This window comes from Trachemys scripta, chromosome 1, assembly GCF_013100865.1.
Source record: "Trachemys scripta elegans isolate TJP31775 chromosome 1, CAS_Tse_1.0, whole genome shotgun sequence".
Taxonomy (NCBI): Eukaryota; Metazoa; Chordata; order Testudines; family Emydidae; genus Trachemys; species Trachemys scripta.
In genome coordinates this window covers 122,952,420-123,096,598 of record NC_048298.1, presented here as the reverse complement: position 1 = coordinate 123,096,598, position 144,179 = coordinate 122,952,420, and the positions used below count along the sequence as shown (strand labels likewise).

The following is a 144,179-nucleotide window of genomic DNA, read 5'->3' as shown; positions in this document are numbered from 1 at the left end:
GACATGGTAACAAGCTGGGAATCAGAATGCTAGGGCCTCACACAGAGCCTTGTGAGATGCTGTGAATTTTCATATTTCTGCCCTTTAATGGGCATAACAGTAGATGTTAAAATTAAACAATTATATAAAAAAATGCATAATGTTACAATTTTAAGACAAGCCAATTAGGGGCTAGATTGGGTACCAAGGCACAACGTCTCTATGTTGCCCCAGGAGCAGTCCAGGGAAGGAATTGTGGTTCAAAGGGCCACAAATTTCATCATTGACCCTGCTCTTGTCTATACCAGCAGCAAATTATAACCGTCATGCCAGTGCTAGTCCATTCAGAGAGTGTGGGGCTAACACTATTTCCCACCAGCCAGCTCTGGGGGAAGAGTAAGTGGGCGTACATCATCCCTTACCACTGCACATCTGGACCTAAGCACTGGGCAGCCCATGCAGGGCATAAAGTGTGGAGAAGAAGGAAAGGGTGGGGGAGGATTACTACCTCTTGCACCACTACATGAGCACACACTCCAAGCTACATTCTAGCCCTCTATTAGCAGTTTCAACCAGGCTTCTAGCCCAGCCCAGTTTGTATTTAAATCAATCCATATGGAACTATAACTCAGGTGCCCACGTCCTCCTAATTGTGGGATAGTGACCTGTAATTTGGGGAGGAGGGGTCATTTTAAGGCAGTTAAGGTCTTTCCCTCAAGATGGAAGAATCTGCAGTAAGGGATGTTTAAAATCTCCCTTCTGGGTGAGGTTTTTCCACCTATCTTTCCCCAGCCCTCCCTCACTAAAATTAGGGTGACCATACTTGCTGAATATGGGACACCTGATAAAATTACTCATATTCAAGCAAGTTCAATGGCAATCAATCAGAATTATGCAGCACAAACTTCCAAATTAACCTCAAGTTGACTGAGCCCCTCTTAAAAAGAAATACTGAGTAGTTGGATTCTTTTTATTTACCTTCTTATCTTTAAGGCTTTAGGGTTCACACAGGGAGAGGTGACACACACACACACACTTCGGTACACATCTCTCACATGGGAGGGGGATGACCAACCCGACCCTCCCAGCCAGGTGCTCTCCACACCTGGCTAGGCCTCCGGAACAGACCCACCTCTCCTTATACCTGGCGCCTCGTCTTCTCGAGGCAACACATGGGGGGGGGGGGGGGGAGACACAGGGTCACATGCCCCTTCTTCCCAGATTTCTACCAGGGTTCACACCAGAATATGGCTAGCAGCAGCCTTTCGTCACTGTGCAGCAGGGCTGCCCAGAGGATTCAGGGGGCCTGGGGGCAAAGCAATTTTGGCCCCCTTCCATAAAAAAAGGGGAGCAATATATAGAATACTGTATTCTCATGACATCTTCATCATCTGGACCCATGGAAAAGAAACCCTTGAGGAATTTCACCATGATTTCAATAATTTCCATCCCACCATCAACCTCAGCCTAGATCAATCCACACAAGCAGTCCATTTCCTGGACACTACTGTGCTAATAAGCGATGGTCACATAAATACCACCGTATACCGGAAACCTACTGATCGCTACACTTACCTACATGCCTCCAGCTTCCATCCAGGACACACCACACGATCCATTGTCTACAGCCAAGCTCTAAGATATAACCGCATTTGCTCCAATCCCTCGGATAGAGACAAGCACCTACAAGATCTCTATCAAGCATTCTTAAAACTACAATACCCACCTGCTGAAGTGAAAAAACAGATTGACAGAGCCAGACGAGTACCCAGAAGTCACCTCCTACAAGACAGGCCCAACAAAGAAAATAACAGAACACCACTAGCTGTCACCTTCAGCCCCCAACTAAAACCTCTCCAGCGCATCAGAGATCTACAACCTATCCTGAAAGATGATCCTTTACTCTCACAGATCTTGGGAGACAGACCTGTCCTCGCTTACAGACAACCCCCCAACCTAAAGCAGGTTTCAGAGTAGAAGCCGTGTTAGTCTGTATCCACAAAAAGAAGAACAGGAGTACTTGTGGCACCTAAAGCAAATACTCACCAGCAACCACACATCACTGAACAAAACCACTAACCCAGGAACCTATCCTTGTAACAAGCCCCGATGCCAACTCTGTCCACATATCTATTCAAGTGACATCATCATAGGACCTAATCACATCAGCCATACCATCAGGGGCTCGTTCACCTGCACATCTACCAATGCGATATATGCCATCATGTGCCAGCAATGCCCCTCTGCCATGTACATTGGCCAAACCGGACAGTCTCTACGCAAAAGAATTAATGGACACAAATCTGACATCAGGAATCATAATACTCAAAAACCAGTGGGAGAACACTTTAACCTGTCTGGTCATTCAGTGACAGACCTGTGGGTGGCTATATTACAACAGAAAAACTTCAAAAACAGACTCCAACGAGAGACTGCTGAGCTGGAATTGATATGCAAACTAGACACAATCAACTCAGGATTGAATAAGGACTGGGAATGGCTGAGCCATTACAAACATTGAATCTATCTCCCCTTGTAAGTATTCTCACACTTCTTATCAAACTGTCTGTCCTGGGCTATCTTGATTATCACTTCAAAAGTTTTTTTCTCTTACTTAATTGGCCTCTCAGAGTTGGTAAGACAACTCCCACCTGTTTATGCTCTCTGTATGTGTGTGTGTATATATATATATATATATATATATATTCCATTCTATACGCATCCGAAGAAGTGGGCTGTAGTCCACGAAAGCTTATGCTCTAATAAATTTGTTCGTCTCTAAAGTGCCACAAGTACTCCTGTTCTTTTTGTATTCTCCTGGGGGCCCCTGTGGGGCCCTGGAAAAATAAACATTTAAAAACCTTCCGTATCTCAGCACAAATCCAGTTTTGAGAAAACTTCTTTTCAAGTCACCTTTACAAGGTATCACTGGTTCTCAGCATCAGCTAGTGCTAAAAGGCACTAAAACTCATTAAAAGGGTTGGACAAATATTTTCTGTCAAAACTTTTTTGGATCAAAAACTAGGGGTTTTTAAAAAGCAGGAAAAAAATCACGGACAATGTCTGCTTTCCTTCAAAATTTGTTGTGTTTTTTTTAATTGAAAAGCTGAAATTAGTCTGCCAAAACCTGAACATGATTTGGGGTTTCGGAAGTGTGTGGCCAAATATTTGCTGCTTGCTGTGTTTGATTGTTTAAACAAACAAACAAAAAAATTCTGCTTAAAAAAATCCAAAACATTTAAGCCACCTCAGCTTGTGACCAAACGCCTGAGTCCATCTCTGAAACCATCCAGTCAGAGATTTTTCCAGGTTTCTGATACTCTGCTGGCTTCCTTGACTCATCTGTCTCCATAACTTTGGGTTCATTTAGGTTAGAACATAAGAATGGCCATACTGGGTCAGACCAAAATTCCATCCAGCCCAGTATCCTGTCTACCGACAGCGGCCAATGCCAAATACTCCAGAGGGAGTGAACCTAACAGGTAACGATCAAGTGATCTCTCTCCTGCCATCCATCTCCACCCTCTGACAATCAGAGGGTAGGGACACCATTCCTTACCCATCCTGGCAAAGAGCCATTAATGGACTTAACCTCCATGAATTTATCTGTTTCCTAGAGACGGGACCCCATGGGGTCCCTCACAAACTGGGGATGGTTACTGTGGGTTTGTCTTTAGTATAGACCAGTGGTTCCCAAACTTTAACAACCTGTGAACCCCTTTCACTAAAATGTCAAGTCTCGCAAACCCTCTCCTAGAAATGAATATTTCCAGGGATTTTCTCCTTTGCCTGAGTATAAATTATAAAAGCTGTGATCTTGGAAATACAAAATTTGTTTTCATGACATGCTTATTACACACGATTTATTATTAATTGTTATTCATTACAGTATTTTTATTACATTACGAAAACGGCAACACTCTTCCAAAATCTCACTTTAGTAGCTTGTATCACTTTGAATAAGCCTGTTATAAGACAAGGCTCCTATGTTTCATCAAGGATTATCAGATGTGAAACTGCAGGAAGGTATTTAAAAAAAACAACTCAAAGAGTTCCTCCTACACAAGCATTTAGGTCTTGAGCAGACCAGGCAAACAATTAGGGTGGTCAGACAGCAAATGTGAAAAATCGGGATGGGGGTGGGGGATAATAGGAGCCTATATAAGAAAAAGACCCAACAATTGGGACTGTTCCTATAAAATCAGGACATCTGGTCACCCTACAAACAACGCATGTTACAACAAAGCTTAAACTTGTTCATAATAATTTTAAAAATACTAGCTGCCTATTTAATTTTAAAAACAGCAAAAAATATCTACCTCCCTTTCCATTTCTTATAAGGAGTCTTGAAGTTTAAATCTCCTCAGTGTCATAGACATGTTTGCTTTGATCTGCTTAGCTCTTGGAAGCCCAGGGGCTGCTGGCACTGTGCTGCCCGGGGTCCCTAGGGACAGCTCTGTTCACCATTAGGGAATTTTTTTCCCCTCAAGAACCCCCTGTAACATTTCATGAACCCCCAGGGGTTTACAAACCCCAGTTTGGGAACCACTGGTATAGACTATGTACATACTCCACGAACTGAGCATTTGAGCTTGTTCCAGAATCTGGGATGAGCTTATGTTGTGAAAACTGAAATGCTCAAAATAGCACATGCCCGTGAATGGACACAGGGTGCTAAAATTAAATTAACCCAGGGGTTCTCAAACTGGGGGTTGGGACCCCTCAGGGGGTCATGAGGTTATTACTGGGGGTCGCAAGCTGTCAGCCTCCACCTCAAACCCTGCTTTGCCTCCAGCATTTATAATGGTGTTAAATATATTAAAAAGTGTTTTTAATTTAGAAGGGGGGAGTTGCACTCAGAGGTTTCCTATGTGGAAGGGGTCACCAGTACAAAAGTTTGAGAACCACTGAATTAACCCCTCTGGAGCCTCAAGGAATGCGGGGGGGGGGGGGGGAAGTCTCCCTTGGTAGGGTTGGGAAGGAGATAGGTGGTGTAGATATTGCTCTTCTCATGTGATCCCTCCCGCATGGCTCTTTGCTCTATCACTGATAAACTAAAGTGGCTAATTTTAAATGAAGCTACCCTCCCCTGACATGAATCTCCCTATGGCACTGAAATTAAATGTAGGGAAAAGGGAAAAGATAACAGCTTGGCTCTTGGTGTTAAATAGTTGTCTGCAAGCCTCAAACAGCTCAATGAGCTTTAGGGTAGGTAAGGCTGTGCCTCCTCAGACAGCCTGCCCCTGCCCCCTATCCGACCCCCATCCACTTCCTGCCCCCAAACTGCCACCACGAGAATCCCAACCCATCCTGCTCCTTGTCCCCTGACCGCCCCCCCCCCGAGACTCCCCCCACCCAACCCCCCGTTCCCTGTCCCCTATCCACACATCCCTGCCGAGTCCTGACAGACCCCTGAATGCTCACAGCCCGCCCTCTTATCACACAGCTCTGAGCGGGGAGGAGCTCAGGCCCTGCCGGAGGCACGTGGCTGCAGTGCTGTCCAGGGACGATCCTGGACGTGCACGCTGAGGTGCCGGGGGGCGATGGGGGATGGTGGAGGTGCGGGGAGCCTTAGCCCTTCTCGTGAGGGCTAAGGCAAATTGCCCCACTTGCCCTCCCCCCTCCCCCCCCCCCCGACAGCCCCGCCGTGTGGGGAGAGAAGGGATGGGAGCTGCTTCCAGCTGCGGCAGGGTGGGGGGGGTGAGGGAGGGATGACCTGGCCCGTATCTTCCCCTCCCTCGCCCTGCTCCTCTGTGGCTGGAAGCAGCTTGTCCCTTCCCCTGTCTGCACAGTGCAGAAAGGTAGCTAACACTTCCAGACTGCTGCTGGCCATGGACATAACAGCTGCCTCCTGTCCCCTGGACACAGGGCAGGCAGGAAGGGATTAAGCCCTAAGGATGCATTGTGCACCAGGGCCCAGGAAACCTGACTGCAGGGGCTTCAGCAAACAAGCCAGAGAGGTGGCTCAGCAGGGAAAGGTGCCTAGGGAACAGACCATCCCCACACTCCCTGGGGGCAGAACCCAGGGCTGGGGTGTGTGAATAGGGTGCTAAGCCCCTGCCTGGGGGGCTTTTTAGGAGCCTACAAGTTCAGGGTGTGAACAGGCTGGAAATTGCTTCCCCCCCACCCCACCACTCCAGAGCTCAGCTGAGGGGAAAAGACGCTTCCCCGTGCCAGTGCTGTGCAGGGCTTTGGCACATGCAGGACTTGGCTCCTCCTGGCCAGCACCTTGGGCTGGAGGGTCTTGGGCTTTCTTGGGGTGCTGGCCCAGCCAGAGACAGTGGGGGAAGGAAAGATCCAGGCCATTGGTGAGCCAAGCACTCCGACCAGGGGCTGGTTCTCCACACAGCGCTGCGAGTAGGACTCGCCCCACCAGTGAGCAACAGGGCTAGGCTGAAGGGAGGCGGGGGGAAGGGGAAAAGCAGGGAGAAGACAGTGAGAGGGGAAGCATGTAAAGGGTCGATGGGTGGGCAGCAGAGGTGACATGTAACCGACTGCCACCTGCCTGCACTCACCAACCACCACAACTCACAGCCAGTACCAGCCGGAAACGGTACGGGGGCGGGGCCCTGCTGGCCAAGATCCAGCACACAGCAGGGGCTATGCTGATAAACCAGCAGGGGGAGCTGCCGGCCCCGCACACTGCATCTTCATCCTGCCACCACCTTGTACACCCACCCCCATTGTCAGCTATTGAACCCCCCCCCCCACTCACCTCTGGTGGGTGCGCGGCAGGTGAGTAGAACCTACCTGTACCGATGTGTGGGGGCAGAGACAGAAAATACAGGACAATTTGCCTGTTTTTAAGGAAAAGTCAGGACACCTGCAGGAGGGCTTAAATACAGGACCGTTCCTTTAAAAAACAGGACATTTGGTCACCCTAACTAAAATGATTCCAGCAGCTGGAGAGGAGGAGCCTGTGTGATGGACAAGGCCTAGCACGGAGGAGAGCAGAAATGAGTCATACTGGGGTGGCAGTATTTACCTCCTGATAGACAGTACTAAGGTGGTGCAGGAGTGGGGGGAAGAGGAGGGAGAGATCAATCTCCTCCTTAACTTGTGAAGATATGTCTGAAGGGCAATTTCTTTGCCTTTGCAATGTATCACATAGCATGAAATGTGTGGGTTTCCAAAATAGTTTCCCAAAAGGAGAAGAAATGGTTTTATCCCCCATCCACCCAGCACCTGGAACAGTATTCAATTCAAACGTTGTAGCCAACGCCATTAGAAAAAGTCCATGCACTACTCTAGAGAAAGTTTTAAAAATTGAACCCATATGTAAGCAATCATGAGTAGCTAACTAAATAATGACAAATGCTTTCTACCTTGAACTGCTGGTCACCCAAACACACTTCGGTCCTGCTACAACTTACAAAGCTGCAGAAAGGTAATAGCAGAAAATAGAATAGGTTTGATGTATTCACTGTTTCACCAAATTTGCAGAACATTTTTACCATTGTGTGCACTGCACTTTTATTCAGTTTCTCTCCCCTTTGCTCCATGTGTCTCTTCAGAGATTACTTACACCAACCACTTCACAGCGGTTGTCTTTTGCACTCAGCCTTCCTAATGATTTCCAGTTGGACTAGTCAAACCTTATAATCCAAGCAAAAACATCTCCTTAAAGGGCAAACACTGAAAGGCCACTTCCCACTCTCCTCCACAGAAAGAGGGAGAGATTGAGACAAAAAAAAAAAAAAAGCGGGAGAGAGGTAATGACAATTGAGATTGAACACAACACCTATCCCTTTATCTAAAATTTAGATCCTAAATTAAAGAAAACCCTCAAAACCTCATTGTTAGGAAATCCTTTGACATTCTCCTTCATTTTGCAGATAACTTCGTATGTTCCAGTGCTAGAGTCCAACTCAATAGACAGGCTGCTAGAGGGGCATAGCCAAACCTACCACTAAGATTCTCAGAAATACAACACTACGCATTTGGGGCTGTTTTACACCAGACAGAATGCACCATTTCACTTACTGTCCAATGAATTCTGTCAACTGTGTAGGTCAGAATGGTCTAAAGTCTTCTTTTGAGAGTCAGTTTGGGAATAAATGATTACTGGTAAGAGGTGGTGAATGGGAATGTGCCACTGGTAGATATTCATTATAATAGTGCCCATTATACAAGGTACTTACTACCACTATTGCTAAAAGTAAACACTCAAAACTGGACTCTGTCATGAAGCCTGAGTAAACAAGCTGTGTGCAAAGAACCTACCACAGGTCAAAGAGGAATGGAATCCTCCCTCACTACCCGGCACTAAGCTCCATGGCCTCTTCTACAGTTGTGGGCAAGATTGTGGTCCGAGCACTCTTCCTATGAAGGGAATTTGGTCAGTGGATCCACATAATAGTAGATTCATTCCCTATATCTCCACCCAGCCTACAATATCCCAGCCAAACCACTATGGAGAAAGCACTTCTCCACAGTGGCTGAGGGCATGGAACCCCCGCCTCTATGACCTTTCCACAGCCTGCCTTGCCCACACAGCAGAACTGCTTCAGTTTCAGTGCATCTGGGGCCTTCTAGAAAGATATTGGTTATGTTGCTCCTGCGAGTAGCAAAAAAGGACATTGTTGTGAGGCTATGGAAAAAACCTAACTTCACATACTCACAATGTGCCTTAAGATTGATCCGTTATAGAAATGGAATTGTTAACTATGCTCACAAACAAAATTAGACAAGTTCCTTAATCTTTGGAACCCTATTATCTCTCTGTTATCTGAAGAAATATCTAATAGGTTAAGACAAAGCAAAATGTTACTCTATCCAGGTTCTTCCTTCTCTGGTAGAAATTACTTCATCATTGTATGGGTTTTCACTTTACAGTATTCATTTTGCCCGATTTTCTTTTTTCTTTCATTCATTTTGCTCTAGCTCTTTCCTTTCACACCTTTTCTCTTATTTTCTCCTGTGCCCTTCCCTCCTCTGACCTCTGTGTAGCTCAAAAGCTTGACTCTTTCACCAACAGAAGTTGGTCCAATAAAAGATTACTTCACCACCACCCCACTCTCCAATATCCTGGGGCCAACTTGGCTACAGCAACTCCAAACAAGCTCGAAACAAAAAGGTCATTTAATTGTGTCACAGTTCCCAAGGTAACTGCATCTCTGACCCCTTTGTGGCCTCCTCAAGGGCACCCCCACTCAGATCTCAGGGCTCAATCAATTACCTTACTTGGTGCAGGAACTCATGATCCTCTCCCACTAGACTGAGAAAATTAGGCTGCCATTCCTCCTGCCCTTCCCTGTGGTCATGTTAGCGAGTTTGAAATTTCTTCAGCACTTGTGGTCTTGTTATCTCCCAGGACCTATGACAGGGTTTATCAGTAACCAGCCAGCTTCTACATAATTGCTTTGCAAAACAAAAGCACTACAGATAGAATGACTTGAAAATAAACAACAAATATATGCCTGTTTTACAAGGTGTCAGTCATCTTCCACAGAGACCCTGGTAGGTGTCAAAGTCCTTCAAACCAAAGGTTTGTCCCATCTGGTTACAATTACAGTTCTTGTATCCAGTGAGTGGGACCTCACCTCCATAATCACATGGGCCACTTTATATACCCTCAGTTCCTTGTCTGCAGGGCCCCCCTGAACCTGGTCAAGACCAGAATGCAATTCCCCTCAAGGTGGTACTTCCTTCCGCAAATTTGTTAATCTGTCTAGCGATCTGCAGTAATTGCCTCCTTGTAATATTAGTTCCTGGTAGATCATCCTTGCTTAGTGACTTCCCTTAGTCACTGCATTTCTTGTCTTATTTCAAGAACGGAATTAACCCCTCACAACTGGTGAGTAACAATACAAAGTTAAATGGGAAACGGAGTCACACATTCTTTCATAAAAATAAATCAGACATTTCCCAGTTCTCCACAAATTGTTTCCTCATTTAGCCTGAATAGAAAGTGGCTTTTATGCTCACCAGCTTCAACAAGGTGTCTCCCATCCCCATCATAACAATAATTTTCACAACGGCATTAAAACCAGTTACCTTATGTTTGTCATTCTCTAGCAGAGGAGGCAGCCAAAATGCGTAGGTCATGCAGTTAACGTTTGGAGCATCTTATTCTGTGGATTTCAATTGTGAATTAGCAAATATGGAGATAAAGGCTCACCCCACTCCCAATGTGTGTTAGATTAGATCTCTTGCCCATTCCAAGGGGGCCCTGGCTATGTTTCAGGCCACTTTTTTCTCTGTGCATTGTCTTCACAATTGAAATCATACTTGCACCTAGTTTCATCATTTACTCCTACATTGCACAAGCATAAAATACTTCCAAATCACAATGGTAGCATTTTACATTTACTTCGCACAAGTATAAATGACTACACAGCAAACAAGAAAGTGGAGAACAAGGAGTATTGGAGTGGGGAGGTGCTAACCTCTAGAATTCGTTTCCCCCATTGGTCTGATATAGCCTGAATGTGCTGTGCTTAAGAACCTCATCGCCTCACTCAGGCTCTTGCTTGAAGGAGATAAAGGAGTAGGATGGGGAAAGGGTGTGACTGTAGGTGAGTAGTATGTAGATGTTTGACATAAGTCAGCTAGTTTCTTAGAACATTTTTGCTTGTATATTGTACAACCTCTTAGAGGTCTGGCAATAGAAACTTTTTATATATTAAAAATACATAGTATGTCATGAATAGGTGAAATGGACTGAGGCATTTCATTCATTGTTAAAAAGTGTTTTTTAAAAAAATAAACTTCAAACATTGTAACTTTCCAATGAGGAAAAGTTAAACAAAGTTATTAATTCACCCATGTTGAATCTCTTCATAAAGATAACTTTTGTATAGTACTGTTCAAAGGGCTTGAGGTTTACACACTGCACAAAAGGCGTAATCATCTTAAGACAGGAAATCCTTGTAGGAATATACAATATGAAAGGAAATCTCTTAGTTATGTCCCGTGAAGCCCCATGTAATCTATTGCGCTATACAAATATTTTATAATCAAATTGTATTAACATGTTTATGTAAAAAAAGCTATAACAGGGTGTCCATTTGTGTAAGCATCAGAAGGTCATGTAAGGCATCCTGATAACGTGTTGCTCATTAATGAAGAAAAGCCTCGGAATTTCAGCTAAGGAATTTCCTCCATCCTTTGGTATCTGCTCTTTCCTTAGCTGTAGGATGAATGTGAGGGATCACTAAAATCATGTGTGCACGTGCACACACACACACACACACACACACACCCTGACTACTCATTAAGAAATATAGGGCTTGATCCAATTCCAATGGAATCAATGAAGATACTCTCATTGAATCCAATAGGAGTTGGATTGGGCATTTAATATTTATAGTCTTGGATTTAAATGATTATCTGTGTTCAGATCACAACTATTTAAGAATTCCAGAAAAGACAGAACGAGGTTTAATTCAATAATTAAATAGATATCAATGCTGTATAAAATATGCAATTAGTAGAAATGTATATTAATTTCTCAGCAAGTTATTGGAGAGTATAGCTTTAATTTAGAAACAGTCATATTTAGAGCTTGATTTTCCATGGAACATAGGGGTAAATACAACAACAAAAACTGCCAATGGTATTTAATTTGCACACAACATATTCAATGCGTTGGACTTCAGTGTTCAAATTTCTCTCCCCTACACACAATATTAATTCAACTTAAAGCTTGACATTCCCCTCAAGCGAGACAATCAGAATTTGATTTGATTCAGTGCCCTAAAACCTGACATCCTAACATATTAATACTATTATCATGGCTCCATTTTTATGATAAATAACAGCTTCTAGACACAACACTAGCATTTTGTTTGCATCAACTCCCTTTCTCCTGAATCTGAGCAGCATTATGAGACCATACATTCTCTGTTTAATGTGACTTGCCAAGAATGTGAACACCATTTGGGCTACAAGCTTAGTTACATCAGCGCTGAGGCATGAAATGATTTTCCCATTTACTTTAAAAATTTGGAAGTTTATATAGGGTTTTTTAGATTAATTTTAATGACTGTTTATAGTTAGTAGGTTTGAGTTTCAATAACTTATATTTCATAATGGATAAATTGGGAAGTCTTCAGCCCCTGGAGATATCAAACTAATTCATGTGGAAGATAGTTGCTGACCATACAACAATTCTCCTGTTTGTCCTGGAGAAAGACACTAAAAATGTAATTGGGTCACTAGTGTTGCTGGCCATTAGAAATGATAGAAACATAGGATCTGCATACTGGATCAGACTAATAATCCATCCACTCTAGTATCCTGTCTGACAGTGACCTGTGCCAGATGTTTCAGAGGAAGGTACAAGAAACTGCATAGTAGACATTTATGGAATAACTTGCCCATAGTGGAAATTTATTTCATTCCTCAGTCTGTTAGGTCCTGATCCAGCAATGCACTTAAGCACATGCTAAGCTTCATGCTGGAGTGGTTCCATTGTCTTGATATGAACTACACATTCTGACTTGTGTAAGTAGTTTACTGGATTGGGGACTTAGTGATTGGCTTGTGCCCTTAAACATGGTTGGTTATATACTTTCTAGTTTTTTAATCCTATCAAATATATCCATGTAGAGGAGCAGACTCACCCCTGCAGTGCCTCCTGCTGGTGACTTCTGGGAATTAGCTCTTCCAGCATTCTGGAGCACCCCCTGCAGGCCAGTGATCCGCCTGTCCTCTGTGTCCCTCCTGGACCCCGGTGCCCTTGTATCTGGGGTGTTACCCCCTGGCAGTACACCCCTCAGTACTAGGATCTCCCCTCCCTGGGGAACCCCCACCCACTATCCCTACCTCACCTCAGAATAAGATCACTGCCATTCTCCAACTAACCCCCGTTCCCTGGGGCAGACTGCAGTATAGGCCACTCATCACAGGCAAGGTTGAGTTTGGACCCGCTGCCTTGGCCTAGCCCTGGGCTACCCTCTACAACCCCCAGTACCCCTTGGCCTCCTACTAGGCTGCAGCCTGGGGCTATCCAGGCTGGAGCTCCCCAGCTCTGCTCCACTACAGGTACCCTATGTCTAGCTCCCTGCAGCCAAGCCCTTCTCCCTCTGAAAGCAGAGAGAGGGACTGCTAGTGCTCCTGGCTCCCAGCCTTTTTATACAGGCCAACTGTGGCCTGATTGGGGTATGGCCCAGCTGCGGCTGCTTCCCCAATCAGCCCAGCTTTTAGAGCTGCAGCCCTCTGCAAGGCTGCTTTCAAGCCCTGCCAGGTAGAAGCAGGTGTCCACCCCGCCACAATCCCTCTATAGTCTCATCAATCATAAAAACAGACAACAGGGTAAAAACAAGCTTATGCTCCGGATCTCCATGCTACCTTGTAGCAATAAGTTCCACAGCTAATTAAATATTGTGTAAAAAAAAATTAGTTTTAAATTTTTCCTTAATCATAGCATTAAATCTTGACTCCAACAGATCTCATTAGCCAGCCCATTATATGAAACTAGAAGAGATTTTTTACTCCAGTCAGGTCTTTACCCAGAAAGTAGTTTGTTATACTTGCTAAAATACTTTGGTGTGACAGTTACTTCTAGTGGAGGTAAAATCAGCAATCCAAACATCAAATCCTCCAGAGCAGCTGAAATCTAAACAATCAAACATATTGCATCATATGAATTAACAGTACTCTTGCTGCAATTGAATAAATGGCTAGAGAGGTCTGCCGTACTTTTATATGTTCACTTGAAATTCAGGAACAGACAGTGACCAGTACACAAACAACATAATATCAAATGTGATTAATAACCAGCTGCAGCAAATGGTAAAATAATAAAAAACAGAAGAACTGGAAATAAGTTATTTGTTATTAGAGGGACAAGGTGGGTGTGGTAATAGCTTTTTTGGACCGACTGCTGTTGGTGAAAGAGAAGCTTTTGAGCTACACAGAGCTCTTCTTCAGGTCATGTTAATCACCCCTGGTAAATTATCACCAGTCTCTAATTTAGTTCTAATAAATAAAATAAAAGTTTTCACCAAAGTCCATCTTTTGTATGATATAGGGAAAAGAAACTGTCTCACTGTGCTTAAAGGATAGAAAAAAGGTCATATACTATCTTTTTCTAAAGCCCTGCTGTATTGAGCTTTAGATTAGCAACTACAGGGTATATCTCCACTGCTTGTTTTATTTGACAGAAATAGAAAATATTGCTTTTGCATAAGTCTTGTTCCCAGGAGGCTTAAATCTGTATTATTTGTTTATGAACATTTTGAATTCCTTCTTTATTTCCAATTGAGGCTTTTCCTCATTCACTCAGATTTATTTCCTCATAACCTACTTTATATCATAGCACTGAAGCATAGGCCTAGAGAAATCAAATTAAAAACCAACTTTCTCTTCCAGATTTAATGTAACACATTGCTTCTTTTTATCCCCTACGAGGATGCAGAGCCCATTCTTCCTCATGATGTATAAAAATTGCATTTTTAAAACCAAGAACTGATTTTATCAACAACTTTAGGTAGGGGGGGAAGCAAAACTGTGCATAATGCAAAAAGCTGCTCTGTTCATATGCATGAAAGGGCCTGATGAGAGTGAGATGAATTATTTGTAATGCATAATTTATTCAAAGCTAAAAGTAATTTGGAATATATGCCCATGCATGGGTGCATAAACCTCCCCTTACATCCCTATCTAGATTAGCTGGGCTGGACATCATGGGTAGTGTCCCTGCCTTCAATAGCGGCCTTGGGGAAGACGAGCGCCCCGGCATGAGTCTTGACTTGTTCGCAGTCTCCCATGTTTGCAGGGGGAAGCTACTCTTGACTAGCCTGGGCAAGGGGGATCGGTGCCAGGTGGGGTCCAGCCAGCAGAGCACTGCGCACCGAGGCTGATGTGCTGGGTGTCAAGTCGGAACGTGGCTCCGCTGCAGGGCACAGGGCAGCCTCCATTAGCTGGGCTTTCAAGCATATATCCTGGTCCTTGGGAGTGTGCAGTCTGAATCTCTTACAAATCCAGTACCTCTCTTTAGAATGCGCCTCTTCCAGACACTTAAGACAGCTCGTGTGTGGGTCACTAACCAGCATAGGTTTGTAGCAGGCAGCACACAGCTTAAACCCCGGAGACTGGGACATGCCCCGTTCCTGGGATTAAGTTCCCGATCAGACCTCAACTAACACTAGACTAACTAATTGATTACAACTATTTACAGGTAGAACTGTGAGAGTCCAGAACAGAGAACCAAAGGGAGATTGCAAGAGCAAGGTGTTCAGCAGCCATCACGGGTGATAAGAAGGAACTGAGAGGGCACAGGGCCAGCAGCGCCCCATATACCAGCTCATGAGCATGGGACTCCAGAGGGCACCAGAGCCAGCCTTACGGATATCACTAAGGGAAAAATCTCTGGCAGCCATGCACATGGGCACGCATATACCTAACATTGAATCGACACGAGCAAGCACTCGAAGAAACTCCATTCTATAAAAACATGACTTGTCACATTTTTGCTGACATGTTGCAGTTTGTTGGTTATTTGGATCTGTATATTTTATCTGACAAAAATATACTAGTCATTTGTACTAAAGAAAAAATTTAGGAAGGGATAAAGATTTCATACTATTGCTATTATAAACATCTGTTTTATCTATCAATTATTATTATTTTATAGGACCTAGAGTATGCTATGGCTTTCACAGGAAACAAAGAAAGGCATTGTGTCCCCAATCCTGCAATGGTATTTGTGCCAAAGGATACCTACATTCATAAATATTATCATTCCCCTATTGATATTGCAATTCAAAGTAAATCTTTTCTTAATTCTAATTTTATGTCCTAGGTCATAGAACTTCTAGTTCTCAGATCTGGAAAGAATAGGAGTTTAGATCCTATCCTCTTTGTTTTGAAATTTATTTGCCTACAACGTTTTGTCTCAACCACCTGATTTGGACAATTTTCTCTTCTCTCCCTTTACTTTATATAAAGTATACACACCGAAGCCCATATATAAAATATAGGGAGCAAACAAAACAATAGACTGCATGAAATTCTGGCTCCACTGAAGGCAATGGCGAAACTCCCATGAATATCAATGGGGTCAGGAAGAGTTCACCCATTATATCACCTAGTAGCTGAAATCCCGTGCTGTTGCATGGATTTGGCAGTTGGGCCAAGTAATACACCACCTGTGCAGATTCCCTCATACAAAAAGTGAAACTATTGCATGCAAATTCACTACAGAGTGAAGGTGGGGATTGGTTGTGTTACCTCTTATATCACAAGGGTCTTGGACTCTTGGAATGGCATAGATACATACCTTACTGTAGTTGTACACTGCATGGGTATAATTCTTAAAGTCAAAATGGCTGAGAACTTAAAACTTGAACAGTAACAGACCACAAAACCCAGTGATGGTTGAACCTGCTGATATTCTAAACAAAAGCTCTCAAGAATGCTTGTAGCTGTTCCATTGCATCACACCAACTCAACATTATAGGCTTCAGAGTGACAAATCCGGAATCTTATTACTTAGATTATACACATACACAGAGCTGGACCTCAACTATTGTTATTATTTGTATTATCATAGCACCTTGGAGCCTCAGTCACAGATGAGGACCCATTTGTGCTAGGTGCTGTACAAACAGAACAAAAAAGACAATCCATGTCCCAAAAAGCTTACAACCTAAGACAAGAGACAGCAGAGGTGTACAGACAGCCCAACAGGGAGTGCATGGAAATAATGAATCAGTATTGGTCAGCAGGATAGGCAGTGGTCTCACCACACCAGCAGCATAACTATTGGCACAGTTTTTGTAGGAGTCATGGCAAAGAAGAGTTTTAAATCTGGTTATCTAAGGACTGGTATGTTCCTAACTAAGATTTGATGATTGAGAAGATCTGTGGAACTCTGCTTAAAGGGGTTTCATAGCAGAAAGGAGCACTTCTCTAACTATACAGCTCCACTAGAGTCTTCCCAGAGCTATTTCTATATCTGAGGCTCACAAGATTTCAGACTTCAAACCTGTCACTGCTTCAGGACTGAACACTAATCACCTGGCAGCAGTGTAGATTTGGGAGGTGGGGGTGGGTGTAGTTCCTTTCACATATGGGAGAAAGAATAGAACACTGCTCTGGGAGATTTCTTTTAAAAGAAAATGGTGTCTGTCTGAAGATGACCAGAAGCTTGAAATGGTAGAACTAGTTCCACTGGAGATTACTTTGCTTAATGGACAAAAAGCAGGTAATCAAAAGTAAATGGCAATTTTCATATGGGTGTGCAGTTTTTCAAATGCATAGCATCACCACCACACACAGTAACTTGTGATGTCAAATTGTCCACAAAATTTGAGGATATTTTCATCCTTCTTTCTTGTTAGGATGCTCATAATCCTGATACCTGAAAAACCAACAACACTGCTGTAGCATTCTAACCATCTTTCAGCTGCTGCATAACTTTAAAGTTCTTGAATACCTCATTATTTTAGTTCAAACTATGCCATTTAATCAAGTGATATGAAGTAACCTCTAAATCACTTTGATGGAAAATAGTCAGAAAATTTAATAAAGCACATTCTTTATTAGATTATATCTTTAAGGCTGGAATATTAATGGATCACACATCACTAATAATAATGTCTTCCTTTTCTAACACAGATTTCGGGCACTGCCATGGTTCTTAATACCTTGTCAGGCAAAACCAGAGCACATATTAGAACGAGTGCTGTTTTGTTTCAAGTATTAGCAGAGTAGAAGTATCTGGAACCTTGCTAATCTTTTCATCCTTTTGTATCATTGCAAAAATGGCATAGTCACACTAGATCATATATTATTACAACAGAATAATTTAAAAGCAAACCTTATCAGTTTTAAGGATAAAAGGCAGATAAAATGTTACGTTGTGTTAAGTAAATTGTGTAATTTTTACTATGACGTCTACTGACTTTTGTTTATTTTTTGTGGTTTCTTCTGCAGACAGGATTTTTGTGGTTTTGTCTATGAAGAATTAGGATTGCTAATAGGAAGCCACAGGAATTAGATTTTTCAGAGTAAGAGTTCATTATAATTTCTACCAACCAGCATCTTGTTTTGTGATCTACAGCAGAGATGGCAAAGACAATTATAACTGTGGCCCCCCTGGTTCCACTTGTGAGTAAAGTAACACATGTGCATAAACGACTGTAGGATCAAGGCCAATACTTTTTAGTATGTGTCACAGGGTGCTCTACTTGCCACAGGACAGCACCTCCCCTGGCAGTTCTGGGGATTAGCTCTGCAAGGCGTAACCCCCTTCCTGCAGTTGCACTCCATCTCTCTGTAGCCCCCTTCTTGATCCAGGAGCTGCTGTGACCTCTTCATGACACAGCCCTCTTTCCAGGTCACTCAGCGGTATCCCCTTCCAGGGTAGTCTTTCAAAGTCTCTTACCACAAAAAGCATCAGGCAGTCCTCATGCCCACTGCCTGCATGAGGTCCCTCCAACAGTGACTCAGGCAGTCTTCCTGGTCACTGCCTGTAACACCACCACTCTGCAGCATTTGGTAGGGGAACCCATGCCCACCTGTACTCCGTGTTCCAGTTCAGGCCCTGTTATGAACAGTTAAGGTCTGTATCAACACCACCTTACTGCTCTCACACCAGACTCCTTCTGACCTTGCTCCTTTTCCCCTCTTCCTTTCTCCTATATCTCAGGGAGTGGGGACTGCAGGCTCCCTCCCTACCTCCTTCCCATAATAGTGCCAGACTCCTAGCTTTATAGAAGCTCTGCCTGTTCCCTCACAGGTGAGTTTCCTTTTAATTAGCTTCCTCCAGTCTAGATCTCCCCTCTTTACAGCATAACTGGCTGATTGGGACCAGTTGGCCTAATTGCACTTTTGAAGTGTAGGGAGTATGCCAGTTAATTTTCAGGACTGAACTATTTCTTCCTATGTATAAACCTTTGTGGCTGTATTCAGATTGATTGGCTATAGGTGGTTATGGCTGAGCACAACTTATCACAGCTGCTCTTTGAGAAGAGGAAAAAGGAAATGAGAAAAAGTTGTGGTAACCCTCTTTTTTGTATGCAGGGTGAGAAATTCTATTATTTTGTCCAATCAACTCACTAGTTCAATCAATGATCTATATACAATTCTGGAGTTAACTGCAGACAACTATTGTGTTTTGGGTAACCAACAGGATACATCTGTGAAGTGCTTAGAAACAGACTCCGCACACTTTTCCTTTTTTTAATTAGGGCAAAAAGATAGTAGTCATTAAAGCTACACTTTTTTCTATTAGAAAAATAAGACTATTAAGCTACATCAAAAAAGCTTGAAAGAAAATTAGTAAGGATCAAAGACATCTGCCAATGCAGTGCAGTTCCATCTGAAGTGTCTAGTGATAACTTTAGAAGAGGTGATTGTATCTGTAGGTAAATTTTTGAATTAATAAAAATTCTCTGTGTAAATTCTTTAAAAATTATTAAAGGACTGACATGTTGAACATACACAGAAGAGTTGGTGCCAGCTACAAAAACTTGAGAACAAACTGTAAGTGATAATAATGCAGCTACCAAACTTATCTTAATGCATAAACAATAATAGCAACTTAAAATTAAACTTAAATGCTGAATAAAAATCAAACCTACATTAAGGCCTGCACATCCAATAGGCAACCTCCTGTTGTAAGTGACCACATAAAGCATTCCTAGGGCTTCCATTATATTTTTCAGTCTTTAATTGAAAAACAACTACTAGGTAGTCAATTTTTGCTAGTACTTTGTGTTGTCACAGAAGACCTATTTCACTTTATTAATATTTGTATTGTGCCACTGTTACTAGAAGATTTTAATCCAATTATACTATACCAATGATGTCGCTTTTAATTTAAAACCTTAATTGTTAATTTATCTAAATCAGTAACTGAGGTTGTGGTCCACCCTAAAGGAATTGCCAGGGAAGCAAGTTAGCCTTGCTGACCCTTGAAAGGACACGGATACAGCCCTCCAATCAAGAATAGACAAACAAGCAATACATCTTCAAAAACAAAAATAGTATTTTATTTAGAAGTGAGTGGTTGCAATAAAAGAATAGAAATAGATAGCAGAATGGGTACAGTTAAGAAGGGAATGAAGTGGTGCAACAAATGAAAAATACACATACAATAACAATCTTTGCTAATTCTATAGCATATACCAATATAACAATATCTCAATTAAGCATTCAATGCTAAAATATTTAATACTAAACATCCAGTAAGCGCTGGCCGGGCGGTTACTAGCTGGGTAAGGGAATAGCTCATTCAGACCACAGACACCCAGCTTTATTTACAAACAAAACCCATACACTCCTGGATAGTAAATACAAGATTAGACTTACAAAGCCTATCTTTGGTCCTTCTGATCTGTCAAAATTAGAGAGTGTTGTCCACTGTTGCTGATGGAGAGCTGCTGTAGTAGTTACTGATGGTCACTCCTGAGGTAAAGCAGTCCTTAGGTAGGAGACAAAAGCCCATTTAGATACTGTGGTGGCCCCCTTCTGGCTGGGTAGCAGAAGCAGCTGTTGCTCGGGGCAATCCTAAAATCCTTCGGTTGCTGCTGCTCAAGCAGCTCCTTTTCAGGCAGCTTCTTCTTTGCAGGGTTCTGCTAATGCTGCCACCGCTACTTCTTAAGCATCTTCTCCTTCTCAGATGTCTTGCAGCTTCTTCTGTCTTCCAGGTCACCGATCCCACTACAGGGTTTAGCCTGTCGTTCTTATACAGGGGTGAAAGTAATATAAAAGACTTACTGGCACGGGGGCCTGTCTCTGGGCCCTGGAAAGGGACGGGGCCTTGGGCGGAAGGGGCGGGGCTTGGGGTCAGCCTCCTCCAGCCAGCTTTCCATGCTGCCTGGTGGCAAATTAAAGGGCCTGGGGCTCCGGCCACTGCCGCGGTAGTGGCAGCTGGGAGCCTTGGACCCTTTTAAATTACTGGTTCCCGGGGCAGCTGCCCTTTTTGCCCTGTTGGCGGCCCGGGGTGGAGGTAAAAGGGGCAGCGACATTGCCGCGGCAGTGCTTTAACATCAGCTGCAAACGGGCTGGCACTGGCGGCCACTTCTTATCAGTACACCGTACCAGCCTGTACTGGCCCACTTTCATTTCTGCCCTTATATACTGTTTGGTCACCCAGGCTCAGCCAATCATCTTTCAGAGATTAGCATATGCTAATTTGGCCCCACCCAGTCACATGTACCTATATGTGACAGGAAGTTACATATATTCCTATGGGCTACAATGTAGCTCTATGGGATTTTGCTGAGTCATTCTCCACAGGAAGTGGCACAATACCCAGAAATGATGCAATACTGTCTCCAGATTGCATCATTCCTATGGGTTCCTATGTATTCCTATGGGGTTTTTCAGCTGACCTGTGTGTGACCCCTAGAGCTATCAATCAAAATTCCCTATTGGAAGTGGAATTTTATTACTGCGTCACAGGAAGTGTAATTATTACATCATAGGTAATGGACCCCTTTGTTCCTTAAAATGGAATCTTCCCCTGGAAATGGAACTTTCCATTATATTACTAGTAGTGGAGTCTTTCATTACATCACCCTATAGCCTTATTCTTAAAACTAATTACTAGTCTAAGCATCCTAACGGGTCCTAACACTACCACCCAATAACACTTGTTATACCCAATTACACAAATTATAATTTTTCTGATTTTTAAACCTCTCTCCCAAGGTTTTTCTGCAAACCTTCATTTAAGGTAGATTTGAACAACTGAGGCAAAATCTTTCGCTACACCACAAAGGACATAGAAAATAACAGAAATTAGTTAAATACTATTATGTTGTATGTTGTATATTAGTTAATTGTTGCCCAGGGAGTAAATGTTGATGCATACATGGCGAGCTAGAGAAGTGAAGAATGAGCATGGAATGAGAAACAAGATGGCTACTGTTGTTTCTATCACGTTTTCAACCATTTACCAGAATCTCAGTGAACACTATTATCTTCGCATTAGATACACCCATTAACTATCTTCATGGTTAAAACATTTTAATAAAAGCTGTGGAAAAATGTAATTTGGATCTAACATATCAAAACTAAGAAAATGGATAGATAGTTAGGTTGTCCATTCCTGAACTGATTTTTTTCTGATTATACAGAAATCTATATGCATCTCTACCTATAAATAATTTCTTTGTCTTGTTGAATATCATCAACCATATTTCCGGATATTCAGCATGGCTGTAGAGTGTATCATTAAAAGTTTTGAGGTTAAACATGGTCTATGAATTTAAATACATATTATATACTAATTAGATCAATCTTTTACTTTACGTGACAAATAACATTTAGGGGCTAAAACATCCATAACTGTATTGTATTAGTGGTTTGCTTTATCTTTTCTGATTTTAAAATAAGTAGTAGAGAACTGGGGCCAAATTGAAGAAGTATTCTAAAAGGATAAATATAAAAAGAGTGTCACTGCTGAGAACATGTGACAAGATCGTCACAGGAAAAATGATACATAAAATAGAAATAACTATACATAAAGAGTAGCATTCTTTTTCCTCCACCCTACAATTAATTTCCACCATATGAACTCACTTATTTCCCTTGTTGTTTATAATAGCAGACATCAGATATCCCTTCAATATTAATAACAACAGATGAGTCTCTAGTGCTTGCTTATGCTTAACAAAGCCAAATAATTATAGCAGTGGTCCCCAAACTGTGGGGTGCAGTCCCCAGGGGCACAGAGGAGCATTTGGGGGTGTGGTGGGGCATAGGCCAGCCCCCCTGTGTGGAGGAGCAGAAATGCCACCCAGCCCAAAGCCCAACTCCATCCCTAGTCACAGCTCTGCTCCACCTTCTGCTCTGTCCTCAGCCCAGCTGCGTTCCCAGTCCCAGATCCACTCTGCCCCCAGCCCAGCTCTGCCCCGCCCTCATTCCCTCTCTCCCCCAGGTCAGCTCCGCCTCTAGCCCCAGCTCCTCCCCCTTCCCCAGTTCATCTCCCAACTCTTCAGTCCAAGCTCCTCTGCTGAGCCAACTGTGCAGTATGGAGGGGAGGCGCAGACAGATTCCATTACTGTTAAGGGGGGGTAAATCAGGAAAAGTGTGGGCACCACTGAAATATAGTAATATTTAAGCACTAATTTGGAGATCATGAATAACCACAACTGAATTTTTGTTACTTATCTAGAAGTATCTCCTCTACCACACATCAATTTATTAACTTAGTAAATTGAAATCTGCTGAATTTACCAGAGAATGGGTTTAGGCATTATCATTCAGACTTTTGTGTTTCACCAGGCAGTTCTCTATTTGCACAGCATCTAACTACTGATGACATAATAGAATGATCTGGTGGTCCCTTCTGGCCTTAAACTCTATGACCCAATGGAATATTGGATTTATTGATGCATAGATATAATTAACCATATTCTGATCAGTTCAAATTAAGGGTCATTCCACTGAAGTCAGTGGAGTTGCACCACTGTCAAATTGGTGAGAGATCAAAATCAGGCCCCATAATTCTATGACAATATTATGTCAGGTCCATTTGTTCCCATTGGACTCACATGGTATTTTCAGTGATGATTTGCCATGCTTCTCAGTAGATATTTTCATTTGGTTGGAGCTACACTTTAAACCTCCCTCTGGTATTCACATGAGTACTACTAATGTTAATGGAACTACTTGCATGATTAAAGTGAACAAAATCTGACTCTTTTATAACATATTTTCAAGTTATATTTAGTTGCAGTTACATTTCAAGGTATTATGGTGAATGAGACTATATGGTGAACATTGCCTACTGTGGTTTGGATCAGGTTCTATATGTTGAAAATTTAGCATTACACAATCAGAACTTAATGACTCAATTACATGTCCCTTTAAAGGAACAAACAAACAGCAGGCTTTTATTTTCTTGAAGTTACAATTAGTTCTAATGAAACTGAAACACTAAACAACTCCTTTAAATTTTGTAACTTTCAAGGATAAAATGATATAATTACAGGTCTCTCTTCTCGCTTAACATTTTGACCCTTTCACCTAACTAGTGAAATGGCATTTGCAGAAATATGCTTAATTTCATGATCTTTTTGGATTCCCATGCCTAATACTAATCACTGAAGTGCCAAACATCTTCTAAAAAAGCATCTCAGGCTAAAATGCTTGTTATGAAAACAAGAAAATATGACCCCTACTGTTCTGAGAGTGGACAAGCAGGGAAGGAGCTTAAATATATGTGATTTTCAAAACATCATTTAGATCAGGGGTCCCAAACCCAGTGCCTGCAGGCGCCATGGCACCTGCCAGGGCGTCTAAGGGCGCTCGCGTACTGGCAGCCAACAAGCAGCATCATCCAGAGGCGGCATTTCGGCGGCGACATCTCTGAATGACTCTGCTTGTCGGCGGCATTTTGGCGGCGACGCCTATTGACGTTGCTACTTGTCGGTGGCATTTCGGTGGATGCTCATTATCTGGTGCCCGCCAGACGAAAAAGGTTGGGAACCACTGATTTAGATGCTCAGATGTCCATTGAATGGAAATACAGAGATGAGGCACATAAGTGCTTAGATAGATCAACAGATCTCGCCTCTGTATATATTTCCATATATGTAGTTAGCCAACTCATATTCACATGAAAGGGAACGTAATTTATACCTCGCCAACTTGCAAAAGGTATTATAGAGGGCAAGCTGGTAATTGAAAAGGCTGGTCTACATACAATTTTTGTACCACTTTAACTATATTGGCTTGAAACTGGCATAGTTAAAACAGTACAACCGCCTAATGTGGATACCAATACAGCTTAATCTTGTACATTAAAGGAAATAAACTATGCTGGTATCAGGCATCTTTACACTGGTATTACTACATACATAGTAAAGGTTGTACCGATTTAACTATTTTGGTTAAAAAACAAAAAACAAACAAAAAAACCCAAACAACTAGTCAGTACAAAAACTGTATGTAGAGATTAAAGGTCTAAGGTCTGATCCAAAACCCATTGAATTTAGTGAGAATTTTTGTATTGACTCATTAACAACTGCATTGTTTTTTTCTTTTTTGTTAGAGTGAAGGTATTGCTCCCATTTCCACATTACCTACGTAATAAGCACTAACACCATTAATTTGCATGTATATTCTATTGGGCACATTTATGCTCTTCTTCATCATCTTTACTCGCCTATCTGTATTCATCTATGGATCTAATCTCCTCTTTGGCTACAAGAATCTTGGCTGAAGGGACATTAAAGACGCTAATGTGAGTGAAATTATACTAAAGTACAACTTTTTGAAGGTGATTTGTAGTGTTTGTTATGAACATTAAAAATGTTTGCAAGGTGGAAAATAATAGAGAGCTCCGCTCCCTGTGGGCCCGTCATCTCAATGGCTGAGCAGTGCTGGCTGCTGGGACCTGGGTCCCTTCCTGTCTCACTCCCCACCCCCATACACAGGAAGCAAATGGAACTGTGCTGAAGGACTGGAGTCAAGACGGCAGCAGAAGGCTGCACCCTGTGAGTATTGACACCCCCACACTAGACACGGCCATCTGCTGACTCCGCCAGCCCTTCAGTGCGGCCCAGTCCGCTTCCCGTGAGAAAAATTCCTAGGTCCTGAAAAAGCCCAAATTTGGGTTAAAAAAATTGGTAAAACCCAAATACTGGCTTTTTTCAATAAGCCAGGATTTTTTTGGGGGGGGAAATTGGTAAATAACCATAATGAAGAGCATTAAGTTTGATTATTTCTCAAAGCCCTCAGTTCCACAGAAATCTGAGCTGAATTACTGATGACGTGTTCAGCTCGATAATGATCCAAAGCAGTGCGAACTGACACATGTTCATCATCTGAGTCAGATGCCACTAGCAGAAGGTTGTTTTTCTTTTTTGGTGGTTCGGGTTGTGTAGTTTCTGTGTTGGAGTGTTGCTCTTTTAAGATTTCTAAAAGCATGCTCCATATCTCGTCCGTCTCAGATTTTGGAAGGCTTTCAGATTCTTAAACCTTGGGTCAAGTGCTGTAGTTATCTTTAGAAATCTCACATTGGTACCGTCTTTGTTTTGTCAAATCTGCAGTGAAAGTGTTCTTAAATGAAGAACATGTGCTGGGTCATCATCCGAGACTGCTATAATATGAAATATATGGCAGAATGCAGGTAAAACAGAGCAGGAGACATACAGTTCTCCTCCAAGGAATTTGTTCACAAATTTAATTAACACATTATTTTTTAACAAGTGTCATCAGCATGGAAGCATGTCCTCTACACTGGTGGCTGTAGCATGAAGGGGCATACAAATGTTTAGCATATCCGGCACATAAATATCTTACAATGCCAGCTACAAAATTGCCATGCGAACGTCTGTTCTCACTTTCAGGTGACATTGTAAACAAGAAGCGGGCAACATTATCTCCTGTAAATGTAAACAACGTGTTTGTCTTAGCGATTGGCTGAAGAAGGAGGACTGAGTGGACTTGTAGGCTCTAAAGTTTTACACTGTTTTATTTTTGAATGCAGTTATTTTTTGTACATAATTCTACATTTGTAAATTCAACTTTCATGACAGAGACTGCACTACAGTACTTGTATTAGTCGAATTGAAAAATACTATTTCTTTTGTTTTTTACAGTGCAAATATTTGTCATCAAAAGTAAATATAAAGTGAGCACTGTACACTTTGTATTTTGTGTTGTAATTGAAATCAATACATTTGAAAATGTAGAAAACATCCAAAAATATTTAAATACATGGTATTCTATTATTGTTTAATAGAGTGATTAATCGTGAGATTAATCACGACTATTTTTTTTAATCGTGAGATTAATCACAACTAATTTTTGTAATCGCTTGAACAACCCTAAAAAGTGTAAATTAAAAGTGTTATATGAGATACTCTCATTGACGCATGTGAAATATAGGTGTGAGAATCATGTTAGTGAGGAGAACTGCACCACTTTATCTCCACATAGGGACTGTCTGAAGGATCTGCTTGCTGAGCAGCTGCACAGGAGTCCCTGCACTCCCCCTGAACTTTGGGAGGAAAGTTTTCGGTGCTAGCCCTGCATATGCCCACTATGGAAGATTAGGCCAGAAGAGAAGCTGCAGATCTGCATTACAGAAACCAATGGTCCCAATATCCTGGCAATGTGGACACAGAGGTTGCAACAGCTCACGCCCTGGCCCTGTGTTGGAGGGAAATCATATTAGTCAGAAGTATTTTTAAATAAATGTTTTCCAGAAAATTGTGTTCTAAAATAGTTTATAACATGGTTAACTGGTTTATGCTAGCCAAAGAAGCCAGTGTAGAACCTATTAGTGCTTTCTGGAAACAGCAAGGTTTGAAAATAATTCCAGCGAACATATTTCCCTTCTATGCCAGATAAGGGTGGCCTCCAGGATGGTTATCTAGGCCCAGTGCATTTTTGTGGGGGCATGGAGAACAAGCTTGCAGTGCTGCTCCCTTTGTAACATCTGTTCAGCAGCTCATCAGGTTATTTCAAGTTCCATTTCTATCAAATCTTTCACCTTTCAACAAGCACTGAAAACACTTAAAAAACCCCAACCCAGTGACCTTAGTGTTTTATTGTTGAAAAACTAACAAGGGTTATAGTGACTGCACATAACTTTAATTGGGAGTACTAATAAAATTAATTCAATTCTATTTATTTATATATATAAAAATTATGGATAAATATTCAGAATAATTTCATTTTCTTTGCTCTCAACAATAGCAATTACTCCTCCCATACTTCCTCCTGCATTTTAAAATAGAGTATGGTCTCTGAAAAGCATATATGAAGATCAGGTTTTGTTATACTTTTTTAAGTTATCTGACAATCATGCTGTAATCTCAATATTGCTGTAACCTGTAAAAGGAAGGTTTCAGTCAAAATATGAACTTCAATGCAGTAAAAATGAGTAGTGAAAAAATCTGAAATACAAATTTAAAAAAAATATTCCACAATGGGCCAAATTCTTCACTGGGATGGAATCAGACCAGGAATTGATTTGGTCCTATAACTTCTCTAAATTAGCACTCAAATAATCATTTCAGTGTTATTTGCAGTTATTTTCCTTTTCCCCCTGAGAAATGTTAATTATTAAAATATCCCCCAATCCAAAGCATGAATTAACAGCAATCTCTATATTTCTCATTAATTATGAGGAATAACAATCATCAGGCTTATGACTTACAAGTACATGCCATCAGGACAATATGGGTTTGTTTTAATGCACAAATATCTTAACTGGAAATTTGGGGGAAAAGGTAGAAAAGCAGTGAAAGTTAATCAAACTTTATTTCTATAAACCTTACATAAATTTATATTTCAGAGAATGGATGTGTCTCATATGTCACCGGCTAGTTGTATTAAACTGTGTAAAATATTGGCCTGTTGGAAAATTTGAATACACTTCCTCCTGAAGATAAATTTTTCTAGAAATAAATCAAATAGACTCAATTAGTAAATGTTCTAAATTTCTGAACATTTTTAAAAATCAAAAAAATAATGTGAAATACACAATCCTGTACAAATGTATTACACTATATACATTACTACATATTTTAGTTGAATACTAAATCAAAATAAATAAATATAACTCAATTTTCTCAAGTTGACATAAAAATTTTTTCCCCCCCCTAAAATCATGTTCCCAAAATGTCACTATGCCAGTGTTGAGAAAACAGTATTAATGTAGCCTTAGAATTCTTTCATATTGTTTTAAGACCAGGAAATTGTCAGGTACAGGAATTTCTTGCACAAAATCTAGGCATGCACTGAAAAATCAAATAGTTAAAGACTGGGATTTTGACACTGGCTTGCAGTGATTTTTTTTTTTTTTTTTTTAAACATGCTCTTTTTAGTTTTTCTTTATCCTCACAGCAAGCACACATATCTGTCCACTGTTAAGCTAGTTTATGACAATACTTCATGGTTCTTTATGGCTGAACTCTGCCATTGGGCCTTATCCTGAGCTGTTGATGGCATAGCTCTACTGAACTCAATGGAGTCTCATCCTTTTTGATTCCAAGAGAGTGAGCTGAATCACGTAGACATATATAGTATTAAGAATACTTTCATTGTATTTATTACCCTTTTCTGACTATTACAAAAGAGAAGGTTAAGGGGTGACTTGATTACACTGTGAAAGTATCTACATGGGGAAGAAATGTTTAATAACGGGCTCTCCAATCTAGCAGAGAAAGGTTTAACATGATCCAGTGCATAGGTGCCGACTTCTAGTTTTCCCTGGGAGTGCTCCACCCCGAGGGCCCGCCTCCACTCAGCCTCTTCTTCCAATGCCCCACCTTCACTTCATCTTTTCCTGCCCCCGCTCCACCCCCTCCCAAAACCTGCACAGCTTGCTGCTCTCCACCCTTCCCCAAGCCCCTTCCTGAGCTACCGAACAGCTGTTTGGCTGCAGCCACTGATCAACTGTTTGGGAGTGCCCCTGATTAGTTCATTGGAGCTCCCATGGGGTTGGCACCTATGATCCAGTGGCTGGAATTGAAGCTACACAAATTCAGACTGGAAATAAGGTGTACATTTTTAATGGTGAGAGCAATTAACCATTGGAACAATTTACCAAGGGTTATGGAGGATTCTCCATCACTGACAATATTAAAATCAAGATTGGATGTTTTTCTAAAACATATGCTCTAGGACAGGGGTTGGCAACCTTTCAGAAGTGGTGTGCCGAGTCTTCATTTAGTCACTCTAATTTAAGGTTTCGCGTGCCAGTAATACATTTTAACGTTTTTAGAAGGTCTCTTTCTATAAGTCTATAATATATAACTAAACTATTGTTGTATGTAAAGTAAATAAGGTTTTTAAAATGTTTAAGAAGCTTCATTTAAAATTAAATTAAAATGCAGAGCCCTCCGGACCGGTGGCCAGGACCCGGGCAATGTGAGTGCCACTGAAAATCAGCTCGCGTGCCGCCTTCTGCACGCGTGCCATAGGTTGCCTACGCCTGCTCTAGGAATTATTTTTGGGAAGTTCTATGGCTTGTGTTATACAGGAGGTCAGACCAGATGATCATAATGGTCCCTTCTGGCCTTGGAATCTATGAATCTTTTCCCCACTTTTCTATCTTTATTCTGCTGTCTATGTACAATGAACATAACGTGACACTTATACAATGACCTCAGCAGAAATTGTCAGTATTTGAGCCATTATTCCAAACAGTATAACTTAGGAACAGTTTTCTTTTTTCCTCATACTACAACATTCAGACATTCGCTCTAAACTTGCAATTTTTTAAAATGTAATCCATGTCAAAACATCTTATGACAAGTACAGCAGGCTCGCTAAGCAATTTTATAATGCCAAGCTGTTGTGTCAATGGGAAAGAGTTTATCTGATATAGATTAACCCCTCTGTGCACTTACTTTGATTTCTGCTCCTGGGAGAGTTGTGCATTAGCATTATCCAGAGTTCTGCGAAGTTCTCGATTTAGTCGCTGTTGATGCCGCTCAAAAAGAAGTTGTGCTCTGGCGGCCTGTATACGTTGCCTGTCCCACTCTGCATTTCTTTGCCGTTCTTCCTCCTGCAGCCTCTGGAGGAATAAAAGAAATGTTTGCTTTCTCTTCACAATCACAGATAAAACAATATTTAAATAGTCTTATTAGCAAATTCACTCATGTGATAAAGACAAATGGGTTCAACGGGCTTGATTCATCCCTGCAATGGCAGAAGGATGAACATTGCACTCTCCTCCACCAGCAGTAGCTAATGTGTCCTGGAGGAAATTCATCCCCAGGGGAAGGCAGGCAGTGGTTTCATTACGTCCTCCCCTAGGGGGTTATACTCAGGGGAAGAAAGCTTTAATGCAGTCAAAGCTCTCTGTAGGAGACCCACTAAAGGATGGTATCTGAGAAGATTCACTAAACTGGTGCAAATCTGGTCAGACTGGCCATGTTCTCTTCATGGCCAGTGCTATCTACATTTGAGGTTGTGCTGGCAGCTCAGTGTCTCCTTGTAGAAAGGGGATTGCAGTGTAGTTGTAGTACTGTGCACTCCCTCCTCCAGGTGGATTTCAGAGTAAATCAAGCCCATTATCTGATGTCTTGGCATAATTTTTTGACCCAGAAACTTCCTTCTCCTCCAATACACCCTATATTTACAAATTTGTCTATCACTACCTCCAATCATATCCCCCTTGTGCATCACAGCTTTGATACCACCTTTTAGACAGATTCAGAAGAGGCAGCTCTATACTGTGTACATCTGTCAATCAAAATTAAACTGCTTTTGGTGTCTCTGTGAAAAGACATAATACAGTTGTTCAGGGCTGGTGAAACTTAAAAAATTAAGTTAAACTAAAGATGGACAACTCCTTGTCATATTAACTAGCTCCTTTATGATGAACATTAACACGCTGGTATGAAACACAGCTCCTGGAATTTAAAATAATGTATCTATTGACAGATCAGTCTCTAAAAAACTACACGCAGAAGACTATATTAAAAGAACATTATTAAGGTTGCAATGTCAAGCACTCAAAAGTTAGGATATGCCAGAATTAAGGTTGCTTTTGAACCTTAACTTGCCCCCTTATGTATATGAATTAGGATAGTATGTGATTACGTAATTAAAGATGATTTTTTTTTCTGAAGGATCCCTCTTTCATTCAGTGCACAAAATGGATAGTGATCACTCAGTGAGCAGCAATTTCAGTATTTTCTCCTCTTTGTTCACTGTATGGCCACATGCCCTATTTACTGCACACTATTTAAACCTTCTCTGAAAAGAGAATTATTCATTTTCTCATGGGCTTTCCTCTGGCATTCTGGCTTTCCTCCCTACCCTGCCCATATTCCCCCACCAGTTTACAGTCCCAGTCTCCTTGTCCAAATTTCCTAGTTTCTCTATATCCCTCCAGCTTCTTATCAGATCCAGTGTTCCCCTCCCCTTACCTGGCTATCAGTCCCCTCCACCATTTCCTTCACCGATTCCAGCCTCCCCTCCTGCCCCCACTTGTAGTGTCCCTCCTGAGCCAGTCCCAGTCTCCCCCTGGCTCTCACTCCCAGCCTCAATTGTCTTGCCCAGCCTGTCCCAGTCTTCCACCCCCAGCTCCCAGTCTCTCCTCCAGCCCCCAGTCACAGGTTTACTCTCTCCCACTCTCCAGTCCCAATCTCACCAGGTTCCTTGTTCCAATGTACTAATTTCTCTCCCCTCCAGTCTGGCTCTTGTCCTTTTGCATTCTAATTAGACAGCTTACTACTCCATGCTTCCTTAGTGTGAGCAGGACAGTTACTGAAAGCACAGGAGAGTCAGACTCCTTGAACTCAATCTAGTGCATGGCCCTACCCTAGCCCAGAACATCGGGGAACAGCAATTCCAAGGAGAGGCCAGCCCCCAGAGCCTTCGGCTGAAACCTGCTCAGTCACAAAGTGGCGCTGGTGCATATGCAGTCTGATCAGCACTAGGAGTTGTGAGGGGATGAAGCAAGTTCAGTGAGAATGGAATCTTCACAGATTTTGGCTGTTAAAGATTTTTCAAAGGCTTATAACTTGGCCAAATGTGGGTGGATTGTCATAGGAACAGCAAAAGGAACATCCCTAACACAAAGAATACCCCTGCAAAATTTCAAGTCCCCGCTACAAAGCATGAGGGCACTAGAGCTTCTCAAAGAAAATGTTGCCAGAATTGAACATGGCAAAACAACATATTTTTCTCTAGCCTTGTTCTCGGAAATGTCTGGACCATTTTGGTTGAAATTTTCCAGACAAATCCATCCTGAAGAAGACGTGTTGCATAGAAAAATTCAGCCCAATCAGCTGAAGTCTGGCTGTTACGAAGCTATAAGCTACTGAAAACAGGATCTTATAATGTGAAGTGTCAAGCCACCTTAATAATTGGTGGTGCTACCAGCCCTGCCTATACTACTACTCCAGCTAATAATACAATAAACAAATGGGTCTGAATACCAGTTTCTCCAGAACTTGTTGCTGTTGAGTGTAACGTATTGCCATCAACTGATCCTGGTTCATTCCTTTCCATCGATCAGTAATCACACGATGTCGCCCAAACGAACTGGCTGCTTGTTCTGGGTTTTCAGAAAGCAAGTCTCCTCGAAGGAGGTTGGAAATTTCAGCCACATTATCTTCTTCTTCCTGACGCTTTTCTAGCATTTTTCTTTCTGCAAATTCTGCAACCTTAAAAAAAAGTGGATATGGGAAGAGAAAGCTGAGACCATTTTCTTTTAAAAGAAAATCCTGATTTAATACTGCGAGAAAGTTAGTGAATCAATCATCCTATCACTGAATTTTCTTTCCAAACTGCATGTGATTGTCAATAGCATCGTATAAGTGCACTATGTTCATGTGGATTAAGAATGCTGAAAATCTGAAGGGATGTCCCCTTACTGCTTTCATAGCTGGGACCAAAAGCAATTTGGAGAACTAGCTGTATGTTGTAAAACAAATGCCAGAATTATGTCAAAATTAATTCTACATTTATTCACAGACGGAACAAGCAGTCAAGCATACTAACTTGGACTTGTTAGTCAGATGACAGACATCACATGGAAGAAAAAAGACTAAAATTCACAATTCTCAGTTACTAGGTCAAACATCCTAAATACATATTCCAAACAAAAATTATATGGGTTTCATGATTAAGCACTCAAAAATCAGGAAATGCCAACATTAAGTTTGCTATGCTTCCCGGTGTGACTGCATTACAATACAAGTACATGAACACATGCTAATACTACAAATATATTCAAATTATATATGTTCTACCCAAATCACTCAACTCTGGCTACTATCACACTCCTATCACTGTCGCTCCTCAAAACTCCTTAGCCACATGATGACTACAAACATGCTACTCTCAAAATTTGTTTCCTCACTACCATATCAGCCCACATAACTTCAGACATTAAATATGACTTAATTTTAAAGGAGCTGCTCTTAATTGGGGAAGAAAGTAGGATAAGATTTTTTTTATGGGAGGGAGATAGCAGGAAGACTAAAGTTAAATGGAGTGACATAGTGGACAGCGTTCGAAGCTGAGTCAAACTTTGTTCTAGACAGTTCTCTCAGAGGACAAAGGCGAAAAGAAGAAAGGGCAATATAGTAACTTGAGAGAGCTTCCTGTTAATTCAATAATTACCACATCCTGGGCTAATAAAGTCTGAGACTGAACAGAAACAGTTTAGCGATAGGCCTTGAAGTATATATAGGATCGTTATTACCTCAAACAGCAAACAACCTCAAATGATCGCTGACATTAAAGCCTGTATAGCTCAATGCAGAAGAAATATTTGAAAAGGAAAGCACCGAAAGTAAAATAACAGGAGAATGTGCTCATTCTGTTTTCATAAAATATATAGCTTTTACTTACTTGATTAATTTTTCTTTCCCAGAATATTAACAACAAATAGTTTACGTGTACTGTGCAAAGTATACAATAAGAAATATCACACAGAATATTTGTTAATGAAGTAATAAAAAAGTATCTGACTCACTCTTATTTTAGAATTAGAATTATAAAACTATTTAACAAATTATCATTTTAACTTAGATCCTGTAAAAACATATTTTTAATCTACAAATGTAAACTCCTTTGTGATGGGGTGTTTATCCCACACAGGTTGTAAAAGGATTAATATAGGCCTCAGACCAATTAACCAGCCTGGGTGCACCTGGAGGGTGAGCCAGGACTAATTGGAAATAAAGCCCAACTGGGGTAGAGAAGAGTTTTGGCTCGATAAAGAGCTGAGTGAGCCCTGCTGGGGAAGAACCAGAAGAGAAAAGATAGGAAGTGCCCTCTCTCTGGGAAGCAGCCTGCAAAGAAGGCTGAGATTGAGAAAGAGCAGATACTCTTCTCCAGGGATGAACTGGAAGCCTGTGTGAAACCCTGAGTAACGGGAGGAGTGTGCCTTGGATCAGGAGACTAACTGAACCAGGGAGAAGCAGCAGCAGAGGCACTCCTTCACCAAGGTGATTGCCTGCTGAGTTGGTTATATATATATTTTTGTTGGATTTTGATAAAGGACACTGTGGCTCTGAAAGGTGGGGGAAATTGAGGCAAAAGTTGCTGTAGTGCCACAGCCAGCCAGGAGGGGACATCATGGTGCAGCAATTTTGCCACATCCAGATAAGACACTATACTCTATTTTAGCTCAAGAAAGGAACTTCCACTTTTAGAGAGATTAAAATAAATCAAGCAAATCAAATTCAAAATGGCAGCAGAGCTGAACTTTAGACACATTAGCCACTAGCTCTGCCATCTCTATGTGCAAGAATTAAGGGCTAACTCCTAGTCCCACTCAAGTCAATGGCAATGGAAGTTTTGCCACAGGCTTCACTGTGACCAGGATTTGGCCCAAAATCTACTCCCTTGAAGAATTTTCCCACAAGTCAGTAGCTTTTGATTCCAGGAATAAAGGATTATACATTTCCAAGAAAACAAAAACAAAAAACTTTTCAAGCTAATGACCTTTATGAACAATTATCTAAAATATGATTTGTGTACCTGATGGGCATCTGTTCTTTTTAGCTAAATAAATAATAGCCTTACTTTAGTGAGCACTTTTAGTTCTGGAGTTATCCCAAAATAAATAATAATTTATAGAAAGGATAATTTGGATGGAGCCTACATATCATCTGTGATGTCCTGTCCCTTTAAATATTTGAGCACTCTCCCCTCCCCACTGCAAAGCATGTTATTGTTAGTTTCACTTTTGCAGCTAGAACAATAAAGGGAGCACAGCTTGACAGCTGTGTACCCATCAGCTCCCTCTATATCTGTATCTAACTCCTTCTTTGCTGGGTCCAAAAATACAACATTGGCAGCAAGGACCTTCTATCCCAACAAGTGTCCAGTGGGTCTATTGCCTGAATAGAACAACAACAACAAGAAAAAGTAAGCAAAGAATAAGACTTTGAAAAAGGGGACAAAATTCACTTCGAGGTACAGTGACAGCTTGCTGTTTTTGCTTCTGGGACAGTGTGAACCAGCCAGCTAGAGAGGAGGAATTAGGCAAATAAAGATACAACCCAAGATAAAAGTACTGCAATTACTGCTGGAACTGTTTAGAGCAGAGATGGGGAAGCAGCTATCTTTGTTGACCTGTGTGCAAGCAGGTAGAGAGAGAAACGGCTGAGCCTGCACTGAGAGTCTATAGCCAGCAGAGGGATCCCAGTGCTGCCAAAAGGAAGAATTCTGCATTGTGCAGTGTAAGCACACAGCCAACAGAGGGTGATCCAGTGAAGATAGTGCACAGTTTAAAAAAAAGGGGGGGGGGGGGGCGGAATTTCCCTGTGGAAGAGACTTCCAGGAGGCATAAAATTCAAAATGACAGCAGTGAAATGGCACCTTTTGTGGGCAATGTTGATGAATTTGATGACAGCCGTGACTCATGGGTGGTGTACCTCGATGTTTTGAGTAATTTGTAACCTACAGCACCATTCCTGACGGACAAAGAGTTTCAACCTTGCTGACAATAATGGGTCCAAAGGCATATGGCCTGCTGCATAACCTATTGTCTCCAACTGTTCCCAGAACTGCCACGTACACTGCAATTACAGCAGCAATGCACAAATATTTTTCTCCTATCCCATCGATGATAGCAGAACAATATCGATTTCATCAGCGAAATCAGAGCAGTGGAGAGTTGGTAGCACAGATTACTGTTGCTCTGAGGAAGTTGTCAGAGCATTGTCAGTTTGGACAAACATTAAGTGATGCCCTGTGTGACCAATTAGTCTTTGGATTATGCAATGACCAGGTCCAGGAGATGTACCGACTGTATTAGCACTTACATTCAAGAAGGCTGTTGAAGTAGCAGTTTAGGGAAACTTTAGGGAAGAATTATTTGGAATTTAGTGTGAACTGGAAAGTTACCTCCTACATCGGCAAGACAGAGGATCATGGGAACGTAAGGATTTTCCATGTACCCACGGTGCACAAACTACTCATGCTGAAAAGGATTGCTGGGCACGCCAGGTTATTTGCAGAAAATGCCAGAAGAAAGGACACATTACTGTGACCTGCCACACAGTTCAGCAACAAAGGGTAACTGTACATCCAAGAAGAAACCTATGAAGGATGAACCTAAAAAAGGATGGAAGCTGGGAATTCATAATATGGAAAATGGTACGAGCTCTAATGACACTGATCAAGAACCAGCACTACATGGGTTATTGCAAGGTGGAGTTAGATATGACATCTGGATCACACTCTTGATTGAAGAAGTTCCTACAAGAATGGAGTTTGATACTGGAGCTGCCATCTCACTGATTTCTGCATCTACCTTTCACCAGACATTGTCACAAGTTCCTCTGGAAGAAACCTCCAAGGTTCTGAAGACCTATATCGGCGAAAAGTTAGTCACAGGAAGTGAAATAATGCCCTCATCCCTGTGCACGTTACCCAATATCAACATCTGCAATTTAAATGGAATACATTACCAGTATGCTGTTCTTAAAAGCATTAAGTAAAGCAACCCTTCCCACACCCCACTCCTCTTCCTTCTGGAAGCACAAAACCAATGGGGAAAAAAGCCCATAACCATTATTAGAAATACAGTCAGGAGATCTGGACTGATAGATGACCAACTGCAATTCGTATACGGTAGTTTGTTAAGCAAAGCAATCAACCTGGTGTTTCAAAGAGTGAATAGGATATAGTTACTGTCTCCACTGGAGGCAGGTTGGTCCGGATTCTTGCTCAGTGGGATGTGTTGTGCTGATTTGAGTCTATGAATGTCTGATGGTTCTGCCTGGCTTTAAATATGGGTACAATGGAGGATATGGGAGGTACAGAGCTGAGATGGGCACTTCTCTGGATCCCTTCACTTCTGACAACAACAACCCAGCATCACAAGTGTTGAATAGCAAATCTCATGGCAATGTAATTTTGGTTCTATAGAAAAACAATACAATGTAGTTCTCTGCTACTCCCAGTTTAGAGAAGCTAAGGGCCTGGCTATCCACCTTGATCTTAAAAAGAGCTTGGAAGGCTATAAAATAGGTCAGTCCTTTCTCCTTGGCCTGCTTCCTTGACATATTTAATAGGGCTCTTTTTTCAATTACCTCCTGGCTGTAGTTGGGAAATATCACTATTCTATGCCCTTTCCAGCTCAGGTTTCCTTTTTCTCAGGGTTTTTTTTTTTTAAAGAATGGATTCTTTCACATTGTGTTTTGGAAAATTTAATATAAATGCTTGGCTTGGAATTAGTCGAGGGTTTGGGGCTAGGAGCAATGGGTCCTTTCTATATTCAGCTCTGTGTATGGGTATTAGGAAAGAATCTCAAATAGTATCTTACACAAAAGCTGTACAGGTCTTTTCCCATTTCCTCAGGGTATCCAACCACCCTCAAATTATTTCTTCTGGACTGTCCTTACAGATCGATTCTATCTTTCAGCTTTTGGATCAGACATGGTTGGTCTGCACTGATCATAATAGAGTTCATATTGTCTTCTAACTTCTGCCTCCCTGATCCTGGAGATTAGCCCCTGCAAACTGAACTGGTGTGCTGCAGTTATGGTTTTAATTTCAGAGATATTCTCTGATACAGTGGTTCTCAAACTTTTTTACTGGTGACCCCTTTCACATAGCGAGCGTCTGAGTGCAATCCCCCTTAGAAATTACTAACACTTTTTAATATATTTAACACCATTATAAATGCTGGAGGAAAAGCGCAGTTTGGGGCGGAGGCTGACAGCTCACGACCCCCCATGTAATAATCTCCCTACCCCCTGAGGGGTCCTGACCTTCAGTTTGAGAACCCCTGCTATGATATTTTCATAAGCAGGATCTGTTCTTCAGCTATCTGCTTTATCATATTGTAGACTTGCTCCAGGCCTGCTGTAAACTTACTCCTTCTCGAATGCTGCCATGCTGCCATGCACAGCGCTATCAGAGACCCTCTGATTCTTCACAATTTCTGGTGAGTCTAGGGAGTTCAAAACCAGATCCATCTGCTACTATGATGTTAAAGAGCAGGATGAGCCATGCAGAGACAAAAAACTGTGGTGTTAGTACAGTGGATGTTGACAGTTTTTAATGAGGCTGAGCAAAAGCTCGAGATCTAGGCAGACATTTTCCCCTGCTGGCTCCTGGAAGCTGGCCGAGGATATCTTTAGAGAAGTGCATAAAACGTATTTTCTGATTACTAAAATAACATTTGAACTCAATTGCTGACAAATCTTTGTGGCAACATCATTACTCATTGTACTTTGTTACATGACTTTTCAAAAAAAATAATTGCTCAATTCCTTCCTCTTTATAACCAATATTAATTTACCTGGGTCCTATTAAAATCCTTGGTAGCTGCACAAACAGCTTGTCTGGTTTCTACGTCTTTTCTTTGTAGCTCCATAGCCTTTTGATCTAGGTCTATCCTGTTCTTGTCATGGAGATCCTCTAAATTAGATTAAAACAGAATTTAGTTGATCAGGTTGATCATCCATGCATATATAATTGTCATTTTAAAACAGTTGTTAGCTGATGAACTATTCACATAATATTAAACAGAAAGCCACCTCATGTATCCCTTTCCAAATTCCATGGCTAAGGTTTGTCATCATAGAATGTTTAATGAATCAGTAAATTAACATATCAAGCAATCCAGGTTAGAAATGTAAAAAACGAAGCAAACTTTATTTACTCTTTTGCTCAAAACTTGTTTGGACAATGTTTTAAAAAAATATTGTAACTATCCCCAGAAAACACTTTTTTCAGGATAGAAACTAAAAAATAAATCAGAGCTTCATTTTATCTACTGTAACATTAGTATAAAAGCATAACAAGCACCTTGACTTCATTGAATCAAACACTGAAAATACACAAGCTTTTTTTAAACCATTCAGTCTCTCAATTTCAGGTGTATAGGGGAAAAAGAAGATTAGAAATTCATGGGATCATCATAAGTTCTCAATACAGGTACTTTAACTGAGACGTTAAAACAAGTTCATTTTTGTCAGTCTGTAGAGGATGTCTATGTGAAGTTAAAATTCCAACAGCACTTTTATGAAATGAGTATTGAATACACTGAAATTTTCCTATATCACAGACTGGCATAATGGGATATTCTACAGTTTTGCGAATTATTCACAGTAGAACTTGTAAAAAAAAAAAAAGAGCATGAAAATCAAACTTCTACCTTCGTTTGTTACCTGCAAATTTCTGGTCTGCTAATGCATTCTTCCAGTCTCTCTGTTGCTGTAGAGACCATTCTCTTGACTGCTCCTTTTGAAATTTCACCCTCCGATCATGGTTTAAATCTTCTCCTAGAAACTTCTGCAAGCCAGATATAGTACATCGAGGGTCATTATCAGAGAGGCGAGCAGGAGTATCCTTCTTCAGGGCCTGTGGGTCAGACAAATCAAATTCATGCCGAGTTTCTGGCTTCTGAAAATTCTGTTGAAACTCAGTGACAGCTTTGTTTAGGTTTTTGATGTCCTCTTTTTGTCGTTCTTCTAACATACAGATGATCTTGTCATTTTGCTTCATTTCACCAGCTACAAAAAGATTATAAACAAGGTGAAACTGCGAGATTCAAAATGTACAGGGGGTTGTAAAAAATGAAGAATGTGATCTTGAAAAAAAGACTAGAAAATAAATCTACTAGACTTAAGTCATTTAGAAGGTCAAAGCTGGCAAATGATTTTTCTAAGCTGATTGAAAAGCACTATTATAAAATCTCTCAATTTTTAAGAATCACTTTTGGCATCAGAAACTTGCTGGAAAATATAATAAAAAAATATACATAAAATAAAGACAGAAGATAAGACTGCTAATAAAATTAGATAGGTCTATTTTATCACATTTTGTGTAGCATATCAATCCTAGGTACTGTAGAGCAATTCCTCAGCATCTACTACTAATTTGCAGTAGTGACTGAAACACAGTTACTTATTCGGAACACAAGAAACTATAAAAATAACTAATCATGAGCTCTAAAATGATGTACCACCAATGATATAGCTTGGAAAAAATACTGGCAAACACCATCCCTTTTTGGAGAGTTTATTGTTAATTCCCTCCTCCAGTTCCAACATTGCAACTGATCCCGTCCCATGGAGTACACAGTCTAACAGTTTAACTATAATTCACAAGTAAATACCATTGCCTCTGTCAGAATGCATGTGTTCTGGAAGTTTCCTAAAGGGCAAATTCTGTTAGATATTGTGAATCAATGCCTGCCAGGAAAATCATGACCAGCAGTGACTGTGCAGTGCGGACGCTGGCTACTATATTTTGGCAATTCCTGAACCCACAGAGAGGTTACTTTGTAAATGAAACCATAGAGGGGCATTCCAACCACAGTAAACCATGGTGCAGCCTTGAGGTCAGGGGATGTGGTCAGCATAATTATGTGTGTATGCCCCGACTCAGCAATGGCTCCTACTCACAACCCTGGTATAGATTATTTATGTTTCTATCACAAATAATCTATATACAGATGGCTGTCCATAATGAGCACCTCTAGGAGTAAAGAGTTATTGCAATGCATGTGCTTCAGTGGCACAGGTTCTATTAATATTTGCAGAACTGTACAGCCTTCCCCAAGTAAATTGATGAGTACTTTACACCCCCACCCCCGAATCAGATTAATTAAAATACACTTTCCTAATTGCATGTAGCATATACATGATGTAATATAAAAAAAAAATCCAAATATAAAGAGTGAGCTAAACCCTAAAGACCTTATTGATAGAAAACTTCCATGGACTTTAGTGGAAGTTTCACCTAAGTAGTTACGGCAATATTTACCCAGTGTGGAAAAAAAAATCTTTTCCCCCTCAAGTGATGACAGATATTGTTTCAAAGGTGAAATAGAAAGTATATCCTATTTATTTTTGTAGGTCTGAATTAAGAGGGAAAACATAATCAGTCATGTGCTCACATATGGACAAGGTTTATGAAATTAATTTATATCTAGAAACTAAATGTGGAACCAAGGAAATACAAATTTGCTCAGATAACTATTACCATTTTAGTGCATATGTATCTTTATTTGCTGATACAGCGGTAGGTGATTCCTACAGCATACGCTTTCAAAATGAGTGCCTAAAGTGAGGATCCTAAGTCTGATCCTTTAAAGTATTATGCATAATCAAGGCTAAGATTTTGTCGTGCATATTTTTAATAAAAATCACGGACAGGTCACAGGCAATAAAAAATAATTCACGGAAGCCCGTGACCTATCCGTGACTTTTACTAAAAATATTCATGACAAATAGGGAGCTGCAGGGCCGCCCTTTGCCCGGGGCTCTGAGCTGCGGGGCATCCATTGTCCATGGCAACCAGGAACTGTGGGGCACCCCCACTGCCCACAGCGGCTGGGAGCTCCCAGGACACCCCCTGCCCTGCCCCTGGTGGCTGGGAGTTGGGGCCTTTCAGTTCCCAGCCACCACGGGCAATGCGGGGACCTGCAGCTCCCATGCGCTGCAAGCTCAAGTCACCGAGGTCTCTGGAAGTCACAGATTCCGTGACCTCTGTGACAAAATCGTAGCCCTATGCATAAGCTTAACTTTACGCACAGGGTTCATTGGGACTACTGATATGTTTTAAATTAAATTGATTTTCAAAAGGGCTGAAAAGCCAACACTTCCCATTCTCTTCTACTCCTGGGGGAATTCTGTGCCAAGAAATTAAAAATTCTAAACACTTTCAAAATTCTGCAAAATTCTACATATTTTATTTGTCAAAATAACACAATATAATCACACCAGTTTCAATTGTTCTGGTAACTTATTTCAAAATACCTGTCAGCAAGTATGTCTTTAATAATACAGGCAATGAAAAAGATTCAGGAAATGTTTTTTGTCAAATAGATTCCTTACTAGGCATATAAATACAGAACTTTGTGTAATTCATTTAAACTACAATACAGAACCGTGAGCCCCCCTCCCATAAGCAGTGCAAAGGCTTGGGGGAGTCAGGGGTAACAGAGGAGCTGAGGGAAAAGGAAGGAGCCTGTGAGTGAACCTGGAGGGTTGTTGGGTGTGGATGGGAGAAATATGGAACAGGTTTTGGGGGGGCGGGGCAGGGAAGAATTGTTAGGCAGCCTCCCCAGGCAGACTCTGGCTGACCCCTGGCCTCTCCCATTCAGTCAGACACATCTTCCCCTGTCCCCTTACACCTCTCACTCACCCTATGTGTCTCTGCACCTCTCAGTCACCCTATGTGTCTCTGCACCCTCTCCTCCAATCCCTATGTGTCCCTGCACCCACTTGTCCCATGTCCCTGTGCCCCCACTCAGACACCCCTTTCCCCATGTGTCCCTGCACTTCCTCCTCATCCCCATATGGCCCTGTGCCCCTACTCAGCCACCCCCTCCCCCTTTCCCCATGTGGCCCTTCATCCCCTCCCCCTTTCCCCTCTGGCCCCACTCAGCCACTCCCCTTCCCCCATGTGTCCCTGCATTCCCTCCCCCTGTCCACATGTGGCCATGCATCACTTCCCTCCTGTTCCCATGTCTCCGTGCCCTCACTTAGCCACTCCCCTTCCCCCATGTGTCCCTGCATCCCTCCCCCTGTCCCTATGTGGCTCTGTGCCTCCACTCCCATTCAGCCCCTGCTCCAGTGTGTCCTTCCCCCAATAACCCTTATGACCCCCCGTTTGTGACCCCCCCCAGCAGCCCCATGTGCCCCACACTGTCTGTCCCCTCATATCCCCATCTCCTGACCTAGCCCCACCAGCATTGTGAAGAAGGCATCCTCTTCCCTTCCCTACCACAGCTGGGGGTTACTCAGGAGTGGCTGCTCTGTTCTAGTGCCACACCAACCCCTGGTAGGCAAAAAGCATAACTGCAGCAACTTTCTGGCAGAAGTTATTGCCTGTGGGGGAAAAAAAATGATGTGCAGCACATGAATTATGTGCATGCAGAGCTGCGCAGAATTCCCCCAGGAGTAGTCTTCAGACCACTTACAGAGGTGCCTAACTTTTGGTACCAATTTTTAACATCTTGGCCTATATTTCCACGGCAGCAAATATTCAGGAAAAGACTGGTGGAAACATTTAAAAAGGAGAAAATGGAGAGAAAAGATTGCAAAACAGCGTACAAATGTTTACATATACTAATATAAAATTGTATTCTTTATATAGCAATAAATATACCAATTGTCTCATGTCGTGCTTTCTCATTTGCCTCTTGAATCTTCTTATCATTGATTTGAGTATCCAAAGCATCCTTATCAACCTATTATAATGAAAAAAATTAAACTCTGTAAAAATTATTTATTCTATTGAAAATATTTTCTGTTTACTGACTCTAGTCCAACCTTGTATATTAAAATGTCCACTTGAGCCAGAAATGAATGTATTTGCCTTGCAAAATTATAATTCTAGACAGCTGTGAATTACGTTATTGCCAGTGAAATGGCTTTAATGGTAAATTACAGGCACTTTACTATTTAAAGTATGTGGCTGCAAAAAGAAAATCCAACAATAATCTTCCTGTTTGTTCACTTCATTCTAATAGCAACAGGTACATTCTTATTCCGAAACAAAATAACATTACAAGGTTAGGTTGAGCTCCAATACATTAGATGAAATGTTTCTTCCACTGTAGAGGACATTCCTACTTAAGTTACTTATCTTTCATCCATTTACATATATTAAATAGTTGTAAAGGTTTTTGACACTCACTTAAGAGTTATAATAGTTTTCAGTTCTAAAACATTTGTGCACTTCTGTAAAATGTACCATTTTGACTCAAACATCTGTTGGAGGCAGAGATGGCGGTAAGAGGGAATTTTCAACCTTCACAATGTGAAGCATGGTGTCTGGTGTTTTCAGCATGCAACTGGGGTTCTGTCCCTGACTCATCCACAGATTTTCTGTGTGACCTTGGCCAAGTGACTTAATCTCTTTTTGTATCTATAAAGGTGGGATAATAATCCTTAATTGTCTTGGTAAAGCACTTTTAGATCCTTGGATGAAAAATGCAAGGTATTAATTATTCTGTATTTGGATTAAGCAAGTGCCCTCAAAACAGATCACAGTAGTAAAAACATATGGTGCGATACTGCCTAGGATTGCTGAATATGCTGATTAGGTGAAGAAACAAAGTCTGATCTTATGATGTATGAAAGCAGCAGAAGTCCTAGAATACCTTCAAATGATAAATAAAGTTCAAAAACATGCAGTACTGGATTCTAAATATAAATTGTTATGAGGAAATATTTGGTTAATAAAGTTCTTCACAATGTCAGTAATAAGTTAAGGAAAAATTAAACATGCTTCCTTTGGTAGATTCTAGGCATAAAATGGACAGATAAAGACTGGACAGATTATACAAATTTTGAACTACTGTACCAGCTACATACCTTCTCTGAACAGTTTTCTCTTGTCCAGAAAATACCCAGAAAAGAACTGTTCCAAATCACACAGATCTTTAGTACTCATCTGAATAGTCCAGAATCCCAACCTGAGAGCATCTGAAATGCTAGTCATTCCACTAACTGCATGCCAAGATATCAATAGAATTGCAGTGATGAATTATTTGCTATGCTGAGGCTTCCAACTGTTTTTTCTAATCTGTTCTTATAATAATCTTTCTTTATTTGTAATTTTACACCTTATTTGTACATATTCATACTATGTATATGTTAATTCATATTCATTTTTGATTTGGTTGTGTATTTGCATGCTTTTCAGAAATTCCTGATGCTGAGAAGAATGAGCTCTAAATTAAATTAACTCTTCTATAAATGAAAAAAGCTAAATATCTCAGAGCACGTTTACAAAGACTAGTAAACATAATTAACCCCGTATTGCAGATGAGGTAAGGTGCATAAAGAGGGAAAGTAATTGACCTAAGATCACACAACAAGTTAATGGCAGTTAAGACTAGAGATGAGGTCTCCAGACTCCCATTCCCATGCCAGTGAACCACTCTGTACACTCCCTACCCTTTTTGATTCAGTCTCTTTTCCAACATTTGTGGAGTGTTCAGAAGTCAGATACTGGCTTGCTTCAAACTTCTTCAGAAGAGGCAGCTAAACAGAACTGATAATATTAAAATCTATGCCCGTATGTAGTATACGGGCACTTTAAAAATGTGACTGGAAGCACGAATATATTGTATATTTTGTAGGCTTGCAGGATCTTTCTACTTTGTGCTATGCTTAATTTCAGCGCACAGGACAACCCCCACTCTGAATGTTATCTTTCACATGGTGAATACATTACACTATTTTAATTAAACCAACAAAAACATTTATAGAATCCTTTGTTAGGTTTATCTTTCATTTCTTATGTTTGTCTCTCCTGCAAATTGATTCAATATACTAGTGCAAAAGTCTTTGGGCCAGATCCTCAGATGGTATAGATCAGAATAGTTCCATTAAGTGGAGATATATAGATTTACATCAGGTGAGGATTTATCTTTTAAACTTTTAAAATCATGTGGTAGACACATATGTCACGGCAAAAGCCAAATGATGAATGTCCCTGTGCAAGACACTGGTCTTCAGTTGTCTAGTTACTTTACCTGTGTGGGCAGACTGTCCGACAATTGCCAAGTACACCTCTACCCCGATATAACGCGACCCGATATAACATGAATTTGGATATAACGCGGTAAAGCAGTGCTACCGGGGGGGCGGGGCTGCGCATGCCGGCGGATCAAAGCAAGTTCGATATTACGTGGTTTCACCTATAACGCAGTAAGATTTTTTGGCTCCCAAGGACAGCGCTATATCGGAGTAGAGGTGTACATGATTTCTTGCACCCTCCTCAGGAGCATCTAGCACTGGCCATTACTGATGACAGGATACTGGATCAGATGGACCACTGGTCCATTTTATTCCCTTGTAACTAAGGTGACTGTGGCATAAAGGCCCCAGGCATAAATCCAAGGATTTATTGAAAATCTAAGTGAAATTATCCTTCCAATGACTCATTGATAGTAAAAAAATTCAACCCTAACACTCTATGGATCAAATTCAAACCAGTCATAAACAGGTCGAATCCACTGAAGTCAATGGACTGAACCCGATTTCACCAACTCTGAATCTAGTTTTATGTGATACTAATAAAAAGTTGTTAATACATTAATAACACTGAAGGAAGGTTATATATTCTAATGTCCCTTAACGGCTGTGAAAAACGTGTCACAGACCATGAAATAAGCCCTTCCTTGTGAAATCCCATGTCCCCGGTTCCTAGGAATGCCCCAGCAAAGGGGGCTCCTAGCTCCAGCTGGGCTGGAGAGGGACAGGACTTGTCCATCCCCTGCACAGCTGTTTGGGGTGGTGCGGGAGGGAGATCAGACCCACCTCCACCCCCTGGAACCTCCTGTGGCTGCAGAAAGCTCTGCGGTTGCTGCCTTCAGAGTCCAGCTCTGAGGGGGGCAGCCCATAACCCCCTATTACAGGTTTGCGACTTCCCCCCACAAATCTTATTTGGGTTGGTACCCTCAGGGTTACAATACTGTGAAATTTACTAATTTTAAAATCCTATGGCTGTGAAATTGACTATAATGAACCCTGAATTTGGTAGGGACCTACCTATAGTATATCTGAGGCTCTCAAGGGACCACAAACATAATTTAGCCTCATCGCACCTCTGTAAGTTAGTGAAGTCCCGTCCCCCGCTCCGCAAAAAACAAACTGGAAGAGACAGACACATAATGGGTCTGATTCTCAGTTGTCAGTACCTTGTGCAATTATTTACAGCAGTGTTGCTATCATTCTGATTTGGTAGTGTCTTAAGTCCACCTTCCACTTGCTCTGCACTAGTGTAAATGACTACTTAAGGCAGGGGTGGCCAACCTGTAGCTCTTCAGAAGTTAATATGCGGCTCCTTGTATAGACATTGACTCTGGGGCTGGAGCTACAGGTGCCAACTTTCCAATGTCACTGCTCAACCCCTGGCTCTGCCACAGGCCCTGCCCCCACTACACCCCTTCCCACCCTGTCCCTGGAGCCTGCAATGCCCTCGCTCCTCTCCCTCCCACCCAGAGCCTCCTGCATGCCACAAAACAGCTGATTGGGAGGTGTGGAGAGGCGCTGATCGGCGAGGCTGCCAGTGGGCGAGAGGCACTGGGAGTGGGGAGAGGGAGCTGACGGGAGGCTGCTGATGTATTACTGTGGCTCCTTGGCAATGTACATTGGTAAATTCTGGCTCCTTCTCAGGCTCAGGTTGGCCACCCTTGACTTAAGGTTCAAGGTAGTGGGCAATCAAGCCCTATAGATATAAAGGTATGTTTGCCATAGGGAAAGGCACCAGCAGCTCCCCATTACCTCACCCCTGCTGTACAGCCTTTCACTGACATGAGTAGCTAAGCAGCTACACACCGCAGTGTGGACTCTGCCTGCTTGTCACTGTGTGCGTGTAGCTACATACACCCTACAAGCCACCGCAAGTGGTATGAGTAGTGTAAACGCAACCTAAATATATACCCACACAGGGGCTGATTCGGTTTCCACTACAGAAAGTTTTGTCCTTGGTTTCAATGGAAGCAGGATGGGCTACACATGTAAGAACTGCAGAGGTAATCTTCCAACACTGGAAATGTTGAGAGGCTATCTAAATTGGAGTGTGTGCCTTCTAAATATGAGCCCACCCAGCATGGCTCGGTGCTTCCCCGTCTATTACTGGGGATAAAGACACTCACCTTTGTAAAATGCTTTCAGCTCCCAGGACAAAAACCGCAACACTGTCACTCCTGGGTATTACTGGTCCCTGGACGAAGCCACGTTTCCAGGTACTTGTGGTCCCGATGCATGATCATTAATTTAATCGGTCCCCATACAAGTCGGCACCCAACAGTCCTGGGGGGGGGCGCGGGAGGGTTGGGCCAGTCCGCCCCTAGATAGTGCCACGAGGCGGCAGCCCCCGCCCCGCTCCCCTGGAAGGCGCCTCCCGCCGGCCGGCCCCGCCGCCCGCTTACCCCGATGGTCCTGACTCGGGCGTTGAAGATGCGGCTCTGCCTGTGCAGCTCCCGCTGCCGCCTCCGCTCCAGCGCAGCCGCCTCGGCCAGGTCCCGCTGCAGGCCCAGCTTGCGCATGGTGCCCGCGGGGAGCGAGGTCCCACCAAGGCCGAACAACGACGATCACCCGGGGCCCTTATTCTCCGCCCCAGGCTACCGCCGGGCGATGTCAACAGAGCGGGTTGCTAAGGGAACGAGCCCTCCCCCCCTGATTTCCGCGGTCAGGTCCCGCCCCCGCTTGGCTCCTCCTCCCTGGTCCCGGCTCCCCTCAGAAATCTCGCGAGACAAGCCATCCTTTCCCGCGAGGACTAGCACGAGGCGGCTTCGTCTCGGTGTCTCGCGCTGCGCTCCTGCTTTTGTGAAGCCGCAGGTTGCCTGAGGGAGGCGCGCGGCGCGGAAGGGGCGCGTGACACCTGCTCACACCCTCCCACATAACCCAACTTCTCAGGGGAGGGGAGTTTCAGACATTAACGGCCGCCGTCCTCTCTGGGGTCCCGGCTCGCCCCTCCCCGCGGGGATGGGTTACCTGAAGCTGCTGCTGCTGGAGAACTTCAAGTCATGGCGGGGGCGGCAGAGCATCGGCCCTTTCATGAGATTCAACTGCATCATTGGGCCCAACGGATCAGGTAGGGCAGGGCAGGCCACAGCTCAGGGGGCACTGGGGCTTTGCCGGGCTGGGCCCAGCCTGAGGGTCAGACAGCTACCCCACCCTGGGGATAGCGACTCGCCTCCTGCCCAGACCCGAGGGGGTGGTGGCTGCAGCTGCCCTGATCCCACCGACAGAATGCCAACTACCCCGCTGGCCCTGGTGTAACCGCAGCGTCGCAAACCCCAGTGTGGACACAGCACTTGGGGTCTGAAGTCAGGGATGCGCTAAAGAGGCCCAGCCCCAGTGTCTACCCAGCTGGTTTTAGCGACGTAGCCTGAGCTCCGCAAGCTGGAGTTCATCAAACTGGGTTCACACCTCCTGCCGCTTGCTATGTAGACATACGTAAAGTAGGCCTGGTCTGGCTGCGTGGTGGTGTCAGGCGGCCCAGGGTGCCTCCCCTCTAGAAGAAAGGGCCAAGTCAGGGCCTCGTCTTCACTGATGACAGGTGTGTGTTTACCTTGGGGTGACTAACATGTGCAAGCTCTCTTGCAGTCAAATCCTAGTGCAGGCAAGGCTTTACCAGACCCTAGACTAAGTAGTGGGGTCAGTCTGGGCTTGGGGTGCTGATCTCGCCCTGCTACCTCAGGGCAAACACAACAAGGGCCTTGTCTCCACTGGGGGTTTTACCGCAAGATAATGATCGTGCTCGGTCATCTCATTGGGGGGAAAACAAAACAAAACCTTTCAAAGCTGTGAAGACAAAGCCTAAGGTAGTTATCAATGAACCCAGCTTGAACTCTACTACTTTTTCTACTCAAAACAAAAAACCTTACTTACAGTGATGTACATTTCCCTATTAATAATAATAATTAATAATGTAGACAATGCAATGTAGACATGGCTTTATAAACCCTCTCCAGTTGGCACTGTTGGGAAACACAGCACAGACCAAGCCCAGATGGCTGGATCTATTCTTGTTTTGATCACGTTTGGAGCAAGTTTAACTAAAATGACAGTAAAAACATGGCCAGGTGTTATTTTGCATCCCCTACCACAGCTCAACAATGGGAGATTTTTTTTTCATAAACGTGTGTAGAAAAAGCAGTAGACGCTATAACCAAGCTTATCCAAGGAGCGGGAGAGTTGTCCAGTGGTTACCGCAGGGGCCTAGGATTTTATATTTTTCATTGCTTTAATTTAACTTAATTTTTGTCTGTTAGTGGATCACTCCTACCCTGTCTCCCACTGTTTCTAATGTTCAGAATACTGAATGAAGTTTTTCAAATACTCATCCAGTTAAATCAGCATAAGTTACATGAATCAGTAGCCAGAAGAAACTCTGATGCTGAGTAATCCCCAACATTCAGTTCAAGAATGTTCTTATTTTTTCCCCTCTTCTGTTATTTTGGAGGCGGGAGGAGGCAAGAGAGGAAGATACAGTGTAATGTTGAAGTAGTGATTCTGGGAGACCAGAAAAATGAGGGTGCTATCAGGAATGACAGATAAGAGAAAGAGTGAGTGGAGAAAAGGTTGGTGGAAAGATAATGTACTAAGTATTAGAAATATTAGCAGAAAAAATATTCATAACAGTGTAAGGAAATATGAAAAAGACATTCTTTGGAATTCAAGAATCTGTAAGGGTACGGCTATACTTACCCACTGGTTCGGCGGCCAGCAATCGATCTTCTGGGATCGATTTATCGCGTCTTGTTTAGACGCGATAAATCGATCCCGGAAGTGCTCGCTGTTGACGCCGGTAATCCTGCTCTGCGAGAGGAGTAGGCGGAGTCGACAGGGGGAGCCTGCCTGCCGCATGTGGACCCGCGGTAAGTACCTTTAAGTTCCAACTAAGATACTTCGACTTCAGCTACGTTATTCACGTAGCTGAAGTTGCGTATCTTAGTTCGAACTGGGGGCTTAGTGTGGACCAGGCCTAAGAAAGAGTTCTAAATGCATTATGGAATATTTTGGTAACACTGTCAATGACTGTGGTATGTAGGAAGCAACTGATGATACCAAGCAAACTGAAGTAAAGGGGGGGAAATTAGAGATGCTTAGATAAAGGATGTATAGACCTGGATATGTCATAAACTAAGTATGGAATTCAGTGGTGAAACACTTTTATAATAATTAATCTGTTGCAGACATTGATACCAGCTGTTGGTTATAAATTACTTTCAAACATGTAAACCTCTTCTACAATTTTATTTTAAATAGACGTTTCTTAAATGCATACATAGGTTCTGGAAGACAACAAAACTGAAATCGAAATAAAAGATTAGAAATAAGTAGTCAGCTAAGTATGTTCATACCTATCCAACTCTAAAAAAAAATCAAAAGTTAATGTTTTTTTGCTCATTTTAAAGGAAAATCAAACATAATGGATGCCCTTAGTTTTGTAATGGGTGAAAGAACAGCAAATTTAAGAGTAAAAAGTGTTCGAGAACTTATTCATGGAGCACACATTGGAAAGCCATTTTCCTCTACTGCAAGTGTGAAAATAGTGTATTGTGAAGAGAATGGAGAAGAGAAAACATTTTCAAGAATTATTCGAGGTAATAGTAGGGTTTTTTTTTTTTCCAAATATTTTCTGTGCTTGATATAGAAAACTTGCAGTGGACTATTTATTTTAAAATCTTAAATATATAATAATCTGATGGTACAACACGGACTAGTGAATCCTTTGGAATTATTAAGCCAATTTTTATAGTACTGGTCATGATAGCCAGGTGCTGTAATTATAAGGATGAAAACAGTAATAAAGTAGAAGAGTTAATCAGATGCTAAACAAAATACATGTTATGCTCCCCGCCCTAATGATTGCCCAACTGTGTCTCTGAGAGTTTATCAAAGGAATTGAGTTCCATGGGGCAGTCTACTGTGAAAGCCATGTTATGGACCCAAGCCCAGATTCTCTATGCTATTTAGGCTCCTGACTTCCATTGAAATTGATGGGAGTTAGGTGCCTAGATACCTTTGAGGATCTGGGCCATGGTTTACAACATTGGAAGCACTCCCAAGGCTAATCCTAATTACTTTTAGGTGAGGTATAGGATTAGTAGCTGTATCTAATGGTCACTGATCATTCCAGTCTTTAAAGGTTAACACCTCGAATTCCACATGGAAAAGAAAAGGAAGCCAGTGCAGAGACCTGAGCAAAGGAGATACAACTACCCCACGCTACTCAGGAGGAGAGCAGCTGCATTCTGCTCTAGCTCCAGTGCCCGGGTGAACTTCAGGGGTAGTCCTGAGTATGTTATGGTAGTCAAGATTGGTATTAACAGGAGTGGCTAATGCTCTAATGTCCACATTAGAGAATAATGGTTGCATTCTGGAGATCATAGAATCACAGAAATGTAGGGCTAGAAGGGACCTTGAGAGGTCATCTAGTCCACCCTCCGTTTTGAAGCAGGGTTACCTAGACCATGTCTAAGCTGTTCTTAAAAGCTTCCAGTGGTGGGGATTCCACAACTTCTCTTGGTAACCTGTTCCAATACTTTGTTGGCTTGATAGTTAAAGTCTTTCATAATATCTAATGTAAACTCCCTTGCTATAGATTAAGATAACTACTAGTTGTCCTTCTTTCAGTGGACATGGGCAGTTGATTGCTGTTCTCTTTAGAACAGCCCTCAAAATATTTAGAGACTGTTATCCTGTTCCCCTTTAGTCATCTTTTCTTAAAACTAAACATGCCAAAAGAACAGGAGTACTTGTGGCACCTTAGAGACTAACAAATTTATTAGAGCATAAGCTTTCGTGGACTACAGCCCTCTTCTTCGGATGCAGTCCACGAAAGCTTATGCTCTAATAAATTTGTTAGTCTCTAAGGTGCCACAAGTACTCTTGTTCTTTTTACGGATACAGACTAACACGGCTGCTATTCTAAACATGCCAAGTATTTTTAAACTCTTTTCTCATAATTCAGGTTTTCTAAAGTGTTGATCCTTGTTTGTTTGTTTTGTTTTCTGAACTCTCTCCAGTTTGTCCATAAGTAAAACTGGACACAGTATTCCAGCTGAGGGCCTCACCAATTCTGAGTAGACTGGAACAGTTACCTCCCTTGTCTTATGTACAACACTCATGTTAATACACCACAGAATGATATTAGCCTTTTTTTGCAACTGCATCACATTGACTCATATTTACTTTGTGACAAACTATAACCCCCTTTCAGCAGTAGTCCTACCTAGCCAGTTATTCCCCATTTTGTAGGGTCCATTTAATTTTTTTCCTTCATAAATTAAGTTGACATTTGTCTTTTATTGAATTTCATCTTGTTGGTTTCAGACTAATACTTTGATTTGTCATGGTCACTTTGGATTCTAATTCTGTCCTCCAAAGTGCTTTCAACCCTTCCCAACTTGGTGTCATCAGCAAATTTTATAAGCATACTCTTCACTCCATTAATCCAACTAATGAATAAAAATATTGAATATTACCAGAACAGACCCCCGCAGGACTCCATTAGATCCAACCTCCCAGTTTGATAGTGAACTATTGATACTCTTTGAGTATGGTTTTTCAACCAGTTGTGCTCCCATTTTATAGCAATTTCATATAGACCACTTTCTCCTAGTTTGCTTATGAGACTGTCAAGTGGGACAGTGTCAAAAACTTTATTGAAATCAAGATGTATCATGTTTACTGCTTCCTCCCCTCCTATTCACTTGGCTAGTAACTCAAAGATAATCTCTAATGGTTCTGCGATTGCTTCAGCTAGTTCTTTAAGTACCCTAGGTGAACTATGTCAGGCCCTAACAACTTGAATACATCTAATTTAGCTAAATATTTAATCTGTTCTTTCCCTGTTCTGGCTTGCATTCCTTCCATTTTGTTATTTAATCGTGTTAAGCATCCAATGACAATTAACCTTCTTAGTGTAGACTGAAGTAAAACAGGTATTAGCTACCTGCATTGTGGGGTAGTCAGTTAGTAGCTCTCTTTCCCCGCTGTGTTTATTTAGAACTTCTTACTGCCTTTTTATGTGCTTTGCTAGGTGTAAGTCATTTTGTGTTGTAGCCTTTCTCATTTTGTGCCTACATGCTTGTACTAGTCTTCTGTACTCATTCTTAGCAATTTGTTCATGGTTCCTCTTTTTGTAGGATTCCTTTTTGATTTTTCAGGTCATTTAAGAGCTCCTGATGCAGCCCATTTGGCCTCTTATTGTTCTTCCTGTCTTCCTTTCCCATTGGGATAGCTTGCTGTTGTGCCTTTAATATTATCTCCTTGAGAAGATGCCAGCTCTCCTGAACTCCTTTTTCCCTTATCATTTCTTCCCATGGAACCTTACCTACCAGTTCTCCAAGTTTGTTAAAGTCTGCTTTTTTTAAAGTCTCTTTTCCTTATTCTGCTGCCCTCACTTTTTCCTTTCTTTCAAATCATGAAATGTATCATTTTATGATTACTGTCAGTTCTCTTTCACTTTTGGATTTGCAACCAATTCCTCCTTGTTAGTCAGTATCAAGCCTAAAATGGCTGCTGTTCTCCTCTACCTCCGGAAACAAAAAGTTCTCCCCAACACATTCCAAGAACGTATTGGACATTTTGTGTTTTGTCATATTACTTTTCCACCAGATATCTGGGTAGTTAAAATCCACCATTACTAACAGGTCTTATGTTTTGGATATTTCTGTTCTAGAAATATTTGTCATAGAAATGCCTTATCCACCACTTCCTCCTGTTTTGGTTGTCTATCGCAGACCCTTACCCCGATATCAACCTTGTTTTCCCTCCGCCCCTGTCTTTTATCTTCACCCAGAGACTTTCCCATGGTTTGTCACTCACCTCCTTCTGGACCTCGGAAGACTTGTAGACCTTCTTGATGTACAAAAGGGGGAACAGGTGAACTGATTAGATAAAGTGTCAAATGCACAATATAAATTAATAGTTCAAATATTTGGTTACATGATACTTTAATTTTATTGTTTCTTCCTTTATTAGGTAGTTGTTCTGAGTTTCTTTTCAATGATAAAGCTGTTAGCCGATCTGTTTACACAGCAGAGCTTGAAAAAATAGGCATAATTGTCAAAGCAAGGAACTGCATGGTTTTTCAGGTAAGCATTTAAGGTACTTGGTAACCTCCCAAAGCTTGAGTGCAGATTGGGAGTGCTGGGACTAGACAGTTAATACTGCACCCTGGTCAGCCAAACAGGTAATTAGTCCCGCATGAATAATAGCAGTCTTGTCCTAGCCTAGGAAGTCTAGGCCATAAAATGGGATTTGCAAGGTTTCTCTGTGTGTTGGGCAATAGAGGGTGTGGAAGGGAGGTAGGGGGAAGCATTATTCATCATGGGAAACCCAGTAATTTCTGTGCTTCAGTTTATAAGTTGAAAAAGGTCTTCATGTTTTGGTTTAAAAAAAACAAAAAAACCTAAAATTGGCTAACCACCTTATTTCTGGAGCCAAAATTATTCTTGTCTCAACTTATAATACTCATAAATATGTGGATGGAAAATCTTGTTAGGACATCTAGTTCCTCTTTGACAAGCACGGTTTTTCCTTAAATATATTTTCCAAAGTTCTTTGTCCTGTCTAGTGTGTATTAATCTTCTTAAAATGTGAACTTACTGCTTTTGAAAGGTGCCATTGTGATGCCTTCTGGTATATTGTCAGTCATCTGGCTACCACCTGTCCTTAAGCAGGAGGAAGCCTTGTCTGTGCCTGCTAGGGGTGAGCCTCCCAACTCTACCAGCCATGAACAATGCAAGCACTTCCCTCTAGGGCTTGCAAGACCCATTGTTTCTCTGCAGGTTGGCAATAGGCATGATCCAACTCTCAAGCCCTCTGAGCATCTCCCTGGAGTGTCCAGGTCCAGTCCACTGGGTGCTCACAGTATTCACAGGTTTGCTGCGTCCAAAGAAACAGGGCACTCCTGCTTACCAGTTCTACCTCCGATTACCACTCCTCTTAACAGACAGCACTTATACTTGACTTCACTATAAATAAATTTAACAAAGCATAGAGATTCTAATAATAGCAAGTAGAAGTATTGGAAACAAATCATTACATTTATACAACAAAATCAAAACACTTTCTAGAGTGTAGGCTTAATTATAAGACATGAGAGTATTTTGTTAGAGTATTGCTTTGCTCATGCAAAATCCTTGCAGCATTTTACAACCAAGGTTAGCTGTGACCCTCCTTTCAAGAGACGGTCGTGCTGTCAGCTTGCCTCCTGGGGGAAGGATCCTGTGTGTTTCCTTATATCCCCAGATATATCCTAAGAGTCCTTTGTCTTTAGTAGTAAGCAGGCCATCCCCTTCAGTTTCTTTCATCCTGTGAATTTCCTTTCTGTAGATTTCACAGTCACTTCTCTTGCCTGTGGCTCAGTATGCAAAAAGGCATACATTATGAGGCATACAATACAAAAATGGCTAGACAAGGAAACAGGTGTCTGCTGCCTTTTGTCCGAAAGGAACATTTCTGAGGTATGTCACCTTCTGGTGACTTGTCTTAACTCCAAGACCTTAAGAACATGTCGTATATACTTGATCATAAACCGGTTCGTTTATAAGCTAACCCCCTCCCGCCCCCCAAGATGGATAAGTAAAAATGGGAAATTTTTATGACCCATTCATAAGCCGACCCTATAATTCAGGGGTCAGCAAACTTTGGCTCCCGGGCCATCAGGATAAACCACTAGTAGGCCGAGATGGTTTGTTTACCTTGAGCGTCCGCAGGCACGGAGGTACACCTAAGTAAACAAAGTGTCCCGGTGCGCCAGCTGCTTTATCCTGACGGGCCGGGACAGCAACTGGTGGGGAAATGTTTTTTTTTGGGGGGGGGGGAGCTGGGGGTCAGGGGAATAACCCTTGTGACCACCCCCCACGTGACCTCACCCCTAGCCGGGGACCCCCACACTCCCCCTATCTGGCAGGCTGGGCAGCGTGGCTGCATCCTGCTCTGGCAGGCCAGACCGGGTGGCACAGCTGTGGCATGGCCACAGCGTGCTCCGGCAGGCCTGGCGGCGCGGCCACAGCCTGCTCTGGGGGGGCGGGGCCGAGTGGCACAGCTGCAGCCTGCCAGCCCTGGAGCTGCTTCGGAGGCTGGGGGGAGAGCAGCGTGGCCAGAAGCGGAGAGACTCTGGCCCCGCCTTTTCCCTTCTAGCTGTGCTGCCTCTCCTTGCTCCCTCTACTGGGGGGAGGGGCTGTGTCCCACCTTTCCCGCTCTATACCCGTTCATAAGCCGATCCCCCCCCCGTCTCTGGTGCTTCCCTTTTTTATTAAAAAAATTTGGCTTATGAACGAGTATATACGGTAATTTTTAGATTAAAAACATAACTCCTTAAATATTATCTGTACATACATTTTGCAGTGAGTATGATAACCAGTGGGCTACTGGCTCTTGGTAGAGACCTCACATTCCGTACTTCAGTGAACTATTATGCATATATCCAACCCAGGGGATCCCTGTAAAACCCTGTGAACTCTGCCAGTTGTCACCAAGAGGTCCCTGGGTCACAGCCACTTATTTGACATCACTAGAGACCAAAATCTTTTTATTTATGAAGAAGGTTCCTCACAATATCACCTTCGCCACAGTGGTCTATTAATGAGCCCAAATACTCCTCTGAAGAACCACTTCCAAGGTCAGCGTTCATTTTTCTTATCTGTTCAGTTATTGGGCTGTCTATTGATCCTACCAGTAAGGATGCTAATGGTGATAGTGTGGTTTTTGTGAGTTGGAAGTGTATATCCACTGGGAAATAAAGTAAAATCATATAGACTATAGAACCATCTGTGAGTAACCACTCTTGGTAAATAGGGAACTATAGTGGATTTGAATTAGTGACATGCAGATGAAAGACTGTCCTATTGTTAATAGTCTGTTATTGAGTCCTCCAATCCGTTTAGTTTAACCAGATGTTAATTTAACTCCCAAACAATTTTTAAAAAGCGTATTATCTTAAAACAACTGAAACTTACTTTCAGTGGTTGATAATGGGATTTGAATTCTTAATCCTGATCTGCCTCACAAGTCTGTTAAAATACTAGCTTCCTGTTTGCAAAAAAATTAAACTGTATTTGGCAGTTAAGTATTTTTAGTTTTATATTCCTTCTAATTAGATATCGTGGTTAAAAATCTGTTCTTCTAATTTAGCTTTCCTTTAAATATAGATAATGCATATCAAAAATAGTAATATCGCAGTTACAGAATAAATATATACAGTACTTAATTTTCAAGCTCCACTAACTTGTCTGCTTTAAAAAAAATATCAAAATAGGGAAGGAACTGAATCTACATTTCATAAACTCTTAGAAATTTTTCATTTGAAAAGCTTCCTCCAGTCCCATAACATAATGGATATTAGGATAAATATAACACTGTACTTTGTATTAGTGATAACACTTCCTGACTGGAGTCTTTGTTTCCCAAATTTTAATCTTTAGTATAGAAAAAAATTTGGATGAATTATGTAAATTATATATTCTTGAATAGTGAGGTTTGTTTTGTAATTTCTGATTGACTTTTTGCTGCCAGTACTACATGATTCCACAACTTTCGCTTTTTCATATATGGCGTGTCAGTGTCCAATTTAGGTTCAGTGGACTTTCAAGTCTCTGTGATTGAGAGGCTATTGAAGCTAGTGAAATATATAAGTTATACCTTGATTTTAAGAAACTGAATAGAACAATATTGCTGGCAATTTCAGATTCCCTCTTTGTACAGTACAGTGATCTGCAGTGCTATGATTCTCAGTGTACATCTTTGAAACTCTATTCTAGGGAGCAGTAGAGTCAATTGCAATGAAGAAGCCCAAGGAGAGAACCCAGCTTTTTGAACAGATTAGTAATTCATGGGAGTTTGCTGAGGAATATGAGAGAAAGAAGAAGAAAATGCAACAGGCAGAGGGGGATGCACAGTTTAATTATAACAAGAAAAAACATGTGGCAGTAGAACGCAAGCATGCAAAGTTAGAGAAAGAGGAGGTAATTCCAAAAATAACAAAGGAGGTTTTCATATTTAAAGCATATGGCATAGTGGTTGATCCTGCAAACTCTATTAGCATAGTGTGAGTTTATAGGATCAGAACCTTAGTAAAAGTACATAGAGCTTGGGTCAAACACTTCTAATACATTTAAAATAAATACATTTTCCTTGTTTTCTGTGGAAAGTGGTGGTTCTTCAAAAGTGTTTTTTGGTAAAAGCTTTTCCACATAATGTGATTAATTTGTATAATCTGAAATACTTAACCAAAAAAAAAAAAATCAGCAAGGAAAACACTACGTTTTCCTGTGGGACAGGATTAATAGTTAAGTATCTCCTGGCAATGTACATCGGTAGTATGTCATTTCTGTATTTCTGCCCTTTTTGTACAGTCACTATGTGATGCAGTAGTGGCACTTACTGGGCAGAATGTTTAAAAATGGAAGAATAAACTTTTGCATCCAAAAATACTTGGTCTCAGAAGGCTCAATCCTGCAACTTGCCAAACTATGATAGTGAGCTTTGTTCTGGAGGTGTGAAACTTATTGAAACCAAGCTAAACGTCTACATTCTTCTTTTCCCTGGAGTGTTCAGTGACCCTGTATTGCAAAGTTTGTTGCCTGAGTGCATGCAAGAGAGGAAAAAAAGCAGTTATGATTTACTGTTGAGTGGCATTCATAATATTCAACAGGAAATGGAGTTGAATATAATAGTTTCTAAGTATACTAGGTTCAGTAGTCATAAATATGTTTTAATGAAATAAATGACAATGTATTCTTCAGGACTGGCAATTCTTAAAGTAACTACTGCATTATATGGCTGAGTTTTTTGTGATTGGCGCACTTTGCTGGAATCATAGTCACCAGTACTTTAGCTCATTTTACTCTGGACCTGAGATTAGACTGCTAGTGATTAAAAATTATTTTTTAAACCGCAAATAAAAATTTGCTGTTTGTAGGCAGAGCGTTACCAGATGCTGCTTGAAGAGCTGAAAGAAAACAGGATACAGCTGCAACTTTTCCGACTTTATCACAATGAGAAAAACATTGACTTTTTGAACAACAAATTGGATGAAAAGAATATGGATGTGAATACCAAGGAAGACTCCCTTTCTTCTGCTGAAGACACATTTAAAGATAAGAAAAAAGTGCTTGGGGTGTTAAATAGAGACCAACAACACATGGAAAAAGAAATGAAGTAAGTTTTCCTATGATAGAACTGGACTGAGATTTTGAGAGTTAGTCTGCATTCTAAGTTACTCTTCAAAATGTATTTCCTGATCAAGAGAGTGGGTGAAATTCTGACCCCATTGAAGTCAATGGGAGATTTCTAAAATAATAATCACTGTGTTACAGAATATATATATATAATACTTAATTTTCAGCCACTTCATTTGTCACTATTGTCAATAAAACATTATACCTGTTCACTACAACATTGTAGGTGTGGTATAGCATTGTACTTCATGTTTAAACCTCTATTTTCGGTTATATGTATCAAAATATGACCTTTGGACTGAAACATCTCATACTTGGTCCCCACCTAAAAGGTGATTTTATTTATTTTTAAATTAAATTATCTTGTTTCCCTGAAACACAAAGTTGACAAAAATGCATCTTTTTTTCCCCTCCCTAAAGAACCCTAGAAGCATCATTGAATCAGAAAAGGCCTCAGTATATTAAAGCAAAGGAGAACACTTCTCACCAAATCAAGAAAGTAGATATGGCTAAGAAATCCGTAAAAGATAATGAGAAACACCTTGCTAAACAAGAGCAAAACATAAAAGAATTGGATACCGAGCTGACTGATGTTGAGAGAAGTTGGAGAGCATATGAAAAGAAAGTTGAAGAGGAGATGTTACAGAGAAGAGCAGATGTTGAGCTGGAAGCAAGTCAAGTGAGTTGTTGTAGGGGGGAAGTACTAGACTGAGTGAAATCCTGGCTCTGTTAAAGCTAATGGGATTGCTGCCATTGCCATTGACTGCAGTGGGGTCATGATTTCACCCATTGTTTTCAAAGAGTGGTTACAAATCCAATTTGACTTAGACTAAATTGCAAGGAAAAAGAGCTATTTGTCCAATAGGATGAGGAGAAATGGTGATATTGCCTTTATTTTTCATCTCTTACAGGTTTATCCTGGAAGCCAACAGACTTAAAATCTATGTCAATTTGTACATAAAAACATCTGATACCTGTAACATCCCATCGGTTTATTTTTAGCTTACAGTTTGAGCAGTTGCTGTTTGCTAAGTGGTCACAGTTAGCCCAGAATATGATTAGCAACACCATCATTGGGCCTCCTTCCTAGAAGGACAAAATGAGGCTCTACTGTGGTGGCTTAACATAACAAGATTTTTCTTTAATGTTTTTGAGGCTCCTTGTGCTGTATGTAAAATAGCTCTGCCAACTACATGTGCCTGAGCTTAATATAGTTTTTTAACCAGCAAACAGGTGGGATGGATTAAAATTTTTTTTATAGAACTGATGAAATGATTTAAGGAGGACAATTCAAGCCTCCCAGAAGTTCAAGAGAAAGAGAGCAGTTTTGAGGAGTAAACTTAAGACAGAGGGGTTTCAAAGTTAACCTTTTTAAGATGGTTGGAGGTGGTGTATTACTTCTCTTTAATGTGTGAATCATATCCTTTCCAAAGTAATAATGAAAGACTCTCTTCTAGTTGAATCTGTGACGTTCCAGTGCACAATAGTGAGAGGAGGATTTAGGAGAGCCTAGTCAAGGCATGTTCAGCACCTGTCTGTTTTAAACCCAATCTCCATGGGGTTCCTTGTGAACTGGGGCTGTGGGTCTACAGCATCATGGATCCATTGGTTTTTACTGGGAGCACAAACAGTACATGTGAGGATAGGATAGTAACCATGGAGCATCTCTTTTGCTGTCAAGGGGCTATGAGGTGGTGTAAGGAAGGAGGTCTTTACCAAAACAACTTCCCAGCATACAGCCCAACTGCTACAGATAAGATCAGTTCACAGTTCTGATATAAAGCTGTTTTAGGAAGACATCCCTGCATAATTTTCCAGTTAGTTCACATCAGGAAAACTATTTCTGCAACCACTAGACCTAGAAACTCTTTCAGTTTATTGTATATTAAATTCTGCATAACCTGATGGGTAAGTTTCCTTCCTATTATCCCTGTGTAGTTTGGGGCAACCCTGTAAATTATGCCCAGTAGGAGAGAGTGGAGGAGTTCCAACTCCTCATTACTGTAGAGATTTGTCGACCTTCAACATAATTTATAGGGTTGCCCCAAACATAAATCCTTCTGTATACCTCTACAAACTTTCTCCTTGGAGGCTTCCCACATGTCAAAATAACTGTTGTTCTTAAGAATAATTCCTTTATTTTTGGGCCACTCAGCATCTAGATAATGTCTTGATCCTCGCCTTTTTTCAGAAATGTTTATGGAACCTTTAGTTCGCCTAATCACTTATTTAAAACAAAACTCTAAACTAGACTGTAGGCAAAAAACCAGGAGAATAAAGTTTTGAAATTGTATCTTTCATGGCATCTGATTGCCAATACTTGGCGCCATAACTGGATAGTAACTTACAATCTGTAGTTTTGATAAGGTTGTTAATTTGCTAGTTAAGCACATAATGCAGTGAAAATTTCCCTTTATGTTTAAGGGCAGGAGTAATATTTGAATCTGTTTGTACAGCTGGATCGGTATAAAGAGCTAAAAGAACTAGCGAGAAAGAAAGTAGCTACATTGACCCAGCAACTAGAAAAACTGCAGTGGGAACAAAAAGCAGATCTAGAAAGGATGACATTTGATGAGAGGAAGCAAAAAGAAATTGAGGTACTGAGATGGAATTTAATTTTATTGGGGAAAAGAAACCCTGTCTCTCTTTGTCTAATACTTGTCCTTCCCTGTCATTATAAATTTTAGTATAATTGTACAGAATACATTCTTTATCAAAAAACACTTCAACCTTGATACAATGCATATGTTTGGGCTTCTCTTCTGACAGACCTACTGCCACATGGCTGGCTCTCTGTCCTTCAAAAATAACTTGACATATCTCTTCTAGGATGTGGCTTAGTGAAAGCCTGCTTACAGTATAAACATACAGATCTGCAATTATAAGGGTATGTCTACACTACGAAACTAGGTCAATTTTATAGAAATCGATTTTATACAGTCAATTGTGTATGTCCCCACTAAGTGCATTAAGTCGACAGAGTGTGTCCTCACTACCGTGGCTAGCATCGACTTATGGAGCGGTGCACTGTGGGAAGCTATCCCACAGTTCCTGCAGTCTCTGCTGCCCATTGGAATTCTGGGTTAAGCTCCCAATGCCTGATGGGGCAAAAACATTGTTGTGGATGGTTTTGGGTACATGTCATCAGTCGCCCCTTCCTTCATGAAAGCAACGGCAGACAATCGTTTCGCGCCTTTTTTCCATGCAGACGCCATACCACGGCAAGCATGGAGCCCGTTCAGCTCAGCTCACCGTCACCGCTGCTGTCGTGACCTGGGTGCTGTTGTCAGCAGACGGTACAGTAGGACTGCTAACGGTCGTCACCCACCGCTTCCGCTGCAACTCTGCTCTCCTGGTGCCATGAATCCACCTTTCATGTCCTCTCGTCGTTCTGTATAAATATCTATTCTCATGGCATCCGTTGTCATCCACCGCTTCCGCTGCAACTCTGCTCTCCTGCAGACGCCATACCACAGCAAGCATGGAGCCTGCTCAGCTCACCACTGCTGTTGTGAGCATTGTATACACCTCGCGCATTATCCTGCAGTGTGTGCAGAACCTGCAAAAGCAGGCGAGGAGGCGACAACAGCACGATCACAATAGCGATGAGGACATGGACACAGACTTCTCTCAAAGCACAGGCCCTGGCAATTTGGACATCATGGTGGTAATGGGACAGGTTCCTGCCGTGCAATGCCGATTCTGGGCCTGGGAAACAAGCATAGACTGGTGGGACCGCATAGTGTTGTAGGTCTGGGATGATTCCCAGTGGCTGCGAAACTTTCGCATGCATAAGGGCACTTTCATGGAACTTTGTGACTTGCTTTCCCCTGTCCTGAAGTGCCAGAATACCAAGATGAGAGTAGCTCTCACAGTTGAGAAGCAAGTGGCGATAGCTCTCTGGAAGCTTGCAACACCAGATAGCTACCGGTCAGTCGGAAATCAATTTGGAGTGGGTAAATATACTGTGGGGGCTGCTGTGATCCAAGTAGCCAATGCAATCACTGAGCTGCTGCTATCAAGGGTAGTAACTCTGGGAAATGTGCAGGTCATAGTGGATGACTTTGCTGCAATGGGGTTCTCTAACTGTGGTGGGGCGATAGACAGAACGCATATCCCTATCTTGGGACCGGACCACCTTGGCAGCCAGTACGTAAACCGCAAGGGGTACTTTTTTTTCAATGGTGCTGCAAGGAACGTTTCACCGACATCAACGTGGGATGGCCGGGAAAGGTGCATGACGCTTGCATCTTCAGGAACTCTGGTCTGTTTGAACAGGCGCAGGAAGGAACTTATTCCCAGACCAGAAAATTACCATTGGGGATGTTGAAATACCTATAGTTATCCTTGGGGACCCAGCCTACCCCTTGCTCCCATGGCTCATGAAGCCATACGCAGGCACCCTGCACAGTAATAAGGAGCAGTTCAACTATAGGCTGAGCAAGTGCAGAATGGTGGTAGAATGTGCATTTGGACATTTAAAAGCTTGCTGGTGCAGTTTACTGACTAGGTTAGACCTCAGCGAAACCAATATTCCCATTGTTATTGCTGTGTGCGCCACAATATCTGTGAGAGTAAGGGGGAGACATTTATGGTGGGGTGGGAGGTTGAGGCAAATTGTCTGGCAGCTGATTACGCACAGCCAGACACTGGGGCAATTAGAAGAGCACAGCTGGCTGCCCTGCGCATCAGAGAAGCTTTGAAAACCAATTTCATGACTGGCCAGGCTACGGTGTGACAGTTCTTTGTTTCTCCTTGATGAAAACCCACCCCCTTGGTTGACTCTACTTCCCTGTAAGCCAACAGATCTCCCACCTTCGATCACTGCTTTCAGAGGCAATGAAGTCATTGTTTCAAAATCATGCATTCTTTATTAATTCATCACACACACAGGGGGAACACTCGCAAGGTAGCCTGGGAGGGGTGGGTCAGGAGGGAAGCACTGAGAGGGTGGTAGAGGAGGGAAGGACAAGGCCACACTACAGTTCAAAGCACCTGTCTGGTAAACAGGAGATCCTGGGGTCACTGGGTTCAACTCCCAGTGGTGCCTTGTTGTACGGCTTTTTTGTGGGGGAGGGATAGCTCAGTGGTTTGAGCATTGGCCTGCTAAACCCAGGGTTGTGAGTTCAGTCCTTGAGGAGGCCATTTAGGGATTTGAGGCAAAAATCTGTCTGGAGATTGGTCCTGGTTTGAGCAGGGGGTTGGACTAGATGATCTCCTTAGGTCCCTTCCAACCCTGTTATTCTAAAAAAACAAAAACAAAAAGCTTTTTGAATGCTTAGCCTTCATTGCTTGGGCAATCCACTGGGGTGGAGTGGCTGGGTGCCTGTAGCCTCCCCTCAACCGCGTGGCTAGTATCAGGGAAGATTCCTGTCAGCCAAACGCAAACAGCTCAGCATGAATGGGCCTCCCCCCACCTCATGGCTAACAGTGGGGATGATTTCTTTTCAGCCAAAGACAAACAGCCCAGCAGGAACGGGGCACCTCTGAATGTCCCCTTAAACAAATTTCCCGTATTTCAACGAGGTGACCATGAATGATATCACTCCTGAGGCTAACACAGAGAGATAAAGAATGGATGTTGCTTGAATGCCAGCAAAGCCGGGGCCCATTCGCTGCAATGCTTTGTTCTGCAATGATTCCAGACTACTTGCTACTGGCTTGGCGTGGTAAAGTGTCCTACCATGGAGGATGGAATAAGGCTGCCCTCCCAGAAACCTTCTGCAAAGGCTTTTAGAGTACCTCCAGGAGAGCTTCATGGAGATGTTCCTAGAGGATTTCCGCTCCATCCCCAGACACGTTAACAGACTTTTCCAGTAGCTATACTGGCCACAAATGCATCCCAAGTCTTCAGAGCAAATTAATCATTAAACACGCTTGCTTTTAAACCTTGTATTATATTTACAAAGGTACACTCACCAGAGGTGCCTTCTCCGGCTTCATGGTCCGGGTGCTCACCTTGAGAGGATTGGGAGGGTATTGGCTCCAGGGTGATGGCTCCTGGCTGCCGGGGAGAAGGGATTCTCCGCTTGCCTGCTGTGCACTATCCTCAACCACCACCACCACCTCCTCCTCCTCATCTTCCTCATCCACAAAATCCTCATCCCTGTTGCGTGAGACTCTCCCCTTGCAGGTGACCACGGACAGTGGTGGTGTAGTGGTAGGGCCCCCCCCCCCTAGAATTTCAAGCAGCTCATCATAGAAGCAGCATGTATGGGGCTCTGACCTGGAGTGATCATTTGCCTCCTTCGTTTTTTGGTAGGCTTGCCTGGGCTCCTTAATTTTCATGCGGCACTGCTGTGTGTCCCTGTCGTAGCCTCTATCCATCATGCCCTTGGAGATTTTGGCATATCTATTGGCATTTCGTCTTTTGGAATGGTGTTCTGCCTGCACGGATTCTTCTCCCCATACAGAGATCAGATCTAGTACCTCCCATACGGTCCAAGCTGAAGCTCTTTTGCGATTCTGGGACTGCATGGTCACCTGTGCTGATCAGCTCGCCACGCTGGCCAAACAGGAAATGAAATTCAAAAGTTCCCGGGGCTTTTCCTGTCTACCTGGCCAGTGCATCTGAGTTGAGAGTGCTGTCCAGAGCAGTCACAATGGAGCACTCTGGGATAGCTCCCGGAGGCCAATACCATCTAATTGCGTCCACACTATCCCGAATTCGACCCAGTGAGGTTGATTTTTAGCGCTAAACCCCTCGTCGGGGAGGAGTACAGAAATCGATTAAGAGCCCTTTAAGTCGACAAAACAGGCTTGGTCGTGTGGACAGGTGCAGGGTTAAATCGACCTAACGCTGCTAAATTCAACCTAAACTCGTAGTGTAGACCAGGGCTAAGAGTGAGATAGATACATACTGTCCTCAGTGACAACTGTAGTGTTTGGACTCTGCAGTATCATGGTGTGTCTTGTCAGCTTTTTCCTTTTTTCCATTGTAGTTAGCTTTCCACCTGGATATTGTTGTGGCTGATTTTTGTGTTCTTGGGATCAGGACAATTTTTTGATTTTCTGCCTGCTTTTGGAATTCAGCTCCAGGGTGTGGATTTTGTGCCAACTGCATAGACAGAAAAGTGAACATTTCTGGTTCCTTATACTTATGACTTATGACAGATCCGAACAAGAAGTGTCATGTGATGATAAAATATTTACATTGCACCAGAGCACTTGCTGATTTCTCTCTTCGGAAGATTAGTGTCCTGCTCAAGGTTCATTCTGTGTGACCTTTATACCTGGAGACAGAAAGGACAGAGTCCCATTTTAAAGTCTTGCCTTTCCCTGGCAACATCACTGCAGTTGGGATTTGAGTATTTTTTTTTTCCCAACTCCCTGTGGAAAATCTTGTAGTTTTATCAGCTACTATGAAGTGCAGAGTCAGCTGGATGTGGGCTTCTTCATCTTTTGACATTGAGAAGGTGTAGATGAATCTTCATATATATTCAAAATACTTCAAAATGGATTAGACTTTCTCAGTGGACATACCAGTTTGCTCATGTTCCAGGGTTGGACGGTGTAAGGGCTCATATCTAACATTGCTCTTTTGGTGCACGCTGTTTCCTTGGCATAGATTTCCAAAGTAGTTGCTTGGATTGCTAATCATCAACAGATACCTTTTTCAGAAGAGCAGTTCAACAGTCATTTTTAAAATTAGAACTCTTCCAACTGTGTGTTTGCCCGGGAAGGGGGGGGAGGTACTGCTTTTAATCTTCCACAAGTGAGAATATATAGAGGCAATTCTCTAAGTAGAAATGTTACTTACATGTAGCTATTTTTAGAGTTAAATGACTTCTAGATACTGCACTCTCTTCTCACTATCCCCACTTCTTTGGAAATCTGATTGGTCTCCTTTACTTAGTGAATGAAAGGAAATGAAAGAAGCTGAAGCTGTCTCTCTCTTATGAACTCATATCTGAACATTTGGAGATGTCCATATCCACATTTAAAAATTTGAGGGAAAGAAGACACATAGCAATACTCTAGAGTTCTTTCTGGAATTTCACATAAACAGAATTCCAGTAAAAATTACTATCATAAAATGGAACTAATGCAACTCCGTGTCCCTGAATTGTTCTGAGCTTTGAAACAATTTTCTTACCCATTATAAATAGAATGCAACGGTATGTTTGAATAACTTTCCTCCATTTTCTTAGCTATTAATCAGAACAGCACAACTGCGTTTCACAAGGTGAACATATTTTCATTTTCTTTTTTTTTTTTAAAGAGACAAAGTTTTACAGCCGATGTCTGCTTCATGTTTTTTAATATTTGAAACAACTAGATGGAACACGGTATGGTTACAAATAACAAAATATTCATTTCCTTACCTACTTTATAATATTCAGATTAATGAAAGTGAAGGAATTTGAAATCTGATTTCCCTGTCACTATATACTGGACACTTTGTTTTAATTTTTGTACTTTTATTCAGTTTGGACAGTGAAAAAAGACTAGTAATTTCACTTGCTGGTTCATATTCACTAGTACAATGCTGTGATGTTGGGTTTCAAATTCTGCAGAGAGACACTTGATTTTAAAATTTGAAGTATTTATAAAACAAAGAAAGCAAGTCTATTAGCAGATTTTATAAAACTTTTATATTTGTTTTAAATCCTAAACTTTGGTATTTGACTAAATGTTAAAAGGGTATTACCAAGTAGTATTTATGAAAGTGTCACGATCCATTCACATTGAAGAATCTCTGTACTAATGGGCTTGAAAACAATAGTGTAGATTTGGTAGATATAGTATATTATTCACATGGGAAATATCTATGAACTAAATATGCAAAGTGGTATGCTGTGACTTGACTTCAGTGGATATTTCATGGTTAAGGTTAGCCACATAGCTAAACATCAGTGCCCCACTCTGAAAATTTAGTGATATATAGTATTAGAAAATTGGCTTTAGAATTGTTTAATTTTGTAAATTGCATCCTATTTATGGTTGTTTAGGAAAGTATAAAGCAAGTTGTGGAACAGATAGAAGACCACAAAAAACGAATTGAGAAGTTGGAGGAGTATACCAAGTCATGCACGTATGTGTATTTGTTTTTTAAATAAATTGCAGTTCAGACACTTTGCATATTATAAAAAAAATTGTTGAAAACTGCTCTGGTCAAGTGTAGGTAGTTTCTTGGTCTATCCAAGGCCGTGATCAAGTGTCTTGATGTTTTTGGTCTTTTTTCCTTTTTAAGGTGTATTTTTAAATGTAAGAGTAATATTTGTCTTGCATTAAATCCTTTTATTTGTCCTTAGTTGTAATTTTTCAATAATTTTGGGTGTTGAAATTGGAATCAGAGGGGAGAGTCATCCAAGACAGATTCTACTGTCCTCCCAGATGTTACTTCACACTTTTGTGATTTCTTCCTCTCCCTCATAAGTATATGAGGATCGTGTCTTCATTATGGACTAGATTCTGGATTTACCACGAGGTTTGAATAAAAGGGCAGAATGCAGCTTAGTAGTTTTGCTGTCCTAGAAGCAGAATAGAGGCCAGATTGTGAATTAGTCGCAGTTTATTCCCTGGTCCATATCTTCCTCCTGCCCCTGTTTTGAGTATGCAGAGTAACTGCACCACCTCTTTTGCTGTCACATATTGCTTCCCCTTTCACACTGGCTCAGCTGTGCTGGCTTGTACTTGAATGGATCAGAGGTCTGCCATGGAGGGGGAGCTGCAGCCCAGCGGAGGGATGTTGTGACCCACAAGGCACAAGTGAGCAAGGGAGTACCTTATGCCCTGTGCACGTGTGTAAAGTGGGACATGATTTCGCTATAGACTTTTCAGATCATTTTTGCAAAACTGTAAATTGTATTGATTCACGGTCATGTTATGCCCTCTGTGTGCATGTATCTGAGAGCAGATTTTGGACTCAATTTAGAAACATTTATATTACTGCTTCCAACCATGTGAGTTGTGTGGCTAAATCCCTGTGTAACTTGCTGAAAAAATCCTGTAAATAACCAGGAAAATAAATAGAAGCTTTTTTTTATTTATTTGAAAAACGTGCATCTAAAGGAAAGCCAAAAAGTATTTGGTTTAACTTCTGTAACGTAGTGGTCACTTATGCCCAGTGTCTGGTCTTTTTAGAACAGCTGAACAAATATTCGGTTAACCACTTAATTTTAGCAAAAGACGACATTGTATAGATGTCAAATCTAAATGGCAGCAGTTCAACTTGTTTGTTAGTAAAATCTGTTATTTCATCATTTGACTTTCATGCATCAAAATCTTGTTTCCATATAAAGATTGAGTTCAGCCCAGAGGCTCACACTTGTGGAATAAAATCACTCTACTCATAAAATTAATGAAAAGTTAAGACAATATAATTGGGATACATTTTTCTCACATCTTCCCTTATTTTGATTTAAAGTGAATTGTTAGCAGAGAAAAAACAACAGGAGAAAGTCCTAACTGATGAAATGGAGAATTCAAGGGTACAGATAGCTCAAGTAAATGAAGAACTAAACAAAATAGTTGGTGAGCTGCAGAATGCTAGAATTGACTACCATGAAGGAAGACGCCAGCAAATGAGAGCAGAGATACTGGAGAGTCTCAAAAGACTTTATCCTGATTCTGTGGTAATTGGATGGATTTATTTGCATTTTTGTGGTTATAATTAGATTTGAGATTTGCATTTGCAGTTGTGGTATATGTGGCAGCATGGGACTTTCTGTGGCCATCTGGAATATATTTTAACTTTCACTCTACACCTCTACCTCATTGTAACGTGACCCAATATAACACGAATTCGGATACAACACGGTAAAGCACTGCTCCGGGGGGGGGCAGAGCTGCGCACTCCGGTGGATCAAAGCAAGTTCAATATAATGCGGTTTCACAAATAACGCGGTAAGATATTTTTGGCTCCCAAGGACAGCGTTATATCGAGGTAGAGGTGTATTTTATGTATTCTAGGAACACTTGTAAATGGGAATGACAATGCAAATTTTGTACTACAAAAGAACAGTAAATTTATTAAATTCAATCTTTGTGAATTTAAAGAATTAAGTGATTGAACTGACACCAACCTTCAGATTATGAAAGTTAAAAATTAGTTTATATTAGTAGTAAACTTATGTTAATGTCACAAAAGTGATAAGCATGCTATTCATTCATGACTTGATTTTTACAAATTTCAAATGGGAGTATCAATGTAAAAATTAGAATGATTAAAATTAAGAGCAGCACTGGCATTTCTTGGCTGCGCTAGAGTTTCATAGTGTGGTAGGATGAGAGAACTGCAGAGCATTTATTCTAATGTTGAGCTAGTGTATATGTGTGTATATTTTATTAGAAGTGGGAATGCAATTTTTTTTAACTGCGAGGAACTTCAGTTTCAGCTTATCCTCTATGGTAAATTGTGTGACAAAGTTCCTCCTCTATCTTGGTGGGTCCTGCGCTTAGTGTCGGATTTTCTTGCCTCGGAGATTCACCATGTGGGTTGGGGAACAGCCCAGAGACCTTCCCCTCTGGAAGAACCCACAGTCCAGGTCAATTGGGAGGTTTGGGGGGAACCTGGGCCCACCCTCTACTCCGGGTTCCAGCCCAGGGCCCTGTGGACTGCAGCTGTCTATAGTGTCTCCTGTAACAGCTGCATGACAGCTACAACTCCCTGGGCTACTTCCCCATGGCCTCCTCCAAACACCTTCCTTATTCTCACCACAGGACCTTCCTCCTGGTGTCTGATAATGCTTGTGCTCCTCAGTCCTCCAGCAGCGCACCCTCTCAGCTCCTTGCACCTCTTGCTCCCAGCTCCTCACACCACAAACTACGGCGAGCGCCTTTTAAAACCCAGGTGCCCTGATTAGCCTGCCTTAATTGATTCTAGCAACTTCTTCTTAATTGGCTCCAGGTGTCCTAATTAGCCTGCCTGCCTTAACTGGTTCTAGCAGGTTCCTGATTACTCTAGTACAGCCCCTGATATGGTCACTCAGGGAACAGAAAACTACTCATCCAGTGACCAGTATATTTGCCCTCTACTAGACTCCTGAACCCCACTGGTCTGGGTATGTCACAATTGTTAAACAGTATGTTTACTTCATTGATACTAAAAATAATTGATAACATTTAGGCTTGTGTGTAAGATCTGATATACATGGGTTGTATTCTTCTTTTAGAGGATACAGTAACATTCAGAGCTGTCAGTCAAGATCCAGATAGCTTAAGCTTCTCCCATTTTTGCCACCAGAAAGCTATACTTTGGCCTGAAATGTATATGGCTTTATTAATTGCTTCCTCATCTGTGAAAGGTTGATCGTTTCTTAATTTTGTTATTTTAAGTTTGGAAGACTGCTTGACTTGTGTCATCCTATCCATAAAAAATATCAGCTGGCTGTTACCAAAGTCTTCGGCAAGTACATGAGTGCCATTGTTGTGGCTACTGAAAAAATAGCAAGGGATTGCATTCGATTCCTAAAGGAGGAAAGAGCTGAGCCTGAAACATTTCTTGCTTTGGATTACCTTGATGTAAGTTTTTTTCTTTTCATCAGCAAATTCAGTTTTAAGATTGCTTAAGGTAGAATTTAAGTTGTATATGGATATATAAAATGAAGTGTTTAAGCATAAATAAAGCTATTGTAGAGACATTATATGTCTCAAAAGGTTCTTGACTGCTATAAAAACTAAAACCCTTGCCTTTTCTGCACTGTGTACTTAAGACCCTTTATTGTAATTCTGTCCCTTGGTTGCTCCTCCTCATGTAACTGGTTTTACTGTCTTCGGTATGTATTAAATCATGCTTTTATAAACTAGTTCCTTAAGCTATATAGTAAAATGGATCTGTCCCTAAACTTGTAGCATTTCAGAGAAAACTACTGTAGAGGCCTGCAATTCAGACTTGTTTCCCCAGGCCATCCATAGTTTAGTATTCTATCCCAAAATGGAAATTTGTTTGCGTTGTAGTTTGGGCCCTTGAAAGAGTTGAGATACAAAGGTCTGCTATATTTTGAGAAAACATTTCTAGCCTCTTTTTGTATTTACTAATACCATTTTAACATAAATTCAGCCTATTGGAAACCGATTTATTCTATAGATAGAATACTTTACTTCTGAAAAAACAACAAGGAGTCCGGTGGCACCTGTAAAGATCTATGACAGAATCATTGTTCCCATGTTAAAATAGAAAACCTGTTATTTTGCCTTTTAAATTTGATAAAAGCAATCACTATTCTAGGCACTGATTCAGGAAAGCAATTATGTGTTTTGCTCAATAGAGATGGATTTAAGCACATGCTTATATATGCTTAAGTGCTGACCTGATTATGGATGTTTTCTTGAATCGAAGTCCTAATGTTTTTACATAAATCCTAGCATCTTTGATTGTAGATTTTTAATGTTACTTTAATGCATGTTTTGTCCAGTTTTTATGTACTTTAATAAATGTAAATTTTGTCTTGTCAGAAGGCACAAGTATGAGCGAAAATATGGATGTTTGTTGTTAATTTTATTCATACAGTATACTATCCCACCAAAGTACTTGTATCACATTACGACAGGTTTCAGAGTAGCAGCCGTGTTAGTCTGTATCCACAAAAAGAACAGGAGTACTTGTGGCACCTAGAGACTAACAAATTTATTTGAGCATAAGCTTTCGTGGGCTACAGCCCACTTCTTCGGATGCATAGAATGGAATACACACACACACACAGATATACAGAGCATGAAAAGGTGGGAGTTGTCTTACCAACTCTGAGAGGCCAATTAAGTAAGAGAAAAAAACTTCTGAAGTGATAATCAAGATATCAAACTGTCTGTACTGGGCTAAGAAGTGTGAGAATACTTACAAGGGGAGATAGATTCAATGTTTGTAATGGCTCAGCCATTTCCAGTCCCTATTCAAGCCTAAGTTGATTGTATCTAGTTTGCATATCAATTCCAGTTCAGCAGTTTCTCGTTGGAGTCTGTTTTTGAAGCTTTTCTGTTGCAAAATTGCCACCCACAGGTCTGTCACTGAATGACCAGACAGGTTAAAGTGTCCTCATACTGGTTTTTGAGTGTTATGATTCCTGATGTCAGATTTGTGTCCATTAATTCTTTTGTGTAGAGACTGTCCGGTTTGGCCAATCACATTATTTCAGCTACTTCTCCAGAAGATTGTTTTTGCTTTTTAGATTAAGCCCATCAATGAAAAATTAAGGGAGATAAAAGGATCTAAAATGATGATTGATGTTGTACAGACTCCATTTACACCCCTGAAAAAAGTGATTCAGTTTGTATGCGGGAATGGTCTGGTGTGTGAAACTGTTAAAGAAGCAAGACAGATAGCATTTGATGGACCAGTGAGGTTGAAAGTAAGAAACTGAATTTTGTTTCATATGTTTTTTTCATCATGTGGATTGCAATGATATGTTTAATACCATTTGAAATAACTTGTTCTATAAATATCCTACAAAATATGACTTAACTAAAAACTGTCGTTATATTGCTCCTGCCAACTTACACAGAAAGAAACTAAATTCCCTGAAATTTCACATAACCCATCTCTTTCCAGTGTGGAATTTTTCTGGGAAGCTCGGAGGGAAAAAGTTAGAAAAGGACTCTTTTGCAAATGCTCCTTTTATTCCTTTTGCTTGTTATATTTAAAATGTTTGGCTGAGAAACATAAAATCTGTTTTATTGGCTTTCATGCAGAGAAGTGCCTTCATATGTTCTTGAGGGTTTTCTGTGTGGGAGGTACAGGCAAAAGTTTGCACTATGGTTGAAAGTCTCCCTACTTCATTCTGCAGTTCCTCTCCACTGACAATTATACAGCACGATGGTACATGGGGGTAGCTCCCGGTCACGTACCTTCTGAAGACTTGTTAAAGTCTACAGAATGGGAGCCCTGCTTTGATAGTCTACGTTAAATCTTTTGAAACAACACTTTCTTCCTGTGGACCTTCTGTACCAGTCTGATTTAAATTTTTGTTGCTCATTCAAAAACAAGAATAATCCTAAACAAAAACAATCTTTAAGTAGTTTTGAGTTGAAAAATGAAGATGGAAAGTATGTTTCACTTGTTATCCAGCTGACACCCAAAAATAAGTATACTTTTTTAAAGACCCAACTTTTAGAATATCTGAAAATGAACAATTAAGGGTTCCAACCATGTAAATATAAAATGTATAAAAATCCCATTTCCCGTTCATGGGATTAATTTCCAATAGGCTATAATGCTAATTTATATTAAAACATTACTCACTGCAAAATAACACTACTTATGTCAGTTACATATTTCTGTAGCTTGCTCAGTATACCTCTGTGTAAGCAAGGGTTTTGGGACATGGTCCAACTAAGTATGGAGGTTACTTACATATATGTCGTTACATGCGCTTGTTTGCTCAGATCTTGGTCCATTAGCTGCTAGAGTATTGCAGATGTACAATTCCTAACCCAACTTAGTAGTATTGTTCATTAAAGAAAAGAAAATGTCTTTAATTTTCAGACAGTCTCTCTTGATGGAACTTTATTTTTGAAATCTGGAGTTATCTCTGGAGGGTCAAGTGACTTGAAATTTAAAGCTAGATACTGGGATGAAAAAGAGATGAAAGAAATGAAAGAAAGAAGGGATAGGTTGGTTAATGAACTAAAGGTAAGTCCATTAAATAGGCAATTATATCTTAACACTAAAGGCAAAAATGGAATAAAAGTCATGAATGGGAAGACAGTCTGAGGAACTATTCAGTTTTTGTCAACTTTTAATTTCAAGTTAATTTATTTTTTAATGCAGGATGGGGGTGGCTTGTTGGTCGGAAGTACTGCCTGCCTGATACCTTTGTTCCAAGAGGAAATGCAGTGTGACTGCATGCAGCTGAGCCATTCATTTATTTATCTGTAACCCATACTAACAGTGTAGTTTTGTTTTCCCATCTAGTGGCTAGTTTACTATTTCTGGGGAGATGAGACCAAGCTACTTTCTATGTGGATTACATAGATGGAGAACTGCCTAACTGTTAAGAGCTAGTTTTGCTATAGAAAGTGTTGTGGTATGGTAGGAGCACTTTGTGTCTTTCATCAGAGAAGCTGTTTGAGGTATTGCTATAGTCAAGTGACTAGTGAGAATAAAATTATTAGCATGCAACAGAGAACAATCTTTCATGAATTGTGACTGTATAACTTGGTTTCATAGCTTCCCTATAGGTTTTGTTGGGAGGACCAGAGCAGTAATTTATCAATTTATGCCCTTTTACACTAGAAAGTGAACCATTGTTTGAAAAGCATTTTCGAATATACCCCACACCATCAAAACTTAACTCGATTGTGGTCAGCTGGCTTAACTTTGCTAAATTTGTCTAATTAGACACCCTGTTAAATGGAAGTCATTTATGATCATAAAGATTTTTTTCTGGCCTGTGATTAGAACAATTTACTTTTGAGTATGAAGTTGACTTCTGTTTTTAAAACATACTTTTTATGTATATTTTCTCAGACAATTTTTGAAATCTGTTTTAGGAATTAATGAAGATCAAACGTAAGGAGACTGACTTGAAACAGTTACAGGCACAGTGCCAGGGAATTCAGACTCGGCTCAAATATTCGCAGAGCGAATTAGAGAATATTAAAAAGAAACACCTTGCTAATTTCTACAAGGTAGTACAGAATAACGAAGCTCCTATTTTTTCCTCTGGTTTTTGTGATCTTAGGTTATAATTTTTATGCTTAATAAACATTGTAGCTAATACTCAATACAACATCCACAAGCTTAGTAGATCTTATATTAATCTTCTTTGTGTAGTTGTTGGAATTATATTTAGCAAATAGTGGTTATGATTAGAGAATTAATACATTTAGAGAACAAGATTAAGTACTATATTAAAGCAATGAGACTTTCCTTTAGGAGGTGTTACTGGTGTAAAAAAAAATGAGCTTGACACTCAGCTAAACTTGATACGTAGTAGCCCCCCCCAAAAATGATGCATGACTCAGTAAGTCGTAGCTGGTACATTTATTTGTAATATGTAATTTGCTTTCCATTCTATAGAATTGTAGCCATTACACTTAAATCAACAATAGTGATTTCAGAAAAAAAGTTGTAACTTCTTAACTCAACACAAGATAAATAGCCATAGTGTCAGAAGCATATATTAATAGTTAGAATATCATTCATTTTGTTTAAAGAAACCAATAAAAATACTTATTTCCTTCTTCCTCTTTGTAATTAGGAAAAATCTAAGCTGGAAAGTGAGTTAGTAAATATTAAATCACAATATGCTATGCTGAATGAAGGACTTTTACAAAGAACAGAGAAAATTGAAGAGTTTCAAAAGAAAATGAATGAGGTAACACGTTCTATAATGTTCATGACAAATTATGGAGTTATAAATGGCTTTCAGCAACTTCTCTGTAGGGTTGAGAGTGAACTCATGCAATTATTAAACCTTTAGTGTCTGAACAGTAGCTATAGTCTATAGATGTGCTAAAGCACTCCAGGGAACATGCAGCATGCTATACTATTCTACCAGTGATGATATCCTAAAAATTAAAATATTTTAATATGCGTGTTCCAACATCCCATGTTATCAGTTCGTAACCTTAAAATACTGAATCATTTTTATTCAAACCAGAATTTTGTGCTCCCTAAGAGAGTAATGTAGAACAAAATAAAACTAATTTGCAGTTTCAAGTTTCAGGTGGCCTTTTTTCATTTACATAAACACTACAGTTTCCTTTGGAATAAGGAGGGGAAAATTTCCTCTGCTCAAGTAACTTTAAAAATATGCTAAAGCAATTTTGCTGAGACTCAAGAAAATATTCACTTTGGGACTGAGACAAAATGTAGAAGGTTTCAATCCAAAGGGAATTACTTTATTAAAGGAATATTAAAACAGAAACTGGAATTCAAGCTTAACTGTAGTGTTTGCCACCATGAAGAAAATATTCTCTATATATCAGAATTCATGGTGGTATAATATAAAGGTTTTATTTGCATCTATTTGAGATTATTGCAATGCTCACACATATCTCTGTGGATCATCTCAACCCTTTGTCACACCATAAAATTAAGTATCAGAGGGGTAGCCGTGTTAGTCTGAATCCTGTAAAAAGCGACAGAGTCCTGTGGCACCTTATAGACTAACAGACGTATTGGAGCATAAGCTTTTGTGGACATCAGATGCATGTCGAAGTGGGTATTCACCTACGAAAGCTTATGCTCCAATACGTCTGTTAGTCTTTAAGGTGCCACAGGACTCTGTCGCTTTTTACATAAAATTAAGCATTTTTATATGCCACATAGAAATTATTTTAGATTTTTTTTTTCAATTTTAAAAAATAATTGACTTTTTGTATCTCACTACCTATAAAAACAGGTTACTTAGTTACTTGAGTTCTTGAGTCAACTATACAGGGCTTGATAGTTGAAATACAGTTCTCACCAAAAGCACATTTTCCAAGCATGTTGTCATCATTTCCTGTGCAAATAATGTAGTGCTTGATTTTTATAGCAAAAGAAAATGTAGATTAAGTATTTCCTAAGAATAGTGTATCTATTGATGGTGTTAAATAAGACTGGATATTGATGTGTTTATAAATTATGTAGTTTTGGGCAATACATTTAACTCTCAGCTGTTTGTAAGAGCTTTTATTTTTCTTAGAGATCCATATTAGCTTGTGCTGCATGTTTTTTAAATTTTGTTCCTCTGATAGGTGCAAAATGGAATACTCACTGTATTTGTATGTGTCCCATTGTCCCTTGAACTTTGTAAGCATAATTTTCCAAATCTAAAACTCATTTATCTGTTTATTAATTTTGGGTCATATGTGTGGGTTTGTAGATATCCATTTTCTAGTCTGGGGAAAGTTTTGCTCTTTCCTTTGTCAGTAAGAGTAACCTGTGGTAGTTGTACTAGTTTGATTCCACTGTATAAATGTAGAGAAGGGAGTAGGATTTCTAACAGGGAATAAGCACTCTCCTCTGTGGCACAGAGCTTAGCTTTGCAAAAGAGTTTAGTGGCAGGAATGGGCCTGGAGGATCAGCAGCTCTGCATACCCTGTAGTCTTCTGTTTCCCCATAGAGAGTGGGAGCCATGGGTAGGAGTATGAGGCTAATGTTCCAGTTTGATACCTTGAATTGTCTCTGGAGTAACACTGCTCCTGCTCTGGCACAAATGGCTAAAGTAGGGATTCCTCTCCTCATCCTCTGAAGGTCACCTGCACTGTGTAGTTATTTGGACTTCACACCCACTTTGAAAATTCCCAGTGCAAGTAAATTCCCAGCAGCTTTAAAATACATTGTGTTTCTAAAACTTCTTCAAAATTTTGCCCAATATATAAAAAATAAACTTTTTTTAAATTCACGTAAGAGAGGCATCATTTTATAAAAAAGGTTTAAGTGGTTTGTTTGGATTGTTTGTTTAAAGGTTGAAGATGCTGTATTCCAGGACTTCTGTGAAGAAATTGGGGTAGAGAATATTCGTGTATTTGAGCAAGAACGTGTGAAACTGCAGGAAGAAACTGACAGAAAAAGGTGTTTTTTCAAACAAATGAAAACTGCTGTATGCATTATCAAAACAAGTACACCGGTAATTTAGTAATTGCGATCCTTCCGACAGTAACTATGCCAAGGCCCAAGAGTTACTGCAAGGTGTCAGATTTTCTCCATCATAACATATCTAGCAATCCTAACAATATGGTAATGTGTTTATTACTGGGAGTTAGCTTAGGTATACTGTCTGTCTGGGGCTACTACACCAACTGCAATACTAGTCCACAGTGGTGTTTCACAACAAACTGGTTAGATAAGAATATATTAATAATACTGTACATTTGACATTATTACAGTACTACATATATAATATAGCAATAAGCAAGAATAATAGCCTAAAAACTGCCCAGAGAAATGGCTTTATCATTACATTTGTGAAAACATTAACACTATTAATCAAGGTGTAGTGGAGGCCAGTCTGCCTCACTACACGAGGTCACACATTTCAAAGGAGAACCAAATGTAAGGATGTAATGTTTCTATATAGGAAGCACCCGATGACGAAATTAGAACTTCAAACAAGATATTTTCAAATTGGTAACATCATCAATAGGGATTTCATTCACATACTTAGGTGACAAAGGACAAGTTTCTTTCTCAAAGAGGAGAGTCAGAAGCACTGGAGACTGATGTCCTGTTCCAGGATTGGATATGAAGTCTTCCCTTTATTATCTTATAGACTAAAAACTTGAAATAAAGATTACTGTTCATTTTTGTATCATCTCCTCAGTCAAGCAGACAGTGATTCATGGACCTTAGAGTTGTTAACAGCAAATCATCCTTGTCTGTATTCCAGTACAGATTCCCAGTAACAGAGTCCAATTCCTTTTCTGCACCCAGGTTATCTATTGAGTCGGACATTCTGATATGTTGTCATCTAGGAACTTAGAGGACAAAACACTTCCCTTGCATGTGGTTGAGATTCAAATACTTGTACAGGTTCATAGTTGAACAGGATTTTAAATTTTAGAGTAGCGGACATGCTCCATTTTAAATCCTTGTTTTAGATCTCTGAGAATTGGGGGTTCAGAGGAGAGTGGTTTTAAACAGCTAATAACAAGAGTAAAAGGAGAAGCTTTCTATATTGGTCATGAGTACGTACCTTGTACTGAGAAGCGAGAAGGATTAAACTTTGTGTCACTTCTGTTTCTGAAGGGACAAAATATTTGTGGAAGTAGTCATCAGTATACTCTGGACTAGTGTGGGTTTTTTGTTACTATTTTCAGTATATCTGCAAGATACTTCATTTGCGGATTGCATACTTATTTTGCAATGGTCATCCTGTGTCTAAATTATCCTGTTAAATTTAGTATGCTTTTTGTATTTATATTCAGTTATTCTGAAGTAAAAATTAATGGGGTACATTTGCTTTGCAGTCTTTTTTTTTTTATGAACACTTTTAAATCAGTGCTACTGATTTCTAAGTGTTGGCCAAAAATAATGTTATTACATTATGTTTGGCCAGACTGGAGTTTGAAAACCAGAAGACACGACTGAGCATTCAGCTTGAATACAGTCGTGGCCAGCTACAAAAGTTAGTGAACAAGATCCACATGTTGAAGGAGACAATTCGTAAGGATGAGGCTGAGATTGTCAGGCTAAAGAAGGTAACTGTTACATTACAATGTTCTATTGCAGGAGAGAAGGAAAATATAGAGAATCATAATTTAAATGAACCTGATGTTTATTTATAAATGTTCAGAATATTCAGTTGTATACATTTTAACTTGAAACAAATATGTTAAAATAACATGATATGTGAACTGGAAAAAGTCAGAAAATATTAAGAGCAACCTTTACTCTGCTTCTATATGTGCATTACAGGAATGTTTTTAATGACATGAACATGCAACATGAATGCATCAATGACTATAGATAAACATACAGTTAAAATATTAATAGCACATGGTTGAGGTTCTTTAGCAAGTTTGACTAGTGACAGCTAAACTAACAAGCATTTATATCATGCTTTTCATCTTCAAAATACTTTACACATAGTAAATATAGTCATCTTAAAATAATTTCAGCATAACTGAGCATACAGAATGGCCTCATATTTTTGTATGAAGTAATTTTTAAAGTTGACTGTACATATGGATACTTTCTTTGTAGCTGGCTTTTCTTAAAATTCACTTTTTAAAAATGGTGAGCATATGCAGTAATAAAAAGTTGCACATTCATACGCAATTAGCATTATTTTATCCCTTTATATTGATAAAATGTTTATCCACGTGAAGCAGTGAAAAGGAGAGTGATGTTGCAGTGTGTTAAATAAAAGATGTATATTACTTAGATGTTTATACCACATAAACCTGCTCCATCGTGAGAATGATGCCAGCTACATCTCTATTTTCCACATCTCTCCATTAAAATAAATCAAATCATCATTAAAATATAGCGGAAAGGGTATATTTCTGGAGATGGGGAAAATAATTTAGCATCAAAATAAAATTTCTTTGAAGAGTTGAAAGCATATATTCTTCTTTTGTGATTAAAATCCTTTTACTTAAAACCTGATTGCATGGGCTGTGAGTAAATAGGAGTTTTTGTGTGAGGTGTGAGAAGGATGGAATCCTCTCTCCAATGCTGAGGGAACTTTGGAAGAGGATTACAATAGCCCATGGACTATAATAGAGTCCACAGCATCTGTGCCCCTGCACTCTGTTTTTAGTGGTTTTGAATAGTGGACCCATATAGTCACGAAGCTGCTGGGCATGCCCCCACCTGCACAACACCCCAGTGTCTCCTGTGGATAGGATTGTCTGTGCAGGCTTTCCATGAATGCCTTCTTCCCAGTGCCTTTTAGGCTTCATCCACTCTTACCGAAATCAAAGGCAAAATTCCTATTTACTTCCATATTGTAGGATCAGGGCCTTTGTAATCATAGAGAATGGGATGCTGTTTTAATTTTATCAAAGCAAAGAAAAAGTATCTGAAAGTTCTTTGTGTGTGTGTGTTGGTGTGGATCTTGCTATATATTCTTTTTGCTAGCAGTGGGGCCACTCATGCATCCTTAGCCTCTTCATGCTCCCATACAAGGACATAAAGGTGTAGCAGCTGTGACCCTCCCTCAGTTCCCTCCTACTGCCTGTGCAGCAGTATGAAACCTAATGTCTGTCTGGCTTGCTGGTGCTTTAATATTGGCTATTCTCATCCAAACTTCATAAATCTTGTGAAGATTCTTTAGAACAGCCTTCATTCTCCTTATTTTAATGTATTGGAACAGAATAAAACCCAAGCTGATTGATTTTCTCTGACGCAAGCTCCCCCTCTACTGCCTTGTACAAGGACATGAAGGTGGTAGATTTAAAATCCACAGGCCTCATGCCTCACTTATCTTATGACATGGATTCCATTTGCATATGGGCACATCAGGCACCTGATCTGGTTTGGCAAATCCCTCATCCCAAGCAGGTGGACTGCACCTCATTCTCCTTTTGGATCCAGGAGTCAAGTGACACACAAGACTGAACTTCCATCTCCTGGAGCAGTCAATGAAGGTGGCATCAGAATCCCGTGGGTTCGAGGACCCTATGCCAGTGAAGCCTGCACCGTCCATTGCACCACTGACCAGGTGGATGATGCCTAAGAACTCAGCAGAGAATTCTGGGTTGAGCAAAGAGCCAACACAGCATCCATGGCACTGGATTCACCTAGACCTTCAGATCACGCCTCAGACATTGAAACGGCACCGTCTGGAGTCACACAGAGTAATGGGACAGAAGCTCATGGAAATGCTCAGTATGTAGCTCTATGTAGAGAGACACAGTAAGACATTGGGGAAAAAAAAACCCTTCCTCCCCAAGCCTCACCCATCACTTAAGATGAGTGAAAAAAATAAGAGTGACACCATTGGTACCAGGCTGGATACCAAAGTGCCCCTACATATGTACTGGCACTGGAGGAACAACTGCAACCTATGCCAGATCCATACCTGGCACTGGAGACATCCTTTGGTACCAGCACAAGCCTGATACTGCTGACGTCTTACCCATTGGTGGCATCTATGGAGGAGATACAGCCATCTGTCCTCTATGATTGAGCAGAGAACTGTCCCACATAAGATCCATCAGCGGATCTAAAGACTTAGCCTCTACCACATCAGGATTGGCACTGGGATAGCCCCAATAACCTGCCAGCCACCATATGTTTACAGGATGCTGCCCTGACCGTTCTGGAAATACTGAGGCCTATCATTCCAGGTGTCGAGAAACCACTTGCCTCTAATGAAAAAAGGAAAAGATCCTCCTCCTCAGTGATATCACTGACTCCAATAATACCCAAGTTCCAGGAAGAGTGGGACCCAGAGGTATTAATGCAGCAGCAGCAGTCTTCCTCCACACCCTTGTCCCACAGAGGACCTGTCTCTGTCAACTCCAGATGAAACAGTCATTCCAGCACCGATGCTGATCCCAGATGATTTTAGGGCATTTCAGGAGCTCCTGATACAGATCACAGTCACCTTAGAGATCAAGAAATCTAAAAAATTATTTGCTATCCATCCCTGGGACCGGCCAGAATATCTCTTCCTATAAATGAGAGATCTTTAGATTCAGAAAGAGCGCTGTGGTAAATGCCAGTCACCTACTGACGATGAAATGCATAGAAAAATGATATCTAGTACAGAAGGAATTGAGTATTTCTACTTGCACCTCAACCCCAGTTCCTTAGTAGTCCTGGCTGTCCACGCTCACCAGGAACCCAATAAAAGAAAAGGATCCCAAAAGACTTAACCTGTTTGGATGAAAGTCCTCCTGTGCTTCATTCAAGCTGAAGGTGTCAAATTTGCCAGGTTGCCCTAACTAAGTACAATTTCTTAATATGGGATGTCATTCAGCAGACCCTGCTTCCCTCCTCTACTCCCCTCCGCCCCCCAGAAGAGAGAATAGCTTAATGACCTTGTTACAGAGGGCCAGCTGGTAACAGAGTCAGCTTTTCAGGCTTCATTGGATGTGGCAGATACCACAGGCTGGTCCATGGCCACCTCTGTTATCCTGTAAATAGCATTCTGGCTTTAGGCATTCATCATGACGTGCAAGCTATAACTGAGGATTTACCATTTGAAGGATCAGAATTATTTAGTGAGAAAACAGCACCCTGTACTCGCTAAAGGACTCCAAAGGAGATGTGGAGGTCCCCAGGAATCTGTATACCTCCAGTGTACCATCGTCAATCACAACACCAGGATAGGCAACAAACATTTCCATATCCCGATCAGTCTAAAAATCTATAAAAGTACAGGAGAGGGTGATAACTCTCCTTGATACCAGTCACGCACAGCGCTGCATTCATGCGTTGCCAAACTTGATAGTTTGGTGTCGGTGCAGCTTTCAACCAATCAACTGAGCAATCTCTTGAGCACCAGCCTCACCTCATCCCACCAGGCATGGTTGGACATCACCACTAACAAATGGGTGCTAGATGTTGCCACATGCCTATACCATCCAATTCTTCTCCCTACCCTCTTCCTGTCTTCTTCCTCATCCCTCTTCAGAGACCCTTCTCATGAGAGCCTTTCACGGACAGAATTGTCCTTGTAACTCTGGCTAGTAGCAAAAGAAGAGTTGCCTCAGGAATACAGGGGAAGAAAGTCTATTCTCTGTATTTTCCTATTCCAAAAAAGAAAAAGGTTTTTTGGTCCTATCTTACACCTGAGGAGGCTCAACAGATACATATGTTGTCTCAGATTCAGGATGGTAATGCTTGCGTGCATCACTTTGAGGTTAAGACCGATTTATGACTTTCAGCTTGCAATATCCATACTTCCCTATTGCCATCTCCCTGGCTCATAGAAAGTCCTTCAGATTTATAGAGGGACCCAAGCATTATCTATACAGAGTCCTACCCTATGGTCCGTCCATGGCAATGAGTGTATTCACAGATTGCCTGGCAGTGGTAGTGAGATATCTAAGGAAATAGGGACTTCATGTCTAGCCATACCTAGATGTTAGGCTGATCAGGGTCAGGTCCCAGGATGGAGACCAAGACAGCCCTACATTGAATCATCTCCTTGCTCTCCTAATTAAAGCTCCTAGTGAATTATGAAAAATAGTCTCTCACACTTTCGAGGTGCATAGAATTTATACTCAGCTCATGGTCAGAGTGAGCATACCTGCCAGAAGACAGATGTAGAGCCCTTTAGTAACTTGTGCATGATAACTCACACATGCCTGGGACCAGTAGGACACATGTAGGTGTGCCCCTACGTGACGCTGCTTGCCAGATTCCTTCTGTGCCCATTACAGTGGGGTACTGCCCAGCTAAGCATCATTTGAGCACATTGGTCATGGTACCACCCCATATCTTGTGAGCACTTACCTGGTGGCTGGATGCCTCGCATGTGATACTAGAGGTGTTCTTCTTGACCTCCTCCCTGACATAGACAAATATATAGATGTGTTTAACCTTTATCCATTTATTATTATTTTATACAATTATTATAGATGTATTGTAACTTTTATACATTTTAATTTCTTTAAATTTTCATTTGCTATACACAATAAGTAGAAATGCTTTTAAGACATAATGTGGTTTCAATCTGTACAAACCTATTGGATGATGGTTTATTGGTCTTTACTATGTATTAGGATAATCCTTTGAGATTAAGACTATATATGCTCTCAGTAAAATTCTTTTGGGTGTATGTTTAAGAAAGTACACCTCTACCCTGATAGAACGCGACCCGATATAACATGGATTCGAATATAACACAGTAAAGCAGTGCTCCGGGGGGGCGGTGCTGCGCACTCCGGCGGATCAAAACAAGTTCGATATAATGCGGTTTCACCTATAACGCGATAAGATTTTTTTGGCTTCTGAGGACAGCGTTATATTGGGGTAGAGGTGTACCATGAATAGCTCATTGGATATATAGGAATCTATGTAGTTGGGTATTTTCAAGTGCAATAGTTTCACAGCATGAATAGCTTTATAAAGAAACTGACAACTAGTTTGTTTTACCAATGTAATATGGTATAAAGATTTTAAACCTTGATTCCCTCTTGCTATATAATGGCGTATTAGGCTTTTAAAATAAAATATAACATTAAAAATATGGAATTATTTTTATGCAGGCTGAGGAAGAATGTCTACTAATGGTGAATGAAATAATGGAGGAACAGCAGCATCTTAAGGATAAATTAATAACTCTCAAAACTGAGGTGACAAAAGCCCAAAATGAAGTTGAGGAATCAAGGAAGAAATTATTAACCCTTAATAGGTAACTACTAACTGTACTTAGGTATAATAATTAGCTTAGTAATTTCATAAGAGGTCAGCACTTTAGAAGCTTGAACCTTTTGTGGGAAGTCAGTTGTCATATTGGATCAGACCTGAGGTCAGTGTAGTCCAGTGATCCAGTCTCCAGCAGTGGCCAGCATGCTACAAAGGAAGGTGTAAGAACCCGTAGTGGGTAAATGTGGGATAATATGCCCACCCCCAATTAGGTCTCATGCTGGCCTCTCATAGTTAGAAATAGTTAAACCTTGAATTTTTGATTAACATTTTAGGGTGATTTTTCTGTGTGCACAGTGCTACACTCAGTGCCTGTCAGGTATTGCATATCTTGAGGGAAATACTAATTTTAGACCGCTTTCTTGTCTTGCTTCTGCTGCTAAATCCTCTTCTGTGGGAACGGTTCCTCCTTTAGTTTAGTCTGGTCTACCTTGTCTTCCCCAATCCTGCTTAATCTGCGTGCATATATTCTCTTTTAGCACCTCCAACTGAATCAATATATGGTCATTATTAGCCATATATTGATTATCAGCCATTGTTCAATCCAGGGACTCATTGCCCTTTTTGGGGATAAACATGTGTGTGTTAGCTAAGAAAATTTGTGAAATATTTCTCACAGTATACTTTATTCATAAAAAAGTTATAAGAATTCATAAGTTTGATACTCGTTTAACAGAATGTATTGTATAACAATAATTATGATAAATAGTTTTTAACTGCCAACTATTAGGATTATTATTCTATTTAGCCACTTATATTTTTACAGTAAATTGATTAGGTGACTTTGAATTGTATTTCAAGTAGAATAAATGCTAGGAGAAGATACTATGTCTGTTCATGGTTTGAAGGGAAGAAATCTTCATGAGCAGAAGTATGGGCTGGTAGGATAGAGAGTATAGTTGATGTAGTAAGTGTGTTAAATTATGAAAGCTTGAAACTGTTGAACTGTGATGATATATCAAGACTGTTATTTTCCACCCCTCTGGTATTGGTAAAAGAATCCATGTTTGAAAAATGACTTTACTGGTCTGCTTAACTTTAATTCCTTCTTGGTGCTAATGCATTATATAGTACTTCAGATCATTACTAGGACCAAGTACTTACCTTTTAATGGATAATGTAGACTACAGTAGAAAAATCTTTCTTGTTTCTATTAGTGCTTGCCTGATAGTTACATAATTTTAATAATGCCATGTTTAACAGATTCATACCTTTGTATGGTTGCAGGGAAATGGGTAAGTTACAAAAGGAAGCTATATCTATTGAAACCTCTCTGGAACAGAAAAGATTAGAGAGACATAATATGCTTCTTGAATGCAAGGTCCAAGACTTGAGAATTTCTCTCTTATTGGGATCACTGGATGAAATCAGTGAAGTAGAGGTACTATAGAAAATACTTATGAAAGATGTACTATAGCAGAAAACATATATTGCTGAAGTAAAATGTTTTTCCTAATGGCTGACTGCCCTGGTTATATAATAATGTAAAATAATAATATAGGCACTGGCCAAATCCATCTTTATGCAGCCAGTAGAAGGGGCTATCGCAACATTTTTACACCCACCCACATTGGCAACATCTTATTGAAAATGTATAAAAACTTCATAATACAAAGGCATTGCCACTATCAACATTGCAAATAAACATTTAAGAGGATGCATAAAGACAAAACTATTACTGCAAAAAATGTAAAACCCAGATTAGATAGGATGAAATTCAGATTTGGATGATTTTCTATTGAGGACTCCTCCTTAGATGATATTCTGACATTTCCCCCCCACAACCCTAAATATGAATATTATCTAAATCTGAGCCTCCTTCCTCCAACAGCTATAGAAATAAGTCAAATAAATTAGAGACTGAATATACTCTTAGGAATACTTATGACAGTTTCAAGTCCTCCCTCCTGACTTTCACAGCAGGCAGGGCCACTCGGAGGTTTTTGGGAGTCTAGAGCAAAATCTGAAACTTGGGGCCCTCCGCCGTTCCAAAAAAAATTACCACTGAGGGGAGGCTGGGTCAGGGGATTGGAGGGCAAGCTTATCCTGCAGTGGCAGCTCCCTGCTCTCTGTTTTTGAGAGGGCTTCCAAACCAAGTGATGGTGAGACTCCATGCCAGTTTGCAAAGCTACTTGGTTTCCTTTTCCCCCTTCCCCCCCCCCCCCCCCCAGCAAACTGTCCCTCTCCCTTGCCAGGTGGCCGTGTCAGCAGGATTGCCTCCGCTCCCACCCCACCCCACCCCCGACTGCTGTGAAGAGTAAAAATTCTTTGCCTTTACCCTTTGTCTCAGTGGAAAAAGTGTGAGAGGGAGAAAGGAAGTTTGCAAGGAAGTTCCCTGAATCCAGTCTTGGGAAAGCTCCTCCCGGTGAGGATAGGCAGCAATGGATGGGAGAGGAGGAAGGAAGAACAAGGGGACAGGGGCATTCAGTGGAGAGAAAGGGGATTGGAGGATACTCCTGGAGTATCTAGATCAGCAGAAAGGAGATGGCATAGGGTGAGAGGGGGCTGTGGCTGTCATGGAGTAGGAACAAGGTGGAGAACTTGGAGGGGAAGTAGGAATGTGTCACTGATGTGTGGAATATGGGAGGGAAAGTGGTTCTGGGGTACTGACACTGAGGAGGATGGAAGCAGCATGTGAGAGACTGGGACAGAGCAAGAGTAGTAATTGTTGACCTGGGCTTGCAGTGAGTAGGAGGCAGTCTGCTTGTGCTCATTGCCAGCAGCCTAAAAGGAAAGGGAGATTTGTTTATTTTTTCTAACAATTGGCTGGAAGGGATGTTTTCTATTGACTAATATCTCTAGGAGCCTTTTTTGAAGGGGGATTTAAAAACTCCCTGGAAAGCCCAGTCTGACAGACCAGAAATGGTATTAGTCCATTCTAAGTGCACTCTGGACAAATGCACTTCTGCTTTCATGTTAACACCACACCTGCAATTGTTGGATTCTTCAAAGTTCATAAAAAGACAGCATTTTCAACTATTAATACTTCTTGCTAATCAACTAGTAAATCATAACGTTTGATTACAGAAGTGTATTAAATAAATTAGAAAAGTTGCTCCATTTTTCTCTCTCATTCCATGTCGTGTAGACTTCGTTCTTTTTAGTTGTTAAAAAGAACACTATATTTCTGAACTGAAAAGCCCTTCATCTCTGTTACAGCTGGGAACTGAAGCAGAAAGCACTGAGGCTACTGCAGATATTTATGAAAGAGAGAGAGCAATTCAGATAGACTACAGCAGTCTAACAGATGATCTGACGGTGAGACCCTTTATTTTCTTTTTTTTTCTTTTCTTTATAGTACTATAGAATGAAGCTTTCATGTATTCTTCAGCATAATCTTAACCAAATGTTTTGACTGAAAACTGGTAGGTTTGAGATTTGACAGCCGCCATTTCTCGTTAGACATCCTGACTTTTTAGCAGTCTATATGCATTTTATCGATCAGAATATTCCACTTAACTACATTCTATAATTTAAAGTTTTTGTAAAGTGCAAATCTAATGGAGGAAGAACAGAAATTGTAATTTTCCTTCATACTACTGCATTCATGAGGCCCTGCAATAGAAGTCGCATACCTGGCCACAGAACTTTCAAGAGTAGTGTTTGGCAGATAAGGGCCTTGTGTCAATTCCCCGGAGTCTTGCATTCCATAGACCAGCGGTTCTCAACTGGGGTACATGTACCCCTGGCAGTACGCAGAGGTCTTTCAGGGGGTACCTTAACTCATCTAGATATTTGCCTAGATTTACAACAGGCTACATAAAAAGCACTAGTGAAGTCAGTACAAACTATAACTTCATACAGACAATGATTTGTTTCTACTGCTCTATATACTATACACTGAAATGTAAGTACAATATTTATATTCAAATTGATTTATTTTATAATTATATGGTAAAAATGAGAAAGTAAGCAATTTTTCAGTAATAGCATACTGTCTCACTTTTATATCTGATTTTGTAAGCCAAGTAGCTTTTAAGCGAGGTGAAACTTGGGGGTACGCAAGACAAATCAGACTCCTGAAAGGGGTACAGTAGTCTGGAAAGGTTGAGAGCCAAAGCTATAGACCAAGGGTATAAATACTCTGTCTTCTGTAACAATCCTTTGGATCATCTGTTCATCTGCTGGAGAGGTTGCAGAATCAGACTTTCCCTTTCTCCATCCTGTAGTTTTCATGAAAGAGTTGTAAATAGTTAAGTGGAGTGGCTTAAATCATTGAGTGTAATATGCACTCAGTCTTTAAGTTCTTGTTCAAGATGACCAATCTGTGGATGATAAGAGTTAAGATACTTTTCTTGTCCCACTATATTTCCTACTGTACATCAGCACAAAAAGGGTGTTTTATGTCTCAGGGAAATATGCTCAGGCAAAGCTGCAATACCTGCAAGGCCCTGCCCCAAAGGACCAAAAAATTTTTCCACAACTGCTACTGCAAGAATCTGTAGTAGTGAGTTGGAAGAGCATCTCCTAAAAAATTCTCCCCATGCACAAGCAATGTGGCTGCTAATCCTTACCCCAGTCTGCTTCAAAATACCAGGCTCAAAGGAGTTGGTCATTGTTTTGTAAAGGTCTTTTATAAAGATGCTCAGGAACAATCAGAATTGGTTCTGAGGGCTAAAGATCCTACCTAGTTCTTCAAATAGAGCAAAGGAAAGCACTTTTATGGTATCAGAAATTCTTCTTCTGCAGCAGAATGGCAGGGTAGATCACCCAGAACTCACATAACAGAACGGTTTGGCTTAAGCCTTATATGATGGGATGTCTTGGCCTGTCTAAGGAAGTCAAGGCAGAATATTAAGAGACCAGACCTCTCTGCTAAGGGGTGTCATGCTGCCAGATGGAATGTGTTTTAAAAGGTTTTCTCAAGGCAGAGGCCTTTGACCATGCTTCTTGTCCATTTTATTTTAATTTAAATTATCTTGGGTGCTTTTTTTTTAATGTTAAGATTATTCCTGACTATTGCCAAGGTCTGTTCAGCTGCTATTTTTGCTTACCGTGTCCTGATGTAAGGGACCATGATATATTTTCATCTGTGGTGAACCAGTTTGTATAGGATCCTCTTGTCCGGGAGTCTGCTGATTCTATTGGCAAGTAATCCCCTTTTATGACTTTTTTTGTCTTCTGCTTAGGACCTACAGTCTGATAAAGAGATTGAGGCTCATCTGACACGACTGCAGCAGCAAATAGTATCCAAAGAAAACGTTTTATTCAAAACAGCTGCACCAAACCTAAGAGCACTGGAGAAATTGCAGACTGCTAAGGACAAGTTCCAAGAATCAGTAGATGGTAACATGAATCTTCCTTATTATTAACCATTTCTGTGAAAGTTTTCCATCCTGCATAATCATTATGCTGGAACTGGTCCAATTTTTTTTTTTTTTTTTTTTTTTTTACACCTTTCAGGTATTTGAGTATTTCCTTTGTGTTTGTGTCAGAGACTTACTACTAGAGGCCCTGTGTTTTTCCTTAGTTACACTTTTATACTGCCATTTCATATTAAAAATCTTATTTATAAAATGTTGCATCTTATTCCAAATTATTTCTTTAAAACTTTGTGTTCCATCATTAATTCTGTTTGTATCTTCACCAAAAATATCTTTGTAAGCAAGGTATAGTGTATATTCCTTGATAAAAGGTTTATTACATTTCAGAGATGACTGATTTGCTAAGAATTTTCTGCTAATTTCCTTAGAAGCAGCAATCTATGTACCAGTTACCATATCTTTTCTGGAGCTCAAACACCAACATTACTGCAAAATTAGTGGCATGCTGTAAGTAGCACACTACTGAGAGGGCAAGGAATACCACTGCCACACCTAAATATAGCCTTATAAACTGCTATAGAGTTTATCCAATCTAAATATACAACTGAAAAACCTGTGCTCAGGCAGAGCTCCTTCTCTTCACACATCAGTCTGGTCTTATGTAGGGAAAACTGGAAACATCCAAACAATTTTCTAGGTTTTCAGTCTCGGTAGCTGAGCTCTGGGAGCAAACTTAGGACATTGCCATGTTGCTCATATATGCACTGAAGCTGTTTTCCGTTTATGTTGCAAAACAGATTTCTCTAGTCAAATGCTTATTAGCTAAGATAGGGATTACTAAGAGAATTAAACTAATTTTAAGCTTAGTATTGAGCACTTTCTGCAAAGCTAAAGTTAGTTCAATTTATTCTTTCATAGCTTTTGAGGCCAGCAGAAGGGAAGCCAGGATATGTAGGCAAGAATTTGAACAGATGAAAAAAAGAAGATACGAGCGTTTCAGCCAGTGTTTTGAGCATGTCTCAGTAGCTATCGATCAGATCTACAAGAAACTCTGCAGAAACAGTTGTGCTCAGGTGTGTAATGTTTTAAAGTACTTGGTTTAAAAAAAGTTTACTAGCTTGCTTTCCCTCAATTATAATTGGAATCATAATAGTGAAAGTTTCATTAACTAGAACAGTAGAATTCACTTTTTTTACTCTCCAAAGATATGTGATGGTTTCAGTCTTGAACATGAAGTTTATGCAAACTGACTAGAAGACAAAGATCATTAGGAGAATCACAATTACATGAAGAAAAGATATCGTCTACCAGTCTACATTTACCTGCAGCTTTCTTCTGTGCAAGGGAGGGATGGACTAATGCGTTCGCTCTTTTGGGAGTTTGTTTATTTGATTTTAGACTTCTGGAATACCATGAAGGATGCGTAAAGTATATTCACTATTTTTGGTTTTTAAAATAAATATTATTGGTTCACAGATCTAGTGGTGAGTATAGCAAGCATCCACAACATTCAAGTATCCATATAACCAGTTAACAAGACTATTTTAGATACCTTGACCCTAACATTTTTGTTTTAGCACTCCGTACACTTCTCTAAATAAATGGGAAAAAAATCACTCTTACACATACCCAGTTCATATCAGAATATTTATTTATAAAGAACTCTAGAACAATTGCTTCTCTGTATTAACTCCTCATCAGTCATTCAGCATGTATGTCTGAAACTTACAAAAGAAAAATGTTACCAGTCTTTCAAAGTAAATTACAGGAAATCTCCCACACAATTTGTGCACAAGAAGTTCAGCAAATTTTTAAGTATTTCTGCAAATGAATTCAGGTTTTGCTCCATACCACAGACACACTTTCCACGCTTTTTCTCCCTCAGAGAGAACGTGAGAGTTTAATTGTATACAGGAGATTTAACAACATAGATCTTCACAGCGATAACTGATATCTTCCTGTGCCCAACATGTAAGAGATCCTTTCTGGCCTCATAAAACCCAAGTTCATACCCCTTCTTATTGAAGGCGGCCAGGGAGTTAAAGTTGAGATCACTCAGCAGTATTAAGAGTGGGAGATCTGGAATAACCACACTTCAACAGTTAGTTATAAAATAACGTGTGGAGAAAGCCTCTGTGCAAACTTATACCAGTAGCATAGCAGTTAGCAATCCCTTTCTTGTATTTTAAACATAGTGGTATAGATCCGGCAACGGATGTACTACAGAGAGTGAGTTGGAATGATATATACACTCTGACTTACTTTATACAGTCTCTTGTATGGCTCTTGTGTGTGGTGTGTGTGGTTTTTTTTGTTTTTTTTTGTTTTTTTTTTTTTTTGTTTTTTGTTTTTAGAAATGTTACAGCCATTTAACAAGATTTTACTCTGTCATTTGTTTAAAAAAAATTAGTGCAAGACAGATTAGAGGTATGGCAGAGGTTGGTGGATGAACTAAAACGTAAGGAATGTATTTAATTCCTGCATACCTTCATAATTTAGCTGGGCCGGCCAAGTTTAGGGGAAACATAATTATTATAAACAAGTAACACTGGTGAGAGAGCTACTTTACCTCGCAAGTTACTTAAAGTTCTCCAAATCCATATAGGGGCTCTGAATAAAGGATTTAAGTTGATTATGTGCTTTCAAAAAAGGGAATTAGACAATTGGGTCGGGAAAAGTAAACCTCTCTTCACTACATAGAAAAGTATAAATTTCCTTATCTCCCAGCCAGTGTTTTATAAAACAGAGCTGACACATGTATAATCAGACAGAGAAATACAAGGCATCTCTCATTTTAGACTGTTTGAAGTCTGTTAAAACACACATGGATATCTGTCATGGCAGATGACAGCTATGTTCTCTGTCTTCAAGTCAAAGATCTCCCTCCAGTTAGAAACAAATACACTATTTACTGTAAACTCTCTACATCTAGGGAATATTGTAATTTTCACTCAGAGAGGGAAGAGGGAACTATCTTAATAGGTCATTTTTAATTTTATTAAGCACTGAACAAAGTTGCAAGAGCACGGAGTGGAAAACCTACTTGGAGTGGAGACATCTAGGTAGAGGGTGCCATTTTACTTGCACTGAAAAAGGAGAAAATGCTTGCCAGGATAGAGGATCAGGTTTACATAGATAATACTTCTAATGTAAGAAAATGAATTTTGAAAATTGACCTAATTGGTCAGTTGTTTGTCTTAAATTTGAAGTGGATATTTCAAGAGATGACATGCTGTCATAGCAGCAGCAGCTGCATGTAAGATTGACTCTGAGTGACTGTCTGCCTGAAAACTCTCAAAGGACTGAAGAGCAAGTGACTCAAGTAAATTGCTTAGCAATGTCAGAGTAAGGGAGAAAGCAGGCATCCCTGTCTTGTCTCCCTCTCAAGTAAAATCATCAAAGGAAAACTTATTGGTCATTACAGCAGCTCTAGGAGAAGCATACAAAATCTGACTTCCTCTCTCTTGAGGTCTGGTCCACAGATCCTCATTGTGAGTCATAGCCTGTCTGTAGCTGTAGGGGGAAAAATCAAAGCTGATTGGATAGCTGAGGGACTAGCCCCCACCTTCTGGAGTTCCCCTCATTTTTTCCCCCCCCCCCTCCTATAGCTATTGGTGGGTCTGTGGTATCAGCATTGCTTGTAAGAGACAGAATTAAGAGAAATCTGAAGACACAAGTTGTCTCCTGTCTGGAATTGTCACAGTTGTTGCCTCCTATCCCCCAACTATTCAGGTTGCAGGCTAAGAGGTTGGACAAGAAAGGTCCAAACAGGAAACTGAGCAAGGCTGTGTTCCTCCTGCTCTGTATTCCTGCCAAATGCTGCAAAAGGAGAAGTTTGTGCCTGGTGCAGCTGCCTCATTCACTGGGTTGGAAAGGTTTTGCTTTGTCTGCCTTATCCTGATCCAGGAGTTCCCCCACCAGCAAGGAGTCTGATAGCCAGGTTGCAAATGTCTTGAAGGATGGCACAAAAATTGAGAGCCCTTCAGCAACCAGAGGCAGTTACATCAGGGTAGCAGCCTGGCACAGGGAAACCATAAGCGGGACCAGCTGAATCTGCCATGGGCAGAGCATGGAGTGGCCGAAAAGACCATTTGTGTGTATGCCCTCCCACAGTGCATGTCTCATCAGTCCCACCCTCTCCCGTCAGGCAATTTGGTCTCCTTTCCTTAGCCCTAGGGGAAGTCCGGAATTCTGCATGGAGAGGAGGAGAAGATAGCAATCTCCTTCAGGAAGAAATTCCCTCTTAGGCTATGGAGCTCTTGGATTTGGCATGAAAAATACCTTTACTGTAGAGGCTGCCATCTTGTGAGCCCCAGGAAACAGCTGCAGTGTCCCTTACAGGGATTCTGTCCACACTCAAAAGGGCAAAGATAAATAGATGCCTGTTAACAGAAGAGTTTTGCAGGGCTCTTCTTCTGACTCAGGTTCCTAGTGTCACCTCCCCTAAGGAGTGAAAATTAAAGGAGAAAGGGGTTCAAGAAATTACCTCAAACTTAGGAGAAAACTGGCCTGTTTTTCTATGGACAGCAATTCCTCTGACTCATCACCAGAGAGTGCCAGAGCTAATGGCTCTCTTCACAAGATGTTATACGTGGAAAGAAAAAGCATAGTAAAAGAAATATAAATTGTTTACATCTGGTTCTTTTTCATCTTCCTCCTCCAATTCGTTTTCATTCTGAGCATTGTCCAAAAAAAAAAAGCTAGAAAATCTGTTCAACCTAAGTCCAAGAGAGGAATAAAGAAGTCAAGAGGAAAGTTAGGATCATCTTCACAAGAGGAAGGTTAATTCAGTCTCAGAGTCTGAGCTGCAGGATGAAGTGAAGCAAGAGGATCTTTTGCCAACTGAATTATCTGAGATGAAGTTACAGAAGCTGATTAGATACTTGGGTATTCAGTCGGATGAGCTAGTGAGAAAAAAAATTGTGGTGGAAGAAGAGAGGACTAGTATAGAAATTATAAAAGTTTTTTCCCCAACTTGTTCAAAATCTGAACCACACGTTCCCCTTTGTGTCTTTTGGGGGAAGGTAATTAAGGCTGAATGGGAAGCACCAACAAAGTCTGTGAGATTGTCCAGGCATGCCAAAAAAATTCTACAGCATGCACCATAGCAAAAAGCAGATTGCTCTGTCTACTGTGGGAAGAGAGACAGTTTATTGGAACTAGTCAGTCATTGCTGTCCCAAAGGAGAGGGACTTTTTCCCCAAAAGAACCCAATAACTGCAGACTGGAAATATCACTATGCCATAATGAGGCTTCATCTTCCTCTCTGGAGGCTTCTGCTGCAGCACCATGTTTTGCAAGAGCAGTACTCACCTGGACAAACTGTTTAGGAGTCAGACTGGCCAAAAACAGCCAAGAAATCACTTCAGTTAGGTTCAGAGTTAATGAACATCTTAGTGCCTTCAGCATTCATAGCTGATGCAACCAGGGGTGCTTCTGTGTTTTCAGTACATGCTATGGCCTCCAATGTTGTCAAGGCTGTATCCCCACTTTGAACTTTAGGGTACAAATGTAGGGGCCTGCATGAAAACTTCTAAGCTTAACTACCAGCTTAGCTCTGGTCCGCTGCCACCATCCCAAGGCTAATTTCCTTCCCTGGGTAGCCTTGAGAGACCTTCACCAATTCCCTGGTGAATACAGATCCAAACCCCTTGGATCTTAAAACAAGGAGAAATTAACCATTCCCCTCCTTCCTCCCACCAACTCCTGGTGAATACAGTTCCAACCCCCCTGGGATCTAAAACAAGGAAAAAATCAATCAGGTTCTTAAAAAGAAGGTTTTTAATTAAAGAAAAAGGTAAAAATCATCTCTGTAAAATCAGTATGGAAATAACCTTACAGGGTAATCAAACTTAAAGAGCTCAGAGGACTCCCCTCTAGTCTTAGGTTCAAAGTACAGCAAACAAAGAAACACTCTAGTAAAAGGTACATTTACAAGTTGAGAAAACAAAGGAAAACTAAGACGCCTTGCCTGGCTATTTACTTACAAGTTTGAAATAGGAGAGACTTGTTTAGAAAGATGTGGAGAACCTGGATTGATGTCTGGTCCCTCTCAGTCCCGAGAGCGAACACACTCCCAAACAAAGAACACAAACAAAAGCCTTCCCCCACCGAAGATTGAAAGTATCTTGTCCCCTTATTGGTCCTTTAGGTCAGATGCCAGCCAGGTTACCTGAGCTTCTTAACCCTTTACAGGGAAAAGGATTTTGGAGTCTCTGGCCAGGAGGGATTTTATAGTACTGTACACAGGACAGTTACCCTTCCCTTTATAGTTATGACAAATGTAGTGACTTGATGGCACCTCTGGAAGGGCGACAGACCAGACAAAATCACGTTAGCAACTTCAAAATATTTAGAAGGTTGGTTATTTGGGGAACCATTAGACAAAGCAGATTAAAAAAAAATTATTTTATTTCTCTTCAGATAAATAAAAAAAAATGTGACAAAACTCTCAACTCCAAATCTGGGAAAAGGGATAGCTGGCTTTATTTCAGGTCTAAATATCCTTTCTGTGGCTGTTCCTCTACTTTTTGTTGTAGTCTTGCCTTCCATACTTAAATAGAACAAGTCTAAGCCTGGAAAGGAGAGAGACCAGTCTTCCTGCAGTGTAAATTCCAACACTAGAAACAATCTATGACTACAGTCAGGAGAGTTCCAACGAGCAATACCTAAGGGGAGGACTGTTAAAATTCAAGGACCAATGGCCTATCTCCACATTGGACAGATGGGTGCTGAATGTGGTTTGACGGGAGTACATCATAGAATTTTGAAATCATTTTTCTCTCTTCTCTGGTATCTTCAAATCTGCAAAGTAGGTGTGATCTGTAGTCTTTAGTATATTATCTTTCAGGAATCAGTGTAATAGAGAGAGTTCCCGAGGCAGAGATGTTCTCTGGCCACTACTCAGTTTTGTTTCTGGTACCCAAGAGGTCTGGGGAGGACAGAGAAGTATTGGAGATCAGATTCAGTCTGGAGATTAAGTCCATACTGGTGGCCATCTGCCAGAGGGATTACCTCACATCAGTAGATTTGAAGGAGACCTATCTTCATATGCCAGTTCACCAGGTGCACAGAAGATTTCTGTAATTCACTCATGGCACGGATAATTTTCACTACAAAGTGCTGCCTTTTGTACTGTTATCTGCACCTAAAGCATTCATGAAAATCCTCAGTGTTCTGGTTGCTATTCTCAGGCAAATGAGGATACAAATATACTCTTTCCTAGACAACATTATAATCAGAATCCTGTCCAAAGAGAGATCCACTCAAGCAACAATCCAAATGTTACAACAGCATGGATTATAGTAAATTTTGGAAAGAGTTATCTTCAGCCATCTCAGTGCCTTGTTCATCCTGGAGTGTTGATAGACTCAGAGGCCTATAAAATCTTTGTCAGCCAAAATACAGAGCAAGATCAGATCAGCAGTTACCCTTTTGAGGGCATCGTAGGCCCCCTAATGAGTGTTCTAGGGATGATCATGTCATAATGAGTTTTCTAGGAATAGTGCTAGGAGCAAGCTCCAGAGTTTCCTGCTGTCCCTTCCCTGCTGTTTTCTGACTTTTCCATCTCTGAAAGTGAGCATTCCGTCACTCGTATTGAAATCCTGGGATTGGTGGATGAGCCCAGATTGATTTTAGGAAGGATGGCCATAGCCGAGCCAGAGAGATCTGTCATAATAGATGCCAGTCTAGAAGGATGGGAAGCATTCTCTGAGAAGTCGATGGCTGTAGGGACATGGTTCTTCTTGGAACTAAAGAAGAGCATACATTTTTCTAGAGATGAGGGCAATAAAATATGCTGTTCAACAACTGGCTTCAGTATTACTGAATGGTGGTCTTCTGGTAATGGCGGACAATGTCAGCGATGGCATACATAAACCTTTGAGTGGAAGGGGAGAGGACTCAGGTTAAGGGATCTACAAAAGGAACAGTATCATTGCTGCAGTGAGCAGAGGCTCATCTACAGTCTATCAGGGCCTTGCATATCAAGGGCACCAATCCAACAGTGGGCACCAGAGCTCATTCAGTACACGGGCAGTGAAGGGGCATTGAAATCTGTAAAGTTGCAACTTGGTCATCTGTGTAAACATTGACTAAATTTTACAAGATAGATATTCATCTTCAGATGATGCAGTCTTTGACAGGTGGGTCCTGCATTCTGTGAGGATTCCTTTCTCTGTGATATTATTTTGTTCTCGCCCTAGGAATTTTGTCATTGCTGAGAATATCCCACACTGAGGATCTGTGGACCTAGCCCTGAGAAAGAATGGGAAAATTTGTGGCAGCTTACCTGAAAATTTCCCTTTCTTCAAACAGATCTGTCCCTCCCTGAAAAAGGCAGATCTGTTTAACTCATGCTTAAAGTTCTCTGCAGTAGTTAAAATGTTCTTGTTGTTCGTAATGTTCTCTTGTTGAATATTTTTCGCAAGATGAGAGAGTTGGGGTTTTTTAGTTTCATAGTCCACAGGAGTTAGTGGTGGAAGCATCTTGAAACTGAGGTGGTCTCCTGAAGGTGGGGACTAGTCCCTCATCAGCTATCCACCTAGCTTTTTTTCTGCCCCCTGCAGGTACAGACAGGCAATGACCCATTGTCAATCTTTGGATCTTTCCCTTCAAAGAAGGGAAAGTTTTCAGGTAAGAAACCATGAATTCTCCCAATTTGAGGAAGTTACTGCTAAAGTAAAATTTGTGAAGAACCTCTGGAAAATATCTGCATTCAGTTCTTTCAAAAGCCTTTTCCATCTCCAAGGAAGTCAGCTAAGCTTGGGGACCTCTAAAATGCCTAAAACGAGGCTGTGAGGCAAGTATCTGGTGTTGAGCAGTGAGGAGCAGCTGAAGATAAGACAGTCTGATCTCCTGAGGAGAAGAAGAGAGTTCAGGCAAGAGAAAAATTTTAGACAGAAGCCTAACATTTATGTTCAATAGAAGAATGGAGCAGTGAGAGACAGAGATTTCATGGTTTCAGTATTAAAAACTTCTTTACCCTCTCAGTTCCTTCTTACCACCTGTGATGGTTGGTTGGAGTGCCTTCCCCTTGACTTGCAAGTGGATAGCATTTTTTCTCTTTATCTCTCATGCTTGTTTGTCTTGTACATAGTTTGTTTACAGTAGTTAGTCAGTAAGTAGGTGTTAAGTAGTGTTAGTTAGTAAATTAGAGTCCCAGCAGGATCTTAGCCCCAGGCGGGGCATGCAGTGGTCTCCAGGTTTTAAGCCTTGTTCTGCCTGCAACAAATCTATGCATATTAGCGACCCCCCATAGCAGCTGCCTACGGTGCTTGAGGGAGTTGCGTGTGAAGGTCAAGTGTCATATTTGAAAGAATTTTTGTCCTAGAACTCAAAAGGAGCACAACCGCCTACATCCCTTCCAGTTGGCCTGGTCACGAGTCACCTTAGACCGCTGGGTGCTTGGCATTGTATCTCTGGGCTAAACACTGCATTCTTTCCTACCTTGCTTGAAGGACAAGGTGGTACAAATCCTGACAGACAACACCACCTTGATGTTTTACATCAACAAGCAAGGCAGGGCCCAATCGTCAGCCCTCTGCCAACAAGCTTTCCATTTCTGGGACTTCTGTGTGCAGCATGCCATTCATCTTATGGCTGCGCACCTTCCCAGGGCCAGAAACGTGTTAGTGGATCACCTCAGCAGGTCCTTCTCTTCTCACCACAAGTGATCACACTGACCACCTCTGGATGGAGTGATCTTCCAAAGGTGCCACCCGCCCCCCAGGTGGACTTGTTTGCATCCTGACAGAGCAGGAAGTGTCAGGTGTTCTGCTCAACTCAGGGGATTGACATAGGCTCCCTGTCAGATGCCTTTTTGCTCCAGTGGTCAGGGGGCTCTGATGTATGCCTTCCCAATCCCACCAGTGCCCTTAATCCACAGAGTTCTCATGAAGATCAGACAGCACAAGGTGAAGGTAATCCTGATAGCCCTGGCTTGGTCTCACCTGCACTGGTTCGGCACGCTGTTGGACATTTCAGTGGCCACCCCGCTGCAGCTGCCTCTCTGGTCAGTTCTGCTGTCCCAGAACCACAGCAATCTTCTGCACCCGAACTTGGCAGCGCTGCATCTGACAGCTTGGCTGCTATGTGGCTGAATGCAGAACAGGAGTACTCGGTCCATTATCCAGAAGTTACTGTTGGGTAGCAGAAAGCCCTCGGCCAGGGTGACCTACCTGGCCAAGTGGAAAAGGTTCTGGGGTTTGGACCAGGGTATCCACTCCGAGCAGGCCTTGCTGCAGTCAGTGTTGGACTACCTTCTGCATCTCAAGCTCTAGGGCTTGTTTCTTTCATTGATTAAGGTCCACTTGGCCGCTATTTCAGCCTTCCATCCTCCGTTCCAGGGCAGGTCAGTCTTCACCCATGACATGATGGTTCTTTTTTGAAGGGCCTGGAGCGACTCTATCCCCACATCCATGACCCTGTCCCTCCTTAGGACCTGAATCTCATGCTGTCACGACTCATGGGTCCCCCCTTCGAGCTTTTGGCTTCCTGCTCCCTTCTGCTTTCCTGCAAGGCTTCTTTCTTGGTGTCAATAATGTCTGCCCACAGGGTCTCTGAGATTAGGATGCTTACTTTGGAGCCACTCTGTATGGTATTCTACAAGGACGAGGTCCAGCTGCAACCGCACCCAGCTTTCTTGCCCACGGTAGTTTCGCAATTTCAAACAAGCCAGGACATATACTTACCTGTCTTCTTTCCAAAACCTCATAAGTCAGAAGAGGAGTGCAAATTGCACTCTCTGGCTGTCAGGAGAGCAATAGCCTTTTACATTGAAAGGACTAAGCCGTTCTGTAAGTTGACGCAGTTGTTCATTGCAGCAGCAGACAGGATGAAAGGTCTTCCAGTGTCTGCCTAGAGAATTTCATCATGGATCACCGCCTGCATCTGTTTCTGTTATGATCTGGTGAAAGTGCCTCCACTGGCGATTGTAACTGCTCACTTGACTAGGGCACAAGCCTGGGCAGCGGCCTTCCTGGCCCAAGTGCCTATTCAAGATATCGGCAGGGCCGCTACCTGGTTGTGCATCCACACATTTACATCTCATTACGCACTTACTTAGCAGGCCCAAGACAATGCTGGCTTCAGTAAAGCAGTATTGCAAACCACATGACTATGAACTCCGAGCCCACCTCAGTGGATTCAGCTTGTGAATCACCTAGAATGGAATTGACATGAGCAAGCACTCAAAGAAGAAACAACGGTTACCTACCTCTTGTAACTGTTGTTCAAGATGTGTTGCTCATGTCCATTCCATTACCCGCCCTCCTACTCCACCGTTGGAGTTGTCGTCAAGAAGGAACTGAGATGGCATCGGGCCGGCAGTGCCTAATATACTGATGCATGAGCACAGCATTCCAGAGGGCACCACTGCCAACCCTATGGGTACCACTAAGGCAGAAATCTCCGAAAAATGTGCATGTGGGCACGCACACTCCTAGAATGGAATGGACATGAGCAACACATCTCGAACAAGAGTTACAAAAGACAGGTAACTGTTTTTTAACACTTTGCATGGGTGCTATTCGTTTTGTAACAGCCTATAAATATGAAAATTACTTAATTTATTTTATTGTCCAAGTAAAATGAAATAAACTAAACAGATAGTGAAAAGTAAATTGAGATTTTTTCTTAAAATGAGTATCTTTAATAACCTGAAGTGATATTGGTAACAAAGATAAGGAACAGTGTTGAAAATATGACTAAGATGTCAGTCTGCCTTAAATGGTGGTTCTTTGATTGGGTTGTCTGTCATATTCCAAAAGTTTCACAAGATAGATTTTTCTAGAACCACATTTTAGCAATGTCTTTCTTAAATACAGATACACAGTTATTCACTACAAATCAGTAAAAAAGGTCATATTTAAACTTTAAAATACAAACAATAGCAACCCTAAGCTAAACATTTCATACGTTTCAGTATTAACTAAATATTAGGGCATGTGTATTTCAGGCATTTCTCAGTCCCGAGAACCCTGAGGAACCATATCTAGAAGGCATTAGCTATAACTGTGTGGCTCCTGGAAAACGCTTTATGCCAATGGACAACTTGTCAGGAGGTGAAAAATCTGTGGCAGCACTGGCTCTTGTGTTTGCAATACACAGGTAATATGGTGAAATAGATTTTACAGTACCATCTTTTTACTAATCTTTGAGCATCAGTGGTATGGAAACAAATGTAGCATAGTATTTTCAGAAGGCATTTTGAACATTTGTTATGTCCAAAAATGTATTTTACATTCCTATTCTGTTCTTGACATTACTATTTCTTGGTCAAAATTTTATGGGACAAGCTAAATCCCCAAAATATTAGTATATCTATATAAAACTAATTGACTCTCTTATTTTTAAGTTTCCGTCCTGCCCCTTTCTTTATTTTGGATGAAGTGGATGCTGCACTGGATAACACAAACATTGGCAAAGTAAGTTATTCCTTCTGTTATCTGAAATTAATTTACAGATTGTCATAACTATAAAGGGAAGGGTAACAGCCCTCCTGTGTACAATACTATAAAATCCCTCCTGGCCAGAGACTCCAAAATCCTTTTACCTGTAAAGGATTAAGAAGCTCAGGTAACCTGGCTGACACCTGACCCAAAGGTGCACCCTTGTGGAGTTAATTAACCTATCTAGCCGACTTAACCCCTTTCACTCTTCCGTGGTGTGGACACCTCATCACAGTTGTATTGCATTAAAAAAGAAATTCCAGGTAGATTTTTTTTTTTAAATCTACCCTTAACTCTGCCTGTTGAGCCAAAGTATGATAGGGGTCTGAGATGTGTAGTGCTGAAATATTATAATATGCTGAATATATAACCACAACTGTAATTTTAATGTTGTACAAATTACGTGAAGATCTTAATAGAAGGGTATGACATGAGATTAATCTGTGAATTGTTGACATCATGATCTGTTCAGCAGGCCTCCAGTTTAGGGTATCTAACCATCAGGCCCTACTTGGCAGATACAGTTTCAACCTGTGCGACTATGTTGACAAGTTCAAAGAGAGCCTCCCACAGGATTAGGCGGAGAAGTTCACCACTCTAATAGACGAAGGCAAGTCGGTAGCCAGGGGGTCCTCCAGATGGCCTGGGATGCTATGGACTCGGTGTCCAGGGTGGTCATCTCTGCAATAGCCATGAGGCATAGCTCCTGGTTACAGACCTCCAGACTGTCCCAGGAGAGCCAATCCACCCTGCTGGACCTCCCTTTCGAGGGAACAGGGCTTTTCTCGGAGTTAACTGATGCTAGGCTCCACAGTCTTAAAGACTCCCAGGCCACCCTCTGCTCCTTGGGTCTACATACTTCTCAGCAGGCCAAAAAGCCATTTTGCCCCCCGCCATCTCTGCAGTTATTGAGGTCTTGGGGTTCTCCTCGATCTGGCTCCTACAAAAAGAAGGGGAAAGATGGGTTTTAAGTGATTCCACCAGTCGTCGTCTTGTCAACCTTCCCAGCCTAGTCCTTCCAGGGACCAAGGCAGCCTAAAGCAGTCATTTTGAGGATGTGCCCGAGGACGATGTCCCAGTCACTGTACTGGATCCGTTCCCCGTCCACCTCCACCCTTTTCGGTCAGCCTGGTCCCATATCACCTTGGACCGCTGGGTGCTCGACACTGTCTCATCGGGCTATACCCTGTAGTTTGTAGCCAACCAACCCTTCCAACCCCCTTCCCCGTCCCTCTTCATGGACCCGTCTCACGAGCAACTCTTCATTCAGGAGATCAAAAACCTCCTGCACCCAGAGGCATGGAAGGAAGAGGATTTTACTTCTGCAACTTCCTTATTCCAAAGGCAAAGAGGGGCCTTAGACCTATTCTAGATCTGCAGCGCCTCAACAAGTCTCTCAAAAAGTTGAAATTTCATATGGTCTTCCTGGCCTCCTTCATCCCGTGCCTGGATCCAGGAGACTGGTACATCGCCCTCGATTTAAAAGATGCGTACTTCCATATTCCAGTGTTTCCTCTGTTTCCCATTGGGCCAGCGCCATTTCCAGTTCACAGCGATGCCCTTTGGTCTCTCATCAGCTCCGAGAGTGTTCACCAAGTGTAAAGCTCCAGTGACCACTTATCTGTGACGTCTGGGGGTCCAAATCTACATATACCTCGACGATTCCTTGCTAAGGGGCCAGCCCTCGGATCATGTGAGGAGGTATCTCGCTCTGGTCTGTTCCACCTGCCACAACCTGGGCCTAATAATAAATGATAGGAAGTTAACCCTCACTCCACTGCAACACACAGTTCATTGTGGTGGTACTCAACTCCACTTGGGCCAGAGCCTTCCTCCCTGAGACTCTGGTCTGAGCCATGGTAGACCTCATCTAATTTCTGCATGCCCACCTGTTCACCACCACCCACACCTGCCAGAGACTGCTGGGTCACATGGCAGGATGTACTTATGTGGTTTGGCACGCGCGACTTCCTCAGGCCGCTAGTGGCGTGGCTGGCATTGGTCTATGTCCCCAACCAGCACAGTATGGCATACACCTGCTCTGTACTTTCCCATCCAGTCACCCTCCACTTCCTATAAGGGTGCAGTTCTTTGAGTCCTCTCTCCAGTGACAAAATGTATACCAGTCTGCAACTTGAATCTTGTTGGATCAACTCTTACTAAATAACCGTTTGTGCCCCTGGCATCCTGCTCTCCGTTACATCTCTAAGAAGGTAACAGACGAGTCAGGGAGCTAGAGGTGTTCATGGCTGACCCTTCCTATTGAGTTTTCCACAAGGACTAGGTATCCATGAGACTACATCTGAAGTTCCACCCTCAGGAGGTGTCGGACTTTCACATCAACTATGTCTCTATCTACCTGTGTTTTACTTTAAACAGAAAAGGTGGGTGAGGTAATATCTTTTATTGGACCAACTTCTGTTGGTGAGAGAGACAAGCTTTCGAGCTACACTGACCTCTTCTCTCAGACGTGAAGAGGAGCTCGATGAAGCTCACAAGCTTGTCTCTTTCACCAACAGAAGTTGGTCCAGTAAAAGATATTACCTCACCCACCTTGTCTCTCTCATATCCTGGGACCAATACTGCATTTTACCTTAAAACCTCATTCTAACATGGAAGAGGCAGCATGAACTTACTGGACATGCATGGGGCTCTTGCCTTTTACCTGCAGAGGAAGAGATCTTTTCAGAAGTCTCCTAGTCTTTTTGTATTATTCATGGAACATCTGAGAGGCCATTTGCTCCCAGATACTATTGAAGTGGAATTGAGGGTGTATTCTATTTGACTACAAGATGAATGTCTCCCTTAAGTGCAGTGTGAGAGCACACTCAACTAGAGCTTAAGCAGCATTGGTAGCTTTCCTTTGAAATGTACCTATTACTGACAGCTGCAGAGCAGCAAATTGGGAGTTTGGGTCTTATCTTTGCTAGAAATTATGCACTAGTGCAGGGGTTCTTGAACTTTATTGCACCGCGACCCTCTTCTGACAACAAAAATTACTATCCCGATCCCTGCCACCCCAGGTAGGGGGGCCAAAGCCCCACTGCCCCGGGGTTGGGGGCAAAGCTGAAACACAAAGGCTTCAGCCCCAGGCAGGGGGCCTGTAACCTCAGCCCCCCAAGGCTGAAGCCCTCAGGCTTCGGGCCTAGACAGTGGGGCTTGAGCTTTGGCTTCTGGCCCCATCAAATCTAAGCCAGCCCTTGTGACCCCATTAAAATGGGGTCGCAACCCACTTGGGGTCCTGACCCACAGTTTGAGAGCCACTGCGACTAGTGCAATCAGCTGCTGCTGCAGCTTCTCTAGGCAGAGCCGTTCTGCAGTCTGTGTCCTAGGACTCCAGGCATACACCTTTTTTAAGTGACACTGCTTGTGAATCAGCTGAAGTGCATTACACTTAGGGACAATCACTCAAAGAAAGGGGTTACTCACCTTTGTAGGACCCTACAAAATTCACGGCCATGAAAAGCGCGTCATGGGCCATGCAATCTGGTCCCTCCCCAAGTGAAATGTGGTCTTTTATGTGCTTTTACCCTGTGCTATACAGATTTCATGGGGGAGACCGGCATTTCTCAAATTGAGGGTCCTGACCCAAAAGGAAGTCGTGTGGGGGGTCGCAGTATTGCCACCCTTAAGTCTGCGCAGCCTTCAGAGCTGGGCAGCTGGAGAGCAGTGGCTGTTGGCCAGGCACCTAGCTCTGAAGTCAGCGCGCACCAGCAGCAGTGCAGAAGAAAGGGTGGCAATACCATACCCTGCCATACTTACTTCTGCACTGCTGCTGGCAGCGGTTCTGCCTTCAGAGCTGGAATCCTGGCCAGCAGCCACTGCTTTCAAGATGCCTAGTTCTGAAGGCAGTGCCGCCACCAGCAGTAGCACAGAAGTAAGGGTAGCAGTACTGCAACCCTACCCTACAATAATCTTGCAACCCTCTCCCAACTCCTTTTTTGGGTCAGGACCCCTATAATTACAACACCGTGAAATTTCAGATTTAAGTAGTTGAAATCATGAAATTTGTGATTTTTAAAATCCTATGACCATGAAGTGCCCTAAGTGGACAGTGAATTTGGTAGGGCCCTAATAATAGTGTAATAATTTCATATAATAAGCAACCAAAAATCCCACCAAAACCTAAGCATGTGAGCTATCATTCTCTAAGCAAGTGTATGAAAATAATTGTAGCAAAATTCAGTAAGAGCAAAGTCAAGATTGTAATTATGTAAAATAATTTATTAATAACTATTTTGTATCAATATTGAGGCCTACTCCAACTCTTCTCATTGCTTCAGTTTCCTCAACCGTAAATGGTGATCTTACCTGCCATGAGAAAGACCTGAGACACCTTCAAATGAAGGGACCTTTATATATTTGCCAGTGTTTTGAGTTTGTTACAGAAAATAATGTTGTTTGGAAATAGAAAAAATATGCTTAATAAATACTGCATATACTTTTTGCATATGAACAGGTTAGTATATGTACAGTACTTATTGGGATCAAAAGAGTTTGGGAAAGGTCTGGTTAGTAGCAACTTGTTGGAGATCTTCTGCTGTAACAAGGCTTTAAACTGAAAATTGAAAGAAGAAACTTTCCGGAACTTTAAGTGCGTATAATACTAACTCCTTATAAAGTTAGTTTCAGAATGGATTATGGTCAGTCACTGTGAAAACTAGTCAGGTTTTAAAATCTTCAGTTCAAAATTATTTCAATGACTATGCCTACTTATGACATAGCGGATAAAAATGTACACATAGAAGTGTGATTAAAAAATGTTGCTTCTAATTTTCATTTAGAATTTTATCTTCTGTTGTGGTATGATGTCTTCTTAATTTAGCTCTATGCAGTAACATTTTACAGCTAGTGAAAAACATTTTCTGCCACGTAAAACTGCACAGTAATATGCATTTGTAATCTGTATCACATTATGTAAATGGTAACAAGCTGTAAAATTTATGGCTTATACATGGAAATTCTCCTAACTTAAAAACATTGTCAAGTAAAATGCGCTACGTTAACTTTAGAAATGTCACATTTCTAAAGTGGATTGTTTTCATATACATTTTTTAAAGGGTCAAACCTGTGGGGTCATACTGTGAACCTACATCATGTACAGTGTCTTTCTTGGCCGGTTATATTCCCCCTTTTACCCTGCCCATTTCATAAATGAATTCTGTCTGCTGAGCAATTCAGCATTGTTCCCTAATCAATTGTGATTTAAATCTGACAGAACCCACTTATCCTAAAATTTGTGGCTTTTCTCCAAAGGTATCAAGCTTCATCAAAGAGCAGGCACAGGAACAGTGTCAGATGATAGTTATTTCTCTAAAGGAGGAGTTTTATTCCAGAGCAGATGCATTAATTGGAGTCTGTCCAGAGGTACAAATAATCTTAGTTATTTTTCTGTCTTGATTTAAATCAAATTAACTTCATACAGCAATTAAACTATTAAAAAAAATTCCAGCTACAGCCAATTATTTCTTAAGAAATGACTCCCCCTTAATGCTCATTTAAAAAAAATTCTCTAACAAGTATATCAAGAGCTGGGTGATTCAAATGCATTGTTTGTCATTCAGGAACAGTCATTGGTAAGTGTTTAATAGCGTTCCAGAACAAGCTATGTATAGTTAATTGGTCCTTCTGGTAACTGCATCATCTTATAGATAATGCTTATTTTTAATATATGCTTGTAAACTGATTTGATTCTTCCTCCTTTCAGCAAGATGATTACATGTTTAGTCAGGTACTGACTCTGGATCTTACTGTGTATCCAGACATTGATGACAGTGAACGAAAAGAGAAGCACAGATACAGTTCCACACTGGAATAAAACATGAAAGTTTCAGGGCCATCTGTGAATAACAAAATTGTGATTTCTACAGCCACCTTTCTGACAAGTTTGTAAGCTTTTTGAATATTGCTTTTAAATATTCTTATACAGAAGTCCAAGAATATAGCTTCGTAACCCACAGAGCCATTTCTTAGAATTTGGAGAAGAATAAATGATTGTATTATTTGACCTAGTTTTGTTTAGGGTTTTATGGAGTACATGTTCCTGTTGCGTTACAAATTCAAAATACGCTTTTGAAAGACATTACTGAAATGGCTAAATTCTAGTGACTAGTGCCTAATCTCTTTAAGTATGTTCTTGTTGGTTAGCATTAAGATAAACTATGAAGTCCCATTAATATAAAAACTGATGAATGATGAGTGACTTTTTGAATATGGATGCTATGTTAAATTCATATGATTGCTGTCAAAAAATGCAAACCTCATCTGTTAAATATAGCTTTTCAATGTTAAAGTATTGAGAATTAAAATGTTGGAAAAAATCTTGAAATGTATAGCATTTTTTTACTTTTTATCAGGAAGATTCTCACTACAAGGTTTCAGATGTGGTTAGGTTAAATATAAAGATACAAGTTCTAGGAGCTTAATGTTTTTGTAAACTGTATATATTCAAAGAGCTACTCTAGGGAAGGAGACATTATATTCTGTTTCCAACACTTGTAAAAGACCAATCTTACATTTCTCCTGAAATTGAATCCAGAGCTTTCTGGTGCCATGTTCTGTAAGGGTCAGAAACTGATGAGTGACTAGCTCCATATTACATGGCAATGTTTGCCCGTCATTGCCAAGCCACAAAGAGGTGTACAGCTTCCCCTCTCCCCCAGTCAAAACTGTTCCTTGGTGGGTTTTCCCCCTACCTTTTAGCAAACAGCCAGCCAGCACAGTTGGCAGACAAGGTATATTAATCATAACACTTTATGGCCAGATTGTGATACCCTTACTCATGTCCAATAAACTTATTACCTTCCACCTTGTCTCTAAAATTCTCAGTAAATACACCAGTTTCCATTTTAAAAAAATTATAAAAGAATACCAAAAAAGTAAATTAATTTCTACAATAGCATTAGTAGAGCCAGCTGCATCATTTAATGAATGTCTAGGTTTATGGCCTATTTCCTCCACTTGGGAATCCAGACTCAGTCGTATTCAAAACAGGATTTCAAAGCAAGTTACTTTTTGATTAACTGAATGCATCACACTGAACAGTCACCTTCTAGGTATATCCCTTTCAGCTATATATTTCCATGAGCCAGTTGCAAGTCAGCCCTCCTTTTAAGATAACTGAAACATGCATATTCTACTGCCAGTAGCTTCCATAATGGGCCACACAGCAACTCTGCTTTTAATATGCATACATTGAATTGTAAAGAGATCTCATCACTACTGCGATGTGCATTTTTCACAGTGCAATTGTATGGCACTAAGGCAAGAATGGCTGTTTTACAAGTTGCAGTTTTCAGTGGTGTTTACACTTGAAGAGTCTCCAGTGCTACCTGTTTAAAAAAAGCAAAATTAAATTTACTTGTGATTTAAAAACACTTCAGATCAAATCAATGCTAAGTTTAAATGTGTGTTTGCATGTGCAGTGGAAAGGCAGTTATGTAGTGTTGCTCCTGGGAAAACTAAAAGACAAGTTAAATAGGTTTTATCTGAGGAACCAACTGAATGGATGAGATGCTCAGATACTATGATGATCGGAGCCATAAAAGTACCATAGAATAGAGTTCAATAAAAGTGTATTGCACTAATTTTAACCTCTGACGGCTGTGTTAAAACAACCTCAAAACTATAGTGTGCTCGCAGCAGCTTCAGGAAAATGGGTGCAAAAAGCACAGCCTAATCCAGCCACTTAATCAGCCATCGGTATCTGATTGAGGCTGATTAAAGAAATATTAATTTTTGTAACACTTTAGAATTTCATTTAAAGAAATGTGTTTGCTCCAGGGCAACACAATTTTGGGGGAAACTAACAAGTTTTACAGGACACCCCCTCATAAAAATGTGAAATCTAAGCTCTCATAATAGAATTTAAATTTGGTAGTCTAAGGACAGGATTCAGCAAGGGTCTTAAGCGTGTTTTACTTTAAGCATATGGAGTAGTCACATTGACTATAGTCAAAGTGGTTAAAGCCTTGATGAGCTGGGGTTTGTAGCAGTTCTCTACTGCACATAATTAGATAGTGGCCTGCTTTAACTATGCAGCAATGAAAACATCCCCGTAATCTCTACTTGAAATACCAAAAGCATGTCCTGTCCTTCAAACAAACTGAAATATTTTCATTCCAAAGTATAGTAAGTAGTGAAGTGAATCCCAGTCAATAAAGAACAGCCTGTATGTTGCTGGCCACTTTCATTTATATTTTCATTTCCCCCAATGTTAAGTGATACTAAAAGATACCAGATGACAAGTGAAAAATGAAATATTCATAGAATAGGTCAGATATTTGTGCTTTATAAAATATGAAGATGGTGCCTGCTCCAAGGAGCTTACAGTTTAAGGTTCAGATCTTGTAAGCAGCTTTGTGCTGACAGCCCTCTGGGCATATGGAGCTTAATTGATTCAGTCGAAGGTGCAGGGGCATGCCCACATAAAGCAGCTTGGAAGAGGAACCAGGAATAAGAAAATAGATGAAAAAGGGGGTGGGTGGGGAAGAAATAAAATATGCAAGCAAGTTGTCAGAATGACGACACACACAATGTGCTACCCTTGTTTGCAGTTCTTAAAAATAACTTAATTTCAACCTTACTTTCTACTTAAAATCTCTCTTTATAGTCTGTGTCAGTTTCACTTTCAAGTGTTTGAACCCCAGCCTTCTCCAACTTTTAGTTTAGGTATATTTAACACTGCCTTTTTGTGGTGATGTGGAAATGAATCCTTGTCTATTTTTAAAACTTTTACTTTAACCTTAGGGTACAGTCAGAACGTTAGTTTTATTTATTAAATTAGTTTCTAACAGCTTTTAGCAGTTACTCCCTGCTCTTGACTGGGACTAGTAATAGTGAGAATAGTTCACTCTGGGCAAGAAAAAATTGCTAAGAGCAGCAGGCTACTATGGTATATGAAGGTAAACTCTTAATGCCATTCCAAGTTGTTGTTCTTGCCAGGAAGCAGGGTTGTTACAGTCAATGCCAGGTAGAGAAAGTCACTGAAACTCTGGAGTACTGAGAGCCCAGTTCTCTGCTTCCCCCTCCGGTGGTCCTGCGCAGTTGCCCTGCACTTGTGTTTCAAACTTCTTTACAATGCCCAGGTCACCAGCAGAGGTATCAACTGATGAGAACCAAAAAAAAAAAAAAAAAAATGTAAGTCACTCATAGATTTGTAATAAATTGACTATACAAGAAATAGCAGCCATCTGCCAATGATCTAATCCAGTTAGTATTTAAACTGCCCTGCACCCCCTAGAAATGTATTGAGAGATTTTGAACTTTTTAGTCCACTTAAATCCTGGAAATAATTAGCTCTGAAAACTTTTCAGAGATTATTTTTAAGCATCTTGGAATTTTAAGATTATTTATTAGGGGGTGAGAATACCATTATCAGATTGTTTGACTCTCTTAGAAAGATCCAAGTCATTTTCTCCTAACTTCCTCTTTGCACAGTCCACACATGAAGTCCCTGAAAAACAGAAAACTTGAATTAAAAAATAGATACAGCTATATTAAAATCCTTCTTGTATTATTTTTAAACACATTATTTCAAACATCACATTAAGCTACACATAAGTAGTATTGGTCCAGCTGGAAGCTCTTATATTTGGGTCTTGTAACCAAAGATCCTGACTTCTGTTGTGCAGGGAGTGACACTGTACTCCTTTGGCTTGTGGACAATTGGTGCTCCCTCATCCACTACAGCTGGGTTATTCTCATCCTCCAAACACGGTTTTAAAAATACCTGTTGCTTTACAATGTACTGCTAGCAGGTGGAGCTGTTCAGAGAACTAATTACCTCCACCTCTCCACTATTTCACCTCCACTTTAGCAGGTAGTTCCTCTAGGTGAGTGTTTTTCAAACTGTGGGTCACAACCCAGTACTGGGTTGCGAAATGTAGGGGACTGGGTTGTGGCGACTCTGGTCAGCACAGCCAACCAGGCCATTAAAAGTGCCGTCGTGCTCTGCCCTGGAAGCAGCCAGCAGTAGGTCCGGCTCCAGGGCTCTGAGCACTACCTCCACCCCAAGCACCAGCTCTGCACTGCAGGCTGGGGGTGGTGCCTGCAGACAAGAGCCATGTGGAGCTGCTTGTGCATCTCCGGCTAGGTGCTGGACCTGCTGCTGGCTGCTTCTGGGGTGCTCCGCAGTGCCAGGACAGGTAGGAAGCCTGCCTTAGCACCCCTGCTACACTGCTGACCGGGAGCCACTCAAGGTAAGCCTGCACCCCAATCCCCTGCCCCAGCCCTAAGCCCCTTCCTGCACCCCAGAGCCTGCATCCCCAGCCCAGAGCCCTAAATGCCTCCTGCACCCCAAACCCCTGCCCTAGCCCCCCCAATCCCTCATCCCCAGAGCCTGCACGCCCCAGCCCAGATGCCTTCCACAACCCAACCCTCCACCCCTGCCCTGAGCCACTCCCACAGCCCAAACCCCTCATTCCCAGCTCTGTTGGGTCAAGGGCATCAACAATTTTCTTCAACAGGGGGTACATCTTCACTACCTGCCAGATCAGCGGGTAGTAATCAATCTATCGGGGATCGATTTATCGTGTCTCATTTAGATGCGATAAATTGATCCCCGAATGCACTCCCCGTCAACTCCGTAACTCCACCAGAACGAGAGGCGGAAGCAGAATTGACGGGGGAGCCACGGCCATCGATCCCACGCCATGAGGACCCAAGGTAAATCGATCTAAGATACGTCGACTTCATCTACGTTATTCTCGTAGCTGAAGTTGCGCATCTTAGATTAATTCCCCCCCGCAGTGTAGACCAGCCCTAAGTTGCCAGAAAAAAAGTTTGAAAAGCACTGCTCTAGGCCTCTTCTCTGTTGATGAGCAGAATCTTTTCCATTATACTTTTTATTTGTTCCTCTCTGCTTAGTGCCTCCTGCTGGGGAGAGAATTTTTGAGAACAGGAGTTTGCAGGAAACCAGTATGGGATGAGAAAACAGCAGTGTAGCAGGACCAGTTAGGATCCAACAGGCTCCTGCTCACGGCCCAGCTGTGCAGTAGTATGCCACCTCCCGCACTCCACTATATGGCAAGAAAGCCTTAAGCTGTTTAGGGTAGAAATTCAGCAGGAGCATCTTGCTTTACAGAGTCTCCAAGAAAGTTGTTTTGCTGGCTACTTGGTGTTTTAGCCCAAAATGAAACCGCAACAAGCGCTGACTCCAGCAGGCGCTACTTGGGAGTAGAAATTCAGCAGCAAGCTCTGGTCTTTAGGAAGCAACAAGCCAGAGGTCCTTGGCTATTTTTTTCCTTCTGCCTGGGGTGAAATATGGTATCCAGGAATGTCTCCAAGAGGCTGGTACGTCAAAGGGGCAGGAAGAAAACAAAGGACTGAATGCCCCACTCCTTTCAGTCTGCCACAGCAACCAGGTGTTCCGGCCCAGTTGTTCCAGAAAGGGCATTAGCTAATCCTAGTTGTGGTGCTGCCTGGTCTGAACTCCAGTCTCCTCTCTCTGCCAACAACTCAGACACTGAAGCTACTGTTTAAAAAAAAAAAAAAAAAAAAAAAAAACAACCCTAAATACATCAGGGCAACCTGAGGGTTTTGTGCAGAGGGGGAACAGAATCACTGTTCCCTCAGACACCTGACACTTTCCCACTCCTTTCACTGTGTTCCTCAGTTAATAGCATGTCTGGCCCATACTGTGGGCATGCTTATGTCAGTTAACCCTCTTTTCTGTGCTCCCTTAAGTGTGGCCTAGTCCACATCAAAGAAGCTTATTGGAACATCTGAGGGTGAGATTTGCCTGCATTTAATTTCCTACTGTATTAGGCTTAGACTTGTGTTTTATTTTGTTTAGTGGTTTACTTTGTTCTGTCTTATTACTTGGAACCACTTAAATCCTACTTTTTGTATATTAATTAACCCAGAGTATGTATTAATAGCTGGGGGGGGGAGCAAACAGCTGTGCATATCTCTCTATCAGTGTTATAGAAGGTGAACACTTTGAATTTACCCCATATAAGCTTTATACAGAGTAAAATGGATTTATTTGGGGTTTGGACCCTATTGGGAGCTGGGTATCTGAGTGCTGGAGACAGGAGCACTTCTTAAGCTGTTTTCAGTTACGCCTGCAGCTTGTGGGGGACATGGTTCAGACTTGGATCTGTGTTTGCAGCAGGCAAGTATGTCTGGCTCAAACAAGGCAAGGTACTGAAGTCCCAAGCTGGCAGAGAAAATGAACTCAGAGGAAGACTAGGTACATCAGGTGGCAGTCCCAAAAGGGTTTCATATGTCAGATCAGCTGAGCCGGCTATTTTATTGAACCCAGGAGTAGTTTTCATCAAAGGGACATTGGCGTAAGTGTCTGGTTCATACCATTGGCCTGCCCTCTCCAACAACAAGGTTAATGGCTATGTGCACTAAAATGTTAGCAGTAGGGAGGAGAGTGCACCATGATGTTGCACAGCTGTAAAACCACTTCAGCAAGGCTTTAAAGCTTAGAGGATTACAGTATGAGCAAGGGACTTCAAGCATGATTGCTCACATCCAGCTCTGCTCTTCCCCTGCTCCTTAGCCGCTAATGTTTTCTTTTTTTAAATGGCATTCCCACTTTTAAAGGGCAAATCACATACTGGAGCATCAGCAAAAGCATCAGAATCTGTACAACTGAGAGAAGGGTAGTCCAGTGGATTGGTGGTTTCTCTACTATTTCTGACATGGTTAGTTCAACCCTTCAATAAGATGCCTTTGTGTACCGTGACCAAAAAAGGTAAGAAAAAAAAAAAAAAACCCACCTCTCAAACCAACCTGAGATTTCTACCCTATTTTCTCCATAAAAATAGAACTTTTTCCAGTTTTCAAGCCTTTCAAATCAAATTTTAAAAAGTCTACATTTGATAGGCTCTCAAAACAGTCTTCCCACATTGATTTTCAAGTTCTCCTGATGCATCCATCTTATCTTCCCCCTTCTCCCTGAACTAGAAAGCAGTCAGTGAAAGCCAGCTTTACTTTTTCCTGAGGAATTTTTTTTGGGTGTTCTTGGTAAGAAAGAGACTGGACAAGTTCTACCCAGTGTTGCTTTTGTCCAGGCTTCTGTGGTTGCAGACATGTATTCCCTACACGGTGCAGACACTCAGCACCCCCACATCACCATTACCTAGCAATACCTATAGGAGCGACAGTTACAGGACAGAACAGGAGTACTTGTGGCACCTTAGAGACTAACAAGTTTATTAGAGCATAAGCTTTCGTGGGCTACAGCCTACTTCTTCAGATGTATATAGAGTGGAACATATATTGAGGAGATATACACACACACACACACACACACACACAGAGAGAGAGCATGAACAGGTGGTAGTTGTCTTACCAACTCTGAGAGGCCAATTAAGTAAGAGAAAAAAAACTTTTGAAGTGATAATCAAGCTAGCCCAGTATAGACAGTTTGATAAGAAGCGTGAGGAATACTTACAAGGGGAGATAGATTCAATGTTTGTAATGGCTCAGCCATTCTCAGTCCTTATTCAATCCTGAGTTGATTGTGTCTAGTTTGCATATCAATTCCAGCTCAGCAGTCTCTCGTTGGAGTCTGTTTTTGAAGTTTTTCTGTTGTAAGATAGCCACCCGCAGGTCTGTCATTGAATGGCCAGACAGGTTAAAGTGTTCTCCCACTGGTTTTTGAGTGAGTATTATGATTCCTGATGTCAGATTTGTGTCCATTAATTCTTTTGCATAGAGACTGTCCGGTTTGGCCAATGTGCATGGCAGAGGGGCATTGCTGGCACATTGGTAGATGTGCAGGTGAACGAGCTCCTGATGGTATCGCTGATGTGATTAGGTCCTATGATGATGTCACTTGAATAGATATATGGACAGAGTTGGCATCGGGCTTTGTTACAAGGATAGGTTCCTGGGTCAGTGGTTTTGTTCAGTGATGTGTGGTTGCTGGTGAGTATTTGCTTTAGGTTGGGGGGTTGTCTGTAAGTGAGGACAGGTCTGTCTCCTAAGATCTGTGAGAGTAAAGGATCATCTTTCAGGATAGGTTGTAGATCTCTGATAATGCGCTGGAGAGGTTTTAGTTGGGGGCTGAAGGTGACAGCTAGTGGTGTTCTGTTATTTTCTTTGTTGGGCCTGTCTTGTAGGAGGTGACTTCTGGGTACTCGTCTGGCTCTGTCAATGTGCTTACACACTGTAGCCCACAGCCCTTACCATGGCTGTTTAAGAATGGTAGTGCCATCATTTCCACCATCGCCCCCAGCGCTGTCTCACCTCCTGCAGCTAGAGTCAGAGCTTCCCATATGGTATTTTTCTCACGTTTTCAGAAGTTATTTTTAAATAGTTAGGACCCTATAGTTGTTAGCTAGGTTTAGGCTGTGTTATATAGTACTATACCCTCACCAGGGTTTAAAAGCACTGTCAGTGGGACTAGCCACCCCACAATAACGAACACACACACCCAGGCTGTTGGTTGTGTGTAGGAATATTGCTCCTTTAAACAGGACTCATGTGGCCTGCGACTTGCACTTAAAACAGAATCTCATGGAGCAAGCCATGAAGCCCGACTGCTTCAGGGGCTGCTGTGGACTATCAGCCCCATCAGTCTTTAAAGCTTATGCAGACTCCTGAGGTAGACTCCTCTGCAGAGAAGAAAGGATCAGTCCCCTGAGGAAGAGGACACAAAGCAAATCAGAGCCATTCCACAGCTCAGAGAAATTCTTACCCTTTTCTACACACCGTGGGGAATGTCACCATACTTCTCCTAGTGACAGATAGAGCAGGGCTGTGTACCTGCTCTCTGGTCTCACTGCAATATCAGACTGACACCTAAACTGAAGTTATTTACCTGGCTGTATTCTTTCCCGAGCCACATTCCAATTGTGGAAGCAGAGAAAAGAACTGACAGAAGGGAACTGTAATGCATGACGTTTGTTAGCAAAAGTCAGGCTAACTGTAACCCTGATAACGCGAGATTTGTAGAAGCGAGGATTGTGTGAGGCGAGTGAAAAAGAGCTGTGTAAAAAGTTATAATGACCTCAGCATAAATAAAGTGTAGAAGACCTTAAGTAAATAAAGTATAGAAAATAATTGTATGTTGGCAAAAGTCAAAACAACTAAAAAAATGAAATATCAAAATGGCCTATGTATAAACAAAATGCAACTGTTGCTCATTATTGTCTGTAACAAAAAGTATAAATGCTTGCTGTAATTGTTTACCTGTTAAGAGACCTGTTTAGCTCTCTCCCTCTGCACATGTAAAAGTTAATAAACATCTGACTTGCTGTACCAAAACAAATAGTGAGAACTCAGTTTTTCTCCGACAATTTGGGGGCTCGTCCGGGATGGCAACGCCCACTGAAGCAACGGCAGCTGCTACGGATCGTTCCCCTTCGAACCCCATGGCGCCACAATAGAGGTAAGAGACCTTTTGAAATCTCTATTGGGGTGTCGGAGGAGGACTGTCCGTGGGGCCGTCTGCCCCTGTTGGGCTCACGCCATCCGAACTTATTGACTGTGCAGCAAGGTCAGATGCTGAGCGGCGTAATAGGGGAATTGTTTGCCGCCCCCTGTAAGCATATGCTAGGTGCATAGGGTTTGCACCTGTGTTGAGGGGTTGTTACCGCCTCAAGAGGGGTTTTTACCACCTCAAGTAATGCATCAAAGTACTTGGGTATAGTACCTGGAGGTACTCAGGAGTAGTACCTGGTAGAAAGCCTTAGTGTGTGTGTGTGTGTGTGTGTGTGTGTGTGTGTACACAGTGTAAATTGAGTGTTACCGGAAGACGCCCAGAGTACTCTGCGAAGTCTTTTGGCTCGTGACCAGAACTACTCTAACGCAAGCCCGGTAACTAGAGGATCTTTTAATTCACCAAAACATCTAAAAAATTAGACCTCCTAGTATGCCCAGTCAATTTTTAGTCAGTGCTCCTAAAATTACATCTAACATTTAAATAAAGTTAAAAGTTAATAAACATTTTAGCTGTTACAACCCCCACAGCTTCAGTGTATCCGTAAACTGAAGCCAAAAAAAGTTGTTACTCTTCATAACTACGTTTGCTAAAAAAGTAAAAAAACAAAAAACTACCCTAACAAAACACTTATTTTTTTAAGCTAATAATAGCTGTGTGTATGTTAAAGCCACCACATTGCAAGACATACATTTTAATCTCATTACCACTGCAAGTAATCATATTATTTATTGGCCTGCAAATAAAATTTTGCAAAAAGTCCTTAAGTTCCAAATACCCTTTAATTAAACTAGTTTAGTACCTAATCAATTTCAAAATTTGCTTTCACTGTTACCAAAAGTTCAAAAAATCTCTAAAGTACAAAAGCAAATTCACATGCTTCAAAATATGTATCAAGTTAAAAAGTATGCCTTTCATACTGCTTATAAAGTATCTACCTTATGTACTAAATATAATGTATTGTGCTTTATGACAAAAGCTGTACAACAACCCCATTATAATATTGCTATAAAAATGTTATTGCTTGTATTGTTATTAGTTAGCTTAAAATTATGTTGTTGTTGTAAAAAACATAATAATAGTAATACCTTTCATGTTCATGCTAATCATGCATTGTCATTGCATCCAATCAAAACCCCTAAAGTTAAAGCATCTGATTTAAAATCAGAAGTCCAAAACTTAATGCAAATAAAAATTTAAAAATGTTTGTTGTACTAGAAGTACAAAAGGGGGGGTTGTAAAAGCAAAAAACAAAAACAAAAAAAAACTGTAATGCATGACGTTTGTTAGCAAAAGTCAAGCTAACTGTAACCCTAATAACGCAAAATTTGTAAAAGCAAAAATTGTGTAAAGCGAGTAAAAAAAAGCTGTGTAAAAAGTTATAATAACCTCAGCATAAATAAAGTATAAAAAACCTTAAGTAAATAAAATATAAAAAATAATTGTATGTTAGCAAAAGTCAAAACAACTAAAAAAATAAAATATCAAAATAGCCTATGTATAAACAAAATACAACTGTTGCTCATTATTGTCTGTAACAAAAAGTATAAATGCTTGCTGTAATTGTTTACCTGTTAAAAAACCTGTTTAGCTCTCTCCCTCTGCACATGTAAAAATTAATAAACATCTAACTTGCTGTACCAAAACAAATAGTAAAAACTCAGTTTTTCTCCAACACAATCCTAAGGAACAATGGCTTCATACCTTAGATGTGAAATGGTGTCTGCCTTTTTAATCGGGCAAGGACTAAGCTTTTTTTCAATGACCATCAGCTTTTCATTTCTTTTGCAGATATGATGAAAGATCAGCCAGCAGCAGTACAGCAGATTTCCAGGTGGATAACCACCTGCATTATTTAATACAGCTATGGAGTCTGGTGGCACCTTAAAGACTAAACAGATTTATTTGAGCATAAGCTTTCGTGGGTAAAAACCTCATTTCTTCAGTTGTTTTTGTAGATACAGACTAACACGACTACCCCCTGATACTTTACAGCTTACTGAGTAGCTCAGGCCACACCCTGCAAACTCTGGAGGCTCATTCAACAAGGGTTCAAGTGACTTCAGTGGCATTTCTCAATGACACTTCAAGTTTGGATATTTGCAAGGCTGCTACATGGTCCTACATAAACGTTTACCAAGCATTATCCTAAAACAGCAGCTTCCAGGTCAGATGAAAACTTTGGGAGGACAGTTCTGCAGATGCTATTTAGATAGACTCTGAGCCCAACTCCTACAAGTATTATTTGCTAGTCACCTGAAAGAAAGACGTGTCTGCAGCCAGTGGTGAGCTGGAGACGGTTCGTGCCAGTTCACACGAACCGGTTGTTAAATTTTGAAGCAGTTTTAGAACCAGCTGTTAACCCGCTTCCCTGCGAGGGGGACACTGCAGCTTTGATGGGCTCCGGCTGGGATGTGATTAATTCCTCCTCTGGGGGTGCTGTGTTGCTGGAACCATGTGGGCCACCGCCTGGCCCTGGGGCTCCCACTGCTGCCTGGTGGGTCCCCGGCTACTCTGCTGCGAGACACTCTGCCCGTGAGTACCCACCATCCTGTCTCCAGCCAGCCCTGCAGCCCCTGCCCTACCTGAAGCCAGCCCTGCCACACCCCTTGCCCTGCCTCCAGCCTGCTCCACACCCCCTGCCCTGCCTGCAGCTAGCCCTGCCCCATGCCCATCTGCAGCCAGCCCTATGTCCACTGGTGCCCTGCAGTTCCCACGGCAGTAACCCTGCACACCTGCTTAATGAGGGGGGCAGGGAGTAGCTGGGACCTACACATGTGCACACTTTTGGGTGACTAGACAGCACATGTGAAAAAATCAGGACAGGGGTGGGGTGGGGGTAATAGGAGTCTATATAAGAAAGGCCCAAAAAATCAGGACATCTGGTCACTCTAGCACACCACCAGGGCGTGGTGGGGACCCACACATGTGAAATGGAGCTCATTTCTAGTTCAGGCCCCTCTTTTTAATAAAGAACTTTAGCTAGGGTTAACATATGTCTGGAAAAATACAGATGTGTCAGGCTTTTTGGTTCTTAAATCACTGGCCGGGAGGAATTTTTAAATTTTAAAAATATAGATGTATGGTAATCCTATTGGTATAAAAAATACATACTGTGGCACATCCCTTAAATCAGAACTTTTTATAGGGAACCAGTTAAGATTTTGGCAGCTCATCACTGTCTACAGCCACTCAAGCAAAAAATGGTTACCTTCCTGTACTGCAGCTGTTCTTCTAGATGTGGATGCAGATGTATAGACCAGGCCGCAACTTTGTCCCCTCTGCATTGGGGTCTCTATTCTTCACATTTGGTGCAAAGGAAATTAAGGGATTTGAGGCTGCACTACCCTTATATAGCCATGGGGAGGGGGAGGAAGGCCAGAGGGCACAAGTGCCACCTCTACAGGTACTGCTATGTAAAGTTATCTGGCTTTGTTGAGCTAGGTGCACACACATCTCAGTAGAATACCTCTCTGCACCCACATCACATACTGAAGAACAATTACAGTACAGGTAATCATTTTACAGTATACAAGGTTCACTACTACATGGTGTTCAGGCCTTACTGAGAAATCTTCTCAGTATTTTCCTTGTCCTACAAAGAAACCTATCCCAGTGTGCCAATTTGCTACCTGCACTTCGCTGACATTTCCAATTCCAGGCAGTATGCTTTGGCTTCCCTCCCATTCCTTGTTTTCTCTCCCGTTTGATGGTAATTTTGCTGATATGTTGTAGACTGGCCATCAGGTCATCTATCTCAGAGAGGTGGGTTAACAGCTGTACACTGACTAGACCTTTCAGCTGCTCCAGTCCCCCTATTTCATAAGTTTTCAGAGGAATGCCTCAGTTCCCTTCCAGGATCTGGCTCACCTCTAGGCATTTTATCAGGCATTGGTTGTAGTCTAGTTGCCCAAGGAAAGATTTCACAATTTGCATTTCTTCTGGGAACTCCTCAAGTATTTGCTTTCCAGGAACTCCTATTATATAAAATAACAGTAGCTGAATGTGGAAACTGGTCCACGATGGGGATGCACCTCTGTACTCTACATATTTTCCTCATTTGTAAATAGAATTTCCAAAATGGGAAACGAGATTACCTGCTATATCACAGAGAGCTCAGATAGGCCCCATTCAATTCAAGGCAACTGGCTGTCCCAAGAAGCTCATCAGAACTACTTCCTATAATTCCAAGCAGTTAAGAAGGTGGGTCTCTCTTCTTAAGATGCCCTCTGAATTTGGTTACCATTCACATGAAAAGCAATAATAGGACTTTTGTGGCACACTGGCACTTCTAGTATGTTCAGTTTACTTCATGTTTTAAGTTTCCCTCTAATTTGTGGAGACATGTTTTACTTCTGGCTACTTCTCATTTGTAATGGATCACACAGTACCAGGTGGCCACTAGAGAGAAAAGTAGTTTACTTACCTACCCATAACTTTTCCTTCTGTGAAATGGCCACCTGATGCTCTATGAGACCACCACTCAGGGCATCACCTAATTTGCATTAAATTCCAGTTGAAGGAGAAATCTCTCATTCCTTCCTGCAGAGATAGATGGAAAAAAATCTTGGGGTTCCCTCATATTATGATCCTGCTTTGCTGTAAGTCTTCATTTCCATTTGTATAATGGATGGTTAAGTAGATTATCCTACTTAGAGACAGCCAGTTTTTCATAGTGTTTAACAATTAGATGTTATAGTTTGTCTTCTCAATTTGAGCAGTTGGCTGGGGAATTAGAGAGGTAATCAGTTCTCTAAACAGCTCTACCTGCTAGCAATACATTGTGAAACTAGAGAGGCTTTAAAAACAAACAAAACAAAAACACACCCCTCTATGCTTAGATGAGAGGAAGGAATAACCCTTGTAATGGGTCACAGAGCACCAGGTGCCCACAAGGGAGAAGGAAAAAAATTATGAGTAGTTAAATACATTTTACCTTTATTGGACATAATGCTGAGCAATAATATACGTTTGCACCATTGGTCAGAGGATGTCAAATATTCCCTCCACAGCCTCCTCAGAATGAGGGATTCCTCTGGACCTGAGCCACCTGTGGACATTTCCATCATTACACTGGGCACCAGCACCTAAAGTAGGCCCCCACTGTTTGGGCTAAGAAAAGCGGAAGGAATACATTTTTTTGCAGTGATGATTTATGACAAGTCCCATTCCTGAAGCGAGCACACCACCCTTTAAAACACTGGAATCCATAGTTACTGAAGGGATTCCTACTTTGGGATGCTTAGAACTACACACCATGGCACCTGCTTCTGTCCTGGGTGTAAGAGGGAGGCTATCCCTTTAAAGTCAGGACATCCTTCTCCCCATAGCCTAGAGACTTGTTTCTTGGAAAGCTACTAGCCTGTGTTAAGGAAACCATTCTTACCTCCATACAGGATATTTCCAAAGTGAGCAAGATGGGTATTAAGTTTGCTGGTGGGATAGGGTTGGTGGTTAAGTTATTACAAGGAGATAAGTGAATGTGCAATATGGAGCAGAGGTACGATTTGTTTCGTATTTTCAGTTTCTCACTGCCCTTTGTTTGCTCTCTTCTGAAAGACAGATTTAGTGACTAATCTGAAAGGAACGTGAGCACGAAATCTAGTTAGTTTAGGGAGTTAAACACAGTTTTAGATCCTACACTTGTCCCTAAGCCTCCCTGTCGATGTCTGATTTTATAATTCAAAATGTTCTCTCTCTGCTTGCAGCATGAAAGACACACACAGATAATGGGAAATGAGTAATTAGACACAAAGTACTTTAAAATGTCCAAACCAACAGAAGAATTTTTCTCTAACCTTTCAGTTAATTTTAGACGTTATTTGTAGCAATAGCAGTTAAAGAATTCTCAGAAGTCCAATTTTAAGTTGACAGTGTTAATGTTAATATTAATATTAACTCCTTTATACCATATGTTTAAATGTATGTCTGATAAGGAGGGAGTTCAGAATTTGCTCATTGATGGATGAACAGATTTGTACCATCCTTGACTTGCCTGACAAACAGGAGATCTAGGGAAGATCAAAGTAAGCAGCAATAGACAGGATTAAAGATTGACGTTTTCTACCTTTTCAGATTGACTATTTAATCTTTGTACTGCTCAGTATTTGTTTGGGGGCAAGAAAATAGTAACAATGTTCAGCCCCAGCTCTATGATGGAAAGCGTTCAAAAGAGTGGAGTACAGATGGTTGGCAAGTTAAAGTGACAACTTTTAAAGCAAACTAAGTCTGCACAAAGGTAAATCAGTCTGATTAGCAGGACTTGTTTGCCTTTTATGGCAAATTGAAAGACAACAGTCATCTACCACTACGGCAACTTGTGGGGGAAAACTAGGGAACCCACACAAATTTCAAAATCAAGGAGATTTTCATAGCCAAATCACAGCTCTGCAGTGATCATGTCATCTTATCTCTTACTTAATTTACTGTCTAAATTAGACTTCACCTCTGTTATTATTTATGAAAATTGTATTATAAAAATATTCTTTACCCAACAGTGTTGTACTATCCACTCGATCAGCATCTAGAAAGAGAGAACAATTCAACTGTGAACAACTAGTCTGGATATTCTTTGCTTTATATAGTAAACTAAAAGCAACAAAAAATAATAGCTTTTGAATAAAATTCTGACACTCCACATCAAATAGTTGCTGGAAGGATATCTTTGTATCTTTTATATAATGCATGCTGCCCACTAAGAGTTAAGCCCTTTTATTTTAGAAATAAAGCATGCTTAATTCAAGTCCTTACAAACACTATCATTATACAATATCCAACATTGGCTTGGCTTTTAAAGGCAGACAGGAAACTGCTCTAGTATTATACTTAGGCAGAGCTCTATAAAGTGAGGAGCACAGTAATCAAGAGAACTATCAAACGACAGAATCTGAATACACTGAATTTTCAAACAGATTATCAGAGGACATAACATTTAAAGTAGTCTCAAAATGCTAATACCAATGACAGAATTTCATCAGTTTGTAACACAATTTTGGCACTGGCACAGCTTGTTACAAATATATTTGTAATGCAACCTCAGTCGTGATCCATCTGCAACAGACCTACCTCATAATTTTGAAAAGCTAGCACATGATCCTGTTCTCTTTCAATCTTGATAAAGAAATAGATGACTAAAGAAAGTTTAGTGACAATTAACTACTGATAATTTGTGAGAAAAACAAAACAAAAATGAGGTGGACACACAGTCACACTCAAAACCCAGGAGATGGGCTATCACACAAAATAAGTGATGTCAATTTCTCACTGCCACTTGTATAATCTGAAAAGCTGCTTTCCAGATCTGTAACCAATTTAGTTTGGGTTCCTTCTTAACTTTTTATTAAAATCAAAATGAAGACCCGTTAGCCCCATAAACACGCTCAAACTAAAGCCTGAATCCTGAAAGACACATATGCATGTGAGAAGTCCCACTGAATTGAACAAGATTACTTGTGTGTGTTTTTGCGAGGTTGTAGTCTAAGCTTGCAGTCATTGCCAGTAATAGTTTGATGTGGACACAGCAGCAAAATGAGGAATTAAGTGGCAGAATGCAACTTTTATTAAATTTTAAACATAGGGGAGGGTCACTACCTGCCCATCACCCATGCTCTCCTACACCAGACATTTAATTGGTTCCAGTAGGGGGATTACAGGGCTCCTTACCATATAATCCATAATTGGTGCCAGAGTTACAGGGTTCCTTACCATACAACCTGTAACATGGGGCTGGCTCTCCTCGGCCTACCCCCCCAGGACTCAGCTCTCTCTTGAGTCCTAGCACCCCATAAGGGGGACAGACATGCAGCAGGGTGGGGTCCTCAGCCCACAAGGTCTGACCTCGACCCACAAAATCTGAACCTAGCGTGAGCCCAAGGCCCATTACCAAAATCCAGTCTTTTACCTCTGGGAACCATTCATTTTAGTCTCTTAACCACACTGGAAAACAGACGCAAGTTGTGACAATAAACAACTCCACCCCAGTATCTTAGTTAGATATTAAGCACATTCCTACTCAACCCTCTGTGGCTTGAAGGTGCCATGAAGATGGCAAAATACTCCCTGGTCTTCTGCCAATTGGCCCATGGGAAAAAAAGTTCCTTCCTGACCTCTTAAACTGGCGATTGGCTAGACCCACCGTATTTGTCAGGCAGCGTTCTCATTCCTGTTTGGGTGAGTAGTGTTGCCTGCTGGAATGGAGCTGGGGAATGGTGGCCAATCAGCACCTTTCTCCCCCAGCTGGCCAGTGGGTTCCAGAGACTCCCAGGGGGAACAGCTTCCTATTGTTCCTTGGTGAGTGTCTTCCTCCCTTGCAACTGGGACTGTCCTCCTTTCACCACTACCCCCATCAAGTTCCCCCACCCACTGATGTTAGTGCATGGCATTTTTCCTTTTAATTCAGATTTTAATCAGCATGTTACACTGGCTGTCATCAGATCAATGGTTGGTTTGCATCTGACTGACTAGGCATCAGTTACTGTTCAGACCTTAAAAAAAAAATTGTGTATAGCACTAGACATACTTCTACTGGTTAAAGGACAGACTCAGGTCTACAGCCAGTATCTGCAAAGATCTGTTTTTCAGTACATATCCCAATAGTAAGTAATCAAACACATCCAGCCTTTTCTTAAATGTCCTACATACCCAACCTACTGAAGACCTAGAGGTTTCAACAGCATTCTTAGAGAAATCCACTCCTCACCAAAACTCTGTTCTGGAATCTGGCTAAGACTATATGTTTAGAAATCATTACCCCAATAAGACATCTGCCTGCACTTCAAAATTTTTTTAAACTTACTGTTTTATAATCAGGTTGACAGAGTTCTAGTCACAACAGTTTAGCAGACACAACTGAGAACAGCTGTGAAATAATCATCATCTGTTACCCAAAGTTAGTTTCCCTTGTTGATATTTCTCCAAAGTGTCCTGATGAAGGCCACAGTAGAATAAACTTCATCTATGCAGTAACACTTGCTGGAAAGGCACTTCCAAAATATGGGTCATCTTTTTTCTCTCTTCGTCTCCCTTTTTTACTTTTGTATTTTAAAAAAAAGACTTATTACTTCGATAAGTTTTCAATAAGATACAGACTTCATAGACTCAGATGTAAAGTTTAATTAATATAGTTCATCTCTCTGCCAATACTGGACCGTTACCAACAGGACATTTTTTAGTTTTACCCTAGTCTAGTTTTAAATGTCCCATGCAATAAGGCTTCACTGCTACCCTTGGAAGATTATTCCGTAGCTTATTCAGTAGGTCAGTTTTTTCCTGATGCTCAGATAAATTGTTCTCACACAGTTGTCCTCCCCTCCACCCACATACACACTTAACTTACACAGGATATGACTATTACCCTATACAAATCTTGTATATCTTTTATGTGTACACCAAACACTCGTAATTTCATGTTCCAACTTCATGCTTAGCCAAGCTATACATATTTGACTGTTAGCTTTCCTCGAGTCAATCCATACAGCCTTTTAAGCATTTTTGCTGTCTTCTCTGAACTCTCATTAAGTGCAGTGCCCCAGATAAAATATTCGGTTGTAGGCATTATGAAAGTGAAGTTTGAGAATGCATATAAATAACTTAAAGGAATAAATCCTTACAAGAACACTATAGCTGGCAAATACACTAAGCACGCAGGAAATTCAGAGCAAAGGGTAAATTTACAAGAAATCCAAACATTTGAAACTCCAAAAATTCAGTTACAATTTTATTATATTCTCCTACTCTGCAAGTCAATCAGAAGCAGAGATTTTCATGCATGCACTCGTAACTACCCATTGGATTAACATCTCAAATCAAGTGCCACTTGCACAAAGAATATACTAAGAATGGAATTCAGTTGCACACAGACAAGTTCATTATAAAATAACAAAACAAAAATACCTGGACTCCTCTGCTTGCAGATTTGAGCAGTTAGATCTTGGACATACTCCGGGAAATATTCAAAGCAATCACCATAGGATACTACTTTTATTCCATGCAGAAGCATATCTGCCTGGAGTTTAAAAAAGTGGTCTTCATTTTCTTTAAGCACCAACATATAATGTTCTAAATCTACTTTATTCTTTACAGTATACAGAAAGAGAGCCTGGAATATTTGATCACGCAGAGTCTCTCCACAGCCCACAAACAAGAAGGATTTGGTCAGATACAAATTCTGTAGAACCTCCTGTTAAGAATATTAAAATAACAAAAGAAAAATTTTATCTATATGCCCAAAGACACATGGGTCAAAGTAAAAACATTTTTTAAAGTTTCACACACATAAAAGAAGAAATGGAACACTCAGTTTGGCAAAACACAGTATGTTCTTTAATTAAAGTCACACATACCATTACTTCAGGGTCTTGAGTAACATCTTTATATCCTGAAGGATCCAACACCATTCCACAGGGATCTGTATACAAACCATGAATATGAAGAACTCCATACTTTATATGGCCTCTTGCCCACTGAAGAACCTAAAGCAAATCATGCATGTAATATTTACTTTGGATTCTATTATACTACTGGAAAAGGGGAAACTATATTCTTGAACAAGTGCCCATACATGTAAAGCACAGTTGATTATTTTTGCCCTTTGTGTACTAAGGTCACAGTATCAGCTATCACTTGCATAAGTTACAGAAAAACCAGTTAAAACTACTAAAATTTTGAAACAGAAGTGCTAAACTGTAGACTGTAAAATGTTCAGAATACAATATAGACAACCTTTTAAAGGCTTTTTGCTCTTTTGACCAAAAGAAACTTATTTTAATCGACGAAGAGCGTTCTAGCTTTTTGCAAAAACATAAGACACCACGAGTAAAGCAGCTAGAAAAATCTTAACACCCGTCAGACATCTTTGAGTCTTCCTTTCCAGTGTCTGAGTGATGAGCTAATCACTTCACTAGATTAAGTTACATTTGTGATTGTTACAATTACTTCATCCACATGAACTGTTTCTGTAAATAAGAAATCTACCATTGGTATTTTCTGGCAAATTGTATCACATTATTCAAAACGGACAATGAAAACTGTCTGTCCATGTCTATTATTTTACTTCACTGAAAAGCTTTACAGAAAACAAAAGGAGTAAAGATTTTCAATGAGTAACTAGTGAAAAAACCTGCAAAAAAGTACAAGACAAGACAACCCCCTATAAGAAGTCCTGACATTTCATTGCCTTATCATACCTTATCCTTATCTTTGAGGTCTAAAGACTCCATGGGTTTACCCTGTTGCTGACCAAAAATCTCAAGTAAATTGTCATAGTTTGTTGTAAGGACCATAGTGCCTCTCTCCATTAGCCTGAGGATTGACTGTAGAACAACAGGATTCTGAATGTGTTGTTCCAAGTTATCAAACACCTCCATTAAGCAATCCTGGAAAAAGTTGGGCTTGGTATCACCTGTGCGCTGAAGGAAAAAAAAATAAAATAAAATATATGGTGTATAGTTAAAGATAAGCACTGTAACTGCCGTCAGCAGGACAGCAACGGTCCTTAACCATTTGTCCCAATACTTTTCTTTAACAGGAATTTACTAAAATCATGATATTTAGACAGCTCCTATAGTATATAAAATGTTAGGGTTTGAAATGTCAGAGATAAATCTGAATGGCTTCACACATCCCTGTATTATTTATATAGCTCATATAGTAAAGTCATCCACTTTTCTAAAGCTTTTTGACAGGAATCAACTTGTGCAATATATAGGCCTGGGGGGTGGGGGGGAGGGAGGCTCTCTTCTGTAGTTTGCCACAGTTAAACCTTCCTCTGTCACTTCCAAACTGAAATATTAAAATATGCTCCACTCATCTTTTAGCTAATGCCCAAACTCCATGACAGGGTAGACCAGAGGGAATTCACAACACACCAGAGTTCCACAGACTGCATTGGCTTCCTGAATTGCACTTAGAAGTGATCAATGTGCTGATGTTCATGTTTAGAAGCTGTATACATTAGGGTCCTAGCTTCATGGGAAATCACAAGTGTGGTCATTACCTTTGAGGTCAAAAGTTACCATTCCCTAGATTTAAAGTCTTGGGTGCTTGCGGAGAGTCCTTGTCTCAGGAAATCACTTTTGCTTAACCAAGCTAGAGATTCTTAATCTTCAGGATGAGCTGCAAAGCCCGTCTGTATATGCAGGGTTTTCCCTGAGGGGATTGGAGTATTTTGCTCTCTCTCTCTCTCTCAATGCATCCACTGGAATCATTTCTGCTGGAAGACTTCAGGCTGTTTTTAATGGATTTCCCGAAGAAAACTTCTCAATCTCAAAATCAGTGGCATAGATGCACATTGGACATGCGTGGACTTTCCTTATTTGAAATAAATGGAGCTGGGACAACTTAAGGCTATCGATAGCGTCAAGGTCTGTCAACATTTCTGTGCAATCTCTGGTTTCAGTCAGCAAAGCTATAAATTCCTGTTTGAGTTCAGAACAACACTGACAGACTGACTTCTCATAACACAAGCAAGAGTCTTGGCAACTAGAATAATCTGTTTCCAGAGTTTTCAGTGACGTTTGAAATAAAACATTCAAATTAATTCAAGTAAAATTGTATACGTGTGTATACACACACACACACACACACACTATATATATATATATACACACACACACACACACACACACACACACACACACACACAGAGCAGTAAAACCCCTACACGCCCCTATTAGAAAGGCCCAATTGTGCTAAGTACTGTAAAATAAAACAGACTTTCTTCCCACAAATGGCTCAAAACCTAGGAAATTTTTCACTTGACCAGAGCTTCTACTATTATAATAATGTCTTTAAATAATAAATACTATATACATACTCACTGGGGACATCTTTCTTATGAGATCATGTGCAACTACAAGCAAGTCTCTGTCTTTGATCACTTTTTTGCGGAATTCAGCAATGTCTCCTGGATGAAGCACCTCCAGCTGTTCAGCTGCTTCAATGACAGCTTCAATACAGCTCCTCCATGAGCACAGTGCTGGTATTTCTGGTGCTACAGCAGCACTCACTCCGGTTCCAATTACCAAAAGAAGGTCCCAAGGCTGCTTCCTTATTAGACTTCTTAAAATCTTCCTAAAATAAAAACAGAAGATCTACATTTTCTACACACTGTATGTTATCTTGTCAAAGTTTCGTAGGATTTTGATAGAAGAGCAATTTAGTGTGTCCACGTGAACTGTTAGTGCTTGTAAAAGGTGCCAGATTGAAAGCACTGGAGTAGAAATGCTCTCTCAACAGATCAGCTTTCTCAAAGTGAGAGATCAATGTACCTCAACCCTAACCAAGAGAAACCACCTCTAGGATGAGAGAATGGGTATGAGACCTCCTACTACTCTATCTTTGGCCTGTATGCTGTGACTGCAATTAATATGACAATTATTGCAAACTGGGCTGATGGGATTTGCGATCAAGAATTGTACTCGACCCAAATTAATTTCACATAGTTTACTTTTACTTAACAGCCATAAAATAGCAATAGCTTTCACTCGCTGGATTTAAACTGGCAATCTAGAAATGAAACAATCTATCGCCAATTTTCAATCCTTTGGGCCACCAGTCATCCTTTCAGCAGTTCTTTTAAGCGAGCTGTACTTCATAGTACCATTGAAAGATCTACTCAGTATAGAGACAAAGTTGAAATATTTTAAAAAGACAAAGGAATAAGGTTCTAGTTCATCTGCATGTTAATCAAATGCTGCAGCAGACAGTAAATGTATGTACAGTTGTGGTGTGAAAGAATCACATATATGCTCCTCTTCCCCTAAACAACTCCCTCAGCTGTTTTCTGTTTATGATCATTAATTATCTCCTCTAGGGCTATGTTAAGCCTGAAGCTTTCTAAACACAAGTTCACCCAAAAATGTTGCCTGCATGAGCTGGCTCTAGGTATTAACTGTACAACAGCAAATACAAGGAATTCTCAGGCAAGTCTCATGGGAAGGTTTTCTGCAAAACTAAAAGTAAAATTGGTCTTTGTAAAGAAACATCTCCATTAGTCCAAAATCAACCCTGAATGCAGAAAGCTTGGTAAAATGGATAGAATTACTGAGGGACGGAAACCTCATTTTCAATTATATCATGCAATTAAAGAAAGAAATTCAGGAAAGAAGAATTTTTTTCATTTATTTTTGAAGTTTTGTAGCTTCTCATTAATCTTGGCTTCAGCAGGCAATCTTGAAAACCCTTTTTTTCTGCTAAAACTGTGCATAGTTATAGAATATAAAGTTACCACAGGCATAATCTACAAAGCTCTGGTTATTTACATCATATGCACATTACAAATTTGAGAAAAAAATTGGTAGGATTATCTGATAGAGATGTGGAATATATTTCAATGTGGAAGAACTCAAACAGTTTGACAAATATTCAACATTAAATTTGGTCTACAATATTTAACTCTTAAAACATCCCTTATATCAGGGGTCGGCAACGTTCGGCACACGGCTCGCCAGGGTAAGCACCCTAGCAGGCCGGGCCAGTTTATTTACCTGCTGACACGGCAGGTTCGGCCAATCACGGCCTCCACTGGCCACGGTTCACCGTCCCAGGCCAATGGGGGTGGTGGAAAGCCGCGGCCAGCACATCCCTCAGCCCACGCCGCTTCCGATCGCCCCCATTGGCCCGGGACGGCGAACCACGGCCAGTGGGGGCCGCGATTGGCCGAACCTGCCGCGTCAGCAAGTAAATAAACTGGCCCGGCCTGCTAGGGTGCTTACCCTGGTGAGCCATGTGCCGAACGTTGCCGACCCATGCCTTATATCGTTGCTGGAGGTGGGTAAGCAATTGGGATTTCTAGGTCACATTATCTGAATCTATAAGCAACAAGTTAAACATCCCTCTTGAAATTGCCTCAGGCACAGCAACAACTAAAGTGGCTAAAGAGCTGGTTTATACAAATAAAATACTGCTTTTATGCTCACATTTCTTTCTGCTACAGCACACACAAATTGATTGTTTCCTCCAGGCATAAATGCTACCTATTTCTCACTAACAGCTTAGCCAAGTATGAAACATACTGGCAATGGAAAAGTTATGTTCTCAGGCAAAAGTTAACAGACTTTTGAGCATATGTGGTGCAATTTTTAAACCTTATTTAAAATATTAAAGTTTGGGTATTTTGGGTAGTTATATAAAGTAACCTTCTCTCCCAATAATTTCTCTTTTTTTCTTCACCCACTTATCATAGCCTGTACTGAAACTATTTTCATGCTGCCCTTAAGCCAATAAAGGGGGACCATCATGGACAGTAATTAACTCAAGAGGCCTTTTCGTTGGTGGCTTTGACTTTTGCACATTTTTGTTAACACATTGAGTTTTCATATAGATATTTAAAAAAAACCCAAACAAACAAAAACACACACTTTCCATGTTGCTTTGCAGAAAATTTCAGACATTAAGGCCCAATCCTCAAAGGAATCAAATGGGAGGACCCTTATGCTCTCAGAGTTCCATTGAATCTACAGAACTTAGAGGGAGTCTGCCTGTATGAATCCTTTTGAGGATTAGAGTCGAAACAAGTAGGAAGGGAAGTAAGACAGTGTACTAAAAATTTTGGAAGGCTAAAGCAGCAACTATGATCGATAACTTTTCATAAAGGTCCATCTGGAATCTTTAAGCTTCATGCCCACTCCAACAGTTACCTTTGACTCAAGAGTCTCAGTGGGTGATCCCCAAGGAACAAGAGTCCTACCCTCTCTCTCACACACACTAGTTACCATTATATTTACCTTGATTTTTGTTCACTTCTGTTGGTTGTCCTTTCTTCTGAGTCCATCTCTGAACCCTATTTAAAAAAAAAAAAAAAAAAAAGTTTAGCAACTCTTAATACCTCAGTTTATATATGCAATACCTAAAAAACGCCCGATTACTGCCAAAATTAAATATTGATGTATTTGAAAGTTTCTTTGCATTTTCAATTAATTTATGTGTGACTTCTCACAGACAGTAAAACTAATGTAATTACAGAAGAAGAGGGACTTTGATTTCAAAGCTATCAATTGATTTAAGTGGAGCTATGACAATTTACACCAACTGAGGATCTACCCTACATCTAGATTCAAGAAGAGAGAAAGCAATTTTTTTATAGTTTTATTTGTACTTTCCTTATTCCCAAATCTGAGTGGCAAGTGGAGGAAAGGCAGTTCATCTAACCGTACATCTCTTTTGCTTTCCAAAATATATAAATATCACATACATACACTCCTCCTCATTTAGGGCAATTGTGAAAGATTCATATGAAAATATTTTTAACGGCTTAAAAAGTGTTTCAGCTCTTACAAAACAATCCCATTAGCAAAGGCATACTACTGAATTTATAAGTCAAAATACAAACATGATACAGAAAAAAAAAAGAAAATCTCTTCAAGGTTATTTCCTTAGGGTTATATTTAAACATGTTGTGTCTGGCTAAATAGGTAAACTTTGTTCTCAACACTATCCCTTCCCACATGGTCACATTTATTGTTATAAATTCACTGATGTCAACAGTCACCACTAGCAGTCCAGTGAACTTTACTGTATAATTCATTATTCCTCCAAGAAGTCCAAATGATTTCATTTCAGTTAAATTAATCTGCTTTATGAAAATCCATAAGAAGATGAAAGGGTCAAAAATCAGCCATGTTCCCCAAAAGGCTGTTGGTCCAGTAATCCCGTTTACACACTGAAACAGTCATTATGGCTACTCTACATCCTACCACGGACTGTTGGGACTACTGGATCCACATAATTGCAAGACTTGCCCAGGACTCATGGAGACTCCATTTCTGCCATGCACAAAGGGTGGAAGAGGCCTCCTACATAGCTGACCCCCTTACAGTCTCCTGCACAACTCCATTGCTAGGGTCAGTGGCTCAGAGGTTCTTGTGTCAGCCCTCTACTTCACGAGTAAATCAGATGACCAGATCACAGGAAGAACAGAACAGACCCCATTAACAATTTTCGTTATTTTAAATGAAGTATCTACAAGCATTTCTAAATCACTTATTGGCATAGCATCTAGAAGCACCTATCCCAGCTGAGCTCTTTCTGCTCTAGAAATGCCATAGGCATTTTTTCTGGATTTGTGTAAAATATGTACATATCAGTACTACTTCCATAGCATTATGAACCCCCCCAACCTGAATGAACTGTCAATATTTTTTGTTTTATCTTTCTTGCAGTAAGTAGATTCTCAAGTGCAAGGTATAGTACTGTTCTGCTTATACAGTGCTAGCTAAAGAAAGTTCACGGATCTAACTTTAGGAAGAAAACAGAGCAAAATGGAGAACTCAAGTAAAGCTGTTATGATGTCGTCACATTTTTTAACCAACACCCTACATGCCTCAGAATTGGATGAACATTTACCATTTCAAAGTAACCTATGAAAGAATGCTACTGCCAGAGCTCTCCACACCAGCAGTAACCATAGTTCTCCACCTGCCACTATTGAGGAAGATCAAAAGTATTTATATGCCTATTAGAAATTGCGGAGGTTAACCACTTCCTCCAAAATAGGCTCATAGTTAGTTTAGCTCACACTTAAGAATACATATGACAAAATGCAATTTATAAAGCTAATTTTGCACACAACTCCAATAAGATGCCTCTGCTCATTGGAACATATAGTAACTTTCTAAAATGATGTCATATCAGGAAGGTTTAGAGAATATTTCAGGTTCTGAAGAATTACTTAGCCCAGCCCCATCTATGACAAACAATTACTACTATTATGTTTTTGCTACAATAAAAACAAAACAGTCCAAAACATACCAAGGTTGCGAACATGACTAACTCATTCCCTGAAGACAAATTTATGATATTTAAGTTATACAGGAGGCCAATTAAAGGTGTAAAACAAATTAAGAACTTTACCTTTCTGGTATGCTATGTTTCACTAGTACAAACACTTAGGTACTCTGCATGTCTCAAACTAATGAAAATTAGAGTAAGAAAATATTAAAAAGAAAAAAAGTGTCTAAGATGTCTGCCCTAGAGCAATTTTCTGTGTTACATCTCTTAAATTAGCATTCCCAACATTTCAGGTTGTCATGCAAACTTTGCTCATGACAGTAGTTGCATTTGGAGACACGTAAGGATTTGCAGGATAGGTCCTTTGTAGATCACAGAAGATAGAAAGATAATGACATTTCCTTTTACACAATTCACTGAAATACAACATGACTGGAGGGCAGAATGAGTTTAAGCTACTTATTCACTTAAATACAAAGGTAAAGTTAAACTACAGTGAATAGGTCAACCTCTTCCCTCAGTTACACCAATGTAAATCCAGAATTAATCCACTGACCTTCATGGAGTTACTCTAGATTTATTCTGGTGCAACCAAGATTATGAATTAGTCTGAATTTAATTCTATACTATAAAAAGACTATGGAACCAAGAAAACATTTTAAAACTGAGGGCACTATACTCAGAATAAGGAAAAATATATATGAAAAAAATGAAACACACTCTACCTCGATATAACGCTGTCCTCAGGAGCCAATTTTTTTTTTTTACCGTGTTATAGATGAAACTGCGTTATATCGAACTTGCTTTGATCCACCGGAGCGCGCAGCCCTCCCCTCCCCCCCAGAGCACTGCTTTACCACGTTATATACAAATTTGTGTTATATCGGGGTAGAGGTGTATCAAGTATATGGAAACACAAAGACAGTATGTAAATAACCAATTCTGGTCTCATTTGGTTCCACACAATCAAATAATCTGCTCCTTCCAATCCTTCCCCTCCTGAAAGCTATTCCCTTGTTGATCTTTTATTTGGGAAAGTATCCCCTTTCTGTCTCTCTGCTGGAATAGTGAACTAATAGAATACTCTCCTTCCAAGAAGTTTTCTTACCAAGAGTAAGGTCCAAAGTACCATCCTACTGCAACAACCTCAAGATGTATGCTGAAAAGTAACCTTTGCAAAGCTATGTCTCCCTCCAACAGCCTTCTCTGGACAATTTAAACCCCAAATAATCCCAGAACTGCATTTTGGCAGGTTAATTTAACTACATCATAATCCCTTAGAAAGTTCCAAGCCTTCATGAAATTAATTCTATTGCATTGGTTTGCTTTGGTTTTATAAAGAGGGAGAGAATAAATTTTAATTTGGCTGGAAAAGTTCACGGTTGTGGTGCTGAAGGCCCACACTGTGCAACCAGTTGCATGCACCCAAACACATGGCCCCTGGGGCTTCTTGCAGGCTCTCAGGTCCATCTTCATGGAGCTTATTAAAGATTCCATGGCTTAATTTGTCGAGACATATTATGGGACCACAGGACAAAAATGAATAAAAGAAATGGGAAAAAAAGTGTCTGCTAGAAGCACAGAAATACTTTTTTTGATTGGGCAGCAGTAAGGGATCTGATCTTAGATGTCACTTCTGGCTCTAAAATATTTTCAGAATGAAAACACTTTTGCTGCTACATTTAATAACTCAATGCTTCCTTTCACAAATCCCATGGCAAACCATTACCCAAAATGTGTATCATCTTATCATTTGGGGAATTACAGCAGATTCAAAATCTAAAATAATGTATTTAGAACAAACCAGATAAAAATCTAGAAAGCAAGATTAGTTTAACAGACAGAGTTTAATGAGTGACTTGATTACAGTCCATAAGTACCTAAATGGTGAACAAATATTTAATAATGGTATCTTCAGTTTAGCAGAGAAAGGTATAACACAATCCAATGGCTGGAAGTTGAAGCTAGACAAATTGGAGAAATGGTCTGAGTTAAACAGGATGAAGTTTAACAAAGACAAATGCAAAGTGCTCCACTTAGGAAGAAAAAAAAAATCAGTTTCACACATACAGAACGGGAAGAGACTGTCTAGGAAGGAGTACGGCAGAAAGGCATCTAGGGGTTATAGTGGACCACAAGCTAAATATGAGTCAACAGTGTGATGCTGTTGCAAAAAAAAGCAAACATGATTCTGGGATGTATTAACAGGTGTGTTGTGAGTAAGACACGAGAAGTCATTCTTCCGCTCTACTCTGCTCTGGTTAGGCCTCAGCTGGAGTATTGTGTCCAGTTCTGGGCACCGCATTTTAAAAAAGATGTGGAGAAATTGGAAAGGGTCCAGAGAAGAGCAACAAGAATGATTAAAGGTCTTGAGAATATGACCTATGAAGGAAGGCTGAAAGAATTGGGTTTGTTTAGTTTGGAAAAGAGAAGACTGAGAGGGGACATGATAGCAGTTTTCAGGTATTTAAAAGGGTGTCATAAGGAGGAGGGAGAAAACTTGTTCACCTTAGCCTCTAAGGATAGAACCAGAAGCAATGGGTTTAAACTGCAGCAAGGGAGGTCTAGGTTGGACATTAGGAAAAAGTTCCTAACTGTCAGGGTGGTTAAACACTGGAATAAATTGCCTAGGGAGGTTGTGGAATCTCCATCTCTGGAGATATTTAAGAGTAGGTTAGATAAATGTCTATCAGAGATGGTCTAGACAGTATTTGGTCCTGCCATGAGGGCAGGGGACTGGACTCAATGACCTCTCAAGGTCCCTTCCAGTCCTAGAATCTATGAATAAATAAAATTCAAACCAAAAATAAGTCATTTATTTTTTTAAACAGTGAGAATAATTAACTAACCACTGGAACAATTTACCAAGGGTAATGGTCAATTCTCCATCACTGACCATTTTTAAATCAAGATTGGATGTTTTTCTAAAAGATAGGCTCTATGAATTATTTTGGGGAAGTTCTATGGCTTGTGTTACACAGGAAGTCAGATTAGATCATGATGGTCTCTTCTGGCCTTGCAATCTATGAATCAACGGCTTATCCAGATACATGGGATTTGAGGCAGCAATACAAAGGTAATAAGTCTAAAATAGCTGAACAAGAAAGTATAACCTCTTTACTCTGAAAAATACTGTACTGTACAATGACTCTCTCCATGCGATTTTGGGGGAATCGGTCCGTAAGAATACTAATAACTATAACTGTTAATATATCAGTAACTTTCCAAAATGATTAAATACAAAGTGTTATAACACAATCACAGTATGCACTGCAATACTAGCTGTCAATGTTACCATCACAGTTCCTGCCACATCTTTCTGTTTTAGCCATATTTAATAGCGACTTTCCTCTTCTCAAAAGCTGTGTGCATAAGAGCAAGTAATCTCCATCAGAGTTTAACAGCCATAAGGAGGTAATTCATCACTGCTACTAGAGTAATCTCTGTACCTTTGCCTGGTCTAGCTCCTGACTTTGTTAGTATCTTGGATCCTTCAGAGGTGATGCTGTCAACACTTCTTCAGTGACAATGCCTAGAAAAGGGGAGGCTAGAGCTGGAATAGGAGTTAGCATTCAGTGTTGGTTTCCTGAGAATCAGCTGGCCTATCACATGGCTTCTTCAGGACAGACTGTCTTCTCTGCAGGAATCATCAATTATTTTGATCAGTAGTTGGACCAACTCTGTTTAAAAAAAAAAAAAAAAAAAACCTCTCTCTCACTACTCACCCTGGACTGGCTCTCTACTGGGTGACTCATATCCCTGATGTCCCAGACCCTCAAAGTTTCCAGTGCCTCTATTTGTGTGACTGATTCAAACTCAATGAGGGTTACTAGCTTGGTATCTTCTCTCCTAAAGATACTGTCCTCTATTTAGTGGATCTCCTTGCAAGTAGGCACTTAGGCTTGAAAGTTGGTTAATGCAATCTGGTTTATCAGATAGCGTGCTAATTGCCTACTTGAAAGAGCTCTGCAGACAATACTTGGTAGAGTTTATAGCAGAGAAGAAAATGCATTTAAGGTGTACCTCCTTCCCCCTCCCCCTACATGCACACTAATTTGCTTTGAAACAAGAATAGGTCAGTATCAGACTAGATAGGTCAATAATCTCCTGCAGGCAACAGTTCCTGTATTCCTCTTTAGGGATAAGTTTCTCAGTCTTACCAGCAGTGATGTAGCCAAGTCCGAAACATTCCAAAAAGGCTTTGGACTCTGCTTCTGAATTATTTCCCTGTTTGATGCCTGCATAAAATGTCAGTCACTCATCTCCCTTCCAAGGGTATCTGCAGCCACGAGTTCAATTTATGCAGGTTACATTTTTTGTTTTAACCCAAAGGAAAGCCCGCTGAGACGTACAGCCAGCACATTACCTGCTCGGGAAGGACGCTTGTAACAGGAATTCAGTAATGACTCTGCCCAGCTACGTGGTCTAAAAGTAGAAGTCGTAGGGTTGGGGGGCGCTGCTATTTTGACCCATGACAGCTTAACCCCCCCAGCCGCCGTGTGACCGCCGCACGCCCGGAGCGTCGTGCCCCCACGGGCGGGGACGGGCTCGCGCCGCCGGGAGGCCCCCTCCCCTCGCAGGGTCAGGAGCTGCGCGCGCGGAGCCGCTCCCAGTGGCGCCAAACGGTAGTGAATTCCCATGCTCGGGGTGAGGGGCAGAGAACGAGCCGCCGCGCGGCGCCAAGCAGGCAGCGCCTGACGGGGGGAGAGGCGGGATTGGCCGGTGCAACGTCCGCGCGCACCGCCCACAAACCTGCCGGGCTCCTCCGCCGTGATCCGAGCGCGCGGCCGCCTCCCTCGCGGCTTCTCCCCTAAGGGCGCCGGCAGGAGGGGGCGGGGCCAGCAGTTCAGCCCTGGCGGGGGGGCTTCTTCCCCCGCCCGGCTGGTGTCCTCTCAAACACCGACCCTCGCCCAGGGTCCGCCCATGGCTTGGCCCCACCGCGCCTCCGTGGGGAGACTCGCCCTCTGCTCTGGCTCTAAATACCCTGCAGCCCCCTCCCGCGGTGCAAGTCTCCCCACCGTGGGGCAGGTGCGCTGTCAGCCAACACCGGGACCCCACTCCGGGCGCCTCCGCGCTAGACGGCTGAGCCTTGACAGCTTGAGCTAAAGGGCCTGTGACACCACTTCGGGGGCAATTCCGCACCACTGCGCAGGTGCCGAATTACTGTCACCCCCGCCCCCCCCGCATTGCTTGTATGGGAGAGCGGAGGGGGAGCTGCAATTACACCTTTTCCCCAAGAGGTGGTGCCAGAAGCGAGGGCAGCCGCTCACGGGCGGGAGCTGCCAGGGAAGGAGAGGGAGGCTTCCTCACAGCGCCCTGCCCGCGGGGCAGGTGAGGAGGCTCGGAGTATGGGGGTGTGGACAGAATGGGGCACACAGGGCTGCTGGGGGGTCACACAGACGGGTTCAGAAGGGCTAGTGGGGGGGGGAGAACGAGCAGGGGCACAGGAACTGGTGGGGTGATAACACTGAGGCAGGGGCTGAATGGGAGTAGGGGTGCAGGGACAGATGGGGGAGTGGGGATGGCTGAGTGGGGGTGCAGGGGCAGCTATGCCTAGCTGAATGGAGAGGGGGTGTAGGGCCACATGGGGAGAGGGGTAGATGTGCCTGACTTAACGGGAGAGGCTAGGTTCAGACAAGGTCTGCATGGGGGAGGATCCCTAACAACCCTCCTCCTCCAAAAAAACCTGTTCCATACTTCTCCCATCCACTCCAAACCGGTTCACTCCCAGGCTCCTTCTCAGCAATTACTTCCCTCTCTCTCAGCTCCTCTGTTACCCCTGACTTCCCCAAGCCTTTGCATTGCTTCTGAGCAGTGCAGGAAATGTTTCTGTATTGTTATAATAATTGATCCCTCTCTGCTATTTAAATGTGTGTAAAGGATTGAAAACTGAATGGTATTTTTAGATGTCTAATAGAAACACACTCACAGCAAAAATATTTCCTTTTGCTGAAGGAAGGGAAGTGTAAACACATTTAGAGGTCTGTAAAACTAGAAAGTACACAGCTGGAGGGGAACTGTGATTTTGGAACCTCTGCTTTTTATTGAAAAAAACCATTCACAAGTCTACTGGCCACTTCGCTGAGTATTATTTCTGAAAGTTGTTTGGGAGCTAAAACAGAAACTGTTGTGCAATTATGGAGTTGCTATTACAACGCTA

At 41.2% G+C, this 144,179-nt stretch overlaps 3 protein-coding genes and 1 long non-coding RNA gene across 18 annotated transcripts; 1 reads left to right on the top strand and 3 right to left on the bottom strand.

The window, feature by feature from the left end:
* Positions 1 to 27,504: 27,504 nt before the first annotated feature.
* Positions 27,505 to 48,945, bottom strand: RIBC2 (RIB43A domain with coiled-coils 2). Of its 3 annotated transcripts, none has more exons than XM_034784089.1 (7): positions 48,719 to 48,945; positions 43,939 to 44,020; positions 39,990 to 40,334; positions 39,119 to 39,237; positions 32,790 to 33,017; positions 30,249 to 30,415; positions 27,505 to 28,292 (listed from the first exon to the last, which is right to left on the bottom strand). In XM_034784089.1, exons 1-7 carry the CDS (start codon positions 48,833 to 48,835, stop codon positions 28,211 to 28,213), a joined length of 1,140 nt encoding a protein of 379 aa, XP_034639980.1. In that variant the 5' UTR covers positions 48,836 to 48,945; the 3' UTR covers positions 27,505 to 28,210. The 3 variants fall into 3 exon arrangements, with proteins under 3 accessions (XP_034639980.1, XP_034639988.1, XP_034639997.1); XM_034784097.1 differs by lacking the exon at positions 48,719 to 48,945 and adding an exon at positions 48,443 to 48,594; XM_034784106.1 differs by lacking the exon at positions 43,939 to 44,020 and having other exon boundaries at positions 48,719 to 48,831.
* Positions 48,946 to 49,063: 118 nt separating this feature from the next.
* Positions 49,064 to 111,215, top strand: SMC1B (structural maintenance of chromosomes 1B). Of its 3 annotated transcripts, XM_034783982.1 has the most exons (25): positions 49,064 to 49,383; positions 51,713 to 51,901; positions 55,287 to 55,399; positions 59,072 to 59,275; positions 60,232 to 60,470; positions 60,911 to 61,169; positions 62,947 to 63,087; positions 69,442 to 69,524; positions 70,860 to 71,067; positions 72,770 to 72,955; positions 74,599 to 74,778; positions 75,912 to 76,058; positions 76,919 to 77,056; positions 77,629 to 77,745; positions 79,825 to 79,931; positions 81,415 to 81,556; positions 87,023 to 87,168; positions 88,410 to 88,563; positions 90,342 to 90,440; positions 92,312 to 92,468; positions 93,365 to 93,519; positions 104,403 to 104,554; positions 104,802 to 104,871; positions 110,152 to 110,262; positions 110,603 to 111,215. In XM_034783982.1, exons 1-25 carry the CDS (start codon positions 49,275 to 49,277, stop codon positions 110,711 to 110,713), a joined length of 3,717 nt encoding a protein of 1,238 aa, XP_034639873.1. In that variant the 5' UTR covers positions 49,064 to 49,274; the 3' UTR covers positions 110,714 to 111,215. The 3 variants fall into 3 exon arrangements, with proteins under 3 accessions (XP_034639873.1, XP_034639882.1, XP_034639890.1); XM_034783991.1 differs by lacking the exon at positions 62,947 to 63,087; XM_034783999.1 differs by lacking the exons at positions 51,713 to 51,901; positions 55,287 to 55,399; positions 59,072 to 59,275 and having other exon boundaries at positions 49,302 to 49,383.
* LOC117884052 lies at positions 84,865 to 92,409 on the bottom strand. Its single transcript, XR_004647472.1, has 3 exons — positions 92,177 to 92,409; positions 86,268 to 86,322; positions 84,865 to 84,943 (listed from the first exon to the last, which is right to left on the bottom strand). It is a non-coding gene; the product is annotated as an uncharacterized LOC117884052 (long non-coding RNA).
* Positions 111,216 to 111,490: 275 nt separating the features above from the next.
* Positions 111,491 to 142,889, bottom strand: FAM118A (family with sequence similarity 118 member A). Of its 11 annotated transcripts, XR_004647462.1 has the most exons (11): positions 142,386 to 142,610; positions 136,018 to 136,073; positions 133,111 to 133,363; positions 131,479 to 131,700; positions 130,636 to 130,764; positions 130,187 to 130,472; positions 126,786 to 126,818; positions 125,232 to 125,345; positions 124,722 to 124,837; positions 124,166 to 124,272; positions 118,934 to 119,493 (listed from the first exon to the last, which is right to left on the bottom strand). XR_004647462.1 is itself a non-coding variant. In XM_034784023.1 (10 exons), the coding sequence occupies exons 3-10, from the start codon at positions 136,062 to 136,064 to the stop codon at positions 113,877 to 113,879; spliced, it is 1,179 nt and encodes a 392-aa protein (XP_034639914.1). In that variant the 5' UTR covers positions 136,065 to 136,073; positions 142,386 to 142,444; positions 142,772 to 142,881; the 3' UTR covers positions 111,491 to 113,876. The 11 variants fall into 11 exon arrangements, 6 of the variants coding, with proteins under 6 accessions (XP_034639914.1, XP_034639924.1, XP_034639932.1 ...); XM_034784023.1 differs by lacking the exons at positions 118,934 to 119,493; positions 124,166 to 124,272; positions 124,722 to 124,837; positions 125,232 to 125,345 and adding exons at positions 111,491 to 114,001; positions 114,266 to 114,349; positions 142,772 to 142,881 and having other exon boundaries at positions 142,386 to 142,444; XM_034784033.1 differs by lacking the exons at positions 118,934 to 119,493; positions 124,166 to 124,272; positions 124,722 to 124,837; positions 125,232 to 125,345 and adding exons at positions 111,491 to 114,001; positions 114,266 to 114,349; positions 141,469 to 141,699 and having other exon boundaries at positions 142,386 to 142,605.
* Positions 142,890 to 144,179: the final 1,290 nt, after the last annotated feature.

What these genes read in the sequence shown, in the direction of transcription:
- RIBC2 (XM_034784089.1), bottom strand. Translation starts at nt 48,835, where the DNA reads ATGCGCAAGCTGGGCCTGCAGCGGGACCTGGCCGAGGCGGCTGCGCTG. An exon ending in AGGATTTTAATAGGACCCAG is followed by an intron (nt 33,018 to 39,118) that starts GTAAATTAATAT and finishes CTTTTTTTTAAG; the next exon opens with GTTGCAGAATTTGCAGAAAG. An exon ending in TCCCAGGAGCAGAAATCAAA is followed by an intron (nt 28,293 to 30,248) that starts GTAAGTGCACAG and finishes ATTTATTTCTAG; the next exon opens with AAAAATTTATCTTCAGGAGG.
- SMC1B (XM_034783982.1), top strand. Translation starts at nt 49,275, where the DNA reads ATGGGTTACCTGAAGCTGCTGCTGCTGGAGAACTTCAAGTCATGGCGG. An exon ending in GGAACTGCATGGTTTTTCAG is followed by an intron (nt 55,400 to 59,071) that starts GTAAGCATTTAA and finishes ACTCTATTCTAG; the next exon opens with GGAGCAGTAGAGTCAATTGC. An exon ending in GGAAGCAAAAAGAAATTGAG is followed by an intron (nt 63,088 to 69,441) that starts GTACTGAGATGG and finishes ATGGTTGTTTAG; the next exon opens with GAAAGTATAAAGCAAGTTGT.
- FAM118A (XM_034784077.1), bottom strand. Translation starts at nt 136,064, where the DNA reads ATGGACTCAGAAGAAAGGACAACCAACAGAAGTGAACAAAAATCAAG. An exon ending in AGAAGTGAACAAAAATCAAG is followed by an intron (nt 133,364 to 136,017) that starts GTAAATATAATG and finishes TTTTTATTTTAG; the next exon opens with GAAGATTTTAAGAAGTCTAA. An exon ending in CTGCAAGCAGAGGAGTCCAG is followed by an intron (nt 126,819 to 130,186) that starts GTATTTTTGTTT and finishes CTCTCTTTCTAG; the next exon opens with ATGCTGATCGAGTGGATAGT.